Below are 144,179 nucleotides of genomic sequence, written 5' to 3'. Positions count from 1 at the left end.
GGGGAGGGCACGTTTTGCATGGAGCACTGGGTGTTGTGCAAAAAGAATGAATACTGTTACGCTGAAAAAATAAATAAAATGGAAAAAAAAAAAAAAAGAGTGCTTCTATCTGTGGATATCAGCAGCAGCCAGCTGCCTGCCTCTACTGGAGCCCAGGCCCATGAGTTCAGAGACCCTGACATTTGCACAGTAACACCCACTTCCTAGAAACTTGATTTTCAGCTCCATAGGAACCCTTCTGTAAATCTTTGAATCTTTGAGTTTTAGAACTTCTAAGTTCTTGTCCTTGGATTCTGCATCCTAGCTCAGCTGTCTCCTGAAGTTGTTACCTCTCTGACACGTTAGTATTCTCTTTTTACTTCTTTAATAACCTGGTGAACAAGTCTGTTCCTCGTTAACAATTCTTCATATTAAACTCTGTTACAGTACCTGGTCATTTCTGTTTACTGACCCGACAAGCTCTTCATTGATATATTGAGCAGTGACTCATGAAGCTACTTGGGGGATACATGAGTAATTGAAGGAACAGACATATTCCAGAATTAAAGAATTTACATGTTACAGTATTGAATTTTTGCACAGGATTATGAACTAATATATTTATCACAGGCTTAGTAAGTTAATATGACCTTGGCTAATGGATTTCTGTTGATGACAGTTGAAATCATTCTTGTATTATTAATATGCTGCCAAAATCAAGAACATAGTACAGTGTCCTAAAGGACAGACCATGGTACTTACTTCTGGAGTCCTTATCCCGGCCATTTACTAGTTTGAGCTTGAACAGATTACCTAATATCTCTGTACCTAATTTTTTAAAATAGAGAAAAGAGTAATATCTTTTCCATAAGTCGTAGTGATAAATAAATGAATTCAACAAAGTGCTTAGAAGAGTGACCCCTGATAGAAAATGTTGTGAATTTTACCAACAGAATATAAATAAGCTCCATGAGTTGAAGGACTTAGGACTTTTTCCTTTACTGCTCTTTGCCTAGTAACTAAAACGGTTCCTGGTATGTAGTAGGCCCTCAATTATTAATCATTAAAGGAATGAGCTCATAAATGAAAGTCAAACTGTAGAGACTTCTGAGGTTGAGAGTTGAGCCACGGACACCGAAAATTCGCCAAGAAAGTGGGCATGCTGGAAGAACGTCAACCCGTTTTCCCCAGATAACACACTTCCATATCAGAATGAATAATACGTTTTTTTCTATTGGAACAATTTTAATATGTCTCATAAAATCATCTGTTCTCTCTTAGAATCACAGACGAAGTCTTGTTGCCTTTAAGTATGATACTTCCTGTAGAGTCTGAGAAGCACACTGAATTTCTATTCTAATCAAATATCGCCTAAGTGTTTATGGCCAGAATTATTAACATAATATTTCTTTTGGTATGACTTCAGATGAAACAAGAGTTGCCATAATTTTTGGCTTCAGGGAGGATTTCAAAGAACTGAAATAAAGCTTCTAAGCAATTACACAAGAAAAACTTAGGCAATCACTCTAGGTGGGACTCAACAAATCCTATGACAATATGTTGTATGCTGACATGTTTCCTCCCTGAAAGAATAATTACCTCATACCAGAAAATATGCTTTGCTGCTATGTGAATGATTTTTCCTATGCTTCCCAAGGCTGATTCACTGTATAGGTTTGCAGGCATCGTCATCCTTTCTGTTGTATGTGTTCTAACTTGATTTAACTGTAAAAGAATTGTATAACTCAACGCAAACTCATTCTGTAGCCCAGTTTCTTTCGGATTACCAAGAAATACTGCACTTCTGGTGCTCCTGGTGTTAAATTCACTTAAATTGCTGGCATTGCAACAGTTCTGGAATTAGAGGGTGTTGTAAATACAGTAGTAATAGTGGTGGAAGGAAACACTTTTTGTTTTCGAGGAAAATAAATCAGTCCTTAGAATGATCTACTAGACCATGGGGATAAAAAATTAGCTCATGAATAATTGGGTAAAAATTATTTTTAAAAAACCTGAATATGTATAAATCAGTGAACTTGAAGGACTTTGAAGATAAATTCATTAAATGGGTAATGCACCATAAGACTTAGGTTTAGGTTTTCCATGGACCAATACCGAAGCTGAGAAAACAAGAATTGAGGGCCACCTGGGTGGCTCTGTTGGTTAAGCCTCTGCCTCCCACTCAGGGCCCTGAGATCAAGCGGAGCACCAGGGCTCTCTGCTCAGCAGAGAACCTGCTTCCCCCTTTCTCTCTGTCTGCCTCTCTCTGCCTATTTGTGATCTCTCTCTCTCTGTCAAATAAATAAAATATTTTTTTTAAAAAAAGGAAAGAAAACAAGAATTGAGAAAATTAAAGACCAGGACAGAAAATATTAACAAAATGGCATATAAACCAAAACCATAATATGCTTTGATCAATTTAAGGCAACTTATATTTTTGAAGATTAAAAAAAATAGTATTGTCAAGTCTCACTACATTGTTTTTAATGCATTCTGTGTTCCTTACAAGATCATTTTCCTTTTGCAAATGATAGCAATAAAAGTATCATGAAAATATTTTACCTCATTATGGGCTATTTTTCCCCTATAGGGAAAACATTACTCTGGCTTCTCTGAAATAATAATGTTCAGCTTTCTCAGGGCTTACTATGCACTAGGGAGATTCCCCCTTTGGTATTTCCCCACTTCCCTCATCAAGCCATGTCTACCGCATCCTCCCCCCTGCCAAAACTGTGCAGAGGTACCATATCACAGAAACACATATGCACCACTTTATGCTTTACTGTTAGTAACAGAATTCAAACCCAAGCAAGATTTAAATCTTTTGTTTTTGAACAGTCTCTCATTAGATTTATTTATTTATTTTTAAATATTTATTTATTTGATAGACAGAGATCACAAGTAGGCAGAGAGGCAGGCAGAGAGAGAGAGGAGGGGAAGCAGGCTCCCTGCTGAGCAGAGAGCCTGATGCAGGGCTCGATCCCAGGACCCTGAGATCATGACCTGAGCGGAAAGCAGAGGTTTTAACCTACTGAGCCACCCAGGCACCCCATGGATTAGATTTATTTTTAATAAATTAACTTTGACCTATCTCCCTTGAAGTAGAAAGTAAGGGGCAATACCAAATAAAAGAAAAATTAGCAGAGATGAATGGATAATCTATTATTTTAAACTGAGAAATCTGGAAGGCTCTTAACCCATTAAATGATAACAAAACACTGGGAAGAAGAAATCTACAAAGTACTTGAAGAAGTCTAAGTTGTTGACTGAATTTGCAGTTGGGAGTATTTACTTGGGAAAGGGCATAAAACAGAACAATACGAAGGTTAAATTGTAAAACAATACAATATGAAGGTTAAAGCTTCATATCTATTGCATATATATCTTGTCAAATAGCATGGTGACCCAATCTTCAATATGGCCTTTTTCTGCAGAAAATATTTGTACTTTTATCTTAAAATAATTTCATTACCCATTGGGATAAAACCTGCTGGTGGTGCATTTCATTCACAATAGGAAAGAATAGGAGTCCCCAGACTTTTTCTGTAAAAGACCAGATAGTCTAGTATTTTAGGCTTTGGAGGCCATATGGTCTATCTCACAACTACTCAACTCTGCCACTGCAGGGCAGAAGTGGCCAGAGACAATTCATAAACAGATGGATGTAGTGGGGTTCTCATAAAAGATTGTTTATATCTATTTAAAAGTGAATCAAAATATGTTTGCTGCCATCTCTTAGGATTCTTCAATTAAAAATATATTATATGGGAATGTGTATCTTTCTGATATTTTACTGTTTTTCCTGTTTTAGGCACCATAGTATTTACAGTATACTTAGGTTACATTAATATTAGTTTTTGCTAGTAGGTTGACAATAGAAAGTTTTATTTTTTGTGGGGAGAAATATAAAAGATAATGAGATTTAGGAAATGCTAGAGCAGGAGAAATGGAAGAAATCATTGTAACTCCTACTTCTCAATTTAGAGATAATAAATCTCCTAGTTTGAAAATAAGTTGATGTCACTCTTGAGTTGTGACAAAGAGGGATTTGACTTGTAGCTCATGGAAATTTCCTCTTTGTCAAATGATTTGCCATTAAAAAAATTGTCCTTTTCTCAACTGTCTTACCTTAGAAATGGGGGACTTAGGTTCATGTTTTAATTATAAGCACATTTTAGTCTTTAAAAAAGTAAAAATACTATTAAAAATTGTTTAAAGAATCTAAATATTCTTTTAAATACCTGAAATAAGCTCCTGCTAAACAGGATGACTAATAAATAAACAAGCATGTGTATTTTTTTCTTTTCTTTTTTTTTAATTAATTAATTTATTTGTTCAGTGTAACAGTATTCATTGTTTTTGCACAACACCCAGTGTTCCATGCAATACGTGCCCTCCCTATTACCCACCACCTGGTTCCCCCAACCTCCCACCCCCGCCCCTTCAAAACCCTCAGGTTGTTTTTCAGAGTCCATAGTCTCTTATGGTTCGCCTCCCCTTCCAGTTTCCCTCAACTCCTTTCTCCTCTCCATCTCCCAATGTCCTCCATGTTCTTTGTTATGCTCCACAAATAAGTGAAACCATATGATACTTGACTCTCTCTGCTTGACTTATTTCACTCAGCATAATCACGTGTATTTTAACAGAAGTATTTTTAAATGTTAATTATCTTTGTGACATTTCACGTCAATGTAATTATAAGACATGCATGTTTTTAATACATGATTTGTAAATAAAAATTAATTATAAATATGCCACATTTAAACTGTGCTCATTTTATTTTTAAAAAGATTTTATTTATTTATTTGACAGAGAGAGAGCACGTGTGCCAAAGAGCACAAGCAGGGGGGAGTGGCAGAGGGAGAGGAAGAAGCAGGATCCCCACTGGGCTGGGTTCCCTAGGCAGGGCTCAATCCCAGCACCCTGGGATCATGACCTGAGCTGAAGGCCAACACTTAGCCGGCTGAGCCACACAGGTGCCCCTACACTGTGCTCATTTTATAGGCTAAGATATATAGACAGGATCTGATCAAAATGCATGAAGTGGCAGATACATCAAATGAGTGGTGGATAATCTACCAGGAAGAGTTCATGATCTAGCTGGAAGAAGTTAGTATAGCTGCGGTCTAAAACGAATAGCATCAAGCATCCAGCCAAGGTCTGATAGATACTATGATGGAGTTTGAGGGAGAGAAACAAAGAATTAAGTAGACAGTGAGCAAAGCTAAGGAAGTAGTTAATGAGTGTACCTACTGCTAGGCACTATTAGTTACTATATGCCAAGGATAGAGTTCAACATTTTACATATATTATTTCCTATATGTCTCTCTACAGTCCATTGAGAATGAGGAAGTATGGACATAGTGGCTTAGAGAAAGTATTTAATGTGGCAAAGGTCACATAGCTATTAAATGAGGAGTTGGCCTTAAATCTGTATCTCTCTAATGCCCTTAACAATGTCCATTGCAAACACACTCTGGTAAACAAAGAGAGTAAAAGACGGAGGTACAGACACATTCTTTTTGTGGGTATCTCTTGTTTTCTTTGCCCTCAATTTGGAAGTGGGTGTGCTGATAAATGTTTAAAGATTGGGTACTGGCTTTAGAGGGAATTTCTGTTTGAGGCCTTCAATGACTTCTGAGGTCATTGGTGGTTTAAGCCACAAATCTGAAGTCCATACAAGCAGATTTGGGACAAAATATATGTCTTCAGCTCCCTCAGGCTGGTGCAGCCAACTGCAGTAGAGTTGCGGAAGACCTCAACTCAGTGTTTCATGTTTGCAAGTTACCCAGAAACAAGAGGCAGACAGAGCTGATTGTCACAAAATACAGTATTTTTTAAAAGCAAGAACAGATAATTACCCATTTCTAAGAGTTATTCGTGAACTAGTAGGGCTTACTAGAAGAATATAGTTTGTTATATTTGATGGTTTTAGAACGAAGACTCTATTTAACAATATTCTTATTCATAATAGACCTATAGGACTATCTATGCTTTGCTCTTGGTTGACACCCATGAAACAGTTAAATGCCACCGACTACCGTTCTCACTCTGCTGTGTTTGGAAAGATAATGGATATGCAGCTATGAAGAACTGACACAGGACATTGTCAACCTCAATGCACTTATTCAAAGATTCTCTGTCATTGCTCAAGAGCCATCAATGGATAATTCTTTCTTTAGTGCTCATCTTATTTGGGGGTAAGGATTGGCACATTGTAGTCAACTCTTAGAAGAAGAAACAAGAGCTCAATTTGGACCTAAATTTGGTAATATCCAAGAATTAGAAAATAAACCAGATAATCATGAATATATGTCTTTCAATAGACTTCTATTCCAGTATTTCTCTTTCCTATGTTTCTTTTTGTCCTCATTTTCTCTTATTTCTGGCATCCATTTGTAGCAACTTTCTTTTCTTTTCTCTGAATAGCTTTTTATTCTTCTCTTCTAATGATTATACTTTACTGTCTTAATATCCAATTCCTGTTAGAAGCAAACCCTCATTTTATTTTTCCACTCGCTCTGCAGCAATCTCACACACTTGGCTTTAGTATAAAGCTCCTAGCTAATCACTCCGCCACTCTCTCACACAGCGAGCTATTCACAATCAGTACAAATCCTCAATTCAATTTTATTCAATGCAGTTCAATTCAGAGAAGCTCAATTCAATTCAGTTCAACTTACTCTACCACATGTTAGTGCCAATTCTAATTCCATCCCCCTTTTTTCCCCCTTTGTCTCTCTCTCTCTCTCCCTCTCTCTCTGTCTCTGTAGATGATCAAAGCATACATGAGAAATAGATCTGGTAATTTGATCAATCATTCATTTGTCCTTTCTTTAGAAGGTGGATGTTTACCATTGTGTGCCACTCTTGACTATTTCCAGTTTTCCATACACATCTTACTTAATGCACCGATACTCTTCTCTTTAGCACTTTTAATAATTATTTATTACTTCCAGAAGTGTTCCCTTTCTTTGATCTGTTCAGTGAACTTTCCATGTTAACTCCCAGTGACAGTTTCTTGTTTTACAAGGACAAGAAGTTACATAATGGTACAATTTGTCATTGCAATAAAAATTAATTAAAGGGCGTTTTTTTGTTTCTAACTCAATTTTTATTATGCATAATGACAAAAAAATCTGCCATATATGCCATAGAATTACACATCAGCAAAAAATCTGAATTATCCCTACTGTTGTGCTTGTCATAATCCTTTTCTGCGTGTCTGTTTTTCTCCCTCTCTGTGTCCTTGTACATACATCAGATCATTTTACTTCTAATGTTCTACCTTGTAGTTTTTATTTTCTGTAAATTGAAGGAATCTGTCCAATATAATTTTTATTGAATGGTTTAGGCCAACTTTCTCTGTTTTTGAAAACTCCCTGTTTTTATACCATTAGTCAATTATTTTCTAATTTATACAGTCATTAAAGTTTAGAGTTTCTGAATCAGGTTATATTTTCATTTTTGGTTACTTCTGAATTCTGAGATGTCTTTGGAAAAGCTATGTATGTTATTATCATATAATTTGTTACTATTTCACAAACAATTTGAAGATGGATATATTTATATTTGTACTTTATGTAAGCTATGGAAGTGTTAGTGAGAAATATCAATTAAGCATTTATCAGGCAGCAATTAAGTTCAAGGAAGTGATATTATTTATTAATAAATAATGGGGCGCCTGGGTGGCTCAGTGGGTTAAAGCTTCTGCCTTCGGCTCGGGTCATGATCCCAGGGTCCTGGGATCGAGCCCCCCATCAGGCTCTCTGCTCAGCAGGGAGCCTGCTTCCACCTCTCTCTCTCTCTGCCTGCCTCTCTGCCTACTTGTGATCTCTCTCTGTGTGTCAAATAGATAAATAAAATCTTTAAAAATAAATAAATAAATAAATAATGATAGTGGAGCTCTACACCTCTAGCTAAAGGAAAGAATATTTTATATGATTAAATGTAAGGACAGGATACATGTAAATATTTTTTTAAGATTTATTTATTTATTTGACAGAGAGATTGAGAGAGAGCACAAGTAGGCAGAGCAGCAGGCAGAAGTGAATGTAGAAGCAGACTCCCCACCGAGCAGTGAACCTGAAGCGGGACTCCATCCCCGGACCTGGATCATGACCGGAGCCGAAGGCATTTGCTTAACCACTGAGCCACCCAGGCACCCCATGGATACCCTTAACTATTAAATATATAAGTAAAAGGACAGGATAACATTTTAAACATTATTTATTTATTTGACACAGAGAGAGAGAGAGAGAGCGAGCAAGCACAGCAGGGGGAGCAGCAGGCAGAGGGAGAGGGAGAAGCAGGCTCACTGAGCAGGGAGCCTGATACGGGGCTCGATTCCAGGACCCCGGGACCATGACCTGAGCTGAAGGCCACGCAGGATAACACTTCTAAGTATTTTGGTACTATATGCTTTTCTTAGTCTACTCAAGCTGCTGTAACAAAAATACCATAGACAGGATGACTCAACGAACAGAAATTTATTTCTCACAGTTCTAAAGACCAGAAATGTGAGATGATGGTGCCAGCCTGGTTGGGTTCCAGTGAGAGCCTTCCTTCTTTTTTTTGCAGATGACTCTTCTCACTTACCTTCACAGGACAGAAAGAGAGTGAAACAAGGCAAACTGTCTTCTGTCTGTTCTTAAAGGAGCCCTAATCCCATCATGAGAGTTACCCTCATGGCCTAATTACCTTTAAAGACCCTGCCTCTAAAATACTACCACATTTGGGAGCAGGATTCAACATAAATTGGTGTGTTGGGGGGCAATAAACATTAAATCCGTAGCAATACTTGGTACTTTTAAGAAATACAAATAAGTTCAACTCTCTGTGTCTTAGTTTTCTCACAAACAAAAGCGGATAATACTGTTTTCTATCTGACAGCTTTGTCTTGAGGTCTCACAACATAACTAAAGACCGTGAGAGATACCGCTGTTCATATTACTTTATGGGCAATTTAATAGGGATTCATATTTATCATAAATTTTTCATGAATGAACATCTCTAATATAGAAGACTTACTTGAAATAAAATTATGCTTTGGAAATTAAAATAAACATTGCCCATTGAGTTCTAGTCTAACCCTAATCAGTTCTGGAATATTTAATTTGAAAATTTAAAGTTTTACTTAGCTTCTATGAACAAATTAGAAAAATAATAAATTAGGTAGAGAAAATCAAAGAAAAGATAAATTTAAGTACTATATATGTCACTATTTGATTAAAAGTTATCTAAGATTTAAAAAAAACACTTCAGATAGAAATAAGTCTTCTATTAAATAGTGGTGTTTTATCATAGCTCACATGAAATTGTGAGGTCAACTTTCCATAAAAACACAATTAGAGACCCTGACTCATGATTATTTTCAAGGCCTTCAGTTCCTTCTTCCTCTAAAGAATCCCTTCTGACAATATTGAGTCAGTATAGAACCTTGTGTGTGTGTGTGTGTGTGTGTGTGTGTGTGCAAATTAAATGAAGTAATTTATATATCAAGTGTATAGGACAATATGGGGTACAGGTAAGTGGTAACTATCTTTATCATTCTTATTTTAAATCGTATGATCATTCATCACATGAGCTCATCTCATTATGTCACTATTGGCATCATGCCCGTGAAAATTTACCTAGTTAGAGACTCCTATTTTTTTTTAAGATTTTATTTATTTATTTGACAGACAGAGATCACAAGAAGGCAGAGAGGCGGGCAGAGAGAGAGGAAGGGAAGCAGGCTCCCCGCTGAGCAGAGAGCCCGATGTGGGGCTTGATGCCAGGGTCCTGGAATCATGACCCCAGCCGAAGGCAGAGACTTTAACCCACGGAGCCACCCAGGCGCCCCAGAGACCCCTATTTGTATAAAGGCTCCAAATCAAACTTCTTTTAAAAATGAGGATTTTATTCTTATTTACCTCACAAAAGTATTTACCTCCTATGTTTCTTCCAAGTAAACTTTAGCGGTTTGATAGTGAGTCACATTTAGAATCAATTTCAGTGAGTAAGAAATGCTTTTTCTTGTTTTCTTATGGTTATGACTTAAGATAACCATTTTGATGATAAAAAACAGAAAGCTGATCACTAGAGTACATGTTTTGAATGCCCTCTAGTGGTCACTCAGCCTGTGACATTCAAGGAACTTGCTCTTAAATGCAGCCTAGAAAATCACGATACAGAAGTTTCTCCTTGTCCAACAAGACATTAATCCTCACAGAGGAAAAGTTAATTGCTTTTTTCTACAATTCTTCTAAAAACTCAAGTTAAAGCCAAATTCATTAATAATATTTTAATATATATATTCTTACTTATTTATTATTTTAACTGAAAGTCATTATGGAAAAACCATAAGAAATTATAAAACAAATATATTTATAGAAACCATAAAAATTGTTATAAGGGTAATTTGTTAGCAGATGTGAAGTTTTCTTCCATCACTGCTTTCCCTTCTCCTTCTGTGTCTTCTGACAGCCTTGGGCAGCTCCTCTTATTGCTGTCTTTATTACTTTTAGAAACATTCATCTAGGTGATATTTTAACGTTTACAAGTGCCTGATGCTTATTAACAGCTTAATATAATTTGATAAGCTGCCAGAGGAATGAAAGATTATCTGATTTAATGAGTGAATGTTTGAATCCAATCATAACTGTAAATAAATATCATCCATAAAACATTCCAATTAGTAATGGAATCTCATTCATATTGATTTGTGTATTATATGATCTTTTTAAAATAAATACCTACAGCTTTGTTTGATAACTGATGGACATTCATAAGCCATCATATCTTCATACATTTTGCTATCTGAACACATTTTATGTAAGATTTATGAAGTCTTTTTTTCCCCCCATTGGTTTAGAATTACATATCAAAATGTGATTTAGTTACTTTTTGGTTCATATTACTATCACGAAAATTTTTTGGTGCTCAGCATGGTATTTTAGGGATTACTAAGAAAATAAAGTAAAAATAAATGTTCTCACTTTGAGGGACTTTATTTTCCAAAAATGTTAACAAGATAAACATAATAATTATATAAAACATTTTTTTAATGTTTCATCATTAGGCTGATATTTTTCCCATAAACTATTTTCAGTCTAAGTGTTCTTTGCTGAGGATAACTTGGCAAACAGGAAAAAGAAAAGAAATGGGAAAATTTACCATGAGCGATAAGTATGATATTAAAATAACCATATCAAAAATTGTAACTTACATTACCATTCTTTAAAATGTATTCTTTCCTATTTTTTTTTTTAAAGATTTTATTTACTTATTTGACAGATAGAGATCACAAGTAGGGAGCGAGGCAGGCAGAGAGAGAGAGAGGGAAGCAGGCTCACTGCTGAGCAGAGAGCCCGATGCGGGACTCGATCCCAGGACCCTGAGATCATGACCTGAGCCGAAGGCAGAGGCTCAACCCACTGAGCCACCCAGGCACCCCAAGAAGTTATATATAACTTTAAAAAGAAGAGAAAAATAGAATGATATGTATAAGTATATAAAAGTTTTCCATGTGTGTATTTAATACCACATTTTACATTTTATTTTCTCTGGCTAACCAGTCTGATTTGAAATCATAAAAACTAGAGAGAGTCATCCTCCATGGTGAGTCTTATTTTAAAAATCCACTGCCTTATTTAATTTGGCTGAATTAATTCTGCTTTTATCCAGGGGGGCCAGGTACTATTCCTTCCTTCCTTCCTTCCTTCCTTCCTTCCTTCCTTCCTTCCTTCCTTTCTTCCCTTCTTTCTTTCTTTTTTCTTTTTTTGATATCAGTTCTATTTTCTTTTTTTTTTTATTATGTTGTGTTAGTCACTATACAATACATCATTAGTTTTTGATGTAGTGTTCCATGATTCATTGTTTGTATATAACACCCAGTGCTCCATGCAATCCATGCCTTCCTTAATACCCATCACCAGGCTAACCCATCATCCTACCCCCACCCCCTCTAAAACTCTCCGTTTGTTTCCTGGAGTCCATAGTCTCTCTTGGTTCATCTCCCACTCCAATTTCTCCCCTTCATTTTTCCCTTCTCCTAATGTCATCCATGCTATTCCTTATGTTCCACAAATAAGTGAAACCATATGATAATTGACTTTCTCTTTGATTTCTCTATTTCACTTAGCATAATCTCCTCCAGTCCGATTCAAGTTGATGCAAAGGTTGGGTATTCATCCTTTATGATGGCTGAGTAATATTCCATTGTGTATATGGACCACGTCTTCTCTATCCATTCATCTGTTGAAGGGTGTCTTGGCTCTTTCCACATTTTGGCTGTTGTGGACATTGCTGCTATGAAGATTGGGGTGCATATGGTCCTTTTTTTCACTAAACCTGTATCTTTGGGGCAAATACTCAGTAGTGCAATTGCTGGGTCATAGGGTAGCTCTATTTTTAATTTTTTGAGGAACCTCCACATTGTTTTCTAAAGTGGCTGCACCAGTTTGCATTCCCACCAAGAAGGTAAGAGGGTTCCTCTTTCTCTACAACTTCTCCAACATTTGTTGTTTCTTGCCTTATTGATTTTTGCCATTCTAACTGGTGTAAAGTGGTATCTTAATGTGGTTTTGATTTTAATTTCCCTGATGGCTAATGATGATGAAGACTTTTTCATGTGTCTGTTGGTGATCTTGAAGAAGAATGAGGCAGAATATGCCTCTCTTTATAAGCACATCTTAAAGGATGGGTTATCCTGGAAAAAGGGTATGAAGTTGTTATGAGTTATGTGAACAGTTAACTATGGAGTTTATAGCTTAATATAAGTACATACAATTTGCAAATGTTTACGCATAGTTCAGTTTTATAAATGCATGGAAACTTAATTCCAAACTGAATGACTCATTTAAATATTGTTCACAACACTTTATTGAATATTTTTTTTAAGGAATAGCTATTGCATGTCTAGTCAGTATTCATTCACTTCTGAACTCAAACAGAATAATTCATGCTGCAAATGACAAAGAGAAGTACTTATAATTTGCAATGTGGTGTAGTATAGTCACTCACCCTAACCTGAAAGAGACGATAGTTTCTAGCAAACATTCTTGGGAATGTAGCAGTACTCTGATGAAGCCTTTCTGGTACCTCCATATCTAAATATCTCCAGATGAGACTTGAAATAAGGGATTTCAGAGTTTTAATAAAATAATGTATCATATAAAAACAGGCAGTCCTACCATAGGATTTAAGTACCATTCTTAAATTATTTATTTGAATCTTCACAGTAATCTCATGAGGTAGCACATAGTGATATATGGAAACAAAGGCTTAGTTGAGTAAAGTAGTTTCCTCAGGGTTATGCTACGAGTAAGTCATGTAACTGGTGAATCACATAACTCATTTCCGAGTACGATTGAGCTGTGACCTCATGTATCATTGTCTGAATGAAGTCTGTGCCAATCAAAGTGAACAAATGCCACATCTCCTCTGTCCGTTATGTTGTGTACACGTATGTAGTATATATAGTTCCTTTGAGAATATTTACAATATCCACTACTTTTTAAAAATATACTCCATATCCAAAATTCTGGTTGAGAAATGCAGAATCTTAAATGGTGTTTACTCTTTTTCATAGATAGCTTCCAATGGCAATAATATAAATTCAAAAATATGAAGGACAAAGTACACCAGACAATTAAGGGGATGATTATGATTTTACTGGGGTTATTGCAAAAGAGAGGTTTTTTTTTTTTTTCATGAATTAGGCATGGCTCAAAGAAGAGGTTGAAAACCTAGGTTTTTTTTTTTTTTTTTAAAGATTTTATTTATTTATTTGACAGAGAGAGATCATAAGTAGGCAGAGAGGCAGGCAGAGAGAGTGAGAGGGAAGCAGGCTCCCTGCCGAGCAGAGAGCCCGATGCGGGACTCGATCCCAGGACCCTGAGATCATGACCTGAGCCGAAGGCAGCGGCCTAAACCACTGAGCCACCCAGGCGCCCCGGTTTGTTTTTTTTTTTTTAATTTAAATTTTTTTCAGTGTTTCAATTCACTATTTATGCACCACACCCAGTGCTCCATGCAATACATGCCCTCCTTAATACCCACCACCAAGCTCACCCAACCCCACACTGCCTCCCCTCCAAAACCTTAGTTTGTTTCTCAGAATCCACAGTCTCTCATGGTTTGTCTCCCCCTCCAGTTTCCCCCCACGCACTTCTCCTCTCCATCTCCGAGTGTCTTCCATGTTATTACTTATGCTCCACCAGTGAGACAAGACTCACCCTCTCTTCTTCAGTGACTCAGACAAGATCCCTCTCCATCTTCACTCACGAGGTCCAGTTTTATGAAACCCTAGACCTCATGAGCGAAAATGGAGAGGGATCTTACCTGAGTCTTTGAAGAAAAGTGGGGTGAGTCTTGTCTCAGAGTATGGGATGCCACAGAGGTCCTTCAAAGTTAAACATTTTGAAACACAAAACGATAAAGGTAGGGATTTCTTATCTTTGCTGTTCTCCAGTAACAAGAACTCAGGCAAAGCTCAACATTATCAACACACTAACATAGTCTCTCTGAGCATTAATTTTTTCTGGATTCTCTTCTTAGTCATTTTATAAAATTTTCACAATTGAGTTGACAAAAAGTTTATCACTGAAGATTTCAAAATACTAAAAATTGTCTAATTTACCAATAGCTCAAATTTTTAAAAATAGCCTTTCTTTTCTATATTAACCTAAATCATACTAATGAGTACTATTTAATAATTTAGACATGCCTTTCTTTAAAATAGTCAAATCTACTGAAGGATTTAAAAGAAATATGAGAATAAAAAAGGAAGACTCAATATCATGAGCTTTCTTTGTGTGCAAAAAAGGGAAATGCAAGAGAAAAACTGGGAAAAAAACCCTGAAGATCCTAAAGTCAGAAAATAGATGTAATAAAGGGCAACATAGAAACAGCTTTTTGATACTTGTCAAGAAAATCAGTATAAAAAATGTGCTTCTAATTTATGTAATTTAGAGGTTTTATTTTCTGTTACTTCATTCCATTTGGTTTGATTTTTGGTCCTACCAGACATAATAGTGGCCAAAAAGGCCAAGTTATATTTTAAGGCAGTCAGAACTCGGTCATCTCTAGAGAGGATAAGATCCTAATGAGATGGTCTGTGATGGATCCTCTCATCAGACATATTGCATGTTTACACACAGACTCTTTCTCACTGTTGACACTGTTGAGTCATTTGCCAACTGAATGCCAAACTCTGCGGTTTGTCCCTCTCTACCAGCAGCAATGACTCCCTTCTGGTTTTACTATCCCAGACTGAAAGAGTCCCCACTTGTTTCCAAATACAAAGAGCCGTATTCTCTTTAGTTCTATGGAAATTCTCTTTTTGCTCTTCTGTTATCTCCTACCATGTAATGGGAATGCGTTGAAAATGAAGTATATGCAAATGACAGATGTTAAAACATTAAATTCTGTTTTATACATGATTACTGGAAACCTTGGTTTGACCTAATTTTCAAGGCAAATGCATGTGTACAAAACATACACACACATATCTATTAACTTGTGACCATTTCAAGCCTCTAACTTTTAGGAGATCAGAACACATACATGAGGGGCATCTGGGTGGCTCAGTGGGTTAAACCTCTGCCTTCGGCTCAGGTCATGATCTCAGGGTCCTGGGATCGAGCCCCACATCGGGCTCTCTGCTCGGCAGGGAGCCTGCTTCCCCCTCTCTCTCTCTGCCTGCCTCTCTGCCTACTTGTGATCTCTCTCTGTCAAATAAATAAATAAAATCTTAAAAAAAAAAACACATACACCATAGACACACACAAATCCCACACATAGAAAGATATGTATAGTTTAGTTACATGATGGATGGGGAGACATAACATATTTTTAAATATAAATATGTTTTAAATTATATATATCATGTAAAACATATTTATATAAAATATAAATATATTTTAAATTTTTTTTGTTTTAAGATTTTATTTATTCATTTGACAGACAGATATCACAAGTAGGCAGAGCAGCAGGCAGAGAGAGAGGAGGAAGCAGGCTCCTGCCGAGCAGAGAGCCCTATGTGGGACTCGATCCCAGGACCCTGAGATCATGACCTAAGCCGAAGGCAGGGGCTTTAACCCACTGAGCCACCCAGGCGCTCCATATTTTAAATATATTTTTAAATATAAACATAATATTTTTAAATATAGTTTTAGAATAAGCCACCCTATTCCAATCAGTGATGATTTGTTTAAAGCTTGGGAAATTTATCTCATTCTGATCCACTTGTATTTGCTAATCCAACTGCTGGTGTCATTTTAGACAGCTCGGTTCATTGCGTCAGGTGAATACAACAGACCAAGGACCTCCTGTATGTAAATCCGAAGAAATACTTATTTCACATAAATATTTTATCTAAAGTGGAAAATAGTAAGTTTTTAAAGTGCTTTATTAGTCACCAATATGCAAAATGAAATGTATTGTGAATAACTGTAATGTGATATTACATCTTAAAAAATACTGAACAAATAGAAACTCCAAGATTAATGCCCCTGACAAGTCTGAAATAAGCCTTGTTTTAATACCATTTATTTTAAAATGTCAGCAGAATCAGGTGCAACAGCAGAGTGCAAAGCACCTTTATCTTCTTTCCCGGCCATTGAAACTGCCACCCAACTTCTGCTTCTGAAAACAACACATAACACGGTTTGTTTTTTTATCTAATTGTAAATGGAAACTCCGCTCATCATCTAGGTGTAGGAGAGCTTAGCATGAAAGTGACAAATCTTAGAGCATCGAGGAATTTGCACCATGGTCTCTTTCCTGTCCTCTGTCCCCTAGGAATCCTGATCACAGCCAGATGGAAGAAGCATCTGCTGCTTCACAGAGCCCAGGGACTTCCTGCTCTTCCTCTCTCTATATAGATTTTTTACTCTTCCCACTTTCATCAAGAATACCAGATGCTACCTGCCGTGACCTTGAGAAGAATTTAATTGGTGTTTAAAATATATCTATTATAAATATTAAAGAAAAGACAACATTAGAAACAGAGGGAGAAAGAGAGAGAATAGAAAAAAAGAGAAAGCAAAAAAGAAAAAGAGAAAGCCAGAAAGATACAAAGAGGAGGTAAGAAATAGATGGGGGAAGAAGGATGGGAAAGGGAAGAAAGTTTTGCAAAAAAAACTATCGCATTTCTGCATCATTTTCTCATGAGAATTACAGCTGCCTGTATTTCCCAAATTTTCATAACTTTCCAGGTTTTACTTAGAGAATATAAAGAAACACCATTTTAATCAAATATCTAGCTCTCTCAAGGTTTGTATAACAATTGGAATTTTCTCTCTCCCTCTTTCTTTTTATATTACTAATTAATTAATTAGCTAATGTCCATTTTTACTGCCATAATCCATCTGTAAGTAGATTGTAAATAGCAGAGTATTGATTAAAAAAAAAAAGTCAGCTTTCTACTTCCTGTGTGAAGGAAGACACGATTGTTAGGTTGCATGATCTCTTGGCCGTCTTTGCTAAGAGCGGATCTGTTTAGCAGTTAAGAACTGCTGACAAGACATACTATTATCTCTTCAATTTCATCTTCCTCTTCTTTTCTCCCGATGGGAGAAGAACATCTGTGTGCCTTTGAGGGAGTTAAATAAGTTATAACGGATCTCCTGCTTACAGCTTATTAAGAAGTGTTGACTTTTTCTACCTTGCTTATTCTTTGGGATTGAAGATTTGGGCAAATCCTACATCAAATGCCATATCTATTCACTTAGTCATTAATTCATTAGTTTGTTTAGTCAACACACATTTATTGAGAATCTACTTGATCTTGGCAATGTGGTTAGTAACTGGCATTCAAGCTAAGGACAAAGGCTTTTAGTTTTGGCATAAGTAATCAAACATTCAATTCAAAGTGTGATTTTCTTTCTTCAAGAGTCTTTTAATAAAAATGTAAAAAGCACTTTTGTGCATGCCTTCTAAAATAGTCTCAACTATCTGTGTGGAATGTATTCTTAAAACTAAATCACAAAATAAAATATGTAAGTATATTCTGACTGTACATTATCATTTGGAAACAAGAACTTTGAACACTGAAATATTGCTCTTAAGCTTTAAACAATGGAGTATAGAAAGGTCTTGTATACTGTAGAAAGAGGCGTTAAGTAAGGGGGTGGAGCATAGTGAATAGGAATGAAGGAAGCAGCTCAATAAGGGGATTTTAAGAATATGGAACTGAACATTAACTCCTTCTTGTGTTTCTGATCTCCAGAGAACAGGCAGCACTCTTTGGTAAGGATGAATGTTTTACCAGTAATATTTCCAAACTATATCATCTTTCTGAACCTCTGAAAATGAAGATTATTAATGCTACGAAGGTTAAAAACCAATAATGTCTTAATCATTGAGCCAACACTGTCAGTCTTCATTACATGACAACGTAGGATGAGGGGAAAAATATAGATATCAAAGCCAGACTGACTAGCCATTTAGGAATTCTGTTGACTGAGGCAAATTTACCAATGGCTCAGAATCTCAATTTCTGTATCAGTAAAGCATCAAGAAGAGCATGTCACATGGTAGATGTGGGAGTAAATCATGATTATAGCAGAGAAAAGTTTTGTTTATTAACAAAAAACCTCTTTGCATAGGTTGCTTAATCTGTTTTTAATTACCTGAAATTATGAATGACCTCATATTTTACAATTATTCTGTTTCTGCTTTTCTCTCACTTTTTGGTACTTTGTACTTATTCTCATAACCTCTTAGAGTTGCCATTCATTCTTTTTTGTTGACTAACTTGCTTACTTTCATTAATTCTGTAATTTCAGTTCCTCTCTCTAGTGTAGGAATATCTTATTGCTCAATAGATCGTGAGTTAATTGAAATCAGGAATATATCTTTTTTTCTTACTTTTGTAATTCAGATATACAACTTTATGTCTTGCTAATATCACATACTTCATAAATGCTAAAAGATTGAATGAATGAATGAATAATAGTGTTTTTTTAATCAGTGGAAAATACAGAGTATTGTTCAGAAGTTGCATATAAACAGAAAGTCATTCCAAAGTTTTCGGACAAAAAAAAAAAACAACTCACAAAAAGTAGAATTCCAGGGATGATTATAATTCATGTTTTGGAGGGAAAGACACATTTCCTATCATGCCTAACAAAATGACAAAATTAATTTTAATATTGTCTTTAGATGTAAGTATAATTTTCTCTTTATCAGTGTGTAGGATTTAATTAGTTTATGTGTAAGTTTAGATTATATTCTTTAAGTTTGCTTTGTCTCATGCATTTGTTATTTTAATCTTTTATTAATGCATGCAAATAGACCCTTTGGTATGTGAATGGACTCTTCCAGTTCTGGGCCAAGGTGAACAATAATACCTTATATTATTATTGTTATTGAGATATTTGGTGATATAACATACTATCTTAGTATTTGACAAAACCGAGCATGATAGTAAACCTTGATCAGTACTTTGAAGAAGATCAGTGAATTTTACATGATCCCATAGAGCAACTATAGATTTTGTTTGTTTACTAATATGTGTATTAGCATTATGCTTAGAGATAAGAAGAGTTAGTATCATAGTAGATGGCAGTACTTTCCAAACTGATAGTCAATGCAATTTTAAGTTCTTAGATAAACTCTTAAGCAGAAAGATACAAGTTTGTCTCCAACAGAATCATTGAACTAATTAGAAAAGGAAAATGAAATTGAGAGCTGAGTTAGGGCATATTGATACCATAGAAAGTAGTACTCATACCATACTACTGAAATTTATATGCCTTAATTAGCACAAATTGTATCTACATAGACGGATTAGGAAAAAGCAACGAATGGATAAACTATAATACCATTGATGTACATTTTGAAATCACCCTAAACATTAATGTACGAGTTCTTTATTGTGTTTGGTTTTCACATATTACATTTATGGTTTTGGCATAAGTAAGCATATAAAATTATTGAGAAAAATTCACTACAACTTCATAAAATATATATTCTGGAATGAGATATCAATGGTTTTCTAGGAATTGGGGATGATGGGGTGACTTCATTTCCATACTTTACTGATTTACTAAAAAAAATTGCAACAGGTTATTAATATGTGATTAATTGGGTTTTGTTTAAAGGGTTATATTAATCTATATACTGTTTCAATATATGTGATAACATAATTTTACAAAATGAATAGTAAATGAAGAGGAAGAGACAGGAAATGCAGACAAATATTTTATTTTACTTTTTCTGAGAAAGGGAGTGCTATAGGAGCATAGGGTAACATAGCATGAAGTTAGGATGGGTCTCATGTGTCATGTTTCAGGTTTTTTCAACCAGAGAATTAATACAATAGGGCATGTGTGGTAGCTGTATTTGTCATATTTGAAAGTGAATAATTAAACAGGAAGTCACCCGTAGAACACACATCCAAGTGGCAGTTTCCTAACTAGTGACATCTAGAAGACTAGTACCCAAGAGAGACACTCTGAAAAGTGTCCCTGCTAAATTCGCTTGAGAAATTCTATAAAATGTTAGGTAATAGTATCAGTGAATCTTTCACACTAGCACATAGCGTCAAGGAATTTCAGAGAATGAGAAGACATATTAGTGCGTTAAAGACTGTGCTGTAAAGATGCCCCTTAGCTCTTTTACTGGGTTAAGTCATGGGGGACTGTTCCCAGTTCTGTAGATGCCAAGTTCTTTCATAACTTTATCATTTTGTACAAGTTGTTCTGCTTACAGTGTCATCCTGATTTGTGACCAAGTAAATTCTTAGTCATTGTTAAACACTGAACCCACTTTCCCTTTCTCTGGTCTCTCCTTTTTCATGCCAGAATAACCATGTCTTTTCTGCCCTCTCATAACATTTGGTGCTCTATAAATAATTTTCACACGGTATTTTCACTGTCTGTGTTTTTCAGTTCCATTTATTTGACTTATAATTCCAGTGTATTTGCTACTCTTTTGTATCATTTTTCTTCTGGATGATATAGTACATCTTGCATACACCTGAGGCATCAATACATATTTTTGTATGAATTGGTAAATGACTCTGGATGTTTCTGAGTCTAAGTGGTAGATGAAGCATTTGAAGGAGAACTCATTACACAAGGAGAGTGTCTCAAGGGAAAGAAGCAGCGGCCCCAGGGAGGCATTTTAATAAAGTCTTTCTTTGAAGTAATTGATCAGGAAAGAAGAGTAAGTGACAAAGGTTTAGAAGATACACACTAAGGACATCATAAGATAGATTGCTGTCATAAAGAACAAGATTGGAAAAGCCTCCAGAAGAAAAAGGTAAAAATGACAAAGTCTTATAGAGAAGTAGAATAAAATAATGACCAGAAGGAGGTCATGGAGCTTGGCAATAAAGAAATTACTATTGATTTTATAGAGAATATTTTTGGAAACATACTAAAGATAAAAGCCAAATGTCTAAGCATTGAGAAATGAAACTTAGGTGTAAAAAGATAAAGGTGCATAGGTGTAGATAAGGCCGGGACATTGGGGAGGGTCAGGTTGATGTACTGAGAAATATTCATAATCCATTTCAAACCAAATAATATTTTTGTCTGATTTTTTTCACATTGAATGTGTAAGGATTAAAACTAATAGAAGATATAATACATTAACTTTAGTTATGCATTTTCTTTTTTAAAATATTTTTTAAAAGATTTTATTTATTTATTTATTTGACAGACAGAGATCACAAGCAGGCAGAGAGGCAGGCAGAGAGAGAGAGGGGGAAGCAGACTCCCTGCTGAGTAGAGAGCCCGATGTGGGTGGGACTCGATCCCGGAACCCCGAGATCATGACCTCAGCCGAAGGCAGAGGCTTTAACCCATTGAGCCCACCCAGATGCCCCTAGTTATGCATTTTAAATTGTGTGGCAAGTAATAAGCCAAAACTCACTTCCTTAATTTGTAATTTTTTGTGATTGAAAAATATTCATTATTACTGAATTCCCCACATTAAATATTTATAAACATTGAATGCCGTTCTGAATTCCACACTGAAACACTGGATTTCATTTTCCTATATCCAGTTTCAAACAGCATCTTCAATCTTACACGGTTTATCTTAGAGACAACTCAAACTTAACGTTATTAAAAGTTAGCACTTGAGATTTTTCCTGTCTCTAATGGTTCTTCCTCCCCATGATGTCACGATGTAGTCCATGGTTCAAGCAACAACACCACCACCACAACTGAGTTATTTCCGATTCTTTTCTGCCCCTCCCCGTGCTTTAAACTCACTAACAATTTTAATTGGTGCTTTTTTCAAAACGTATTCTAAATCTTTACACATCTTCCTATTGTTATCACTGTCATTGAAGCCGGAGTCCTCTCTCGCCTGGAGGACTCCTTCGTCCTCCCTTGTTCACTCTGCTCTTCCGTACTACTTATTCTGTATGCATTAAGCAGAGTTATCATTCAGTAATATATATCAACTCAATATTTCTCTGTTTAAAACCTTCACAGGCTTCCCACTAGAAAATAAGAGGCCTTCCTTACTGACCTCAGCCTCTACTCGTCACCTCATTCATCATCCACATGCTGCACTGATGTATATCCTCATAAAAGACAACAAGCTCATTCATTTCTCAGGGGTTTTCCACATGCTAGTCTTTTTTTTTTTTTTTTTTTTTTTGGCTTTCCATTTCAGACTGTAAGCTCCATTAGACCAGAATGTCCCTGTATTAGTTACCCTTCATGATTAGCACTGTACCCAGACCCAGGGCTAGAGCATTTTGTGGAATTTTTGCTTCCGGTAATGCTGTGCTAGCTGACTTCAAAGCAACTATTCCACCACCAAAAGCAAACAGAATAGCTGAACACAATGTAAAAAAAAAAAAAAAAAGGGAGGGGGTAGAGAGGGGGATGGCAGGCTTATGAAAAAGCTTCTAAAGCATAAAGACTTAAGGGATCAAGGTAACAGAGAGCAGGGCAGCTGGCAGAGGAAATCTTGATATTTGATCCTGATTCTCCCCCTCCCCAAGTATGTGCCAACCTGAGAGCATGCATTTTAAAAGACTTATTCAATAAAACCAAGATTTCTATCATTTTATGCTGATGAAGGGAATTACAGTTTAAGGCCAAAGAAGAGAGAACTCATAAGCACACTGGGCTTTGATTTTGAACATGAAAAAGAGTATGTTTGTATAAGTAAGACATATACTAACTCTCAAAAAACTGATGCCCAGCATTGCTTTGAATGAGGTTAGTCTCTGATTAATTCAAGAGATTGCCATTCAGCTATCTTCCATAAGCAGAAGGTGAATTTTTTATTGAAGAAGATAGAGCAAAATGCAGAACTGCAGGACTCAACTTCTCAGTCTCTGTCTCATTACAAGAGTCTCTAGTCAATCAACAATATCCAGGCAAGTAAAGTATAGGATTGAACGAGAAACTGAGGAAAGAATATCAACAGACCCATTGAAGATCAGATGTGAGAGTGATCAGAAAGGAATTTTAAAATGATTTTAACTAGAAATTCAATAAGTTCAATGACAGGAAGGAGAATATTTGTAGAAAAGTGAAAACTATTATAAAGTTACATTGAAACTCTAGAAGTGAAAAATTCAGTAACAAGTTAAAAATGCAGTATAAGGGTTTAACGAGAAAGTAGAAACATATGAAAAGAGAATTAATTGGAAGATTGAAAAAATAAAAGGTATCTTTGGAAACAAGGACAAAAGAAAGAACATGTAGAAAAGAGTGTGAAATATACATGTATTTGGAGTCCCAATAGAACAGGAGTCCAAGAATGAGGCAGGAAGCAGTATTTGAAGAATTAATAATTGAGTAGCTCCCGTAAATATATCAAAGAATATAATAATGATGGTACATTATTATTAAATAATATTAAATTAAATATTAAACATTAAATATTAAACATTAAAGTCGTACAAAACTTTAAAATAAATACAATTAGAACTGTACATTAGGTCACATTGGAAAAGTGAAGTAGACCAAAGAAAAACAGGAAAACAGAAAAATCTTAAAAGTAGCCAAGGTGGTGGAAGGGTCATACTACTTTAAAAGGAACAAGTCTAAGACTGACAACTGACTTCTAAGCAGAAGCAGTAAAACATAAAAGACAAAGAATGATGCCTTAGAGCATTTAAAGAAAATAACTACCAACCTAGAGTTTTGTAAACTATGACTATATCCTTCATCAATGAAAGCAAATGATGACATTTTTCAGGCATCCATTAATTGAGATAATGTATCACAAGCAGAACCACATTTAAGAAAATGCTTCAGGCAGTAGGAAAACTACATCAGTAGGAAAAAAAAATCAAGGAAATCTAGAAATAAAGAAAAGTAAAGGGCAGAGGACAGGGTAAATACAAGGGAAAAAATCAGTGTCTTGTAGGGTTTCAAATTTAGAATAAAAAATGTTATCATAAACACAATTATCATATGATGTCACTCATATGTGGAATTTAAGAAACAGAGGATCATAAGGGAAGAGAGGGAAAAATAACTCAAGATGAAATCAGAGAGGGAGACAAACCATAAGAGACTCTTCCTTTTTTTAAGATTGTATTTATTTATTTGTCAGAGAGAGAGAGCAGGAGCAGGGGCAAAGGGAGAATGAGGCGCCCCACTGAGCAGGGAGCCTGATGTGGGACTTGATCCCAGGACTCTGGGATCAATTGAGCCAAAGGCAGACACTTAACCAACTGAGCCACCCAGGTGTCCCCCATAAGAAACTCTTAATCATAGGAAATAAACTGAGGGTTGCTAGAGGGGTGAGGGGTGGGGGAGGATGAGGTAACTGGGTGATGGACATTGAGGAAGGTGAGTGATGTAATGAGCACTGGGTGTTTTATACAACGGATGAATCACTGCTCTCTACCTCCAAAACGAATACATTTTATGTTAATTAGTTGAATTTGAATTAAAAATAAAGATATTTTTAAAAGACTATCTTTTAAAAGAGAAAAATGAATTGAAAGTGCTCTAAGATCTTTTGATTTTATGGGAAGTTGCTGATACAATAATATATGCTAAATTTTAATAAGTCTGATATATATGACTTTAGTAAGTCAAGGATTCATGTATAATATTAAGTAGCCATGAAGAATACCAGGGAAATAATAAAAGAACATTTAGTTAATTCAAAATACAAGGAAGGAGGGGCGCCTGGGTGGCTCAGTGGTTTAAGCCGCTGCCTTCAGCTCAGGTCATGATCTCGGGGTCCTGGGATCGAGTCCCGCATTGGGCTCACTGCTCAGCAGGGAGCCTGCTTCCCTCTCTCTCTCTCTGCCTGCCTCTCTGCCTACTGTGATCTCTCTCTGTGAAATAAATAAATAAAATCTTAAAAAAAAAAAAATACAAGGAAGGAGAACAAAAGAAAGAATAAATAAGAGAGCAAGAATAGTATGACAAACTTAAAACCAAAACATTAGTAAATATATTAAATATATATCTAAATTTAATCAAAATAAAAATGTTCATAACTGATTAAACTTAAAAACAAGTATTTGTTGTTTACCCTGGAATGTCTTAAAAATAGAGATCAAAAAAAACCAAAAAAGCTGAAACTGAAAAGACACTAAGGATGGTACCATGGAAACCCCAGCTGAAGGAGTGAGTAATAATTCTTTTAGTGGTAGAGTTTAACCAAATAGTAACAGCAGAGGTAAAAAGATACACTTTGTAATGAAGAAAGACTTAATCTAAAGAAGAGATTTAATAGTTCATAATTTTTTTCCGGTAAAGAGAATAATTATGTTTTAATGGAATTTCTTTCCAATCTGTGAAGTACATGTGAAGTAAATGCTTTTATTCTTTCCATAGGACAGATTTCCAAACAGTGATCACAGTGCTTAGGGTAGTAAGATTCTGGACAGATATGTAACCAAAGAATGCTATAAAATACCCAAATCCCATCAACTGTATTATCAAATGTGGGTTACTCAGACCTCAAGCTAATGATGTTTAGAGCTACATGGCTAAAAACAAGACTGTTACAGTAGTCAAGTCCATAAAACTGGAAAAAGGTATATAATGGAAAGGCCTTTCATAAGCTATTAGATGAGCATATACGATAGACAAACCAATTTTATATTTGAAGCAGCTTATTACACCAGCGCATCATCAGGGACCTGTAGAGGGGAGGCCATTGGACCAAGGCATCCTAAATCAGAGGCAGCTCTCTACCATCATTTACTTCAAGCTGCTTGTTTTATAGATACTAAAATGGACACCCAGAGAGATGAAGTGTCCAAAGTCACACGATACAGGGTTACAAACCTGGCTAGAAGCTGATTCAAGGCTACAATCTAGGTCACCCAACTTTAGGTACCTTCTCTCTTTTAATCTACACATAATTCTATTTGATTCATGTATTTTTCCTGTTAACAGAAAGCAATTCATAACACAAACCAGTATTATATTTTATTGAGAAGGACTGATATGTACTGTAGTTCATTTCTTGGGCCTATATAGATCTTCAGTCGGTAGTTGGAGTAATGAGATGACACTTACCTTAGCTGTGAATTGGCTGAGAAAAGGCATCTAAAGACAAAGGTAAGCACATCCTCTACTACCTAAACTAACCTGTGCTTCAAAATCACTAAATTATTATTGGTATTTTTTTTATAGTTTAAAGGCTACTAGAATATAAAAATAGTACATAGAGAAAGCAAGTCAGGTCCTTCCTTTAAAAGAAAATTATGGCACTTTCCTTTTAATAAGGTAAGGAAATGTAAAACCCCGATTCTAGTATATCTTGCCGTGATCCTAAGGCCGCAGTTGAACAGATTTATGCACTAATGAACACATAAGAATGAAAAAATTAAAAAAGATCACTGTTAACAGAAGCAGCATTAAAGACAAAAGTATAATATAATATTTAAATAGCTTCATAGATATGAAACCAAGAAAGTGCATGTATGTATGTGATTAAATGTGTATTTATAGCAGTAGTTGGGAAAAAGCAACACATGGGGCACCTGGGTGGCTCAGTGGGTTAAAGCCTCTGCCTTCGGCTCAGGTCATGATCCCAGGGTCCTGGGATCGAGCCCCACATCGGGCTCTCTGCTCCACAGGGAGCCTGCTTCCTCCTCTCTCTCTGCCTGCCTCTCTGCCTAGTTGTGATTTCTCTCTGTCAAATAAATAAAATATAAAAAAAAAAAAAAAAAAAAAGCAACACATACTTGGGGTCTGTCCATTATCATAAACCAGCTGCTGGACAGTTAAATTGTGATTCATAAGTAGAATAAGGCCTGATAAGTGAAAGTGACTTGTGCATATCTTATAAATTTATTTTCTTCCAGAGACATCTATTATAAGTAAATCGAGTTTAGCTATAATTTTCCCCTTTGGGTACAGCATCAAAGGATTTGATTTCACTTTTCTTGAACATGCCCTACACCCAGTGAGAAAGTTACATAACATTTATACTCCTAGCCTTTATGATATCTGACCAGCAAAGGTGAAATGAAATCTCCTGAGACCTCCATTCCTTACCACTGCAAACATATCAACAAATAGAGAGCAAAACATACTTGTCTTCTGTTAGGTAAAAGAACATAATTTAGTACTACAGGGTAAACTGTGCTTGCTACTGAAAAGAAGCACATATACCGAAAAGGTATAATGAAATTTCATGAAAATATTTAACAAGGTACATTATAAACATTTAAAGAAACATGTTAAAAAGCAGAGTGAAAGGGGAGCATGGGTGGCTCAGTGGGTTAAGCCACAGGCTCCTGATTTTGGCTCTTATCCTGGTCTCAGGGTCAAGAGATCAAGCTGGCTTGGGCCCCCACTGGGCATGGAGCCTGCTTGGGATTTTCTCTCTCTCTTCCTCTGTTCTTCCCACACTGCCTCTGTGCTCTGTGTTCTTTCTAAACAAGAAAAAAAAAAAAGGCACCTAAGTATCTGACACCCTTGTTTCGCACATTTCTTTCCCACCATGTTCTGCCCACTTAGGAAGCCAGGGGAGGCTTTGTAGTGAATGTTTAGTACATAAATAATAATAAGTGCTCACTCAGGGTTTAACAATTAGCTGTATTCTACTCTATTTTGTTGCTGTTTTAGTTGCAATGGTAAGAAATAGAATAGACATATTTTCAGGGTAGCTATATTTAGGGGGTTAGAGAGAGTAGAAGAAAACTATGTAGTGTCATTTGGGTTGTTCAAGAAAGGACAAATACTATAAATTACATCTGTCTATTATCGATACATATTTTTAATTCTCCATTCTTTGACTTTCATTCACACTAAATATGTAAACTTCCTCATGATGAGGAATAAAACATGGATAGCTAACTTGCTGATATCTAGTTGCTTTGATAAGCCAGCTGATTGAAGAAGAAAGTTAAAAATATAAGTTAAAAAAAAGTTTGGCAATTTAAAAAATATTTTCTATATGTATTTCATTATGTTTAGGACATAGTTGGTACCTATGACAAGATCAGAAAATCTCATTTTATGTCACTAAAAAAGGTACTGCTGGGCTATGCTGGATAATTGTACATGTTTCCCTGCTTGAATTTATTTCTAGGATCTTTCCTTATTTATTAAATATATGTAATCATATTTTTAGAAATGTCAACTCTTACAAAGAATGACAATCTAAAGGAATACCTCCTAGGTATGAGCTATTTAACTAAATAAAAATAGCATTTTACCTTCAAGTATTATTTCCCCAGTTCCCATTTTCATGGAATTTTTTTTCCCAATTATTTCCAATACTTGAGATCTTTAAGTTGAAACATTAAAGTATTACTAATGGTTTTGAAGTAATTCTAATGGTTGTACAAAATCACTACTGGGCACTTAATTTTCAAAAAAAATTATGAACACTTAATTGTGAGAGAATAATGTAATATCTGCCATATTAACTTTATGGGCCTAAAAGGGAGGTGGGGGTTGGAGAAAAGTAAGACAATATATATAAGTTGTGTGAAGAATGACTTAGTCTTTGGGTAGTCGAAGATTTGGAAAACATGTTTGACTTGAGGTGTCTCTCTTTAATATCAAGGAATATAATTTCTCTTTTAAGAAATCAGCAATTATTTTTATTTTACTTACAGTGAAGCTCCCCTCCTTATTGAGGCTGTCTTGTAACAGCTTAGACAAAATGAATTCAGCCTCTTCAGTTTGAGGCCATTAAAACATTTCAGCATAGAAGGAAGTGAGATGGGCCTTCATGAATGAACCTCGGTAATATCTGCTGGAACACTTTTCTAATGTTGGCTAAAGTGCATTCCTGTGTATTTCCACTTAAGCCATCTGCCAATCTTAATGCTTATTCCTGAGGGGGGAAAACTTCCAGAGCTATTTTTCATTTAATTTGCAAAGACATCCTGTTTAGGTACTTATCAAAAGAACAGAAGAATTAATGCCAAATACCACAAACCCTAGTTTAGAAAACTTAATGGGTTGGACTAAAGTAATAATGTACATTTAAAAGAAAATGTAACTTACTTTCTTTATATTTAGTAAATACTCAGAAAGTATGGCTGTTTAGGCCTAAATCCTTTTTTTAAAAAACTGTACTTTGCTCTCTCTATATATTAAGGGATTTCTGGAAGGAAAAAAAGTTGTTAACCTTTCATTGGATGGTGGCTAAATATTTTAGTGCCCTAGAACCATAACCCTTTGTGTTCCAAGATCATAAAATGAAATTCAAACAGCGATTTCTTTTGGAAAATAAATGATCTAACATAAAGATCTTTTTATCATGTGTGGTGAATAGCAAAAGAGCAATCTATTAAAAAATTGCAGTACCCAACTTTTTTTCAGTGTTTCACAAATATCATTTGCATTGTAAATATTTAGTTTAACTTTGTTTTATTCAATTTCACAATTTAACTCAAGAAATACCCTATTTAACTCTCAATATTACAATTTTAAAACACAGTATAGGAGAAAGTTAGATACATTTTGATGTTGGAGAACTTTTTATTTGAGTGACAAAAAAAGAAGATCCAGTGAAATCTTTGTATTTTATTACACTGGGACAATAAATTATAACTTGATTATGTAACTTTTTTAGTTCAACAACCTTATAACACATCATCCTTTCTCTTACGTGCTCTACATAGAGATTTTCACTAAATAAGTTAGTGGAAACCAAAGCTAAGTAACATTTTAAAAACATTTGATCATATTGGGTAAACTTCACCACTCATTTGGGTTGGCACTGTATAAGTAAAACATCCAGTTAATCTTTTTTTTTTATTACATTGATTATGTAATTTGAGCTTAAGACACCCAACAAGGCTTAACTGAGCACTTCTTCAAGTTACATTTTACATGTAGGTGGAATATGTAGCTACTCAAGTGACGTTATTCCAAAGGTTCTACTTCAAGGTCAATGTTCCTATTAAACATCATTATTACTATAGCTTGTTTTTTTATTCCTATTAAAGACTTTTTAGACCTTAAAATCTTCCAAAGTATAAATCTCTTAAAACTGTTAAGAATACAATGCTACTACTTTTCTATGTTTATTATATAAATTAAGATTTAGAGAAGCCCTATGCTAAATAAACAGGTAAAACTTAGTAAGTTGGTACTTCTGACTCCCAGTCCAATAACCTTTTCTTGGCATACTTCTGGGAAATAACATAGTAAAGCCTTACTTTTGCTTCCTTTTAGGGAAGATTAATTGGAGTGGAACAGGTGGGTCAGGATATGGTTTCTCTAGTGAGATTGGGTCATGCAAAACAAGGGAGAGAAATTCAGACATAAATCTTATTGAAACACACAATGAGTCCTAAGGAGAAGTACCTCTGTTCAGAAGCTAATTACAAATGTAAGAGAGGATTTAAAAAAAAAAAGAAAGAAAGAAAAGGAAAAAGGAAGAAAGAAAGAAAAGAAAGAAAGTAAAAGAGAGAGAAAGAACGAACGAACGAACCGGTGAATTCAAATTGGTCAAAGACCGAGAAAACGAAGTGCTGAAAAAGAGGTCTAGTATCAGATTCATAGTAATTTCAGAACTGGCATGACTTGCTCACCCTCTCTAGTCTGTTTTTATGGATTTGAACCTGATATAGTAAAGCTGTTCTTTGTATTAAATGTAGGAGTGGAAGATAGTCAGATTGTACAATGGTTGTACGATTATAGAAATAGAAAACAAGTTATTGGTGGTCAGCCGTTAAAGAGGATGTAATGGTGGGAGGAAGTGGGTGTGACCACAAAAGGGCAGCCTTTGGGAATCCTTGAATTGATGGAAATGTTCTTGTATATTGACCGTGTCAATCTAGATACTGACTGGGATATTGTACTATAGACTTGCAAGATGTTACCACTGAAAGAAATTGGGTAAAGGACATACAGGATCTCTGTATTGTTTCTTAGAACTGTGAATCTGCAATTATCTCAGAAAAAACAGTTGAAAAAGAAAGTAGAAGTTGGTGGATTCACAATGGTACTAGGTAGGTTAATACACATTTTTTATAGGTACATTAATATACATTCTTTACTTTTGATAGAGCAAGTAGACAACAATCTGATATAGTATAAATAATCTTAATTATAAAATCAACAGAAATTTATTATAATTATATAATTACATATACTTAATTACGTATAATTAATAAATATTAATTGAAATATTAACATGAATTATGTATTTTTATAAATGTGTATCAAACTTTTTACCTTGCAATGAGTGAGCATACTATCTCTACAAGTGCCTAGAGAACACTACAAAATAAACATATGACACACAAAAGACAGGTTGTGATAAATCCATAATGTAACCGTATTTTCTGTCTCTAATATTATAAAATTATCTGCAAATAGTTGTCAGTTATAAACATTAACATATACTCAAATCTTGGAGAAAAGAGGAAATCAGGAGTATAATAAGACTATGTAGAAAACAGATACATGTATATAATTATAACCATGTATATATTATTATATAAACATGTATATGTATGTATGTATTATACTTATAAACATGTATAATATATATAATATATATAGTAAAGAGACATATATAATAGAAGGTGATCTGACATTTACTTATATATTGCAAGGCTTTCAGAATACTGTCATATTTCTACTCAAAGCCATAAATGCTCCCAAATCAAACAAGAGACACTGAAAATATTAAAGCACTCAGCAGGGATGCCAGAAAAGAACAACAAAGCAATCTCAATGGTGATAGCAAAGAAATCAAACATTAATGAAAAGTAAAATGGAAAAATAAAAATCATAAATTCAATAACAGGCTTTTTTTTAAAACAAAAAACCTGAAGGGCAAATTAGAAGAAAGAAAACATTTATATATAGAAGGTATATAACCATAAATTCTGAAACAAAAGTAAATACAAAGCAATGTCATTTGCAGTTCTAGTCAAGTTAGTTTAAAATTTTAGCCTCATCACTGTTTTACAAGATAATAAAATTACTAAAACCTGGACCAAGAGAAAAAAATTGGACTTGACTCTCCATTAAACATAAATAAATGTTGAAAAGGCTCATATTACTAGTAATCACTTTTAATTTTCCAATAAATAGGTAATTACTATACAAACATTTTACTATTATTTTAACCTTTTATTACTTGCAATAAATATCATATTCTTAAAAAATGATAAATTTATACCGTTGCAGTTAAAATATATTTTCCTTTGGTAGTTGAAGTTATTATAGTTTATTCAGGCTAAACAAAAACAATAACAAAATCTTTAACCCTTGGAAATTTGAGCTGTTATTCTTAGCTGTTAAAGAGAAAATAAAGGTGAGCAATGAAAGTAATATAAATATTTTCCTGCTTTATTCTATTTCCAATGTTGTGAAATTCCATAGAATATGTTTTTAAAAGCAAAGCACACTATTAACAGCCATTGGCAATGGCCTGCATTTTTCTTGTTGAGTTACCAGTGAGACTGAACTCATCAGGTGAACTGGAGTCATTTGTATCCAGCAGAGATCCGAAGCTCTTCACACATCTGGAAAAATCTGGGGAAGTGTTAGTAATATTACAACTTTTTGGAAATTATACTACCTGCCTCTTCAAAAATGTCACAATGATAACATACAGTGTCAATCTAAGGAAGCTTAAATCTTAACTTGGTAAGCATCCTTCACTGAAGTTTATATTAACTTTCTCATAAGAATATAATACTTAACCAAATAAGGTGTCTGGTTTGGGTTTAGGTTTATTTGGTTTTTTTAATGAATGGATGTCCCGTGGCTCCAGCACATTTGTTTCTCAGGCTGTCTTTCCTCCACTCAGTTGTTTTTGAACTGTTGTCAGAAATCAGTTGGACATATTTGTGTGAGTATTTCTAGATTCTCTCTTTTATTCCATCGATCTATATGTCTGTCCCTCCACCAATACTACATATGTTTAATTACTTTGATATTTAATGTCTTGAAATTTAGTAAAAATAGTTCTCTCACTCTCTCCTACATATTCTAATTGTTTTAACTACTCCCACTCCTTTGCATCTCCATATTTATTTTAGAATAATCTTGTTAGAAAAACAAAACAAAACCAAAACTTGCTGGTTTTGATAAAAATCATTTTAAACCTATATATAAATATCAATTTGGGGGAACACTGTCATCTTTTCTCTGTTGAATCTTCCACTCCACAAACACAATATGTCGGTCCATTTGTTTGGGTCTTCTCTGATTTTCTTTTATTAGCATTTTATAGTTTTAACATAGGTTTTTATCACATTTACATCTAAATATTCACCTTTTCTTTTTTTTTTGTTTGTTTTTCACTTATTTAAAAGTGGTGGAAAGCATTTTTTACCTTGCACATCATAAAGCAAAACAAAAAACAGGTGGTGATCAGGGCCGTAATTTGCTGTCCCTTTATGTAGACATCAACCAAATTTTAAAATTCAAGATATGAAATGATTTATTTGTTGAAATGAGCATATTTTCTACTGCTTGTTTAAAATGAACATAGAAAATTTCCATTTATGAAAAGTAGGGACATTATTGGCAGGCAGAGCTGTAGAGAGAAGGAAACAGAATTAGCAAGAGAAACTCTTGGTTTAATTTGTGAAAGAAGATCTATGGGACAAAATTTAGAGGGCATTCTTTGTAGATAATAGGGTTATAGAATATTTGAGATGTTCTTTGGATAAAATGAAAAGATACAGTCATATTTCTCTAAATTTGAATTGTATTGCAATTCCTATTCCCATTGCAATGGAATTCTTACATAAAGTACACCCCTCCCCCAAGATTTCCAAAGTCTGGAACAATGAGCTGAGAGGTATCTTCCATTAACAGCATGTTCCCCATTTTCCTTTGTTCTATTTCCATGTTTCTTTCTTCCAGGTTTTTTTCCCCTATTTTCTAACTACCTTGATTTGAGAAGGACAGATTATCATTTAGTCTATACCATCTTATCTGTTGAGCAATTATTGCACATCTGCCTTTAGAATTACTATTTTGAAAAAGGTACATTTGAGAACATCTTGGTAATTACTCAATTTATTCTCTTTCTTCATTAAATTAAACAAATAAAATCTCAGAACAGTCCAATGGTCTCAAATTAAATGCTAGAAGTGTACCTGAAGTAATGTAATGATTATAGGATTCCTATGGCTTTTTCTGCTTGGTTTTGGGGGTTTGAGGCCTGCTTATCCCTGTGTATAATGTAGCAAAAAGATTGAACTCTGAACCTGTCTGAAAAAGAGGCAAGCCATTTAAACCAACATTTCACCTCAAATAACTAGAAGTTAATTATTAACAAGATACTCTGATGATTGTATTTTTTTCAGTTTTCACATGTATATCCAAGGGGCTGAGCATCAAATATGTTACTATACCAATGTTAGGTCAGACTTTTGTTAAACAGACTTTCGTTAAATACTTTTGCTTAATAGAAAGAGTATTAACTTTAAAATGTATATTTTTCAAACTATATTCATTTTAGCAAATAAAGATTATTCCCTTCTATCATTTTCATAGTTTATTCAAGAATTGTAATGTGTCCTACTATATGATTTGATGTGTTACCGAAGATAATGATATAATCAAAATATTACTATTTTCCATTATTTTAAATTAAGGATTACTATAAGAAGTGATAGAAGAGAATTCATTAAGAGACAGTAGAAGTTTGTAACTGATTAGAAAATGTGGAAGAATACCACCTAAGTAGGTAATTTTTAAAAAGGACATTAACCCAGAGTTGTAGAAAACAGATTTCTCCATGAAGTCACCTGATGGCTGCAACACCACCTGGAGGTTTAGCTACTCTCTAACCAGGAAAAATCAAACAAAACCAGAAAAATCTCTAGTCTTCTCTATGAAGCCCACTTGGTTATTTATTAATCAGCACATCAAATTTTTCAAGATTTTTTTCAATGGCACATGAATAAAGATGTAATTGTAAGTTTACAAAAAGTCACATTAAAATATCTGTGCAATTGCTTCAAACTAAAAGGGAATGATAAATAAATTCAACAACATTTAAAAAAATTTTTTTCTGTATACTTGTGCTTGCCACTTTTTTTTTTTTTTTTTTAACTCAAAGAATGAAGTTGCTTTTGCCCTGGCATTTTAAAAAAGCCACATTAAAAATGATCTGTGCAATGTCAGACGGAAATAGAATACAATATAAGGTCCACATTTTATTTTTTTTTCTCCCTTTATGCTCTCTATTGAATCTTTCTAACTTAAAGAATGAAATTGCCATTGTTCTGGCAATTCTAAGCATTTTGAAGTTTTTTCCTATCAATTGGCCCTTTATACCTTTCGCCAGAGGCCGGATGTTTGCAGTTGCTGGCGGTTGTTGTTTGAGACACTGCTAATGGCTGATAGACTGGCAGTACACATTGAAAGAGGGAAGCTCAGAGCCTGGGAAAGGTCCCAGCACTGAATGCCCTCGGTCCTGCAGGGTAATTAGTTTATTGCGTACAAGATTAGAAAATCAGTACTAAAGATACTCTATCTGACCCACTTCTGAAGAGTCATCAAAAATTACAAGTGACTATATTATGTTTTTAAGCAAAATATAAGTAATTTAAAAATACCCCTTCTTTCTGTACTAATCCAACGATACATATATTCAGCAACATTCAATGCAACGTTCTTTGTTATTTTGACTCTTCCCCTTCTGGACTCTGAGTATATGTAAAATCCAATTTAAAAAATAAATCAGTTGCGAGAATTGTTGGAAACGCACAAATTAGTTTACTTTAAGAGTGTGAAAAAGGTTTCTTGTTAATTATACAAACAAGCATAGAGATCAAATTAAAAGGATCATTCACTGACAAATGGTAACTTCCAACGTACTTTTAAAACTAGGAACAGGAAAAGAAACATCACAATTCTGAAAAAAATAATGTTAAAATGTAATTAATATGTAAAAACCTTTTCATTTTCCCCCAAGGAAAATTAAAATTACTATGTGAAGGAGAGTCAAAAGTACATTTAAAGAAGTAGAAAATTATCTTTACTGTTATTGACAAGAAATAATAGTGTGAGTTGCTCCTTGACCTTTCTCTTCATTTCAGTGCCGGGAGCAAACATGAAGTCAATTTTCTGGAAGAAAGTTGCCCTATTTAAAACCTTAAAACACTTTTAATGTGTATTACAAGCTAGTGTTCTCTACTCATTAGAGCAGAGTTAATTGCCCATTAATTGCCCAAAATAAGCTATGAGCTCAAAAATTGAATATTAAGCATAGTAGTGGCAAATTTTATTTTAAAAAAGCAAAATTTCAAAGTACCACTAAAGATTGTATTATTCTGAAAGATAAAACGTGCGGTACAGTGAGAAATTATTTTTTTGGTAGAAGGATCATGTTGTCTGCAATTATGTGTTCAGAAGTGTATCATTTATTTATAGAACACAAATACTGATAAGTCCCCAGAGAACATAGACAACTTGAAAGAAGCACACTTAAATCAAATTTACCTTTCCTCATATTTCATGAAACATTTCATATAATACATATTTATAATAATGATGATGACAATAACAGCTAAGTGTAATATGATCAGGTGATAAACCTATTGATAAAAAAAAGTCATGTCAAACACTCAACATTTCATCATGCCTGTCTTAATGGCATTGCTGGATTGATTGTTAGTAAAAAGATAAGGACTTAATCAAAACAATAAAAATTATCCAATGGCAAAAAAGTAATTTGTGTTCTACTTCTCCTGTGGATGACTCGTTTTCCCTACAGAGAAGGGAGTTTCTGACTGGGAGGAGTCAGAATTTAGGTCCTTGCTCTAATGCAAAAAAATAGATAAAATCATTAGAAGAAAGGAAAACTAAGATCAATCTCTATAAAGATGTAAAAATCCTCAACTAAGTATTAGCTGATTGAATCCAACAATATGTAAGAAACACCCAAATGGGGTTCATCTTAAATAGGAAAGACTGGTTCAACAGAGAAATTCACTTAATACAATCCTTTACATCAAAAGAATAAAGAAGAAATATCATATGATCATATCAATAGATGAAGAAAATACATTTGACATGATCTAATACCCGTTAGTGATCTTTTTTTTAAATTTCAATGAACTAGGAATAGAGAGTATCTTCAATTTGATAAAGTACATCTATTTACAAATCATAAATAGTGGTAAGAGACTGGACATTTTTCTCCTATTCATTAGAATCGGATCATAGTTTGTCCATTTCCTAAAAAAATAAACATCATCTTATCTCATGATTCAGCAATCACACACCCAGGCATTTACCCAACTTACACACATACATACACACACACACACACACACACACACACACACGTAATGGCTTGTAAATGTAGGTAGCAGTTTAATTCACAATTGCCCAAAACTGCAAGCAACCAGTATGTCCTTCAGTAGCTGAATGGATAACCAGTCTGTGATACAATAGATAATGGAGTCATATTCAGTGATAAAATAAATGAGCCCTTAAGCTATGAAAAGACAAAATAACCCTTAAATGCATAGTGATAAGTGAATGAATCCAGTCAGAAAAAGCTACATATTATTTATTCCAACTATCTGACATTCCAGAAAAGAAAAAACTAAGAAAGATTAAAAGGTCAGAAGTTCTAGGGGAGGAGGAGAGGGTGACTAGAACACGGTATTTGGGATTTTTTTGTTTGTTTTGTGTTTGTTTGTTTATGGCAGTAACACCATTCTGTGTGATCCTGTGATGGAAATATGATATTATGCATATGTCAAAACTCATATAATTTTTCCCAATTTATTTTACAACGTTTACAACTTATTAAGCAAACAAGAGATTAAATATCTCTCATCCACTGATGTGATCTTCTTATATACATCCTGTTAGTAAGTCCCATTTAGAACAGCTGAAAATCTTTTAGTGAAAGTTTTGAAGATGAGCTCATAAACTCAATTTAAATTTCACCAGTTAAATTAGGTCAAATGGAAGGAACTCAAATGAGTAGCTACTCATCAATCAGAGCCCATTATTTCGTAAGTTATTAGTCAACATGCACCCCCTGCCCAAAACTTAAACTCCACCTTGAATCAATTACTGAAAACCCACATGTAAGGAGGTGAAAGGATGAATTTCCACTCCTCAGTTTCTCAATCCTGGAAAACCTATGTAATTTTAATAGCACAAAAGTCAACTTCAATGTATACAAGTAAAAAAAAAAAATTGGGGAAGTTGAGGAAATTCAAGGAAGGAACATAAACTTTGATAAGAGAATCTAAATATATCACAAATACATGAAGCAAAATCACTGAATATGAGTGGGAATGTGAACAAAGGTGATGAGCTAAATAACTTAGAAAATGAGTGAAGCCCATAACTGGAGGCAAACAAGACATTCTCACTGTATTCTAGTTGATAAAGTTGTTTCTCATCTGATACTGTTATATATAAATATTGGAACTAAACAATTAAGTAAACAGCAAATAGTGTTTGTGTTGTAGTGTGTATTGTAGTGTTGTCTTTATGTTATAGTGTGAGTTCACAGTAAATCAAAGAAAGGTAAAATGATCCATGTGGTAGTGTTTTAGGGTTAGAGATGTATGAATTCATGTTTAGCTCAATATGCATATATATATATATATATATATATATATATAGCAGTATCTATATGCATAGAGATATATCTATATGCATATATATATATATATATATATATATAGCAGTATCTATAGATACGTGTATATACAGGTTAGTATACAAACAAATTTCTTTTCTCTATCAGCTAAAAGGGCATAGAAGCTATTTTAATCCAGTAGCAACAAATGTAACTGGCCTCCAGATCTTTATTCTTTTTTTTTTTTTTGAAGATTTATTTATTTATTTGAGAGAAAGAAAACACAAGCAGAGAGAGGAGCAGAAGGAGGGAGACAATGGAGACATGGAGCTCAATCTCATGACCCTGAGATCATGACCTGAGCTGAAACCATGAGTCACATACTGAACTGTCTGAGCCACCCAGGTGCCCCCAAATCTTGATTTCTAACACCAGGACTCTCTATGTAAACAACTGATTCTAGGACTGGGGCAGAAAAGCCTGGATCTTCTTGTAATAACAGGAAGAAAGTCAATGCTGAAACAGTAGCAAAACCTACCCCTACATTGATGGGTAAATGGTGTAGGGGCATTGGAGCCAAACAGAAGAGCCTCCAATGGCCGAAGCTGGCAAGAAAATAAGATAGTATTAGACTGAAACCCCATGTAATAAATAAATATTCATGAGTTCATACCGATATAAGTAAATTATTGAATAAATAAACCAATGATAAAGAAGAGACAGATCTCCCTAACAGAGAAAATCCTAATAAAGTATGGAAGTACTCTGTCCTCAAGGAGTAAATCCCCACTCATTAAAGGTAAACTGTAGAGACTCACTTCTAAAAATTTCAATTTAGAAATGGGGAAAAAGAAAGAGTAACATTGTGGAGAAACTTGACAAACACTATCTCAGCCAAGTGATCAAGGTGAATAGTAACATTTGATAATTATATTGATACTGTGTATCCATGTAATTGGTAAATTACCTCTGTGATTTTTCATCCCTGAAATCCATACCTGCAATGTAATAATGAGAGAAACATCAGACAATTCTCCATGAGGGACATTTTACAAAATGCTTGACTAGTACTCCTTAAAATTCTCATGATCATCAAAAACAAGGGAAGTCTGGGGCGCCTGGGTGGCTCAGTGGGTTAAAGCCTCTGCCTTCGGCTCGGGTCATGACCCCAGGGTTCTGGGATCGAGCCCCACGTTGGGCTCTCTGCTCAGCAGGAGGCCTGCTTCCTCCTCTCTCTCTGCCTGCTTGTGATCTCTGTCTGTCAAATAGATAAATAAATCTTAAAAAAAAAAAAAAAAAAAAAAAAAAAAAAAAACAAGGGAAGTCTGACAAACTAGAACAAACAAAAGAAGACTAAGAACACCTGAAAACTGAATGCAATGTTATATCCTGGGCAGTTGTTATATCCGGGGCAATGTTATATCCTGAAACATAAATAGACATTAGGTAAAAACTAGGGAAATCTGAATAACTGTGGACTTTAATTAGTAATAATAAATCAATCCCGGTTTACTAGTTGTGGCAAGTTTACCATGTTAATATGCATTGTTAATAATATGCGAAACTGGGCATTGACTAAGTGGGGATCCTCTAGATTACTTTCTCAATTGTTCTGTAAACCTAGAACCGTTCTAGAAAATAGGTCCTTTTAAAAAATAAAAAGCATTCTTAAACGAACATAACAAGTTTGTTCTTTGGTAAAATTTGCACTTGTTAAGAAAATATTTTATATAGTATGAATGACTTTTTGATCATCCAAGGCAAACAGAGATATTTCACAGCATATCTGTGTGACACAGCCAAACAAATATTTTTAAATATCAAAAGGAAAATATTTGTCATACTGCAACAGTGAGGGACAATGTGAAAACTAAGCTTGTTTTTACAAATTTTACACAGCTTACTCTGAGCCAAAGTGTTCCGGGCAAGATTCAGAACTTTTCAAACTGTTTATGAACTGAACAAACAAAGCTTCCCAAGTCCATTCACAATTGATTCCTCAGTCTCTTTTCAGTCCTGAAGAACAGCTCTTTCACAAATGCAGTACATCTTCCGCAGACCGCGAAAGGTGACGTCAGCTGCTTAGGTGAATGTCGAAGCAGTAGGGTTCCACAGTGTCTGGCAAATTCATCCTGGACACTCAAACATTAAATGAATACCATTTATGGACAATATGGAGAAATGAGAGTTCAGTGAAGATGATACATGCAAAAAGAAACCTTTTTCCTCTGCTTTGTTCAGTCTCTACTTTACTTTATGAAGCTTGACCATAATAGTTACTCAAGAATCAGCCGACCTAACTATAAGAGGATGACCGGATTTTTGTATAGTTCCTTCTAGTTCCAAATCTGAAATAAGACTTAAGCTCTCTGAAATTATGATTAGAATTTACCTGCCCAGTACCTCTACCTTATGTCAATAGATCGGAATCCAAGTGGGAAATTGTATGTAATTGCATTCTTTCTGGCAAATGGCTGTTGAATTGCAGAACACCACATATAGAATGGTGGTTATGAATCTGAAGGAGGGCTGAGATGTTCTCTGTTTATTTAGGAAAAGAACAAGCCAACTCTCTACCATTAAATGTTAAATTCCCTCTAGAAATATGTAGTTATATTATTTATTAGAGAGGGGAAAAAATCCTACCACCAAAACTTGGTAAGTGGTAAAGTGATGATCTAGTCTCTGCTTTCTGTATGCCCTTTAGCTCCCCCAGTCTAAATTTGTGTAGGAAATCTGCTGTTGTAGGTATCTTAAAAAGCACACATGTGGAAAAAAAAAAAAACACACATGTGTAAAATGTACACAGACCTAATTCCTTATATTGAAACATCTACCTATCTGTATATGTATGTATGTATATATATAGACCTATATATGTTGTATATACAATAAAACAACATATATTTATATATAATGTATTATATAATGATATATAAAATATTGTACATTATAAATAACATTATACAGTGGCAATATATTAAAAGGTTTTGTATCTAAATGTGGAAGATTTCCATATTTACTATGCTCTCAATAACTCTCTTATTCAAATTGCATCACCTTTTATTTCTCGAAATTAATATCTGTACTAGGAGTATGATGCATATTTATAAAGTTCAATAACATGTAGAATATTAGGCCTATGAAAACCAAAGTGACCAAAACACACAAAGATTCATGCAAAGTGGGCAAGAAATGTAAAATCATTTTTTAAATTTCAAATCAACACAGACATTTATTCCCCTATGTGGGTTTAAGGAGACTGTTCAGGAATAATTCTGCCCATGTGCATTCATTTGCTATACTACTGTGTGGCCTTGGTCAGACTGCATAACTACTATTATCTCTAATCCTCAGTAACATAGAGGTAATAATGTATATATTCTCTACAATGTTTGAGGATTAAATATGATAATGCATGCAACATGCTCAGTCAGAGACTCTTAAGGAATCTCTTCAAAGGGTGATAAAAGTCAAGGTTATGAATAAATTGTTTTGATTCTATCCAATTATACTAACAGTTGAAGAATGGGTTTGTTTTTGCAATAGCCTAGTGCTGTCAAGGCCTAATGGTAACAATATGAAGGTTATATACTAATAAAATTATACTTAGCAAAAAAAAATTCTCTAACTTCTCTCATTTTCTGTTAAAGATATGTTCTCCCATAGGTTGAATGGTTATGAATGAATATATATATTTAATATATTCATATACATATATAGTGGCTCTCTTGTTTTGTTTCTTATTACTTATTTCTCTGTTGCCTCAACCATTTTCTTTATAATGCTTCCTATTTCCTGCAATAGGAAGCTATTTCAACTTATATAAATTTTTAAATAACATCTAATACTGAAAACTCTGTGCTGATTATATTAACAATGTAGTAGGTCATAAAATATCAAAGGAAATAATACTCACAAACAAATTAGCAACAAAACCTTTCTTCATATACATTTCATATCTCAAGATGCATGGGACTGGGAAACAGAACAGAATGAATCTGAAAATGGAATTAAAAGTGAGTGCATATCCGCTTCTTATGAATTATAAATTATTTCCTTTTAGAATCAGGCATAAATAAGACTTGACTCCATTAATGTGGTAAACTACAAATAATCAACAAATTTTCCAAGAAAATCCAAAAGTATTTTTGCTTTGATTTACAATTGTCATTTATTTTACCCTAGGAACTCAAAAGACTACATCTGTTTTTTTCTTTCTTAAATTTTTACTTTTTTTTTTTTTTTTAAAGATTTATTTATTTGACAGATAGAGATCACAAGTAGGCAGAGAGGCAGGCAGAGAGAGAGGAGGAAGCAGGCTCCCAGCTAAGCAGAGAGCCCGATGCGGGGCTCGATCCCAGCACCCTGGGATCATGACCTGAGCCGAAGGCAGAGGCTTTAACCCGCTGAGCCACCCAGGCGCCCCAAATTTTTACTTTTTATTTGACATATTTCAAACTTACTGATAAAGTGAAGGAGTGGTACAAAGAATTCTCATATATCCCTCCCTTACCAGGAGGCCTCCCTGAAATTTTACCAACTCTCCAATTATGTATTTTATAGCAAAAGGATCCAACTCTCAATTATTGCCTTTACTTTCATTTCTCTTCAGTATCCCTCATTTGAGATGGTTCTGACCTTCCTTGATCTTCATAAATTTAACAATTTTGAAAATTACAGGCCAATTACTTTGTAGAATTTCTCTCGATTTGGATTAGTCTAATATTTCTTCAAGTATAATTTCAGGTGATGCTTTTTCTGGTAGAAATATTACAGAAGTGTTGCCATATTCTTACTCCTGTGAGGTAGTACATAATATCAAGTAGCCCATCAAAGTTATTTTATCTCTGCTTACTTGAATAATGGTGCCAGTCTTAGCCAATATGAATGAACTCTTTTCACCTTGCAATTTTTAAGTATTTGGGGGGATCTAATTGAAGCTACGTGAATAATGTAATTCTTATCAAAACCATATTCCCTAGTTTTAGAGTCCCTTGATGGTTGTTATTTGAATCAGTTATTAATATGATGGCTTCCACATGGTGATTTTCTCATTATATCATCCTTTCTAAATCTATTAGTTGATGTTCTGTTTTAAGGAAGGCATTTCTCTCTTTCTCTCCCCCTTTTAACTTTTCTTTTTTAAGGAAGGCATTTCTTGTCACATTTATTAATTTGTTCTAGATTTAACCCTTTACTTATTTGTAGCTCCCTTTCAAAGAATGAGAAACCTAGCCTTATTGCTCCAGCTTTGTGAGTACTGCTGGCGCGCAGCCCTCAGTCCTTTTGGAAATTTTCTTCCCTGCAGATTGCTGCCTGGTCCACGGCCATACCTCCTTCTTGTGGGTAGCCTGTATCTTATGACTGCTTGGTGTAGGAGTATGAAAGTCCACTCTGCCTGCCATATCTGAAGAGCGAGATGGATTCAGTGTCCCTCTTGAGGCAGACTGAGATCTTTGTTGTCGCTGCGTCAAAGTCAAATTCTCCCTCAGCAACTCTATTTCCACAGGTGTTGGTACCAAGGGTACTCCCTCATACACTTACTACAGGATAATCTCTGACTCAGAGTTTGCTTCCCGGGGTTCCAATTTGCAACAGAATATGTTTGCATTGCAATAATTAATCATTATATCTTTTTCTTATTTTTTTAAAGATTTTATTTATTTATTTGACACACAGATCACAAGTAGGCAGAGAGGCAGCAGAGAGAGAGATGAAGAAGCAGGCTCCCTGCTGAGCAGAGGGCCCCCCCTCCCCATGTGGGGCTTGATCCCAGGACCCTGGGATCATGACCTGAGCTGAACATGACCTGAGCTGCTTTAACCCACTGAGCTACCCAGGCACCCCTAATCATTATATCTTACTGTATTAAGGAAATATAGACGTGGAAAAATAATAAATACCTACATAAGCAAAGCTACCAAATCTAATACACTATCTGCATTTAGCATAATTACATCTGGAGTCCATACACTTACAGACTACAGGTGAAATTAGTGCAATATATATTCTTAAATCCAATCTTTTTCTAATGAAATTGACAATTATTTCATTTATAAGTTTGGTAAAAAAAAAAAAAATTTGTGGAGAGAACACATATGACAATGCACATAGTAATACAAATCCCCCCTGAAAGGCTAGAAAGGAAGACAGTGGACATTTTCAACATTATCTTTTGGTCTATAACTTAATGTTTCAGAGTAAGTGTATGGAGGTAGACTGCCTATGTCTCACGTATCATAGGCATAAGTATGTGACCTTAGGAAGTTACTGAACCATTTTTAGCTTCGGTTTCCTTCAGCAGACAATGGTGACTGTCTCTTTAGATTACTCAAAGGATTAAATCAAAATAATGCATGCAAAGTGCTTGCAGGAGTTTGTGGTAAGTGGTCAGTACACGTCTATGATTATTACTTGAAGCGAGCCTCTTGTCAGGGAGAGGCGGCACGCAGCACGTGTTCTTGTGGTACTCACAGTCCCAGAGGCAGTTGTGAGGTCATGCCAACAGCGTTAAACTTGGAGTCTGGAGAACGTGTGGAGGATTTGGGTTTTTACATTTGCTGGGTGATCTTGACTACTTTGTGTTGTAGGTCAGTAATGTCAAATATGGAGGAGATCTTACAGATGCAGAATACTGTTAAAAAGATTAAATGGGTTAGTGGTTGGGAGAGCCTAACTGACACGTGGGAAGATAGATAAGTGGGCACTCGTAACATGTTCCTGATATTTGCCTCACCAGAATATTGGTGAGTTGTTCAAGAAGCCATGGTTACGTGCATGCCTCGGTACTCGTCAGTATATTTCACACAAACTAATCACTTCTGCATTGTGTTCTTACCGGTTTCTATTACTCACATAATTTCTTGTCAAGCTTAGCACTGCTTCTGTCTGTATTGGTAGAACAGTCATGAAAAAGTTTTTTTTTTTTCATTTTATTTATTTTTTCAGTGTAACAGTATTCATTCTTTTTGCACAACACCCAGTGCTCCATGCAAAACGTGCCCTCCCCATTACCCACCACCTGTTCCCCCAACCTCCCACCCCTGACCCTTCAAAACCCTCAGGTTGCCCCAACCTCCCACCCCTGACCCTTCAAAACCCTCAGGTTGTTTTTCAGAGTACATAGTCTCTTATGGTTCGCCTCCCCTCCCCAATGTCCATAGCCCGCTCCCCCTCTCCCAATCCCACCTCCCCCCAGCAACCCCCAGTTTGTTTTGTGAGATTAAGAGTCATTTATGGTTTGTCTCCCTCCCAATCCCATCTTGTTTCATTTACTCTTCTCCTAAAGTTTTAATCTCTTTGTCAGGAATCACTCTAAACATAGTGATTAAAGCCACCATTTCCCAAAAACATTTCAGGACCTTAGACTATTTCTATGAGCTGATTCATTAATCTGTGAAAACATGAAGATGCCATCTTCTTCAAGATGAACATCCTGCTGATGACTTCCACCAAATTCTCTGTTATAGAATGTCTATAAATGAAAGTTAATGCTTCTGTGGCTAAAGTGGGAGTTTCATAATCCTCAGTGGCTTTAGACTGACAAAAAGAAATTTTCTACTTATATAGACAGAGAAATGTGCCTTGAAATATTAATCACCCTGTTTTTTTGTGTGTGGGTTTTTTTTTTTTTTTGATTCATCATCATTCAGCATCTTCAGTCACTTAGTATCATCAACACTGGAGAAACATCAGTGTTATTAGCATAGGCATGAAAAAAAAACCCACAAACAAGCAAACAAAAATCTTTATATTTCATAGATATGCTTTTTATTTTTTTAAATATGATTTATTTATTTGAGAGAGCAAGAATAAGCAGGGGAGTGACAGAGGGGAAGGAAGAGGGAGAAGCAGGCTCCCCACTGAGCAGGGAGCCCTATGTGGGGCTCAACCTCAGAATCATGACTTGAGCAGAAGGCAGACACTCAACCGACTGAGCCACCCAGGTGCCCCCCACAGATACGCTTTTCATTTTGTTTATTTATTTAATTTTATTTTTTCAGAGTTCCAAGATTCATTGTTTATGCACCACACCCAGTGCTCCATGTAATACGTGCCCTCCTTAATACCCACCACCAGGCTCACCCACCACCGCCCCAACCTCCTTCCCTCCAAAACCCTCGATTTGTTTCTCAGAGTCCACAGTCTCATGCTTCATCACAGATATGCTTTTTAGAATCAAAAGGAAAATGCTGGAGAAAGCTAATGCTGGAGAAAAGCTCTAGCTTTTTTCCGGGATGGAGTTTAGTAATAGATTAAAAAGAGAATTAGGGGAGAAAATCACCTCTATTTGCTCCTTGGGGAGGAGAGGTAAAGGTTACCTGGACAGGAAGGGAAATTCTGTCCTTAGAATGTGTCTAGAGGTCATCATATTAAAGGGCTGGCCCTAGTAAGTCCTGGAGAAAGTAGTGGAGTCAGTATTCAGAATGGCTGAGCACCATCTCTGTGCATCGAGAACAGGGAATTCTGGCAGAAGCAGACCAAGGTCTGCAGACCATCTTTTCCCATCCAGTGTTGAGGAACTCAGAATCCCATTAGTTGCCTTCTTATCTATTCAGAGTGTCCCATGTTGTACCCAAATTGTCTAGCAGAAAGAGAACTTGCCTTTTCTCCAACATTCTCCTGAGCCCTTTCTAACTACCTTGCACAGACTACTCATGTCTTTTCCTTGATTACCCATACTCTGTTTCAGAGCAGAAGATCCAAAACAAGATAGAGCTCTTGTCATGGTGGTGGTCCCAGTGGGGACAAAGGGAAGACCAGCACTAGCCCTTGATTAGGACAGTGGGGAAATCCATTCAGGTTTCAGATGCATAAGATTTTCTCTCTCTTTACTTAGTCTTAACTTCAAAAGTTGTGGCTATAGAAGTTAAAATAAAAAAAAAAAAATCCCTGTGCATTGCTGTAGCAGAGTTTTGCTATGTGAAATTACCTCCTGTGAACTTACGTGTAAGAGACTAGGTGGAGATAAAGATAGAGAGGTAAAGAAAATATACGTTTCTAGATAAATGCCCATAATTATGACCTACTTAAGAAAATCGCTGATGAACACACAATAGGTTTGATCTTCATTAGATTTCTTAATTAACTCCCTATTTTGAAATTGTTCATGTTTTCAGGGGAAAGGGGAGGGGCATGATAAGCTGCAAGATCCTATCCAATTTAAAATTTTCCATCAGTGATTCAGGATGCAGTGATTCAGGAGGCTTTGATGGGACTTATAAGATTTTAAATTATATTTTCATCATATAAATGTAATGAATAAAAATAATACTTTATTTTTAGGAATCTTGGAATATATGAAACTTGAGGAGTAGTCTGAAAATACATAAAACAATGGAAGCCATTTGTCTTTAATAACCTGATACAAAAAGCATTGCTTATAGAAACAACACATTGCAATATTGGTGATTATAGCTGCTTTAAATGAACAGCATGAAGTGTATCCTGTGCAATAATTCTTGATTTAGGCAAAGATTAGAGTGGAATATTTAGTCTGCCCATATGTCCTGAACTGTTCATTTCCTGTTACTTTGCTGGAGGCAGAAGCCAAAAACTTTCAGTTTTCCTGTCTTTATTATACATACGCTGGTTATTGCTGTTTAAGCTGACTTGGTTCTTGACGACCACAAGGCGACTTACTATAGTTGTTTTCCCAAAGGACATTAGCAGCAACACGTGTTTTTAAGCACATTCAGTGTTGTTTTGAGACTTTCAAATAACGTGGGAGCAATCAAATGTAGACTACACATATGTAGCCATAAGTTAATGTAAACTTCTTTAGAGAAAAAGGACATAGTTGGTTTCAATATATAAGTTGCTCAGATTGAACTTCTTTATTAAAGTTATATTTCTACATTGCATTTGAATTTGATACAACTTACCTTACTCTATATATGTTTGAGAGCATGTTACTTAAATATTTATATCAAACCATTCAACCTATCAAGCCATTCTTCAGAGAAATTTCAATAGACTATACACATAGGTAACTTCCTTATCAGGATTTGCTAAAAAGAACACCTACATACAAATGTATAATGATTAGAACCAAAATTTATATTCAGACAGAATTAATTTATACTGCATCCACTGTTCAATTATATTTTAGTATATAATGTTTGATTTGATAAAAGGAAAGAGAATAGTTGGAGATTTTTAAACTTAATAAGTTCATTCAGAATTTCCTGAAGAATTTTGTTGCACTTACAATTTTTTTAATTGTTTAAATTAACATATAACATATTATTTACTTCAGGGGTACATGTGTGATTCATCAGTCTTACACAATTCACAGCACTCACCATAGCACATACCCTCCCCAATGTCATAACCCAGGACACTTACAATTTTAAGTGAACCTTCTTTTGTATACATGTGTAATGTTTTCACAGGTTTAACGTTGCCATTCATTATCAACTGTACATCAGTATCTGCTCAGCACTGTGTGAATCCAGGTTCCTTTTCAGAGCACGTTTATCCCCATAAGCCACTTAAAAAGGGACTTTATTTAAGGGTATAAGTAATAAAGTCTTTGTTGGATGTTCATGAATGACTACCAAACCACAAAGAAAGCCACTGTCTTTTCTACATTTGAAACTGTACAGGGAATTGGGAAGCTATTCCTACAGCTGGTAGCTGGAGTCATCAAAGCCACTGCCACAGTCAGGAACCCCATAAAAGCTGGAAGTCACCATGATCAGCAGCTGTTCCAGCTCCAGACCATGCCATACCTCTGCAGACCTTTGTCACTAACTGCAGCTCTGTCTCTTGTCAGATATGCAGAAAGCCAGTGACGTTATGCTACATGTCTGCTAATACTGCCACAGAAAAATCAAATATATCCAGGAGAGTACAGATGGCCAAAATTTCCCAGCAGCAGAAAGATGACCTCTGACTTCCATTAAATACTGAGCAAACACATGAATTTACCAAATATGCATTATATCCAGAATTCCAGGGGTGACTGAGAATTGTTTCTTTATCTTTGCAGCTTTTGCAAAACAACACAGATTAGAAGGAAGGAAGATTAGAGAACTTGTCTCCTGTGTTGATCACAGCTATTTCGGTATTTTATATACTATATTATACATACATATATATTTATGTATAATATATATCTCCACATAAAAACATATATATATCTCCATGTATAATGTATATCTCCACATAAAAACACAATGAGTCAAATTACACCATTTTTTTCATAAAGAAAGTAAACCTCAAGAATTTCATTTGCATACAACCAAACCTCTGTCATTTCTATGACACTCTATATGCCTCCAGCTGACTCACCCTTTTTTAAAATGACTGATATCTTTCCTTTGCTTGTCTGAAACAGATAATCTTTGATAGACTTTACATGTGTTAAGTGAAGTTCTCCCTTCTTTGAACTTACTAAACAGAATATAATGATCAGAATCAAATTTCCCATCTTTTCAATTATTTTTAACTCTTTATTTAGCCTTTTTTAAAAACAACAGAATATATTTACTAGAGTGTGTCAGGTCAATGAATAAACTGTGTCAGTTCTTCATGTTGTAAAGATAGATAAGTTAAATATTCTATGATTATATTTATGAAACAATGAAGATCATTGGTTTTACTTCATTTTTGAAATCCTTTTTTAAGTGCAATTAGGATAAAAAATAAACAACATCTTTATAGTGGTAAAAATAAGAGAAGATCTGTGGGCTACAAAAGACTAAAGATCCACAGGAGGACAGGAAGGACCATTATGTTAATTTAAGATATTATAATTTTATCAAATACTTTCTGGAAATGACCATGTTTTCTACTTGTTCCTATAGGTAAAATTTGACAATAGGAGACATATTTTGCTTGCTTATATAGCATCATTCCTCACTCCTGCTGTTTCTCTTTAGTAAGATGAGAGTGTTTTTAAGGAAAAGTTGAATGGGTCTGGCTATAGGGGTCAAAACTTTGTCCTTCAAAATCTCTCCCCCAAATTGCTCAGTTTAATAAAGATATCAAAAATTAAGTATGGTTATGAGTCCCATTATTATAAAATTAATGTTTCCAATTTTATATGAACTTTTTTTTTTTTTGCCTTTTCAAAGTGGAGAGAGTAAGCAGGGTCATTTATTTATTTTAACTTTTTGTGGCTCAAGTAGGTTACATGGATTAAGGGAAAAAAACAGACAAAAGTGAAAGTAATTATGAAAGATTGGAATATATAAATCTAAAAATACATAGCAATAGTTCCATTAGTTAATATATGATAAGAATTTCATCAGCTATTTGTTTTACATTAACTATTTTCCCTGATTGGAAATAATAACAGACTATAATATACTGACACTTTTCAAGATGGCACTTTTACTCACATTGTATACTTTGCTATGAAAAAAAGATTTTCTTAAATTTCTGCAGGTCTTTTAAACCACGTTTTGTTTTGGCCATGTCTTCTTTTAGTCTCTCTAAAAATTATATTTGCTTATTCTCCTATAGAGAAGATTTCAAGTATTAAGAAGTAAATATAACATTGATGAGGAAACCCTTTTTTTTTTAAAGATTTTATTTATTTATTTGACAGAGCACAAACAGGCAGAGTGACAGGCAGAAGGAGAGGGAGAAGCAGGCTCCCTACCAAGCAGAGAGCCTGACATGGGGCTCGATCCGAGGACCTGGGATCATGACCTGAGCCAAAGGCAGACACTTAGCCAACTGAGCCACCCAGGTGCCCTAAGAGGGGGAAACTCTTAACAAGCAACACACTAAAATAGTAATTTTAATAGTAGCCATGTACTGTTTATGACACCAGTGTTGAATAGGATCTCTGTGGTAGTTCTTTGGTATCTTTTGATCACCCATATTTTATTTCACCCCCTCTAAGCAGCAGGCATCTATCCTTTGGTAATTCTGTCCTCCATTTGGGTGGGATGATAAAACCCTCTATTATGGATGCCAGAGGGCCAGATACATGTGTTCTTTCACTAAGAGCAGAACCAGATGTTGATCTATAACTAGGTTCAGCTAACAGAATCCTCTCCTTTGGGTCTTTGAATTTTGAGCAACTGACCCACTAAGTAATGTTTAGATTTCTTTCTTTCTTTTCCTTCCCTTTTTCCTTCCTTCCCTCCTTCCATGATGAAGACTTAACAAGATTGTTCCTACTAGGAAACCATTCTGAATACTCCATAATGCTCTTTGCTCAGTCCTGCTTTGTTGCTGATTTCTAAACCTGATCTTATGGTCTTTGAATGAGTTTTTTAGACTTCTGATAATCTTTTGTAAACTTACAACCAAAGAACCTTAAATGAATCAGAAATGAGTATGGGAGAATGGAATATTAGCCATAGATCCTCAGGGAATATATAGTATTTGGAATTATCTCTTTAAGAATGGGTGAAAAGATTATTTGTGGAGCATAACAAATGACATGGAGGACATTGGGAGATGGAGAGGAGAAGGAAGTTGAGGGAAATTGGAAGGGGAGGCGAACCATAAGAGACTATGGACTCTGAAAGACAACCTGAGGGTTTTGAAGGGGCGGGGGTGGGAGGTTGGGGGAACCAGGTGGTGGGTAATAGGGAGGGCACGTATTGCATGGAGCACTGGGTGTTGTGAAAAAACAATGAATACTGTTACGCTGAAAAAATTAATTAATTAATTTAAAAAAAGAATGGGTGAAAAGAAGCATATTTTATTCATTTTTCTAGAATGAAAAGTGATAGTATAAAGTGCAGTGATGAAATAATTAATATATTATTTACTAGAGCCATAGGTTGCTGCTACCATAGAAAGTTATAAGAATATTAGGGATCAGAAGACCACAAGATAAGGTAGCTATTGCTGATTATAGACAGTGGTGAGTAACTTGAAGCAGATGCAGACCAGTCTCTAAAGGTGAAGACAAATGGGGAATTTCTGTGGACATATTAAAAAGTCTCAAGCTAGGGCACCTGGGTGGCTCAGTTGGTTAAGCAACTGCCTTCAGCTCAGGGCGTGATCTCCAAGTCCCAGGATTAAGTCCCGAATCAGGCTCCCAGCTCCACGGGGAGTCTGCTTCTCCTTCTGACCTTCTCCCCTTTCATGCTTTCTCTCATTCTCTCAAATGGATAAATAAAATGTTCAAAAAAAAAAAGTATCAAGCTTTGTAGTACAGAGCTGGGATTGATGAAAACAAAAGAAAATCTATCATCATATGGGTTGATATATTACAGTACTTAGTTAAATTTTCAACCTAATAAGTTATAGCTTTGATTGCAAAAGAGTGAAATAATTGAAATGAGGACATCTTTGAAAACCCAGAAGAGTGGAAGTAACACAGTTTTTTTTTTTTTTTTTTTTTTATCCTTTTAGAGGCACTCTAAAATTTAGAGGCACTCACCAATAAATTTCTCTGGAATGGAGTGAGAGAGGTAGAGAATGTTAAAAAATAATGTGATAGGAGTGATAAGAGGATGACATCTTGTAGATCTTGTAATTGCAAGTACTTTGATTTTTAGTTTGAATAAGATGATTGTGAGCAGAGAAATGACATTACTGATTTACTCTGTAGTACTATCCCTGTTGTTTCAAACATTGGAAGGATAGGCTGGAAATAGGAATAAAATTTAGGGGAATTTTAAGTAATTCATAAAAGAGGTACTAGTGGTTTGAATCATAGTGATGGCAATGAAAGTCATGAAAAATGGTTATAGTAGAATATATATGTATTTTTTCAGAATATATTCTAGAGGAGAGTCAACAGGTAAGTTGATACATGTGAATTCTGAGTAAAGGTAATGAAGAGTGATCTCAAGATTTTTGGCCTACACAATAGCACAGATGGGTAGTCAGTAACAATAATTGCAGGACTGTAGTGGAGGAACAGCTTCTGCTACTGCATAAGTGGAATTATGAGGTTTCGTATTGGGCTTGTTAACTTTATAATGCTCCTAGACAATCACATGACCATACCAAGTAAACAATTGGATATGACAGCCAGAAATTCAGTTACTAGTTTCAAGATGGAGATACAAATATAGTGGTTATTAGTATATAGACCACTTGATACAAATGATGAAATACTTTGGGACTAAGTCTCCACATCTATAAACACACAGTAGTGCCTTATGTAACAGATACGTCTTCATCTGCGTAATGTAGAAAACCTTCCATGGTAGTCGGAAGCCAGTTTATTTACTTCAAATAACAGGAAGTCTCCAGTTAGGGCATTCCAGCATGGATTTGGCTGCTTGAGAAAATTTCAACAACCCAGACTCCTTCTCCCTCACCAAAGTTATTCTTTATCAAGCAACATTGGCTCTCATGGCTTTAAGATATTTACTTCCATTCCAAACTCATGTTGAATTCCAGTCAAGAGAAGAAAGAAGTGTAGAACGAAATTTAAAAAAAAAAAAAGCACAGTTTCTTTCAGAAATATGCACCAGACTTTGATAAACTCCATTCGCTAAAAATGTGATTTGGCCACCTGTTTAAGAAGAGAAACTAGAAAATGTAGTGTTTAGTAGGAGTTCACATACTGGGGAAAGGGAAAGTTGGCTAGATGTTGAATGAACAACTGGCAATATCACCATTAGCCATAGTCATGAATTTAGTGGTGAGTGAGAGGGAGTAATGATTTCTTGGGAGTAAGAATCAAATTCATCTGGAATAGTTTTTTCATTATGCACTAAATGCATTAAGTGCACATACACACATAATTCTCTGCTACTAAGACTTATTCTAGACTATTCTTTTTTGAAACATTCATTCCTCAAGAGTATGGAGGCATCATACTAAGAACTATTAAACTAGACCCTTCAAAAAGATTAGGACAGCAGAGACTAAAAAAAAAAAAAAAAAAATCATACGTATTGTATGATACTGGGCAAATAAATAAATTGCTTTTTAGACACTTTCGGTGTAATAAATGCCCCAAAGAACCAATTTCTACCTGTTGTTAAACATGTCTTGTGTTCCATCTCTGATGTTCTTGCTGGAAGCACATTTTCACATTGTCATTATGTGCTCTGTGATTATATGAGGTACATCCCATACAGCTGCAGGAAGATTTCTCAACCTGGTATTAGAAAAGGCAACACCCTGGTTCTTAGAAAAGAAAAAAAAAATCAAAGTATCTGTTCTTCTTCCAAATTACATAATCTTCTTGAATTTGCTTCCTTACAACACTCACATGCAAATGCACAAATGCACACGCAAGCTTGAACCATCCTTTAGATTCCTAAGAGAAGGATTATCATAATCGTAAGGTTAAATGTACCTTGTAGAAACTTGCAATGATGGACCAAAAGATAGAATATTGTATTTTTCTAGTAGATTTTCTTCTCACCAATGACTCCTCAAACAACCTGTTTCTCAAAGACTATATGAAGAATATAAGAAATGTATTCTCAAAGAATATATGAACTAGTTAAGAAAAAGGAAAATAAGGGAAATCTTTTCAGGAAAATGCCCGAGTTTTAAGATGGCAGTGAAGGAACTTCCCATATTCAACAGATTATTTATTGAATACTTATTATGTGCCAGACCCTATAGATACAGTAGTCCTGTTACAATATTGGAATAGTACAATTTCTAAGATATCATAATTTTCAGAATGGAAATGGACACATTTTTGAAATCCCAAAGACATTTTTTCATGACACAAAATACTTCCTAGTATTTTTAATATACTTTATTTGGGGAGAAAACTTCAGAATTTTTTTGTACTCCTTATGACATTTATTGTAGAAATTACAGTTAATAAAAATAACACTTAATACTTTGTGAGCATTTACTCTATAGCAGCATTTATATTACTTATATTACTTCAAGCTCCTACCAGCCCTATAGAGAGATGTTATTGTGTCCATTTACAATTTGGATACTCTTGGAAAAATGAAAATAGTGGTTCTTGATTACAGATTAGGTGACCCATCTTGGATTTAAAAAACAAAAAAACACCCCATTCTTATTAGAACCCTAGCTCTTGAATACCTCACTTCTGTTCTCACACCTAATTTTTACTGCTTTTTTTATATATATATATTTTGTTTCTCTACCAACTAGCTTAATTTCTGCCACCACAGATCCTTAGTTCATTATGTTGGCAGATTTTGTGGCAAAATGGTGCCAAGTGCAATGCAAAACTATGCCCAGGATAAAAACTACCAGGCTCAGAGTTTACCTTCTCAGGAGAGAAAGCAAACAAGTATAAAGATCATTGTGATACAATTCCTTAAGTTTCTTCTGACTTCTTTCTTCCTCTCTCCTCTCTTCAACACTCATCCTCATCCTCCTAAGCAGGTTCAAATTCTGTTTTCTAGATCCATGTAGACATTTTAAAGTCTAAATAATTGGCCACATCATTTTTTTTTCACTACAGAAATGTGTTTTATGGCTGTTGGATGACTCAGGTCCCATGTTTACATATGCAATATCACCAAAATAATCAAGTTAAATATAAATTTTTTAGTGCTGCGTCAATTATTTATACAATTGCTGAAAATTGGTCTTGGAGACATATTTCACTTAATTGTTTTCCCTGTAACTCTAGATGAAGACACTGTTTACCAAAATCTCCTTTGGGACATCCATACATCACTTTTTTTTTTCAAAGATTTTATTTATTTATTTGACAGCGATCACAAGTAGGCACAGAGGCAGGCAGAGAGAAAGGAGGAAGCAGGCTCCCCGCTGAGCAGAGAGCCCGATTCGGGGCTTGATCCCAGGACCTGGGATCATGACCTGAGCCGAAGGCAGAGGCTTTAACCCACTAAGCCACCCAGGTGCCCCCATACATCACTTTTTAATTGTCTTATTTTATTTCTAATAATTAAAATATTTTCTTCAAATTTTAAGTAGATTTGATAAAACAGTTTAACTCTCCAAAAAATAATTTTCTTATTCTAACTTCTATCTCTTTATCTGCTTTTCTTAGCCTTTTAAATGTAAGTATAAAATAATTTTTCTTTAAAGTTCTACATAATAAAAGACCCCTAAGTGCTTTTTACTATTTTCTTTTTTGCACATCCTTGGAAATTGCTAACAATGGAAATGTTTTGCAGTTCCTCTGTTGTTACATTTTTCTTCTTCTTCCTCCCTCTAACATTTTCTTTCAGTAATACAGAAGTTATAGTTTAGAAGTCATGCCATTACCTCTAAATACATGTCAGAACCCTTCTGCAGCCTTTTATAAAGGTAAAATTAAAGGTAATAGGGATCTTAGAACCTATCCATGGTCTAATGATTTTTTTTATCTTTCTGTATTTCATGATTTTTATTTTTATTATTATTTTTTTTCTTTTTGTTTCTAATGATTTTATTCTGTAGATGAGAACAATTTTGCTGAGAGATAAAATAATGCATTCAAGTTTACATAGTTTTTCATGGCAGAACTGCACTGGAGATAACTTCTGAATTTTCTTATATAGTATAACAGTCATGATTCCACCTGCCTACTTACTATTGTATCTTCTCCCCAGCATGCGAAATGAAGGGGAAGATTTTGGGGTTCTTCCATAGGGTTGTAGGATTTCTACCTCACTGACAGTATTTTAGAATGTAGTTACTCCTGGCTCTGCACTGAAGTTCTCTTTAGAGAAGATCCTGTCAACCAAATGGGGTGAAAAGTAAGAAAAAAGAATAAATAATCTCTCTGCCACTTACGACAACATTTTAAAACAACACTGAGCTTAAATAAATGTTTTGGTGTACTTTTTCAGACTTAGGACTTCACTTAGTGAACTTAGAAGAAAAAAATATATATATCACATTTCTAAGACTATGTTAAGATCCATAAACCAAGACTATGTTAAGATCCATAAACCAATCCTCATTTCCTTTGAATAATTTTTCTTTTCATTTAATGTGTCTAGATTTACTATTAATTTACTCTCAACTTTTCTCTTAAAACCATATAGCTTTAAAATTTTTTTCAGAATAATAAGAGAAAACAGCTGTGTTAGAAGCATTTGCTTGGCGAAGTCACTGGACTGCTTTCAGTTTGAGTTGCATTATCTATTAAAAATATAGTAATTTATAAAGATATTTGAGGATTAAACAATGTAATGTATGTGAATGTGATTTTAATTTGTGAAGATATATAGAAAATATCAGGCTTGATTATTATACCACCATATTCCCCAAAAGACTGTGCCACATGTATAACTATACAGTCATACGTGTTTATCTCTTTTCTGTGTAACATCAACATCTGAAAAGCTCAAAGTCACTTTCTTAGTAAAGCTTCTTGTGACACGCCCCTCTCTACTTTCTGGAAGAAAGTACAGAACTTCCATCACTTCTGTCCAACAGTACATTATCCCGGCCAATATTTAGGAATTTATTTAATTGTTTATTTACAAAGGTATCTCCTTGAATTGGGAGATACCTAATGAATTCTTTATCTTGCTTTCCTGTGTTTTAACATAAAACCTTGTGAGAACAGAATCCCTAAAGCAGGCGTTGCTGAAGATCCAACATGTTTATATCCCTTCTTCCCTACAAATATAACTTGAGCTTAGTACCCCTTTACCAGTTTGCAGTTTAAAATTAGTATTTATTTCAGTCTTCATGTTCCTTAATCACACCTCCACATTTTGGAAATCACATTTCCATTTCAACTATTAAGACAAATAAAAATAATACTAGAATTTGAGGGGAAAGCATACAACCCCCCTCTTCTATTTTTCCCTTCTGATTCAGTTGCTCACTTTCTACTTTAGTACATTATCCAGTATTTCTTTAGTTCTTCCAAAAACATGTTATGAGAAAACTCTTGAAAAGTAGTTAGTGCAAGTAAGTATAGAAATATAAAAGATTGGTATAGAGTCAATAAAAAAAGCGGTGATCATATTTTTCATCAATATGCTATTTAGCTTTAGAATGCTTAGGAAAAAACCTCCAAATCTCCTGCCTTAAATATATTTAATAATAAATACCAGTCAAATTCTCATTGGTCCTACAAATAGCTATATTTTATTCACATAGTCTGTGTTTCTTTACTAAGCTCTTTATATATATTCTTATTTAATCTTGGTGAGTATCCTACTAGTTAGGTGCTAGTCTATCCTTCTTTTACAGATGAGAAACTAAGGATAAGGAAGTGGGGAAGAAATCCCTATAGCTATGTGATAGAACTGAGAGGAGCTGAGATTTAACTCAGAATTTTCTATTTCCGGATTTAAGCTCTCAATCATTATTCTCAATCATATTTTCCCAAGTATCAATAGAAATATATGTGTGTGTATATATAATGCTCTGGTAAAATTTTAAAATATATATGTCCTTTTAAAATGAGTTTTTTTTTTCGGGATGCCTGGGTGGCTCAGTGGGTTAAGCTGCTGCCTTCGGCTAGGGTCATGACCCCAGGGTCCTGGGATCGAGTCCTGCATCGGGCTCCTTGCTTGGCAGGGAGCCTGCTTCTCTCTCTGCCTCTCTGTCTGCTTCTGTGCTCTCTCTCTCCTTCGCTCTGACAAATAAATAAAATATTTTAAAAACAAGGTTTTTTTCCTTGTGTATGTTAAAAAGAAAAAGCTCCCTTGATATGACTTTCTACATACCCAGTTGTATTAAAGTATCCTTCACATTAATTAATTTAATTTAATAGAAAGTATTTTGTAAATGGAAAATCTCAGCATAAAGGAATGAGTCCCTTGACTCATTTTTTAGTTTCAAAACTTCCCCTCTTGGGGCACCTGGGTGGCTTAGTGGGTTAAAGCCTCTGCCTTCAGCTCAGGTCACGATCCCAGAGTCCTGGGATCGAGCCCCACATCGGGCTCTCTGTTCAGCGGGGAGCCTGCTTCCTCCTCTCTCTCTCTCTCTGCCTGCCTCTCTGCCTACTTGTGATCTCTCTCTCTGTCAAATAAGTAAATAAAGTATTTAAAAAAAAAAAAAAAACTTCCCCTCTTGACCTTTTTTTACCTATTTTCCAAAATACTTTACTCAGCATCACTATTTCATCTCTAACTGTGGTATATACTAGCATGGAATTTGGCCATTGAAATGAGTTCATGGATCAGCTGGTTCAGCCTTCTAGAGAGAGTTGGTGAATGCTTTGAGTAGTGGGAGAGCTTCAATGACCACAGCTCCCCTGTTCTTAGGACAATGTGGATTTGGGATGCCGCTGCCACTCAGCCAGCTTCCCCACCACCACACACTCCCAGGGACAATGTGCAGCCTAACCAATTTATAAAGGAGCACTCAATGAGAGCATGGATTTGGTTTTTCAAACTCCCATTCTACATTTTCACATTGGAGGCTCATATTTGAAACATTATATTCAGTAGAATAATATAAAAGTTGGGGGCAAAAGAAGCATGAAATGATGTTGATAATAATGATTGGTAAAATTTTAGAATCTTTTTTGGTAGTAACCTTTAAAGTTTTCAAAGACCTTTTCCTAACATTTTAATGTAAGCTCATACCAACCCAATGAAGTACATAAGACTTGTATTTTCATACTTTTTTTTAACAAGTGGTAAAACTAAAAGGTTAACTATCTTTCCCCAGATAACATATCCAGTACTTTGCTTGAGCCTTAAAACATATGTGTTTACTTCCTCTTCACCTCATAAATCACCTCTACTTCATATTCAATTGCTCAAGACATAGAAATTCAGTGATCCCCCTCTTAACCCTGGACCTCAAAGGGGGCACCAGAATATTAGATCCTACAATTATTAGAAATTCCCTGAGGTAAAATGCAGCCATTCATAATAGCTCTCTACTGAGTCCGTTTTGCTACTCACTATACTCCTCTCCGAATATTTAAGCCAGGAACTTATTTCTTTCAAATCTGTATTCCTGATGATGGCTGAAAATAAAAAATATGGTTTTGAGGAAGCGCAGAAGAAAATAGAGTAAAATAATAAGTTTTGTATGACTTTGTTAAGAGGTAGTTGAAATGCCACACTTTATGCTAATGGACAAAAATAAGGCCTTTTCCTAATTATTTTTCCAACTGTCTTCTATCTTAACAACTTCTAGTAGAAGTGGCTATACCTGGATCAACCGTCTGTATAATTAAGCTGAACAATTCCAAAATATGTATTTTTCAAATAGAAAAAGTAATGTTTTTTTATTTAGCTTTTTCAAGCTTTAGTTTTTTCTCTATTGGAAGTAATAAGGAAAAGCCACAAAAATGAAAAGACCTGCAGGGTACTGTCAGGAAAGTAGTGCAGTGTCTAGCGTCCTTTCACGTTCATGTCAGTCATCAAGCAGACACTGGCCACAACATGTAGTTAAAGGTCACTTTGGGAAGGAAGCAGTTAAACATCAATAATTTCTTACTTTGTGACTCCAGCCATCACCGGGCTTTCAAACTGCCACTTTCTTGGTGACAAAACCCACTTCCACTGAGAAGTTCCTACATCACTTAGGACAGTGGTTGGCCCATAGTAAGCGTATCATATATAAATAATTGATTGGAATTCAACTTTTCAACAAAAGAAGCAACGTGTATTTTCCATTTTCCTCAATACTACTGAAAAAATAAATATATTTCTGATAAATCAAAATTAAATTACTGTCTTAAGTTCCAATGAGCTTATCACCCATTAAAGAAATCACTAAAACATCTACAGCCTGTTTTATGAAATTGAAATTCATTTGAAGGAACATGCTAAGCTCATAAAACCAAAACTTCAGACACTAGACCACATTCCTGGGGAAAGCAAGTGACCTTTTTCCCATGTTTGTTTACAGCAAGCAATTCTAGACTAAACTCCATTAAGTAGAGAGGGTCTGATGGTCGTTTGCTGTATACACAAACAGTGTATTCATTCTAAACACAATGAGGGAGGTAGGAAGTGCACATCACTAAAAACTACACAAAAAAGCATACTGACCACTACATATTTTGACAAAGTAGATAATTAGATTAACAAACGTTAAAGACATTTTTAACACCCAGGCTAAGTTGAACACAATACTATCTCATTTTTGATTTTGCAATATTGAATGCTACACAGATTTAGTTTTAAATTGGAAAAAAAAGCTCATTTAGAAGTTCTGCTTAAGAAAAAAAAATGTTTGTATGTATAATTGATAAATGACCTACACTTCTATTCTGAGTCATTTGGGTTTTAATTTCTGTGTTTATAAAACTTTCAAACTATTTCCTATGTACAGAAATGTATTTTTATATCCCAAAACTTTCTGTTCTATAGTCTTTACATTTTCACTGAATAGAAAGTGTGGGTGTGTAATTCATAATGCTAATATTTATTTAAATGACCCCTTAAATAAGTTCAATTTTCAGTGGGTGTTTTAAAAAATATTTTAAAAATTCTATCCATTACCTGTATTTGAAGTTTAAATGATAGGTCTTTAATGCCCACTTTAGTGTATTAGAAATATATCACTTTGTGATTATAATTTAGCCTCTGCACCTGAATTACTGCTTTTCTCTTTCAGGGTGATATAAAGCAAGGTTGACTATTAGCAACATTAAAGTTATGTGTTACTATAGGCTCTATTAAGATGAACAGATCCTCAAAAAGATCATCAGTCAATTTCCCTTGCTGGATTCTCATAGATTTGCCTGGAGAAGGACAAAGAGGAAATTTAACTATAACTGCCTTAAACTCTTAGAAAACTGGGGACTATTTACGTCTAAAAGAACTATGTTCCTGGGTTGGCTTTCAAAGACAATTTATGATTTCAGAAGTCATATCAAACAGAATCCCATTAATGATCTTCTGGTTAAAGAGTTTTCTCTGAGGCATAGGCTTATTTTTTAAAAAATGGAAGGAGGGGGGCGCCTGGGTGGCTCAGTGGGTTAAGCCGCTGCCTTCGGTTCAGGTCATGATCTTAGGGTCCTGGGATCGAGTCCCGCATTGGGCTCTCTGCTCAGCAGGGAGCCTGCTTCCCTCTCTCTCTGCCTGCCTCTCTATCTACTTGTGATCTCTCTCTGTCAAATAAATAATCTTTAAAAAAAAAAATAAATAAATAAATAAATAAATAAATAAAAAATGGAAGGAGGAAGAAAGAGAAGGGCAAGAAAGAAGGGAAAGAATAAGGGAAGGAAGGGAGAGAGAAAGGAAGGAAGGGGAAAAAGGAAGGAAGGAAAGAAGGAAATAAGAAGGAAAGGAGAGAGGAGGGAGAGTGGAAGAAGGAAGGAAGGAAGGAAAGCAGCAGGTGATGACCTTCTTTTGGTTTGTTTTTTTCATTGATTTGAGGAGAGAAAGAATTGATGATAGATGTTGACTCCATAGCAACTTCAGTTACTCCCAGCTTCTCTCAATTTTCTAAGACTAAGCATGAGGAGAGGGGAATAAAAAGGAGAGGAAGCAGATTGCATATCAATAAATCTGTGCCTTCCTTTCCTGAAGGAAAATATTTAGCTTACACATATTATCAGACCCATTATATATTTCACTTTAATTTCCTCCGGAAAGACATCATTCTTATTGCAAATATATACTCAAGTGATTGGATTAATCTATGCCCTGTGTATGTTTTTGCTTGCACTTTGCCAAGGGAAGATAAATATTCTTAATTAATTGATAATGTTGAGTTACTGATCAGTATTTAAAATCTTCCACCACTTGAATTCCTTATGAGAATCATCTCTGGCTTTAATAGAAGGTGAGGTCCCTAAAGTAATGTCCCCATCTCTTTTCTTAGACTAATATTTGGAAGCTGAAGACAAGGCTTGATTTGTAAAGTTTGAGTTGACAGAACAGGACAACGAAGGAGTAATATTGTAAAATCCAGAGGTGTGTTTGGAAGGAGCACAAATTATAAGAGCAAGGTAGAAAATGATATTCATGCCTTTATACGTGAAGAGTGAACACACGTAAAAAAAAATCAACATGCTGTTTCTCAGTATCTGCTAGAAAAAGCCAAAAAAGCAAAATTATATGAAAAATATTGTATAGAAATCTTCTAAGTAACTCTGGTGGTTTATCACTTGCATAGAATAGGATTTTTCTATCCCTTCACCTTTCACCTGTGTGCTTCCTTAAAGGTAAAGTGAGTTTCTTGCGTGCAACATATTGTTGATTGATTTTTTTTTTTACTAATTCCGTAACTATATGTCTTTTGATTGGATAATTTAATCCATTTACATTTGAAGTAATTATTGGTAGGTAAAGACTTACCCTTATCATTTTATTGTTTTCTGACTTTGTTTCATAGTTCTTTGTTCCTTTCTTCTCTTGTTAGATCCCTTTCTGATTTGATTTTTTTTTAATTTTTGCTCAATTTCTTTTTTTTATCTTTTGCATATCTAGCATAGGTTTTTTATTGTGATTACCATGAGGCTTACATAAGACATTTTATTCTTGAACAATCTATTTTAAGCTGATAACAACTTAAATTTGATTGCACACAAAAACTTTATACTTTTATTCTCCCCCACCATATTTTATGTTATCCATGTTGCTATTTACATTACTTTCTAATGTGTATCCAGTGGCTGGATACACATTATCCTTGGGTTAATGTGTAACCCACCCTGAGTGGGTCCTTGGGTTGCTTCATGGTACACAGGTGGAACTGAAGTTGGCAGACTTCAGTTACCCAAGGCATGAGGAGGGAGGGCTTCTCCTATGTCCCTTAGTGGATGGTGCTGATGACAGGACCAAGACCTAGTGGGGTTGTAGCCAAATTTCTAGGGGATATGGCTGTTCTATAACCAGAACCATGGTTCATAAGCCAGCTATCTGGACATGGGCCAGCCTTCTTAAATGGTCTTCCTTTGTTGTGGGCTCCACCATGGCTTCCAAACATCCTACCTGGATCCCAAAGTTCCCACAGAAGCACCTTTGTCCATGAATGGCTGCCAAATTGTTGTTACTATGGTGGGATATGAGGAGGGGACCTATTATTCCACCATCTTGCTGATGTCCTGTTTAAGCAAATTTTTAAAAAGCATGTCTAAATTGAAAAAAAAAAAAAGGAATCTCATGATCATTTTACAATCTTTAAGCCTTAGAAAAAATAGTTCAGTATTAAGAGATTACAAAATAACCTTTTCATAAATATTTTAGTACATGCACATTTTTCTTTTCCAATAAACTTAAGTAGTAATAGAAAGTTAATAGGTTTATGCTGAAATCCTCTCATGTTACTCTTCATACCACCCAGTTACAAACTACTAGGAAATTAGATTAAATAGGTTGACAACTGGATAAATCATCTCCAAATAATAGAGACAGAGCATTATTTAAAAAAATCACACTTCTTAACTTTTTCTGTCCATAACCAACAAACCTAGAGCCAAGGAAAGAGTCATCATATTTATTTCATTGCTACTCATCTATGTCTTTTGGACAGTGATACAAATATTCACACACATTTTACTTGTTGTTTAGCTGGATATTAAATAACATTTGAAAGCAAATTTAAAAAATGAGAAAGGATGCTTCAAAACTATCTTATAATTGAACACATAAGTTGCTGTTGTGATTTCTTGGTCAAGATTATAAAATCATACAAGGAACATGTGCAAATTAGGACTGTTTTTACCTTACTTTTTTGAGAGAAACTGAGACTCTCAATTCTGGCTGTACTAAGAAGAATTTTTGAATGTTGTCACCATGCCAAAGCAACACCGGAACAGCTACGTCGGTAGTCTCAGGCTAGGGGACATTTTCCATTTCATAACTCATTCCCCAGATGTATGATCATACCTCATATACACAGAAGACAGAACAATAAGCCCTTAAATATGCTCATGGGCAGTTTTTCACAAGGGCAAGTTCACAGGATAGCATGTCTGCCTAAAGAATTTCTCCCTTGCTTTCCCTATTTATTCTGAAATTACCCATTTCCCAAAGAATTAAAATGTGAGAAAATATCCCTCACATGGTCATTTTTTTGGAAATCACTTTATCTGCATCTGGACACTGAGAATTCATAAGTTGAACTTGAAGTGGGCTTTAATATTTTTTTTCTCCATAAACCATTTTTGCTGGTGGTAAAATTGCTGCAAGGCTTTCTATCTGTTGCTGGTATGCCATTGCTAAATGCATGTCGAAAGAGATAAAAAAATCTGTTACTCTATAACTCCTTAAGTTAATACTATAAAGTAAGTAACTTTATCACAGTCCCATAGGAATATTGTGGATTTGTGGAGAATGCAGACATTCTGGAACTCTAGTCAGCATGTTTCAAGAAAGGATACATGTGAAAGAATCCAGATCCACACCGAGGGTTTTTAGAGCAGGCTCCATCTAGACTGGTGGAAATCATATCTGCCAAGGAAGAAATATTTTCTAGATTAATAAAAAAAAACCTTTCTTTAAGAAAACTGTGTTATAACAGTGACCAATAAAATGTCAAATCCACAAAACTGGTTATCTGCCTAATGAGGTATACCTCATGGAAAATTCTGAATGTAATTAAGGATCAGCTGTGTTGCACAACTGCATGGTGTCCATTCATATAACTTACAAAATGAATGCTACCCACGTTCAGCTAGGCAACAAGTTATTCTGAATTAACCTCATCTTCAGGTTGTAATTTACAAATAAATGTTTCTTCTCAACCATTATGCATTATATATTGAAATGTTTTGAAAACACATATACTCTTCCATGTTATGGTTGATACTACTAGATTTTAAAGTCCAAATGCCACATTTTCAGTGAAGCTGTAATCATTTAAAGTTATTTTAATAGGGAATATAACATATGTTTTTATTAGTAATTCAGTCAACTTAAAGAGCTGTGAATTAAAGCACACTGATGAATATTTGTGTTTGCCTAGTACTCCTTCACTTTTGGAATGGTGTCTAAAATATCCTTTTTGGATTCTTACTTCTCTCAGCTCATGTGATCTGCTCCAAGATACAAAGGTGGGCATAAGATCCAGGCCTGTACAACATGAGCATCCAAGCTACAGGTATTGTTCAGGCGAGGTATATAATCCAGATAGCATGGATTAGAGTAATCCCAGGAGTTCAGGGAGACTTCTGCCTGCACCAAGGGAGACTACTTCACAACAGCAGTGGTTCTTTAAATGTAGTCCTCAAGACCAGCAGTATCATAATTACATGAATACTTGTAAGATATGCAAATCCTCAGGCTCAACCACCCCAGACATCTTGAAACAAAAACTCTGGGTGTGAGACCCAGCAGTTTACCCATTCTGTGTACATTTTTGCCATCATGACTTCATGCGGTGCTTACAGTGTTACCCCTTGCTGGATATTTTAATTGGCTCCTTTCTTCAAGGACTAATTCAAAAGCTTTCTCTTCCATGAAGTCATTTTTGATTCTGTTTTCTACTCATTATTTTCTTTGAATTTTGTTTTTACTTTATGTGTGCCATTTCCAAGAATTTAAAATGACTCAACTTGCATTATTGTCCTTTATATGCATATATCATTTACCCCGTTAGCTTAAAACTACTCACAGAACAAAAGAGAGGCTTATCCATAACTGTGTCTCCAAATGTATGTGTGGATGAATGAATAAATAAATGAAAATCCAGAGTTTTAAAAAAATTAAGGTGGTGGATGAATTAGAAGAGCTAGAACTTCTCACTGAGGATTTCATCACTGCATCACTGAGGACTCAGTGATGTAAAAATGTAAGTTATTCTCTTATTGGTCCATGAAGTGAATGTAATCCAGATAGTCACAACAGGTATGTGTGTGTGTGTGTGTGCGTCTGTGTGTTCCCTGACAAATTTGGTGTGTTCATTCTGAAAATTCATCAAGCTGTATATATATATATAATTTGTATATATATATATATATATATACACTTCAGTATTTTAAAATCTAAAATATATGTATTTCTGAGAGATATTTTATTTCATTCACAATTAATTTTCTTTATTAATACTTTTCTCCAAGTACCTAAGAATAAGGCTTCAATTTTTTGTAATCTTTATTGCAACAGCTTTTAAATAAGGTATGAAACTTATTTTTAAGTATTTTAAGGTATGAAACTTATTATCTTTTTAGTCCTTCTCTGAAATGAAATTAGATGAAATATGCTTTTTGGCATTTATGAATGGGAACAAAAGGAATTTTTAATATAAACATGTTCTAAAAAGGTCATTGACATGTTGAAAGCTCAGAAGACTGATGTTCCCATTTTATATAGTACTTCTCTTATTTTTAAACCTGTTTATCCTCTAAGGTGTCAGATTTAACAATTAAGCATTTTCATTCTGATCTCCTGGGATAATTTTAGTCAAATCACCAAGATAATTCCTCTTTAAATATTAATTAATCAAAATTTAGCCAAGCTATCAGCTGAGGTTACTGTGTGCTTTGATATTTGGATCAAATGATCAAGCTGGCTGAAGTCCTCATGGCTAGTTTTATGGAATATCCAATGCCCTAGATAAGGTTTCAATGAATTTTTTGAGGAATTGTGTTTTCACACTGATTTCCTGCTCCCTTTGGCTCAGTCTCTTTACCATCTTGAGTTCTGTGACTGTTCTCTTTTATCTGGTCTGCATTGTCCAATCTCTGTGTTAGCTGCATACAAATAATTTGTTCATTTTATTTGTAATGATTAACTGTGATCGCCTGCTAAAATTTGTATTGAGCTATAAAATTATATAAATGTGTCTTCTTACTATATTTCTCCAAAAGGGTTTTGTGACTCCCTCTGGGCCAGCCAGATAATTAAATACCCTGAAATATAAAGGCCATTGTTAATCCTTAATATATTTTCATCTCAACCTAGCATTTCTAAGAAGAATCAATAATCACATGAGGCATATCCTCTAATTATACACTTTTCAAAATATCATATTCTGAGTATCATTTATGATTTGGAATAGAAAACCATCACTTATGAGAAGAGAAAATTCCCTTCTCATTCAGTACCTCGTAAAATTGTCATGTTCGCAAAACTAGTGTATTTCTCAGAATTAGGAGTATTTAATATACTTTTAACTGTAATCTCATATAATTTGGACTTTATTTTATTTATTTTTTTAAAAAGATTTATTTATTTATTTATTTGAAAAAGAGAGAAAGAGTGCTAATTGGTGGGGGGGTGGTGCAGAAGGAGAAGGAGAGAATCCCAAGCAATCTCCATATCCAGAGCAGAGCCCCATGTGGGACTCGATCCTAAGATCATGACCTGAGCCGAAGCCAAGAGTCCGATGCTCAGCAGATGGAGCCACGCAGGTGTCTCTCCAGTTGATCTGTTTATATTACATTTTTTCCAAACTTTCCATGTCTGAATTTCTTTGTTTTCTTTTAAAAAATATTTAATTTATTTATTTGACACAGAGAGAGAGATCATAAGTAGGCAGAGGCAGGCAGAGGGGGAGGGGGAAGCCAGCTCACCACCAAGCAGAGAGCCCGAGGCCCCCAGATCATGACCTGAGCTGAAGGCAGAAGCTTAACCTACTGAGCCACCCAGGCACCCCTCCATGTCTGAATTTCTTACCAATTGTATTTATTATACGTGTAGTTGGTAAATACAATTTGCAGTATGGAGAAATAGGAGAAAGCTCTGCAGCTCACAGAACAATACATTCTAAACCTTAAGAATAAATATGATCATTTACTTGATTACTTTATAATCTGTCTAAACTTTAAGCCCGACTTCTCAGGCAAGCACCTTAACAAACTACTCGCACAGAGAACCGTAAGTGGAGTATTTCAAAACCGTGCACTCAACTTTAGTTGCTTATCACTATTGTTGAACACATTCAGATACAGTCTGCAGGATCTGGTCTTTGGGAAGCCCCACAGCAGCTATGGAAGAATAAATATGCAACTATAATTTATATTAAAAGGAACCCATTGCCATAGCAAACACTGACCTATTACATACCTTGTCCATTTCCAAACAATTGATTGATTTTTATCATTTATTTGGTTGAATACTAATAAAAACCAACAGCAGTAGCAAAAGCAAGAGTCATGGCTATATATTCTAAAACATGAGGATGTGGAAAGTTGGAATATAAAGGAATAGAAGATTATATCAAAGGGTAACAAATGAAAGAGCTGGTAGAGCTTTGTTGAAATTTAACAAAACAGGCTTTACTGCACAATCTCTGCTTAAGATTAAAAGGGCCACATCATAACATTTTTTGCCAATTTCTGAGAATATGTAATAATTATAAATGTATTTGTACCTGATAATATGAATTTAAACTATAAAAGCTATTAATTTAATAGCTTTATTATTTTAATAGTTATTACTAATTTAATAAAACTAAAAGGAGACATAGACAAATCCATAATAACAGTGAAACATTTTACTAAATAATTGCTAGATTATGTAAACACTTAATAAAAATATAGAAGTTTGAATAACACATTTTCTTAAATATATCTCCTGGACATATGTAAAATGTTATCCATCAAAAATATCCATCAAAAAATATTTTCAGGCACGCATGCAAGAAACATTTACAATTATTGACTAAAAATAATGACCATATGGTAAATAATAAAGTAGGTCTTACAAAAATGCCAAGAGACTACAATGATACAATTTTTTTCTAACCATAATTCATTGTATTTGAAATCATAAGCAAAAATATATTAGAAAATGGCCATACTTATTGAATATAAAAGTAGTTTTCTAAATAGCCTACCTATAAAAAATCGTAGTAGAAAATAATAAATTTTTGAAATAAGCGACAATAAAGTAACTACATACCAAAAGTTTTTTGATGTACTAAAGCAGTACTTAGAGGAGCACTTACAGTTTTAAGTGCAAATACTAGGAAAGAAGAAAGGGTGTAACACTAACGTATTAAGAACCTATTCAGTATATTATAAAATGGACAATAAAATAAAATGAAAAAGTGAGAAAAGTAATAAGAGCAGATGTTAATAAGACAAATAAGCAAGAGAATGAAGACAGCAAAATTTCCTAGAGCATAATACAATTGCTAAATCACTGACGAGACTCACAGAGAAAATTTTAAAAAGAAAGACCCAAGTCACAACTAGCCAATATAAGGACATCATACATATGGAAGATAATGAGAGAATGTTATAAACAATTATCTGCCAAATTTGAAATAGACAAATCACTAGAAAATTACAACTTACAAAAGCTGAAATCAAAGAGAAAATCTGAATAATCCTATAAATCCTTTAGTTAATCATTCTATTTTGCCAACATTTCTCTTTAATTTTTTGTGACTATTTTGCATTTTTCAACCGTACTTAAAGCAAAATATGTGTCTATGAATAGTTTATGTAATTCTACATTTAATGAAAAAAAAAGAGGAAAAACTAAAGAAACCCATGAAAAGAATGCAGTGATACCATAATCAACAAAAGGCACAACATCTTGCGATGCGTGCTGCCCAATATCTTTATTGCTATGACTTTATAAACTGTGAGACGTCAAATGGAAAACTTGCCACAAAATGCATTAACTATAAAACTTTGTTGAGTGGCTCTCATGTGATAGTGCCCATCTGTTCCTGATGCAAAGGAATTCCTTCAGAAGTCTTTTAAATCATAAGAAAACTGCAAGAAAAATAGGGGTAGTTAATGAAACTCCTTGTAAAGTTGAGTTCTTATAACCTGATTTATCTAAACTCAAGTTATGAATCTACATATTTTATATAAATACATAGGTATGTAGAAGAGAACTTAAGTACAGCCAGTTTTAGCTATGTTTACATAGGTAGTTGGGTTGCTGTAGCTGTTGCACAGAATGAAGAGGGGACAGAGGGAAGTAAAGAGAAAAATAAAACTTTAAAAATAGCCATGTATGAGCACTGGGTGTTGTGCAAAAACAATGAATACTGTTACGCTGAAAAAATAAATAAATTAAAAAAAAATAGCCATGTATGATGTAATCTAATTCATGTAAGATAATAAATATAAATAAGTCAACTTAAAAATAGAACTGGATATATGATGGTGAGAAACAAAGACTTTTGTAGTAATTTGCTGATTATGATTATGAATATATAAGTTAAAAACCCAAATTATCAGTGTGTGTTTATAAGTTCTATAAGAGCAAGAACAACGTTCTGAGGAGATAAACAACAACTTCTTAGCATTGGATTGATCAAAGATGGGAGATTGAAGAGGGGGTCAGATAGAAGATGATTAAACTACAGACACCTATTTTTTTTTAATATTGCACTTTTATCAATACAAAAAAGTTCACATGTTAATTTAATCATGTAATATTATGTAATTTTTGTCACATTAAATGTCTTATAATAAAAAAAAAAAAGATAGTCTTTAAAATCAAACTGAACCTGGGGCACCTGGGTGGCTCAGTCAGTTGAGCATCTAACTCTTGATTTTGGCTCAGGTCATGATCTAAGGGTCGTGGGAGAAAACCCCACCTGGAGAAGGGAGTCCGCTTGAGGATTCTTTCCTGCTCCCACTGCCAATCCCCCTGATCAGGCGGGCTCTCTCTCTCTCTCGCTCTCAAATAAATAAATATATCTTTCCAAAAAAAAAACTAAAAAGAAAAAAAAAGTAAAATCAAACCAAATTATAAATTTGAGTCATGGCTCTTCCATCTATTAGTTTTATCCTTCATCAAGTAACTAACATCTTTGGGTCTCAATTTCCTCATCAGCAAAATGAACATAAAAATAGCCACTATGTTGGAGTATAGAGGACTTAAAAGATATCATATGTGAAAATCACATAAAATAGAGCATGACTCCTAGTAATCAATCACTGGTTGGTAGCAAATTTTATTCTTTCTGTATAGAGGAGAAAACACTTGAAAGCCATTTAACCAATTGGGATTTTGGAAGCAACCATCATTCTAATCCTCAGACCAGACTCTGATCAACTTAAGAAATAAAACAAAGATGGAAGCCCACAATATCCCATTTATTACAGATAAAACCAGGTTATATAACATCATGAAAGCCCAATGAAATCAACAAAGGAAACTACCCCAAGCCTGAACCTTGGAGCATTCCACCACTGGACGTTTTAAGTCTTCAGATTCAACACACTTGTTTGGGTCAGTAATCTGAATGAAGAAGGAAACACTAATGTGTTGAATCCATGTACTGGACTTCTGGAGCTTAACTCATCTCACAGAACTGTGGACGAATTTTGGCCCCTAAGTAACTCCAATCAACTGGGTAACTCCAGGGTAGTCATAGAGGTGGGAAGGTGCCACCAATGTGTTGAGGGAAAATCCTTCCTCAAGAAAACCAAAGTTGGGAAAAGGATATTCTAACACTCTCCAGTAGTTTTCAAACATTGTATTAGAAAAACTCTTTTTCTTAAAAAAGTTTAATCTAAGGCAAATCTTAATACTTAAAACCACTTTATGTAAAAGTTAATCTTAAGGCAAATCTCAATTATAAAACTACTTAAAGGAGCAAGAAGGAGAGGAGAACCTTATTTACTCTGGGTCTCAAAACTCATTAATCAATGCTAATTAATCATAGTCCCTGCTTAATTTCTTTTAAAATAATGCTTATACCAAAAAGGGGGCTCAAAAAGAAGGGGCAAAGTTTATAAAATACAAATAGCACATATTTTTAATTATTGAATTTATTTAATATATTTGAATTTCCTTTATTTTGCTTAATATATATTAATCTTATTCTGGAAACTGCAGTGAAAGTACATTCCAATTAAAGTTAACAGACAACACTCTGGTTATTTTTATTACAACACTTAGTCCCCTGTAATATTGGCTTTCCAGGGAGAAATTTTGTCATTTATTTTGGTGTAATATAACCCATAGTAGAAACTGCACTATTGGGTGCATATGGTTACAATCTTACGCATATGTGGAAAAACCATTTTTCTTTTATTCCATACAGCTAAAAATCATCCACTGACTTAAATTACAGGCTTTGAGGGAAAAAGAATATAGCTTCACTGAAGGAAAATTTATAATAAATTTCAAAAGTGGCCTGTAAAAAAAGAAACTTTTCTTCTATTTAGTAATTTGTAGATAAGCAAAATTTATCTGTAAAATTTTTCAAACTCATACTCAGGATTCTATGATACATATCCAAATTTATGATGTTATCTTGGTTTCACCCTGAGAAAAGCATCTTCTGAACAAGAATGTCTTTGCAAGGCTATAAAAATGGATTGTATAAAAATAACCATATCTAGTGGCACCTGTTCTCAATATCAACAAGCCAATGGTTAATAGGCAATTGGAATTTCCCCCAATATATTATTCTTAGAATCACTATCTTGGCAATATTGGCTTAAAAAGCCCTGTAAAGTTGGCCATTGCCATATAGTGACTATTTCAGCTCTTGTTATAAGTAAAGTCATATATGTATGTGTGTGTATATATGAGTATAAATATACATTTATATAGATGTATGAATTTGTACATACAGATAAAGTATACATACATATGCATACATACATATATAAATGTATATTTATACTCATGTACACACATACATATATGTATATACACACATATACATATATACACATATACGCACATATACATACATACATATATATATATATATTTGTGGCTGTTGGGGAGGGAGATGTTGTGGGTAACAAGGATAACCAAGAAAATTTGGCTCTTTTGGTATTTGGCATACTTAAAAATAAAGGACGGTCCTGATAGATCAATCTGTTGATTGCTATATTGAAGATGTCAGTGTGGTCATGGAAGGGAGAAGCGGGGCTCTAGGCAGGACCCACCATAGATAGCTCTAGAGTTTGGTCTTCAGCATGTATATGGATGACAGAGAGGATGGGGAGCTAGGTGTCCCATATTAGCGTATGCAAATGCAAATATCTGATGGACAGCACTCAAGCTATGTATATATGATGGAATTAAATTAATTATTTCATAAATAATCCTTAATAAAGGCCAAATGTCGCTAAATAGACCAGACATTCAAAAATAGATCATTTGTATAGTTAAGGTGGTAATATTAACTTTTAGACTATTTAATTTGATCCTAGTGAAATATTAGGTTTACAATGGAATATATCATGCTTATTGCTGAAAAAAATGATTTTAGGATAAAATAATTTATGTTGACTATATTTAAACTGATGTGAATTGAAATCTAGAATGGAATTTCCTACATTTAAAGGTTTGTACATTTTTTTTATATTACTTGCATTTCCCTGCAACATATTTAAATTATCATGTATATAACCATTGATAAATTATGATTTTGTTATATAGTTGCCTCTTGGCTGGCGGCAACTATTGTATTCCACACAGAATTAAAGGGAGTATCTGTAGACCTGTAACACTTTCTTCTAGAATTGCTGGCAGCTTCGTATAAATAAATACAATGCAGTAATTTAACTTCTATATCCCTGTGCCTCTCCATTTGAAGTTCTGAGAGCTTTCAGAAAAATACACATAACTTTCCAGTTTGTTGTCAACATGGATGCATTGTATTTAAGATTTAAAAGGCACTCTAAAGAATTGAGATATATGCTTAACTCTTCCTATAGAAAGAAGTGTTGACCTGCTCATTCTAAAGGATTCTCTGGTTTGTGCCCTCAGTGGCTGTTGGTTTTGCTATGGATGCACAGGAAGAGGAAAGGAATCTTCTCATTGTACTGAGCATATGTGAATAATTTCCCTATATCCTCAGGGTAAGAGACAGCAAGAGGTTACACTCCAGATAGTTCCTGAAGAATTTGGCCTTTATTTCTGATCAAATCTTTCCCCAGATACAGCACTACGTTTAGGATATACAGGATAATAAAGCTATTTTACTCCATAAGAATAGTTCAAATTCATTTCTGCTTAAATAGTTTGATGTAGATTTCCCTGAAAACCTCCTTCTTTTTTTCTTCTTGTTCCGCTCCATAACTTTACAGCAGTCTGCTCCTCATTATACATATCCCTAAGAAATGTTTAGTCTTAGGAAAAATACTTAACATTTTTTCCAAGGTAACAGAGAAAGCTATAAGGAAACCTCACAATACTAAGTGGGCAAAAAATCTGTGAATGTCAGTTGACTTGTGAAAGATAATGCCTTAGCTTAGTGGATCCCAAGCTCTTGGAGGAGGTAGAGGAATAGGAACCAGAAACGATTTAAGCCATTGTCCTGAGAACACCAGCCCCGTGGAGATCAACCCTAGAAACAATGTTCATTACATGATTTTTTTTTAATCGGAAATGAGGGTGTATATGAATCTAAACACTTGGTTTCTATATGACGATTAAAGCACAGAACTGCTCTGGAATCAATTAAGCTAGAATTCACACCTTTTTTGTATCAGGTAGTATACTACTGAGTGCCAGCAGAGGCAGATGGAGCATAGTTTCTGCTCAAAAATACACAATCTGTTAGAAATGTTTTGTAGTATAAAAAAAGGCTCTATCTCACTCTTAAAACTGATTTAAAACACCTTTCAAAATGCAAAGAAGAGGAAAGGCAACACAAAGGATATTAACTAGTAAAGCAATCAGGAGAAATTGAATATAAGGATAAGAAAAGGAAAGAGACAGCCAGGGATGAACTTTAGTACACTACGTTCATCTATAAATCCCTGCCATAAATTGCAAGAAATGGGCGACAGATCTGTGACTATTTCAACAGTCAAAACAAAGTGGGAAATACAGTCAGCTTTGTCGTTCACAAATGCAAACATAAGAAAAAAAAAACTGTATTCAGAAGAACACACATTGGCGAAAGCATGCTCATTGGCTGGCTTATCTATGGCCCTGTAAGGGTGTTCTTGGATATCTGTTCTCTTGTCAGGAGAGAATCAGTGGGGTGAGTGCATTTCCCAAAGCTCTATGTGCATCACCTGCACTCAGGTGGTCCTGAGAGAATAATCTCGTATTTGGAGAAACGGCTGAGAGAAACTGCACCAAACCACCAAATCCATATTATAATGGTGATGATATAAACTCCAAAGCTTGAGGAAGGGATTATTCAGTAATCAATATTTCTCCTGAATAGTGTGCCTAGTAATTTGTGATCATGTAGTATTTTTTTTTCCTGAATGAATAAACAAATGTTCCATATTACTTTCTGCTGCTGCTACACTGCTGTGGCCGTTATCAAAAGGAGCAACAAAATTACATAAAAGAAAAATTAGGAAATTAAAAGAAAAAGTTAAATAATCAAAGGGGATACATGTTTTGAAGAAAATAAAATATGGAAAGAAAGGTAAATAATAAGGTAGTGGACAAAGAAGTAAGTAAACATAATAATGGAGAATAAATATAATAAGATAAAGTTATAAAGAGTAAAAAGAATACAGATTTTCCATAGAGAAGTTTTAAAGTAAAGGTATAAAGCAAAAGAAGTAAATGGGGTGCCTCTCTGCTCAGCAGGGAGCCTGCTTCCCCGCCCTCCCCCCGCCTACTTGTGATCTCTGTCAAGTAAATAAATAAAATCTTAAAAAAAGAAGAATAATCAAGAAATTCACAAGCTTTGATATTAAAAAAAATTAAATAAAATATGTAACATTCTTTATGATAGTGAATTTGAAAAAAATTTAAAATTCTGAACTACAAAGCAAGATTTGTTCTTAATAAACATGGGGAAAATAGCCAATGAAAAATGGAAGAGCAGGTGACAGGAGTCCCAAGAATATGCTAACTCAGGATGAAGAGTCCCAAGGCAGACAGGTCAGAAATTCTCTTCCTCTTGTCAACTGAGTTAGTCCCCTGAAGGAGCTTGTAAACCAAATAAATGGTCCTTCAGAAGTAGGCAATTGTTCAACCAAAGGGAGAAGGAATTGCCTCTACTACCTCAGTCACTGGCAAATTGTAACAACATTCTTCAATGAGCTCTACCACTGAATTATAATTTTTGCATTTGCAAAAAAATTAAGGAAATGGGAGAATTAATACTTTTCATCTTGAGATGTTCCCACAGTACAAATTATCTTTTCTTTCTTTCTTTTTTTTTTCATTTGCTTATATCATGTCTTCACAACTCTAGTGTTCCTGAGTTGTGGACATACTCACTGATTACTTAATTGATTTTTTTTTAAGAAACCCATCAGGCAGTAATTGGATTTTGATCTGAATCCATGTAACGATCAGAAGAAATTTTTCATCCTTTTTACTATTCTTAAATTTGATGAGAAGAGATAGATTAGACTGAGCATTGAATCCCAAATATTAAAATTATATGAAAGGCCTCAGAAATACTAACTGATTTAGGAAATATAAAAGCAAATATTCCTACTAGGTAGCAAATTTAGGAAACTCATCAATCCATACTTTTGCATTAAAATATTATATATATTAAAAAATATATATATTAAGAAAAATTTAGAGATACATCATGAGTATTAGCTGTGATAGTATCAGATATATTTTTACTTCTTAATTTTATAAATCTGCATGGATTAAATCTACTTCGTACAGATGCATGATAAGGACATTTTCATGCATATAAACTATGTGCATGTATGTAAAATGAAGAACAGATAAATAAGTTTGTGTAAAATTTGTGTTGGTGTTAGAATATGAAGACAAGCTAGGAATTTTGAGAGCTTTTCTTCATGTACTATATAGATAGAGTGTTTATCTTAACCACCATACCTCCTACTAATAAGTTTACTGAATGACCTATGTATGTGTTCTTGCCCTTGTTCAAACAAACAGGCTAGAGCTTGTGGTAACACGATGACCTTACAAGTACAAAATACACACTCCTCGGGCATATTTGAGACATTAACTGTGATAAGCAGAGAGCTCGGCCTTGTGTAATCTGTCAACAAACTAATAAATTACTTCTGTCCAGGGAGAAGGAACTTCCTCCTCATGACCATCTGCACAGGGGAATAGGTTAGTAATTAGGATTCCAACAAAACTGAGGGTTTTGACAAGATACACAAAGGTTTAATACTTAAAGTTAAGGTCTAATCCTTTTAGGAACTGATTAACACACATTTAACTTTTTTTTGGCATTCTATCTGTAAATATTAAGAGATTACTAAGAAATATGATCAAGCAACAGGAATGTCCATTTAGAGCCCTACCCTGAATTCAATATAAAGTCCTGTTTCCACTGACGTCAAAAGGAGTGTTCTTTCTCTAATGGAACCACACTTGGGTGCTTTCTTGATTATTAAATAAAACCCAAATTTACTTAACTCTCTCACAAAGGATTAGTGATTTAAGCCCTTTAGTATATATTTTGGCCAAAAAAACTGGAGTCAAGAGTCCTGGATTCCTGTCTTAGTTCTTATACTTAAGAGCTATTTGACTTTAGGTAGTACCTCTTTCATCAAGAACATCCAAAATACCTTACCACAGCAACTTGTTGGACAAGCGGCCTAAAAAGGAAGGCAAACAGCCTACAACAATTTGGTTGGGAATAAAACAAAATGTTGTGGTTCACCTGCCGTCTTTGAAATTTTAGCTAAAACTCACCATTAGGCTCCTTCTAAAAATCCACATTGAAGTTTGGACCACAAGCTGATAGAAGTAGGTTGTGATTATCCTAGAGATATGATTCTTTATCATATGATATGCCACAGGGCTGTATTCTTCATTTACTTTCATATACTTTATCCAGTGTTCCAAATGATTCACCAAACTACAGAGGCTTCTTAAGGATGACCAGAATTATTACTGACTATATTCCAGGGCCTACTACAACAAATGCTGAAATACATACATATATATATATGAACTGAATGTCTTTTAGAGAATTTTTTATACTTGATCTTAGCCAAAAGGCCGAGAAATGATTAGGGAATTTTTTAAAACTCAGCTAAAAGGCCAAGAAGTGATTAGAGAATTTTTTAAAACTCAGCTTAGATTTACTGATGAGACCTTAACATGAGACTCACCAGTTGCTAGTATAAACAATATTGCTAGGTAATGGGAAGACGGAGCTTTGCACAGAATTATTTTTTATAAACAAACACAGCTTTAATTTTATGACTTGGAACATATATTTTTTTCAAAAAAAGAAATTATTAATCAAGAAAATAAAAATTTTAGTTTCTGTGAGTTATGAGACAAAGTCATAAAGGCTATAGTGAGGTGGGATTACACATACCGATGTCCAACTATGACTGAGCTGTTTTACAAAGTGCATCAATCCTGTTCCATTAGTTTTCCTTTGAGCACAAAGGAGTATTCAAAAGAATGGGTGTTCAGAAGAATGAAGAATACTTGGGTAAAAATATATGAAGACATCACTCATTGTTGAAAATTATAGATCTATGACAAAGAAGACTTCAGAAAGAATGTTTGTCATCTAATTTAAACAATTTCTGTTTTTATGAAAATATTCATCTTTTGTTAAAAAATTGCCAAGAATGTCAAATTCAGTTCAATGTGCCTATTACATTCTAAGGCCAGCCATATTTTAATGTATTCCTTTGAATGTTAACTTTTCTTCCCTCATTTTTGTATCTTTAAGATCTGCCTTTCTTCTAGAAACTCTCCGCCAAATGTGTTAGAAATATGAGCCTAAATTATAAGACATTCTATTGTGTTTAGACATCTGCTTTTTTTCTGGTTTCCCCTGGAATTGGAATTACAGTGTGTCAGACTCTCCTTCTTATCACCCCAAGCTTATTGTCATTGTTGTCCATGACACAGAGAGCCCACCACGACCCCAGAAGAAACCACATCAACAACCCTAGCCCATCTCCCATACTCCTTGCCCTCTACTTGGTGGTAGAAATTAAAGCCTTGCCCTAGCTTCTATTTGTTGTCTTCAGAATAACTCCTAGATTATCACACTGTTTTCTGATGTCTCCCTCTGTCCATGAGTCTTCAGATGCACTTCACTGCAGGGATATACTGGATTCCAAAGGTGCTCCTACCACTTGTTCTCTTCCTACTCTCACCGGAGAAGCAGTAGGACAGAGATTCAGTAGGACAACCTAACACTAGCATTGCTCTAGAAATGGATTACTAAGCAACAGCCAGTGACAGAAATGATCTTCCTTGCTCTAGGCTAGAGCATTCCCCAAATAACTTCTAAATATTCACCACTATTAGGGGATATAACAGCTTGCCCTTCTCGTAACTAGTACTGTAGCCTAAATCACGAGTGAGTATGCCATTTGCTACATTCCTAAGGCGATCTCTTCATTTAGGCCAGTTTTTCAGCAGATTTATTGCTCGAAATTAATAATTTTTCTATTCTGTATTCTGTAATCTGAATTTATCAGTTATGTTATTTAATCTACTCACTCCATGTTACATTGGGTATTGTGCTACACTTCTTATATATAAATTTGGTTTTATTAATCTCCATTCACAGACGAGGAAACTGAAAATCAATGGAAGTAAATAACTTTTCTATATTCTGAAACTAATAGTGAATAGAATTTGATTGATTGATTTCTATTCTGCTTGACATTCAATTCTCTCTCAATATTCAACATGCTGTATACTCAACATACTATAGTGAATTCTGTAGTTGAAGTTCCAAAATGTAAAGGAAGGGAAGGAAGAGTAACTGAATTTTTTTCTCTAAAAGTTTTGCGAAGTAGTATCTAAGGGTTAAATACTCCCTTATGGCCTGGAAACATAATGATGAGCAAGGTAGGAACAGCCCATTACTCCCTGCAAGGACATATTTCTATCAGCTCTTCCAAGTATTTCTCAGTCTTTCTCAAAGTTTGCCTTGTCACTGAAGCATTCCAGAATCTTTTTTTGTAGGGGCACATGGGCCCTTCAATGGCATTAGTGCTTCTGGCCATCTCTTCTACCCAACAACTAACTTTGTTTCTATCTTTCTAGGTTTGTATTAGAGAAACAAGTCCATAAAGCCCAGAATTTGTTACCTATAATTGTCCCATGAGCTGTCCTTCGTCCTATTCTTCTTCTTCTTTTTTCCTTTGCTCTATTCCAAGGAAGATCTAGGGTCAAAGGTGTCTGCATCTTGAGAAATTTTTTTCCCTAAAAATCCAACTATAAAGGGTCAATTGTTATCTCCTAATAGTATTTTAAAGTCAGGTAAAATCTCGACTAGACAAAATCCCTGATACCTTTTCAGATAGTCTTATTTAAAATCCTAATATCCATCCTTAAACCCTAGTGCTGAACATACATAAATTTCCAAGCCCTGGGGTGCCTGGGTGGGTCAGTTGTTAAGCATCTGCCTTTGGCTCAGGTCATGATCCTGGAGTCCCAGGATCGAGCCCAGCATCGGTTCCCTGCTCAGAGGGAAGCCTGCTTCTCCCTCTCCCACTCCCCTGCTTCTGCTCCCTTTCTCACAGTCTCTCACTCTCTGTCAAATAAATACATAAAATCTTTTAAAAAAATAAATAAGATAAAATAAATTTCCATACCACCCCCCTCCACAACATCCTCAGGTTTCCAAATAATAACTAAACGTTTTAAGAATGACCTGGTTATATGGTTGTATACAAAATTTTCTGATTGTTTTTTAATTCTATTATTGAATCTTTTATTAATTTGTTATCCTGCTCATTCCTGGACCATTTTAGTTCCAGGGGCTCTAAACAAATTAAATCAGTACAGTTTCTGTATCCAATCTTGAGAGAACTTCCTTCAACTCAAAGTTTGAGATTTGGGCCCGAATTTCAGGCAATCTGCATCCCTTTTTAGTCTTCCATTGTTTATTTTAAATCTCAGAATGTCAACTCATATATATGTTACAAACTTTAGTTGTAGAATATTGATGTAGTAAAATACTGCTGGATTTACATATGTCATGCAATACTACCAAAGATATTTTTTATTTAGCTTATGAAACCAACAACATTGAAAAAGCTAAGCTTCTACATATCCTTGTAATTAATTTTCCCTTTAACAGCTGAGGTCAAATTCCAAGCATTACTTTTGTATATTTTTCCCTCTTGAGTTGAGATTTAAATCACTGTTTGACTTTATTTGCTCTTCATCATTAGATATTCTCCTTAACAAAGGCACCTTGGCTCACAAGCATACAGATATAATCATTTAACTTGTAACATAAATTGATATCTGGGACATGTCAACTGAAAATCTTAGTTATTTCCAAAAATTGCAGGTGCTATGAAATGCAGCCAACTGGGATTCATCTTCCAAAGGACACTGAGTGTGACAAAAGCTTGCAAGAATTACTTCTAAAAATGTTTAAAAATTAGAATTTGACAAAGGATATATTTACCAAGTACAATTGAAGTTTAAATATCATGAACTTATTTTTAACCCTAAACAACATAAAATTTCCAAAACCATTTGTGCTCATCTATATTGTTCCTGATACTTATCTTGGCAGGAAGAGAATTTGGAATGAAAATATTTGAAATCTGGAATTAATCAGGCAGCTTACCCATCTAAATTCTGACCATCTAGATAAAGATTTTCAAGCAAAGTTATTCATATTAACTGGTCAAATTCCAACTAGCTCAAGCTATCAAATAAGATACTATCTTCTTTTTAGCCTTACACAAAACATGAAGTATAAATATTTTATCTCAATTCCAACATTGCCTGCACGTGGACCAAATGTCTAAATCAGGATAAATGTTAATAAAACTGTGGTTCAAAAAAAAGGTTCAAAACCCCAATATGCTCTGTTCTTTGCCAATCGTATGAAATTGCTACACTGTTTATAATTTATTTTATATCTGAAACACAAACATTTATACATATTTTCTTTACCAAATAGAGCTTGCCTATTAAGATTATATATTGGGGTAACTTTATTTGGAAAAATATGATGATAAGAGCCTGATCTATTTTAGTACGTCCCAATCTATCCTTGTTTTTTTAATTCACCCATGAGAAGTTTAAATAAAAGAAAGGAAGAAGCAACAAAGCTTTAAAATTATAAGCTACAGAGTAATCTAAGTCTAAATTTAAAGATTAATATTATAACTATGGTCATAAATTCAACCATTTTAACTTAAAACCTTCTAGAACCAAATACAAGCATAGGATATTGAATTTATTTTATACAGTGTAACTCCCACTTTCTTTGCATGAATTTCCATATATTTCAAGATATTTATACCAACAAATTTGAAACCATAGATTATGACCAATCAGGTTGCAATGAGGAGGCAGAAGTTAAACTAATGATTTTATTTGCTTTGCTTTTTTTAAACTTTTTATTTAGAAATAATTTTAGGTTTATAAAAAGTTGCAAATAGTACCAAAGAGTTCTGAAAATCCCCTACTAGCTTTTCTAAATGTTAACAAATTATATAACCAGAGTACAATTATAAAAATTAAGGAATTAATGTTGATACAATACTATTAACTAATCTATATACCTTATTCAAATTTACCAACTGTCCCACTAATTTTTTTTTTCACCTTTCTGATATCCAGTCTAGGAACTGTGGTTGCATTTAATTTACATTACTCCTTGAGTCTGAGTCATACATTTTGGGCAAGAAACACAAACTAGTCAAACCCTTCTCACTCTATCGCATCAAGTACATATGACTGCATCTCATATTAGTGATAGTAACTTTGATACCCATGTTAAGGTGGTGTGTGCCAAGTTTTTTCCCTATAAAAATTATTATTTTCCACTTTAATAAGCATCTTGCTGGAAGATAGTTTGAAATTTGCAAATATCCCATTTCTCATAATGATTTTCCTAACTAATTTTACTGTACAGTGATGATACTGGACTAGAACCATTATTGCAGTGTGTCTGCAAAATGATGACTTTCTCTTTCTATGATTCTTTTTTTTTTTTAATTTATTTTTTTTATTTTTTCAGCGTAACAGTATTCATTCTTTTTGCACAACACCCAGTGCTCCATGCAAAACGTGCCCTCCCCATTACCCACCACCTGTTCCCCCAACCTCCCACCCTTGACCCTTCAAAACCCTCAGGTTGCCCCAACCTCCCACCCCTGACCCTTCAAAACCCTCAGGTTGTTTTTCAGAGAAGCAACATGGGGGGGTAGGGGGAAAGGAGAAGAATAAATGAAACAAGATGGGATTGGGAGGGAGACAAACCATAAATGACTCTTAATCTCACAAAACAAACTGGGGGTTGCTGGGGGGAGGTGGGATTGGGAGAGGGGGAGCGGGCTATGGACATTGGGGAGGGGAGGCGAACCATAAGAGTCTATGATTCTTTTTATATTCAAATTGTACTATAAGAAAAAGTCCCTTTTATTTTAAAATATAACTATCCACCTGTCTATCTACTCACATACCTTATTTATTGTTTGTTTATTATGTTAGTGCAAACTCATGGATACTTACTATAAAACATTCTATCTAAAGTAATTACTGGCTAAAAATGTCCCAGATATGGGCACTGGTAGCTTTTTGCACTTGGCTTCTGAGTTCTTTAGACATGGCCCTTTTTTTCTTTTTTTTGGCATCTTCTTACTTTCTGCAATCACATGATTGATGTTCCAAGTTCATTTTATATTTTCCCTGACTCAGACCTAGGAGTATCAATTTCCTTTTGTTGGAAAGTGGTATTTGTAAGTGAATTTCTGGGTACTAGATTTGCTCATTGCTATTTAGGTGTGATTCCTTTTAGAATATGCTATGCTAGGAAAGAAATATATGTATGCACACATATTCACAAATATCTATATTGATATCTAAATATCTGTGCATATTTAAATTTTTTAAAGATGTATTTATTTATTTGAGAGAGAGTGAGAGTGGAAGGCAGAGAGGCAGAGGGAGAAGCAGACTCCATGCTGAGTAGGGAGCCTGATTTGGGGCTCTATCCCAGGACCTTGAGTTCATGACCTAAGCAGAAGGCAGGCACTTAGCCAACTAAGCCACCCAGGCACCCCTTCAAAATATTTTATAAACATGATCCAAACATGATTTCATATTAATAGTTGTATTAATATTAATAATTTAAAAATTTAAAAATGTAAATATTTTCTAGAAACTTTGCCCTCATTATCTACCACTTCTTTCCCAGTGCAAGTTAAATGGAAAAACCTGACCTGCTTTAACATCCCTTTATGCTCCCCATTTGTAATTGTCTTAATAGTTCCCCTATATTCATTTAGAGCCATATGGAATAGTGTTATAATTTTGCTTCAACAATGAAATATAATTTAGGACACTCAAGAGGAGAAGAAAAATGTATTTATGCATACTTTTGTTCTGTTCTTTGCATTGTTCTTATTTCCCTTTTGATGTTCCAAGATTCCATCTTTTGTCATTTCCTCTGTTTACAGAACTTGTTATACTCATTCTTTCACATCTGCTGATAACAAATTTTCTTTGTCTCTGAAGAATGCCTTGGTTTTTCCTTAGTTTCTGAAGAATATTTTCTCTGGCTGTAGGATTTGGCACTAAGCATTCATTTCTTTCAACACTTAAAAACTGTTGAAACCCTTCTTTTTGGCCTTCTTGGTTGCTGATGAGAAGACCACTGTTATTCAGATTGTTTTTTTCTTTATAGGTAAGATGACTTTTCTGATATAACTGCTTTCAGTGTTTTTTTGTTTTTGTTGTTGTTTTTATAGTTTTTGTTTTCCCTTTCTCTTTGGTTCTCAGAAGTTTGACTATTATGTATTTTGTGTGAGTTTGTTTGGGTTTCTGCAGTTCAGAATCATTCAACTTTTTGAATATGTGCATTTATGTCTTTGGACAAACTTGGAAAGTTTCCTACCATTTTACTATGGACTATTTCTGCTGCTTTCTGTTTTTCCTCCTCTTCTGGGAATCCAGTGATACAAATTTTAGATCTTTTGTTATAGTTTCACAGGTTACTGAGGCTCTGTTCAACTTCTTTTCTCAGTCTGTCTTCTCTATTGTAGAGATTGGATCATTTCTATTATTCTGTCTTCAAGTTCACTGATTTTTTTTTATTAACATATAATGTATTATTTGCCCCAGGAGTACAGGTCTTTGAATCATCAGGCTTACACATTTCACAGCAGTCACCATAGAATATACCCTTCCCAATGTCCACAACCAAGTCACCCTATCCCTATTCCCCCACCCCCCAGCAACCCTCAGTTTGTTTTGTAAGATTAAGAGTCTCTTATGGTTTGTCTATCTTCTGATCTCATCTTGTTTCATTTTTTCCCTCTTTACCTCCCACAACCTCCTGCCCTGCCTCTCAAATTCCTCATATCAGAGATATCATATGATAATTGCCTTTCTCTGATTGACTTATTTGGCTTAACATAGTGCTCTCTAGTTCCATCCACGTCATTGCAAATGGCAAGATTTTGTTTTTTTAATGGCTGCACAGTATCCCATTGCATATATATACCACATCTTCTTTATCCGTTCATCTGTTGATGAACATCTAGGTTCTTTCCATAGTTTGGCTATTGTGGACATTGCTGCTATAAACATTTGGGTGCACGTGCCCCTTCAGATCCCTATATTTGTATATTTAGGGTAAATACCCAGTAGTGCAATTGCCAGGTCATAGGGTAGCTCTATTTTCAACTTTTTGAGGAAGCTCTATACTGTTTATCAGAGTGGCTGCACCAGCTTGCATTCCCACCAACAGTGTAGGAGGGTTCCCCTTTCTGTGCAACCTTGCCAGTATCTGTTGTTTCCGGACTTGTTAATTTTAGCCATTCTGACTGGTGTGAGGTGGTATATCACTGTAGTTTTGATTTGTATTTTCCTGATGCCGAGTGATGGAGCACTTTTTCATGTGTCTGTTGGCCATTTGGATGTCTTCTTTGCCAAAATGTCTGTTCATGTCTTCTACCCATTTCTTGATTGGATTATTTGTTCTTTGAGTGTTGAGTTTGATAAGTTCTTCATAGATTTTGGATGTTAGCCCTTTATCTGATATGTCATTTGCAAATATCTTCTCCCATTCTGGCATTTGTCTTTTGGTTTTGTTGATTGTTTCCTTTGCTGTGCAAAAGCTTTTGATCTTGATGAAGTCCCAATAGTTCATTTTTGCCCTTGCTTCCCTTACTTTTGGTGATGCTTCTAGGAAGAAGTTGCCATGACTGAAGTAGAAGAGGATGCTGCCTGTGTTCTCCTCAAGGATTTTTTTTTTTTTCTTAAAGATTTTATGTAGTTATTTGACAGAGAGAGAGAGAGATCACAAGTAGGCAGAGAGGCAGGTACAGAGACAGGAGGAAGTAGGCTCCCTGCTGAGCAGAGAGCCCCATGCAGGGGCTCGATCCCAGGACCCTGAGATCACGACCCGAGCTGAAGGCAGAGGCTTAACCTGCTGAGCCACCCAGGCGCCCCTCCTCAAGGATTTTGATGGATTCCTTTTCTCACACTGAGATCTTTCATCCATTTTGCATCTATTTTTGTGTGTGGTGTATGGAAATGGTCTGGTTTCATTTTCTGCATGTGGCTGTCCAATTTTCCCAACACCGTTTGATGAAGAGATTGTCCTTTTTCCGTTGGACATTATTTCCTACTTTGTTGAAGATTAGTTGACCATAGAGTTGAGGGTCCATTCCTGGGCTCTCTATTCTGTTCCATTGATCTATGTGTCTGTTTTTGTGCCAGTACCATACTGGCTTGATGATGACAGCTTTTTAATAGAGCTTGAAGTCTGGAATTGTGATGCCACCAACTTTGGTTTTCTTTTTCAACATTCCTCTGGCTATTTGGGGTCTTTTCTGATTCCATATAAATTTTAGGATTATTTGTTCCATTTCTTTGAAAAAGTTGATGATATTTTGAGGGATTGCATTAAATTTGTAGATTGCTTTAGGCAACATAGACATTTTCACAGTATTTTTTCTTCCAATCCATAAGCATGAAACATCTTCCCATTTCTTTGTGTCTTCCTCAATTTCTTTCATGAGAACTTTATAGTTTTCTGAGTACAGATTCTTTGCCTCTTTGGTTAGGTTTATTCCTAGGTATCTTATGGTTTTGGGTGCAATTGTAAATGGGATCGACTCCTTAATTTCTCTTTCTTCTGTCTTGTTGTTGGTGTAAAGAAATGCAACTGATTTCTGTGCATTGGTTTTATATCCTGACACTTTACTGAATTCCTGTATGAGTTCTAGCAGTTTTGGAGTGCAGTCTTTTGGGTTTTCCAGGTAAAGTATTATATCATCTGCAAAGAGTGAGAGTTTTACTTTTTCTTCGCTGATTTGGATGCCTTTTATTTCTTTTTGTTGTCTAATTGCTGAAGCTAGGATATCTAGTACTATATTGAATAGCAGTGATGATACTGGACATCCCTGCCATGTTCCTGACCTTAGGGGAAAAACTCTCAGTTTTTTCCCACTGAGAATGATATTCTCTGTGGATTTTTCATAGATGGGTTTGTGATATTGAGGTATGTATGCTCTGTGCCTACACTGTGAAGAGTTTTGATCAAGAAAGGATGCTGTACTTTGTCAAATTCTTTTTCAGCATCTATTGAGGGTATCATATGGTTCTTGTTCTTTCTTTTATTAATTTATTGTATCACATTGGTTGATTTGTGGATGTTGAACCACTCTTATAGCCCTGGGATAAATCCCACTTGATCATGGTGAATAATCCTGTTAATGTACTGTTGGATCCTATTAGCTAGTATTTTGGTGAGAATTTTTGCATCTGTATTCATCAAGGATATTGGTCTGTAGTTCTCTTTTTTGCTGGGATCTTTGTCTGGTTTTGGCATCAAGATAATGCTGGCCTCATAAAATGAACTTGAAAGTTTTCCTTCCATTTCTATTTTTTGGAACAGTTTCAGGAGAATAGGTATTAATTCATCTTCAAATGTTCAGTAGAATTCCCCTGGGAAGCCATCTGGCCCTGGACTCTTGTTTGTTGGGAGATTTTTGATGACACCTTCAATCTCCTTACTGGTTATGGGTCCGTTCAGATTTTCTATTTATTGCTGGTTCAGTTTTGGTAGTTTATATTCCCTAGGAATGCATCCATTTCTTCCTGATTATCAAATTTGCTGGCATAGAGTTGCTCATAATATGTTCTTACAATTGTTTGTATTTCTTTGGTGTTGGTTGTGATCTCTCCTCTTTAATTCATGATTTTATTTATTTGGGTCCTTTCTCTTTTCTTTTTGAGAAGTTTGGTTGGGGGGTTATCAATCTTATTAATTCTTTCCAAAACCAATTCCTAGCTTTGTTGATTTGTTCTACTGGTTTGTTTTTGTTTTTTCTTTCCGTTTCATTGATTTCTTCCCTGCTGGGTTTAGGCTTTCTTTGCTGTTCTTTCTCCAGCTCCTTTAGGTATAGGGTTAGGTTGTCTACTTGAGACCTTTCTTGTTTCTTGAAAAGGCTTGTATTGCTATATACTTTCCTCTCAGGACTGCCTTTGCTGTGGCCCAGATTTAGAACAGTTGTATTTTCATTTTTATTTATTTCCATGAATTTTTTCAATTCTTTAATTTCCTGGTTGACCTATTCATTCTTTTGTAGGATGCTCTTTAGCCTCCATGTATTTGAGTTGTTTCCAACTTTCCTCTTGTGAATGAGTTCTAGTTTCAAAGCATTATGGTCTGAAAATATGCAGGGAATGATCCCAATCTTTTGGTACTAGTTGAGACCTGATTTGGGATCCAAGATGTGATCCATTCTGGAAATGTTCCATGTCCACTATGAAAGAATGTGTATTCTGTTGCTTTGGGATGGAATGCTCTGAATATATCTCTGATGTCAATCTGGTCCAGTGTGTCATTTAAGGCCTTTATTTCCTTGTTGATCTTTTGCTTAGACGATCTGTCCATTTCAGTGAGGAGGGTGTTAAAGTCCCCTACTATGATTATATTATTGTTGATGTGTTTATTTAATTTTGTTATTAATTGGTTTATATAATTGGCTGTTCCCATGATAGGGACATAGATAGTTAAAATTGTTAGATCTTTTTGTTGGACAGATCCTTTAAGTATGATATTATGTCCTTCCTCTTCTCTTATCATAGTCTTTGGCTTAAATCTAATTTATCTGGTATAAGGATTGCCAGACCAGTTTTCTTTTGATGTCCATAGCATGGTAAATTGTTTTCCACTCCCTCACTTTAAATCTGGACTTGTCTTTCAGCCTAAAAATGAGTTTCTTATAGACAACATATCAATGGGTCTTGGTTTTTTTTTGTTTTTTTTTTTGTTTTTTTTTGTTTTTATCCATTCTGATACCCTGTGTCTTTTGATTGGGGCATTTAGCCTATTTACATTCAGGGTAACTATTGAAAGATATTAATTTAGTGCCATTGTATTACCTGTATGGTGACTGTTACTGTATGCTGTCTCTGCTCCTTTCTGATCTGTTACTTTTAGGCTCTCTCTTTGCTTAGAGGACCTCTTTCATTATTTTCTGTAGCTCTGATTTGGTGTTTGCAAATTCTTTTAGTTTTTGCTTGTCCTGGAAGCTCTTTATCTCTCCTTCTATTTTCAGTAACAGCCTAGCTGGATATAGTATTCTTGGCTACATATTTTTCTCGTTTTGTGCTGTGAATAAATCATTCCAGTCCTTTCTGGCCTTCCATATCTCTGTCAATAGTTCTGCTGCCAGTCTAATATTTCTACCATTGTATGTCACAGACCTCTTGTACCAAGCTGCTTTCAGGATTTTCTCTTTGTCACTGAGACTTGTAAGTTTTACTTTACTTTACTTGTAAGTTTTACTATTAGATAATGCGGTATGGGCCTATTTTTATTGATTTTGAGGGTAGTTCTCTGTGCCTCCTGGATTTTGATGCTTATTCCCTTTGCCACATTAGGGAAATTCTCTGCTATAATTTGCTCCAATATACCTTCTGCCTCTTCTCTCTTTCTTCTTCTTCTAGGATCCCAATATTCTAATATTGTTTCATCTTATGGTATCAGTTATCTCTCAAATTCTTCCCCCGTGGTCTAGTAGTTGTTTGCTCTTTTGCTCAGCTTCTTTATTCTCCATCATTGGTCTTCTATATCACTAGTGCTCTCTTCTGCCTCATTGATTCTAGCAGTAAGAGGCTCCATTTTTTATTGCACCTCATTAATAGCTTTTTTGATTTCAACTTTGTTAGATTTTAGTTCTTTTATTTCTCTAGAAAGGGATTTTATTTCTCCAGAAAGGAATTCTCTATTATATTCCATGCTTTTTTCAAGCCCAGCTAGCACTTGGTAATCGTCCTTATGAACTCTAGTTCTGACATATTACAAATGTCTGTATTGATTAGGTCCCTAGCCACTGATATTGCCTCTTGTTCTTTTTTTTGGGGGGGGGGGTGATTTTTTCTGCCTTGTCATTTTATCCAGATAAGAATAGATGAATGAGAGAACAAAATACTAAAATGGTAGCAATGACCCCCCCCCCCAAATATATACTAACCAAATCAGAAGAGACCCAGAACTGGGGGGAGAAGAAAGGAGGGGAAAGAAAAAGAAAAAAATATATAGGAGTGTGTGTGTGTGTGTGTGTGTGTGTGTGTGTGTGTATAACTGGTAAATAAAACAGAGCCACACATTTGATGGGTGTATTTTGTTCTGTTAGAGGGAACTACCCTCCAACATTTTAAATAAAGAAAAACATATATATACAAAAATAAGGGTAAACCTGAAGAAGGGATGGAATATGACTGTAAGGATGAAAATTTAAAAAGATTCTAAAAAAGTGTATGTAAGAAGTTGTTTGAAAAAAAAGAACAAAACAAGGAAAAAATATGTTCAGGCTGGAGACTAGAACAGTCATGTGCTAGATTTAGGGTATATTTGATCTATCAGAAGAAATTGTATCCCAAAATTTTAAAGAAAAAAAAATTTGTATGTATACAAAAATAAGGTTAAATACAATGAAGGGCTAGAATATGACTATAACAATGAAAATTTTAAAAAGATTTTTAAAGAGGTATTGATAAGACAAAATAGTTTTAAAAAGTTAAAATAGGAAAGAGGAAATTAAAAAAAAATAAGATAAGGAAAAAAAAAAAACTTTGAAAGACTAAAGAATCCTGGGAGGAAAGCCAGGGATTCTATGTGTTCCTTTCCCCTAGCTCTGGAGTTCCACAGTTCTCATTGAATAGTAAACTTGGTCTTGGCTCTATGTTCTTGTAATCTTCTGGGTGAAGGTGCCTGTTTCCCTCGTTCTCAAATGTCTTTGCCAAGGCAGAATTGCACTGCCCTCGCCAAGGGCCAGACTAAGTAATCTGCTCAGTTTTGTTCTTAGGAGCTTTTGTTTCCTGGATGCTTTCTGTATAGCTTTGGAGGACAGGAATGAAAAATGGCGACCTCCCAGTCTCTGCCCCCATAGAAGCTGAGAGCTCGGGGCCCCACTTCTCAGTGAACCCTTAGAGAATAGCAGCCAGTCCCTCCTTTCTCCCTGGTCTCTGGCCACACTCTGAACTCACCCAGCCTGTGACTGAGCATTTCTGACTCTCGTGCACGGCCCTGTTTGGTGTCTCCAAACCCAGCTGATTCTGGCAGCATGCTCCCATGCTGCTCCTCCCAGAAGAGGAAGGCAAGTCTCTCCAGATCTGCTACTTGTTGGATGCCTCTCCAAAAAGTAGTCACCCTACTGTGACTTGGATCACAGTTTAAGGTAACCCCAAGCTGAGAGCTCATTCCTCAGCTCCATCTCTGCAGCCGGTTTCCCCACTCTGAAACGTGGGAGCTCCGCCACACTCAGACACCCCTGGTCTTTTATTGACCCTGTGAGTCCCGAGACCACACTGTCCCTGCAAGGGCTCCACCCCCGGCTTAGCCTCTGGAGCGATAGCCCTCAGTGGAGAAGAGTTCTAAAAGTTCTGATTCTGTGCTGCACTGCTCTCTCACTTGCTGGGAGTCACCCCTCCTCCTGCAGTCTTTCTTGCCATATGTTGCCTGGGATTCACTTCTCTGCACATCCTTCCTTCCAGAAAGTGGTTGATTTTCTGTTCCTAGAATTTCTGCTCTTTTTCTCTTCAATCTTCTGTTTAGTTTGTAGGAGTTCAGAATGGTTTGATACCTGTCTAGCTGAATTCCTGTGACCTGATGATATTTAGGTCTACCTCCTCCTCCACCATCTTGCTCCTCCCCCAAGTTCACTGATTCTTTCCTTTGTCTCCTCCATTCTACTGTTTGATTCCATTTATGACTTGTTTATTAGTCGTATTTTGATTATCATAATTTTATTTCTGAAATTTTCAATTTGCTCTTCTTTATGTCTACCACTGTTTTTGTTTAGACTTTCTATCATTTCATTTATTTCATGCATTTGTTATTTCATATTGAAGCATTTTATGATAATTATTTGTCATCCATTGAGTGTCTTTTATCAATCTGTTTGATATTTTCCTGATTCTTAATATGATGGGTGATTTTCAATTAAATCAGACACCGGGAGTATTATTTTGTAAGTCTCTGGATATTATCTAACCTTCTATTTTAGATTTTTCTTTTGATACTGTTCCAGCAGGGAAAGGAGGGAGGCAACCTTTTTACTGGGTTAGAAGTCCAGTTCTCCAATAGGTCTTCAATGACACCTAAGCTGATGAGGTTCCCCTAGGTATTATAGGGTGTAAGTGACAATTCTAGTTCCCAAATAGGTCTCTACTGATACTTCTTAGGCTATGTGGAAAAGAAGCTCCTCATTACTGCTTTCTCCATGGCTTCCAGTGATACCACAGAGTACATAGCCTCTTTACTTCTGGGGGTGGTGAAAGTCTTGACTCACCACTCGCCTCCTTTTACAACACCCTAGCAGGCAGAGGGAAGGGTGCTTTGTTGCTTCCAGATAGGAGCAGAAGTCCACCCTTCAGGAGTATTTTAGAGTTTATCTTATATAAATTTGTGCATTTGTTATTTTCTTTGTCTTGAAATTTTAATCTTATTTCTTGTTGATGTAAATGGAGTTTTCCTTACCATTGTGCCTTCAAACTGGTTATGTTTTGTGTGTATGGAGGCCATTTATTTGTTTATGTTAATTTTTTATCCTTCTACCTTATTGAGAATTGTGGGCTTTCTTCCCTTGTCTTTTATTTAGTGGAAATGTCTGTATGGATTACCCATCAAGTAAGAAAGTGACTTTAGAACTAAAGCATATGTATTATATCATGTTAAGAAAGTGTCTGGAAATGCCTACTTGAAGACTTTTAGAATCTAAGAATTTTATATACTTTGTTATTATGTGATATATTAATGGAAGTACTAATATTGAACCAATCTTGAATTTCGGGAACATATTCAACCTTGTCGTAGTGTATGATTTTCTTTTTTTTTTAATTTTTTATTTATTTCTTATTTTTTTATAAACGTAAAATGTATTTTTATCCCCAGGGGTACAGGTCTGTGAATCACCAGGTATACACACTTCACAGCACTCTCTATAGCATATACCCTCCCCAATGTCCATAACCCCCTTCCCCCTCTCCCAACACCCTCCTCCCCACAGTAACCTTCTGTTTTGTGAGATTGAGTCACTTATGGTTTGTCTCCCTCCCAATCCCATCTCCTTTCATTTATTCTTCTCCTATCCCCTAACCCTCCATGTTGCATCTCCACTTCCTCATTTCAGGGAGATCATATGATAGTTGTCTTTCTCCAATTGACTTATTTCACTAAGCATGATACCCTCTATTTCCATCCACGTTGTCGCAAATGGGAAGATTTCATTTCTTTTGATGGCTGCATAGTATTCCATTGTGTATATATACCACTTCTTCTTTATCCATTCATCTGTTGATGGACATCTAGGTTCTTTCCATAGTTTGGCTATTGTAGACATTGCTGCTATAAACATTCAGGTGCATGTGCCCCTTCAGATCACTACGTTTGTATCTTTAGGGTAAATACCCAGTAGTGCGATTGCTGGGTCATAGGGTAGTTCTATTTTCAACATTTTGAGGAACCTCCATGCTGTTTTCCAGAGTGGTTGCACCAGCTTGCATTCCCACCAACAGTGTAGGAGGGTTCCCCTTTCTCCACATCCTCGCCAGCATCTGTCATTTCCTGACTTGTTAATTTTCGCCATTCTGACTGGTGTGAGGTGATATCTCATTGTGGTTTTGATTTGTATTTCCCTGATGCCGAGTGATGTGTAGCACTTTTTCATGTGTCTGTTGGCCATCTGGATGTCTTCTTTGCAGAAATGTCTGTTCATGTCCTCTGCCCATTTCTTGATTGGATTATTTGTTCTTTGAGTGTTGAGTTTGATAAGTTCTTCATAGATTTTGGATGTTAGCCCTTTATCTGATATGTCGTTTGCAAATATCTTCTCCCATTCTCTCAGTTGTCTCTTGGTTTTGTTAACTGTTTCCTTTGCTGTGCAAAAGCTTTTGATCTTGATGAAATCCCAATAGTTCATTTTTGCCCTTGCTTCCCTTGCCTTTGCCAATGTTCCTAAGAAGATGTTGCTGTGGGTGAGTTCCAAGAGGTTGCAGCCTGTGTTCTCCTCAAGGATATTGATGGATTCCTTTCTCACATTGAGGTCCTTCATCCATTTTGAGTCTATTTTCGTGTATGGTGTAAGGAAGTGGTCCAATTTCATTTTTCTGCATGTGGCTGTCCAATTTCCCAGCACCATTAATTGAAGAGGCTGTCTTTTTCCATTGGACATTCTTTCCTGCTTTGTCGAAGATTATTGACCATAGAGTTGAGGGTCTATTTCTGGGCTCTCTATTCTGTTCCATTGATCTATGTGTCTGTTTTTGTGCCCGTACCATGCTGTCTTGATGATGACAGCTTTGTAATAGAGCTTGAAGTCCGGAATTGTGATGCCACCAACTTTGGCTTTCTTTTTCAATATTCCTTTGGCTATTTGAGGTCTTTTCTGGTTCCATATAAATTTTAGGATTATTTGTTCCATTTCTTTGAAAAAAATGGATGGTATTTTGAAAGGGATTGCATTAAATGTGTAGATTGCTTTAGGTAGCATAGACATTTTCATAATATTTATTCTTCCAATCCAGGAGCATGGAACATTTTTCCATTTCTTTGTGTCTTCCTCAATTTCTTTCATGAGTACTTTATAGTTTTCTGCGTATAGATTCTTAGCCTCTTTGGTTAGGTTTATTCCTAGGTATCTTATAGTTTTGGGTGCAATTGTAAATGGGATTGACTCCTTAATTTCTCTTTCTTCTGTCTTGTTGTTGGTGTACAGAAATGCAACTGATTTCTGTGCATTGATTTTATATCCTCACACTTTACTGAATTCCTGTACAAGTTCTAGCAGTTTTGGAGTGGAGTCTCTTGGGTTTTCCACATATAGTTTCATATCATCTGCGAAGAGTGATAATTTGACTTCTTCTTTGCCAATTTGGATGCCTTTACTTGCCTTTTGTTGTCTGATTGCTGAAGCTAGGACTTCTAGTACTATGTTGAATAGCAGTGGTGATAATGGACATCCCTGCCATGTTCCTGACCTTAACGGAAAAGCTTTCACTTTTTCTCCATTGAGAATGATATTTGCGGTGGGTTTTTCATAGATGGCTTTGATAATATTGAGGTATGTGCCCTCTATCCCTACACTTTGAAGCGTTTTGATCAGGAAGGGATGCTGTACTTTTTGAAATGCTTTTTCAGCATCTATTGAGAGTATCATATGGTTCTTGTTCTTTCTTTTATTAATGTGTTGTATCACATTGATTGATTTGCGGATGTTGAACCAACCCTGCAGCCCTGGAATAAATCCCACTTGGTCATGGTGAATAATCCTTTTAATGTACTGTTGAATCGTATTGGCTAGTATTTTGGGGAGAATTTTTGCATCTGTATTCATCAAGGATATTGGTCTGTAGTTCTCTTTTTTGCTGGGATCTTTGTCTGGTTTTGGGATCAAGGTGATGCTGGCCTCATAAAAGGAGTTTGGAAGTTTTCCTTCCATTTCTATTTTTTGGAACAGTTTCAGGAGAATAGGAATTAGTTCTTCTTTAAATGTTTGGTAGAATTCCCCTGGGAAGCCGTCTGGCCCTGGGCTTTTGTTTGTTTGGAGATTTTTGATGACTGTTTCAATCTCCTTACTGGTTATGAGCCTATTCAGGTTTTCTATTTCTTCCTGGTTCAGTTGTGGTAGTTTATATGTCTCTAGGAATGCAACCATTTCTTCCAGATTGTCAACTTTGTTGGCATAGAGTTGCTCATAGTATGTTCTTATAATTGTCTGTATTTCTTTGGTGTTAGTTGTGTGATCTCTCCTCTTTCATTCATGATTTTATTTATTTGGGTCCTTTCTCTTTTCTTTTTCATAAGTCCGGTGATGGGTTTATCAATCTTGTTGATTCTTTCAAAGAACTACCTCCTGGTTTCGTTGATTTGTTCTATTGTTTTTTTGGTTTCTATTTCATTGATTTCTGCTCTAATCTTTATGATTTCTCTTCTCCTGCTGGGTTTAGGGTTTTTTTCTTGTTCCTTCTCCAGCTCCTTTAGGTGTAGGGTTAGGTTGTGTACTTGAGACCTTTCTTGTTTCTTGAGAAAGGCTTGTACCGCTATGTATTTTCCTCTCACGACTGCCTTTATTGCGTCCCACAGATTTTGAACCATTGTGTTTTCATTATCATTTGTTTCCATGAATTTTTTCAATTCTTCTTTAATTTCCTGGTTGACCCATTCATTCTTTAGAAGGATGCTGTTTAGTCTCCATGTATTTGGGTTCTTTCCAGCTTTCCTCTTGTGATTGAGTTCTAGCTTCAGAGCATTGTGGTCTGAAAATATGCAGGGAATGATCCTAATCTTTTGATATTGGTTGAGACCTGATTTAGGACCCAGGATGTGATCTATTCTGGAGAATGTTCCATGTGCACTTGAGAAGAATGTGTATTCTGTTGCTTTGGGATGAAATGTTCTGAATATATCTGTGATATCCATCTGTTCCAGTGTGTCATTTAAGGCCTTTATTTCCTTGTTGATCTTTTGCTTGGATGATCTGTCCATTTCAGTGAGGGGAGTGTTCAAGTCCCCTACTATTATTGTATTATTATTGATGGGTTTCTTTGATTTTGTTATTAATTGGTTTATATAGTTGGCTGCTCCCACATTAGGGGCATAGATATTTAAAATTGTTAGATCTTCTTGTTGGACAGACCCTTTGAGTATGATATAGTGTCCTTCCTCATCTCTTATTATAGTCTTTGGATTAAAATCTAATTGATCTGATAAAAGGATTGCCACCCCAACTTTCTTCTGATGCCCATTAGCATGGTAAATTGTTTTCCACCCCTCACTTTAAATATGGAGGTGTATTCGCGTCTAAAATGAGTTTCTTGTAGGAAAAATATAGATGGGTTTTGTTTTTTTATCCATTCTGATACACTGTATCTTTTGATTGGGGCATTTAGCCCATTAACATTCAGGGTAACTATTGAGAGATATGAACATATTGCCATTATATTGCCTGTAAGGTGACTGTTACTGTATATTGTCTCTGTACCTTTCTGATCTACTACATTTAGGCTCTCTCTTTGCTTAGAGGACCCCTTTCAATATTTCCTGTAGAGCTGGTTTGGTGTTTGCAAATTCTTTCAGTTTTTGTTTTTCCTGGAAGGTTTTTATCTCTCCTTCTATTTTCAATGATAGCCTAGCTGGATAGAGTATTCTTGGCTGCATATTTTTCTCGTTTAGTGCTCTGAATATATCATGCCAGCTCTTTCTGGCCTTCCAGGTCTCTGTGGATAAGTCTGCTGCCAATCTAATATTTTTACCATTGTATGTTACAGACTTCTTTTCCCGGGCTGCTTTCAGGATTTTCTCTTTGTCACTAAGACTTGTAAATTTTACTATTAGGTGACGGGGTGTGGACCTATTCTTGCTGATTTTGAGGGGGGTTCTCTGCACCTCCTGGATTTTGATGCTTGTTCCCTTTGCCATATTAGGGAAATTCTCTCCAATAATTCTCTCCAATAGACCTTTTGCTCCCCTCTTCCTTTCTTCTTCTTCTGGAATCCCAATTATTCTAATGTTGTTTCGTCTTATGGTGTCACTTATCTCTCAAATTCTACTCCCTCGTGGTCCAGTTGCTGTTTGTCCCTCTTTTGCTCAGCCTCTTTATTCTCTGTCATTTGAGAATTATCACTAATTCTTTCTTCTGCCTCTTTTATCCTAGCAGTGAGAGCCTTCATTTTTTATCGCACCTCATTAATAGCTTTTTTGATTTCAACTTGGTAAGATTTTAGTTCTTTAATTTCTCCAGAAAGGGCTTTTATATCTCCAGAGAGGGTTTCTCTAATATCTTCCATGCCTTTTTCGAGCCCGGCGAGAACCTTCAGAATTGTCATTCTGAACTCTAGATCTGACATATTACCAATGTCTGTATTGATTAAGTCCCTAGCCTTCAGTACTGCCTCTTGTTCCTTTTTTTGTGGTGAATTTTTCTGCCTTGTCATTTTGTCCAGGTAAGAGTATATGAAAGAGCAAGTAAAATACTAAAATGGTGGCAAAGATCCCAGAAAAATGAGCTTTAACCAAATCAGAAGAGACCCCAAATCGTGGGAGAAGAAAGGCGATAAAAGGAGGTTCAGAAAAAAATTTAAAAATGAAAACAAATAAAGAAAAAGTATAAAAAAGAAGGAAAAATATGTATATATATTAGATAAAGTAGTTAAAAGACGTTGAAAAAGAAAAGGGTAAAAGTTTAAAAAGTTCATCAGAGGAAGAGAAAAGAAAAAAAATTGAAAGAAAAAGAAATTAAATTAACCGCAAGACTAAAGAATCATGGGGAGAAAACCATGAGTTCCGTGCTTTGCTTTCTCCTCCTCTGGAATTCCGCTGCTGTCCTAGGTATTGAACCTGCTTTCCTTACTAGATGAACTTCATCCTGGCTGGATTTTTTGTTGATCTTCTGGGGGAGGGGCCTGCTGTAGTGACTCTAAAGTGTCTTTGCCCGAGGCGGGACTGCACTGCCCTCACCGGGGCCAGACTAAGTAATCCGCTCGGGTTCACTTTCGGGAGCTTTTGTTCCCTGCATGCTTTCTGTAGAGTTCTGGAGGACGGGAATGAAAATGGAGGCCTCCCAGTCTCTGGTCTGGAGGAGCCGAGAGCCCAGGGCTCCACTCCTCAGTACGTCCCCAGAGAACAGTGCCCAATCACTCCAGTATCCCCGGCCTCCAGCTGCACTCTGAGCTCACCCAGCCTGCGACCAGTTCAAGGTAACCCCGAGCTGAGAGTTCAGTCCTCGGCTCTGTCTCTGTAGCCAGCTTCCCCGTTCTAATACCTGCGAGCTCTGCGACACTCCGACACCCCTGATCCTTCTGTGACCCTGCGGGACCTGGGGCCATGCTGACCCCGCGTGGGCTTTACCCCGGTTTAGCCTCTGGAGCAATGTCCCTCAGTGGAACAGACTTTTAAAAGTCCTGATTTTGTGCTCCATTGCTCCGCCACTTGCCGGGAGCCAGCCCCTCCCCCCGCGGTCTATCTTCCCATCGTTTTGGATTCACTTCTCCACCAGTCCTACCTTTCAGAAAGTGGTTGATTTTCTATTTCTAGAATTGCTGTTCTTCTCTTCGATCTCCCGTTGGATTTGTAGGTGTTTGCAATGTTTAGATAAGCTATCTAGCTGATCTCCTGCTACCTGATGTAGTCTCAGCCTGCTACTTCTCCACCATCTTGACTCCTCACCCCAGTATATGATTTTCTTAATGTGACTTCAAATTCTGTTTGCTAATTGTGCACTTAGTATTTTGCATCAAGAGTAATAGGTAATATTGGTCTGCAGTATTCCTTGCTTGTAATATCTTTGTCAGATTTAGTTATCAATATATTTCAATATATCAATATTGATATTCAATATCGAGTCCTGCATCACACATTCCCTGCTCAGCAGGGAGTCTACTTCTCCCACTGAGAAGTGTTGATTTTCTTCTGATATATTGAATATATCTTCAATATATATCAATATATTTGCTTTATAAAAATAATTAGAAAGTGCTCACTCACTCATTCTCACATGTCTAAAACTGTTCATAGAGCATTCAGCTAACCAGATTTCAGAGTCAAGTAGCCTAGAGTCATTGAAGTATGATAATCAGGTTGACAGAAATCCCAGGAGAGAAACTGGGACCAGCAGAATCTTAAAGCATCCTGACAAACCAGAATCAACAATGTTCTAGGAAGAGAGAAATTTCACTCTCTTCTCAGGAGACTGAGGAAACACTGAGGAGAACACTATATCAGCAATCATTTGAATTAAGGCCTCTGCATGATACAGATTCACAATAACATGGCAGTTTGTTTCTTCTTGGATTACTGTAGATATATACCAACCAATTTGCACTGAAGAATACAATCTGATTAGATATGGATCATGGATCATATCTAACACACTGACAGTGGGCTTTACTAACTACCCAGAATTTTGGTTTCATCAAGTATAAAGTGAGAAAACTAAAAACCTGTATTAAATATGATATATGAGATAATTTGAATGAAAGTAGTTAATATTTAGCCAAGAGAAGGTGTTTACTATGTTGTTGTAGATTATCCTTTGGTTTTAGAGGTTCTACTTGAATGAACAATAATTAAAAAGTCAAATAACTTGAGAAAAATACTTGTAGCATATTTCAAAAATATTTAATATGTTTACTATATGAAGCATTGATATAAATTAATTTAAAATTTTGGAAGACTGCATAAAGAAGTTACTACCCCAGACTCCCTCTTAGTTAGGTACAAACACTTGTCTCCTTTCATTTCTGTCAGAAAAGAAGGCATTTACTTTCATAAGAAGATTGAAAGAGAGGGGATATGCACTTAGTCACCACTTATAGCAGTAGGTTGGGAGCGGTGTTAGTAATTAAAAATGGAAAATCTCTATATTAATATGTAGTCTCCAGCCCCTTATAAGTGCTTATAAGTTAAGCTTTTAAGTCTAGCTTTTGTCTTCCCTCATCTAAGACTCAAGTAGGAAATTAGAGGGAGTTCTTTGGAGGAATCTGGCCAAGAAAAATGACACAGATACCAGTATGTGTGGATTTTACAGTAAAATGCCACATCCACATTTGCTGATTCTACTATGAAACATGTAGACTCTCTGTTGAAATGCTTTGTCCCACTCCAAACAAATCTCCAATTAACATTTTATCATCTCATTCTTAAAAGTAAATGGATGCACAGGAATTAATAGACATACAAGTAGGTGAAAGACAGATACCAATGCTAATAAACAGGGGGAACAAGTAGGAATTAGAGGAAATAGAAGCAATTCTTGAAGCAAAAGAAAATTGCAAACAAGCAAACAAAAACTGTTATTAACATTCTTGGGAATGGGGTGTCTGGGTGGCTCAATCAGGAAAGCATCTGCCATCAGCTCAGATCATGATCCCAGAATTTTGGGATTGAGCACCACATTGGGCTTCCTGCTCAGTGGGAGTCTGCTTCTCCCTCTCTTCCCTGCTCATGCTCTCTTTTGTGATCTCTGTCTCTCTGTATCTCTGTCTCTCTGTCTCTCTCTCTCTCAAATAAATAAAATTTAAAAAAAATTTTTTGGTGCACCTTAGTGGCTTAGTCAGTTGGGTGTCTACCTTTGGCTCAGGTCATGATCCCAGGGTCCTGGGATCAAGTCTTGCATCAGGCTTCTTGTTCAGTGTGGAGCCTGCTTCTCCCTCCCTCTCTGCCTACTGTTTTGCCTGCATGTGCTTGCTCTTTCTCTCTGTCAAATAAATAAGTAAAATCTTAAAAAAAAAAAATCTTAGGAAAATGAAAATTTTGAGTTGCATGAAAAAATAACAATATACAATAGAAAATCAAAGAACATGGAAAAATAAATTTTAAGAAACAAGAATAGCTAAATAATTATCAAAGATTTTATCAGAAACTATGTAATATGATTAAAAATGTAAAATAGGAAAGAAAATATAAGAAAATTAGAGACTCAACACAGGACATGCAAACAGAACTACTAGGAAATTCAGATACAAGAAATAGAAAAAAAGAAAACAAAAATAGGAGATTGTCAAAGAAATTATCAAGGGAAGTTTTTAAAACTGAGGGCATCCTTTTTCAAATGTGAAGGGCCCACTAAATGCTGAGAATAAAGTACATCAAGGCAAATGATCATGAAATTATAGAACCTCAAGGAAAAAAACAAATCCCAAAGGCTTCCTCAAAAGAAAAAGGCAAAAAACAAAAAACAAGGATGCTTGGGTGGTCTAGTTGGTTAAGTGTCTGATTCTTGGTTTTATTTTTTTGTTTTGTTTTGTTTTTTTAAAGATTTTATTTATTCACTCGACAAAGATCACAAGTAGGCAGAGAGGCAGGCAGAGAGAATGAGAGAATGAGAGGGAAGCAGGCTCTCTGCTGAGCAGAGAGCCCAATGTGGGATTCGATCCCAGGACCCTGAGATCATGACCCAAGCCGAAGGCAGCGGCCTAACCCACTGAGCCACCCAGGCGCCCTGATTCTTGGTTTTATCTTTGGTTTTGGCTCAAGTCATGATCTCATGGTGGTAAGACAGAGCTCCCTGGGGGGGTTCCCAACTCAACATGCCCTCAGATTCTCTCTCCCTCTGCCTGTCCGCTGCTCACACTTGCATGCTTTTTCCCTCTCTCTCTCTCTAAAATAAATAAATGAAATCTTTGAAAAAAATGAAAAAAGAACAGTTTATGTAGGAAAGACTAGATTCAGCATGATGTTAGATTTCTCACTAACAACGAGATGGCAAGTGAAAACAAGACAACATCCTCAACATTCTGAGGAAAAACAGTCTCCAAGGTCATCTTCAGTACTCCCTCAAGCTATTAGTTATAACTATAGATCAAATTAATAACATATCACCCTAACAAGAATTATCTCACTTATACTCTTTTAAAGAAAGCTCACAGGAGATATGCTCCCAAGAGAAGTGTACCAAGAAAGAAGTCATGGCTTTCAGGAAATAGTAAATCCAATCTAAGAGGGAGATAGTGATTTATAGTAAGGAAAGTTTCAAGATGAGAGTGGTGTAGGTATGCTCAGAGAGACCAATTTAGATCAGAATAGCAAACAGGAGAACTCAACAAAGATCTCTTAAGAAAAGATATGATGAACTAAATAATTGCCTGATGTAGAACAGGTGTGAGTAAGTATTGATTAAACTAAAATCCTTACATGACAATGTTGAAAGAATTGGTATTGGGTTATATGTCAGGGGGAAATGTAAGGTAAAGGTAAGCTAAATATACAGCTCCCATAGTAGGGATTCAGTAGATAATGTGTAAAGCAAACACCCAGAATGAAGAGATTTTAATATATCATTTAGATGTATAGAGGTAGACCCTAAAAGAAAGCTAAAATAACATGACAGACTTTGGAGTGGCTGGAATCAGGATATGCAGGGGAAAGGCAAGGGGCTGCTATTGTTCATTCTAAGATTTATTGAATTATTTAAATATTAGAACTGGGCACATATTAATCAGATAAAAATAAAATTTCAATTTCAAAATAATTTATAAACAAAAAATATTTTAATAAAAAAACAAGAGAAGAGAACATAAAGAAGATTAAAAGCTGAAAGAGCAAATAGCAAATATGCATTTAAAAAATTGTCAGCTCTGGGGGTGACGGGGTGGCTCATTCGGTTAAGCGTTTGACTCCACTGGACATGGAACCTACCCAAGATTCTGTCTCTCCCTCTGCCCCTCCCAGACCCCAACTCACTGTCACGGGCTCATTCTCTCTCTCAAGGAAAAAAAAATCAGCTCTGTTAATGATTATCATATGCTTTTGAAAACAACAAAAATAATTTTGACTATTAATTGGTATATATTTCCTCCTTCGGTTTCTTTTTTCTGTTGCTAATTTAATTTTTGCATTCAGGGGTTACTGTTTTCACCAAGCATATGGGGTGATTACCTTGGCATTTCTCACAAGTTTGAATTGCCATTGTAGAGTTCTGACATTTTAGGTTTACTCATGTTCATTGGAGGTTTGCAACCTAAAGTGTAAGTTTACATCCCACTGTGTAAGTTGTAGAGAGAGGAGACAAGATGAGTTATATGAAGGCTTATCTGCACATCTGATTGTACAACTTTAAATGTGTAATTGTGGTTTTTAGTGGATGTTGGATGGGATGGAGAGAGAGCTAAGTCCTCTTCTTTCCAGTTTTTTTTTTAAACATGGACCTAGACACACATGAATTCATTTATATACACTTATATATAGATAAAATTGTGTATAAATAATAAATTATGTAAGTGCTTATTTATACTTATATATATATATATATATTTGTTCACTGACCACCCCCTTCGATTGTCAACTTGATTCTTGTTCTTTCTCTCCTATTCTTTCACACTCACATCCCTCACACACCCCCATCCGTGAAATCTGTATTAACGACTTCGATATTATATATTTTTGCCTGTGCCTAAGCAACATTATGCAAGAATATATAAGACAATATACATATCCTTATATGTATATACATATACATATTAGGGAAGTTTCATCACTGATTTATAAAAATGACACTAACTGTACATGCTTTCCTTTATTTTCTTTCCTTGCTTATTATTAAATCATGGAAATAGTGTTAAATTGGATAAGTGATTCTTTCAGTGCCTGCATAATAGTTTACAATGCAAATGGACTATTTTTACATAACTGTTTTCCAATTGAGAGTCATATTTTACTGCTTACCATCTAAGAACCAGACTGAAATGAATCCATAACCTTTTATTAATAATTTAATTAATAAACTATCTTAAACTAGTTAAATTGAATATTTGGTTCAATGATAATTGATATCATCTTTTTATTATATATCATTGCCTAAATTCTTTCCTCTCTCTTTTTTAGTATAAATGTAGATGTGCTCTCCTCTTCTGTGTTTGAGAGGAAAGAGTTCTGAGTTAAGAGGATGACGTGTAATATTGGCAATCGTCCTGAGGAACACAAAGGGAGGAAAGGTGTCACTGGGAAGCCAGTGTCGATGCATTACAGAAAGGAGGGAGAGGCAAGATGCATCTTCTGGGCCTTCCATGCAAGCTCTGCTCTAGTTCTGCAGCTATAGAATGAGGATTTCAGTTCATTTGGCCTGTAAACTATAACACAGATATTCCACTCCAACAAAGCTCCCAGTGAAACTAATGTTCTTTCTGTTTTTCTTCCCCTCCCTCCCGTCTCATCTGTCCTCTCCTCTCCTTTATTTCCTTTTAGCCTGCTTTACTTTCTCCTTTTTCGTGTTTCCTTCTTTCCCTCTTTCCCTAGATAATTATGTCAGATACTTTCCTCCATCCCTTTTCATACAACCTTCCTTTAGCCTTGCCCTTTCTGCTAAAAGAAAGGATATCATCAACTTCCTCTTCACAAATGTTTTTGAGATTAAAATTTGTGTCAAATAGATTCCACATGACACATACTTAATTCATTCCCAGATGTATAAATTGCTGAGCAGCTATATCTGAATAATGACTTACGTGATGACTAACCCCCTCTCAAATTAAATGTGTATTACATTTACCTCCTTTCCACAGACAAAAAAAGCCATCATTTATCTACTGATAGAAAAAGAGGTTGGGGAATGCTGATGCAGAAGCATGCCAAAAGCTGTCTGAGTAGAGCTGTAAGAATAGTAACCGTTAGTCCACATCAGGGAAGGCCCCAGAAGTGGTGGTGGGTGGGAATAAAGAGAATCTATAACTAAGAGAAAGAATCCAGATGACAGAAAGACTAGCTTGAGGGGAGTAGGGAGAAAGTGATACAAGGAAAAGTGGAAAAAAGATATCTGGCATGCAATCAACTCAGGGAAACACAGATCAAAAAGGTAGAGCTAAATTTTACTCAGGAATAGCCGAGGAGGAATAATTTTGCACAGGGTTCCAGGCTGGAAGTTGAGGAAACTATCAAACATGACCCAGTGTATTAAGAGGAGCTTTGAATGTCAAGGTAGGGTGACAATTAAGAGAGCAATTTTTTTTTCCATTTTATTTATTTTTTCAGCGTAACAGTATTCATTCTTTTTGCACAACACCCAGTGCTCCATGCAAAACATGCCCTCCCCATTACCCACCACCTGTTCCCCCAACCTCCCACCCCTGACCCTTCAAAACCCTCAGGTTGTTTTTCAGAGTCCATAGTCTCTTATGGTTCGCCTCCCCTTCCAAATTTTTTTTTTTAATAAACATATAATGTATTTTTATCCCCAGGGGTACAGGTCTGTGAATCGCCAGGTTTACACACTTCACAGCACTCACGATAGCACTTACCCTCCCCAATGTCCATAGCCCCCTCCCCCTCTCCCAATCCCACCTCCCCCCAGCAACCCCCAGTTTGTTTTGTGAGATTAAGAGTCATTTATGGTTTGTCTCCCTCCCAATCCCATCTTGTTTCATTTATTTTAACTAACATACTAACAGTGTATGTGCCTGAAACCCAGATGGAAGAACCTTCCTAGCTTAAATGGCCATAAGTTAAAAACAATTTAATATAGGCACCCTGAGTATCAATCCAATTGAAGACCAATGCATTTGAATTCATTAACATGTCTTCCCGGTCTGTATCAAATGAATCCTCCGCTCATTCAGAAAGCAGAGATAATATCCTCATACAATGTACAAATGAATCATCAGGTCTATTTTGTACCCTTGGCATCTGATAGAAAATGACTAGAATGATTTATGTTAGCATGCTGATTTGTATATGACTACAGTGTCATTGAAAAAGAACCCTACTGCTTTCTGCCTTTCGTGGTCACAGCGTGAATGAGCGCAGTGGCATAACTAAGAACCCTTCTGTTGGATATGAGGTCTACTTTAAAATAAAGAAAAAAAGATTGTTATTGCTTTCTAAAAACGAGCTATGCCACTTAAAAATGCAACTTTAAAGCAAAAATTGTAACTTTTTAAATAAAATTATAAAATTTCAAATTAGAAACATTGGTCACTAGCTGATTAAGAATGGGAATTTACGGCCTGAAGGTATATTTAAGAAGACTGTTTTTCTGTGTGGGTAATACAATTGATGGGAGCACTTGGCTAATAATGGGCGCTTGAAGGGTCCATGTATGAGTCAATAGGACTTCTTAATGTGTTCTCTTAATGGACCATTACTTTCTATTTTGAGGGTTATCAAGGCTGCATTATTTATTTAGTTATATATTGGATTTAGAAAGTAAGCTCTCAAAGCCTAGCTGAGAATAGCATTTATTGAGTACCTGCTCTTCTAAACTCTTAAATATAATGCACTCATGACATGGCCCTTCTCTTCTAATAGCATGATTATATACTGTTTTTAATATACTTATTATTTTTCTATTTGATAATATAATTCTTTAATAGCCATATGGGAACCTCCACACAGCCAGTTAAACCTGGAAAAACTCTTAAAGGGAGCAATGTGGGTGAGCTTTTTCTCCCTTGAGCCACAGGAGGTTGTAAACTTCTTTTCTTTCTGTTAAAACTCATTTCCCTTCCTGGTTCCCACTTTGTCTAACATTTTATTGTAATGTTCCTGGAATCTATTTTGTAGACTTTTTTGTTGTTGTTATAACTGTGCATTGCAGTTTCCATTTATACTGTTTTCCCTTAATGAATTCTGTGCCTTTCAGAAAACAATTATACTTAATCTTTTATATTATAATTATGCATCCTTTTGTGTGTAATAATTAATGGAAGAATATAAAGGATATAAGATCAGAGCTTCACTATCTTGGGACTAAATAATGTTTACATTTTTGATTTTGCAAGAAAAAACATGTGATTTGGGCCAGAAGCTGTCAAATAATAGAATTTTCAGTTTTTAAAATATTAACTCTGGGAAGCTTTTCGCAATAGCCTCCATCTCCCACTCAATTCCAATTTGTAACCATCTGAATCTTATAGTCTTTATGCCTTGGTAGGATTTGTTTGATTCTTTGTAGTTCCTCTAATTCTTTTCCCTGTCTTCTGCCTTCCTGCCATTAATCAAACAATTAACAAATACTTTGTCCACTTTGCTGAGCTGTAAATGCTATACAAGACAATAAAAACTCAGTAAGTGCTTTAAAGGGACATAGAGTCTAATCAGGGAGATAAAAATATCTTAAATGGATCCATTAAGAAATTACCCCATACCAATAATAATACCTAACTTTCAGAGTACTTACTTTAATAACTTTGTACACATCATCTCATTTAATGACGCCAAGTCCAGAAACTTGCCTCTCTGAGCTTAGGGTTCTCCTTTTATATACAATCAAGGGATATTATTACTGAATAGTACAGGACATTTTCCAGAGGAGTGCAGTGAAGGGAGATAGATATAAGTGTTAGATGCAACAGCCAAGGAAGGCTATATGGGAGAAACAAGGTGTGGATTATTATTGAAAGAATTCCATAAATGTTTGCTACCAAATATATGAGAAAGTAGTGAACATGGATATAAATGCTTGTGTATTTCAATGAGTATATTTTAAGGATAAAGCATGGGAACACTTACCTACAGAAGAGTTACCTATAACATCGAAAACAAGCTCCTCAGAGTATGGGGCTGCATTTTAAAAAGCCCAGAGAAGTCTCAGGAACAATTAAATGACCATGCACTAAACAAAGGAAAGGATGCAGTATATCTTCAAGGAAAATGGTCATATGAATCCGCTTGATTTAATGGCAAATAAAACACGCCCCAAACACACATGAAAATATGTGGGACAGGAATATATTGGGTATGTAAACAGAACCAAAAGCAGCTGGACAAAGCTTCATAAAATAAGTGATAGGGTTATCCATCAGAGAATGACTGGCATGGTAAAAGGCAGTAGAAAGAAGATGCTTTGAGCAGCATTTTAAGAAGAGATTTTAGAAATTTAAAAAAAAAAAAAAAGCTAAGTGGTGAGCATGTGTTGGGAAGAGGCAAAGATTTTACCTAGTAAAGGTGGTGCATGAGAACTACCAGTCGTCATCAATGGAAATACGAAAATAATGCATGTATTTTGTTTCACTACCCACAAATATTCGTGAAAATACTACCTAAAAGATATATTGGTGTCTGATGACTTTTAACATTCACTTAAACAACATTTTACAGATGTTTAGTTAAGAGCAGTTAAAGAATATTCTAAATTTGAGTTACATTTCCTTTGGATATTTCTGTGTTTGGTTAGTGTCGTATCCGGAGTGTTTTCTCATTTTATGTCACCCTGCCAGTTTACTCACCAGTTTCAGAAGTTCACAGTCATCCTGCCTTTCGCCCTCCAGACACACACCCTTTCATGTTACAGACCTCTCTTTGGGGTCCCTCTTGTCCTTCCTGGAGCGCCTCCTTCCTGCTGTTTCACAAGACAGCTGTTCTTCGCTGGTGGTCTCTGCTGCTGCTCCTGATCCCTCTGCATTTTCTCAGAAGCAAAGGAGAAACAGGATAACAACTTTATTTTTCCACTTTTATTTCAATTTGAATTATTTGGTGGACTTTGAGTTTCTTAAAATCATAATTCAAGAAAAAATTGTGATAGCCCTCAAAAGAACATACTACGAACATAGACTATATTCTTTCATTGAGAAAGCATTTTTGCCTGATTGCAACTGATTCAGATTAAATTCCTTCTCAGTTAGGCTGTTGTTTGAAACTGTTCACAACTAATAATAACCAGATAATAGTAAAACAGTGTAAAATGATTCTTTGAAATATGTGTGGGCTTTAGTTAAATAATATCTTGGTGAAATACCTCAATATTTTTATGATAATGCTACTATTATCATTAGCATTATTATTATTCTTATCAATTCTTCTGAGAAGTCCAAAATATGCATTTGTTCAATAACTTATCCTTGAGAAAGATTGAAAGTATCTCTATTTTTCCCTATTTAGGGATAAATAAGCTTGAACAAGAAGAGATCAAACAACTCTCTTTACTCTTTGTTATTTAACTCAGATCGGAATCTAGACATTCCAAAGCTGGATAAGAATTACAGCTGATCTCTAAGGTTTAAGTGTTTTTTTTCTTTCCTCTTTTGGAAATAAAGAATTGCTACCCATTCTTTTCTTAGAACCATTAAATAATGCATATGATGTAGCCACATATATAAAGGTATCCCAAGAGTAAAAATCTGAATTTTATGACTATAAACAAAAACAGTAATATCATTTATGAATAGATGTGATATAATGTCTCTGGTTATTTGGTATAAAGTGAACATAAGACAAAAATTCTGAAGTATTAGTAAATATTTTTAGGTTAAAGAGGAATATTTTTTCAATATAAAAATTCATTAAATATAAGGAAAAAAAGAGGAGATACATGAAGTAAGGTAAGGAAAACAAAAGGGAAGATGGAGAAGGGGCAAAGGATAGGATTGGAAATAATCACCTGTAACTTGATCTTGATGTAGAGATGCGTCCTCCCACAAACGTGTTCATTCACTCAGTGGATATTTATTAAGGGTATTCACTCCCCTGGCCTCATGCTAAAAGCACAGCCTCTCCAAATAAGAACACAAGTAATTTCTTGGATTCCCTTTTAATTATTCTTGAATCCATGTTAAAACTAGTGCATCTAATCAGTGATTCCCAACAGCAAATCCCTGAATCTGTACTAGTCAATGAAACAAACAATCAAAATTTTGTCCAGTTTATTAATATACATAATATCATATACATATTATTTTATACATAATATTATGAATTTTTACTAAGTGTATGCTCTTCTAACTTTTGGTATAAAAACGATCTTCATTTTATAACATAATGGCTATAATAAGTGGTAGAATTTTTAAAAATTTCCTTTCCAGAAAAAATTAAAATTTGATAACCTTAAAGGAAAAATACATTAAAAAACAGACAAAAATCCATCTTAATGCAGCTTCTAGTTTTATGCTGGAAAAGTAAAAACAATTTTCAATACATGTAATAAGTCCTCGAAGTGAGGATATGCCACTGTGTTGGGACAGAGAAAGAAGGAATGGTCTGTCTTGGGATGTCAAGGGAGAATCTTTGAAAAGAAGATGACACTAATCTGGTTCATGAAAGATGAGTAGAATCCATTATTTAACTAAAGGAAGAATATGCCAGGTAGAAGGAACAGTGCAAAAGCATAAAGCCACAGAAGGAAATGGGTGCATCCCAAGAATGGCTAACCGTTTGATATGGCAGGAGGGAAGGGAGGGAAAGGGAGGGGAGGGGAGGGGAGTAAAGCCAAAATGAGGTTGCACAAAGCTCCTTATAAAATGCTGATTTATTGCAAGTTTGCAGTTGGAGAGGTCATTCTGATGGTACATAGAACAAACAATAGAACTAGACCAAAGATAGAGAACAAGTGGTGAACTATCATATGAGTTCCGTACAAAGGATGATAAGGGCCTGAACCAAGGCATCAGAAATGAAATAAAAAATATCCAAGAGCTGTTCAGAAGGTAGAACACACAGGAACATGTGAAGGAGTACATGTGAAGATTGAAAGCCTGGCAGATGAAACGTATTCAAGAGTAATTGTTGAAGATAATTTTGAAGTGTTAAATCTGGTATAAGCAATATAGTAAATAAACTTCAAAGAAGAAAGTTTGTAAGGGCAGTTTTAGACATAGTGAGGTTAAGGTCTGTGGAATATCTATAGTGTATCACTATATGTCCTTTAGTTAGAGTGGAAGACAATAACAGAAAGACCTCAAATGGCCTACAAAGGCTCTATAAAAGGTAAAAGTAGTAAACATCATTCTGTTTTATACACTTGCACTTCTCAGATATTCTAAAACACAGTTGCCACCTCTTGCTATCTCATTTATAGTAAATTAATTGCTATAATTCATTAAGCATTATATTTATGAATGATCTTTGCCTTTGAAAGACTGATTCGAGTTCAAAGTCATGAAAACATTTTTACTATGTTCAGTTAGCCAACATATAGTACATCATTAAAACATTTTTAATATCTGATAATATCATGAATTAGATAAAGAAGTACTTTGGAAATTACAAGATTTTATATGTTTTATCTCCTGAATCATCAGAAATCCATGAAATATGAAACAAAAGCAATATCATCAATTACTAATAAGTAGCACTTAGCATATGCAGCACCTGACACATATTAAATAATTTAATCTCACATATTTGTCAGGTAGGTGTTAATATTATCCCCATTTTACAGATGAGCAAAGTGTGGCACAGATAGCTTAAGAAAGTTGTTTGGGTCACACAAGCTTTTAAATGGCAAGTTTTGACCCAGGCCTTCTATGTTTGTAACCACTTTGCATTCTATAATGACTACACATACACACACACACACACACACACACACACATCTTTTTCCATTTTAAGGATATGGAACTCAAATCCAAATTTTTTCTGTTGCTTTTCTGTAGTTTTAGACAAAATACTCAAGTTCTGCATAAAAATATATGCAAAGCAAGTGGTATTAAGAACAGTTTTTAATAAAATTATTAGAATAGGGACAGTAATGATTTACCATTTCCATAATATAATTTTGCTCTAGCCATTTTTAAATGGGAAATTAGCTAACATTGATGGTGATACTTGATTTAATATTATAAGTTACATTCCTTAGTACCATTAAATTAACTTTTTGAGAACAAATGCACATACTGTTTTTTAATATGTGTTTTCATGTCTGAATGTATGTGATTATTTTCTTCCCAAGGCATTCAATACAAATCATACCTTATAGCATGGACTCAGTCTTTGTTATAAAACAATGTGATAAATCCTCCATTAATTTTAGAAATGTAAAATTTAGTGACAGAAAGTTTAATTGTGATGCAATAATTTTAATTGTTTTGAAATGTTTAACAAATGTTTATTTTTGGAAATCTAAAAGACTGTGTTTGAAGGAACTATCCTGAGGAAAAAAATGATCAGTTGGAATGTTTAGAAGTAGTATAAAGGTATTTTCACCATGATTATTTGTTTCTGAATGGAAAAAGAATTTGTCTTTTACATTTTATATCATTTATAACCCAAATCTTGATGAATACAAGTCTAATCAGCAGTTGCAGATCTTTCACAGTATCATTAATGATCAAATTTGTGTAAAACATAATTTACTTTTGCTCCCTTAAGAAGAAAAGAACAGATTCTTAATATTGATGAATAAAGTACAAACTAATCAGATATTTATTATATCAGGAACTTTTATTCTTAGTGTTCACACATATCAACTAAATACATTTTCATCACAATTACTCATTCACAAAAAAGCACCTGTATTGTAAATACCAGACTGGTAGAAAAACTTCTGTTTAATCTTGGGTGGTCTCTTTGCCCAGGTTTGATTAAATATGTCTTTTCACAACAGGTGACTTTTTAATTGTTTTCTTATGGCAACCCATTTATTCCTCAGGCTTTGTTTGGCTTGCATTAGTTTTCAGAGTTAATGACCATGTGTGAGAACATGCTGAGTACAGGTGGCCAATGGCTTTGCAGAGAATGTGGGTGTTATAGCAAATGCAGCGGGCAAGTGATTTAACTTTACCAATTAATACAGTGGTGAATAGTTCCCTAACCCTCAAGGCCTTTCAAACAGAAAACAAGCTCAGAATAGGCACTTGGTAATGCAAGTATGAAATAAAGAATAAAGCAGCTTGTTCTTTGTATTTATTGGGCTTCCTTTCTTTAGTGAGCTCTGAGTCTTTTCCCTTGTGCGGCTTAAGGGCTCAAATCAACTTTTTCAGAGTGGCTTCTTTTCTGTGTGGGCAGTTCTATTAGTAAACTGGGCATTTTCCTCCCTCTGACTTTTTGTATCTTATTATTCTTCTGGAAGACTGTCAGGACAGCAGCTTGAGTTCCTGGGGCTGCCTTGTATTTCCTCTTAAGCAATAGACATGGGAATAACAATAATGAAGAGCATTATGATCCCTAGTACCCGAGATAAATTCTAGTTATTAGCTATCCTCAAGATAAATTCAGTTCAAGTTGAATTAGTAGTAAAATAATTATGCATAGGCAATCCTGACTGAGAAGAACCAAAAGGAATGCTGAGATCTTTGGACTACCTTGGTTGTGAGAAACTAGTACCAAACACAGATTTTTTTTTTCCACTGGGCTTAACATTTTTTCCCCCTTTCTGACAAAAGGAACATTTGTTTGCAATTAGCTTAGGTAAAGGAAATAGCATCTGAAGTTTTGTTTTCCAATTGGAATGACCCCAATGACCAGCTATGAAGACACTTGGAGTATTTGTTCAGTCTTGGTTGGGTATGCATGGGGGCGGGGCTACTTTAACAAACGCAAGTGTCTTTGCCAAGTATTTGTAAATTTCAAAATTATGCAAGTACAAATTATGAAAAAATATATATATACTTAAAAATGTTTTACGTGAAATTTACTGATTTCAACTACAGTGCCATCTCAGGATTGTAAAAACCTTTTGTGTTTTGTGATGTGTGCTGCATTGATAAGTACCAATAAAGATAGCACATTTCTACAAATGTCAGTGTGATGACCTGCCAAAAATTGGGGAGAGAGGAAGTTGTAGACAATGCCTACAAATAGTTGAACTTAATTTTAAACCAATAAGAAAATAATCAAAAACCATGTAATCTACTAGGAAATCTATGTAAGTTGTACTGCATCTCATTTCCTTTCAGCACATCAACTAATTCCTCTATTATCAGTGATAAAGAAGGGGTTGGAACTTTATTGGCCTTTTTTTATAAGTAATTACATATCTTCAAAATGATTTCAAATGTTGGATTTTCAGATGTAACCGTTCAGATTCTTTATTTGTGACCAAACATCGAAACTTTGAATACAAATAGTATTTATACTATTTTAAATGTTTTTAAAAAATATGTAGCCATGGGGCATCTGGGTGTCTCAGTCAGTTGTATCTGCCTTCCGCTCAGGTCGTGATGCCAGGGGTTCTGGGATTGAGCCCCACGTTGGGTTCCCGCTTCAGAGGGAAGCCTGCTTCTCTCTCTCCCCCTGTTGTGTGCTCTCTCTCTCAAATAAATAAATAAATATTTTAAAAATTATATATGTAGCCTTGAATTCTGACTTATATCAGTTAACGTTAGTTGTTACTTCTTTAAACTTGAATCAATATGACTTAATGGGGAAAAGAAGACTTTAATACTAAAATACTCTAAGGAAAACCAAATCTGTTTCCCACCTTCTACTTCCTCCCCTCTTAATTCAGTGTTACATAGAATATATCTGTGCTTCTGAGTATATTCATTTTCTAAACAAAGGAGTAAACAGTAAGTTGAGAACAGAAAGGGGTGATTCTTCTCTCCTAGTTTTCTGATAAGAACATTTCTATAAAGGCTAAATTAGAACATTGTAGCATTGGGGCAGAAGCCAAGATCTCTACTTCAAGCTTGGAAATGTTTACTAATGTGACCTCACATGTTCAAAGTAAAAAAATGTTTTCTTCTACCTTGTTCATAATAGGTATGTGTACCTCTCAGTGACCTTGAGTATTCCCTGCAGTAAACTGGTAGCCAAAACACTCTTTTCTTGAAAAACAACTAATAGAAATTTAGGTTCTACCAGAAATTAATTGAGAGCAGAGTGTAATCAGGGACAGCAGAGATTTAGTGGCTGAATTGAACACCCAAGACAAACACATTTTAAGTGTATTCTACCAACTCTGTTCTAGATCTTCCTTCCTCAGTTCTACAGTTTCTTTGATTTTTTTCATTAGCCTTGTAAAAAGTCACCACTTTTTCCAAGTCGAGTGAGAAGACCTCCAAAACTTCTGTCACAGGAACGAATTAGTCTTTTTTTTCCTTAAGATTGATTCATTTAACGAAGTAGGAAGGGGCATAGGGAGAGAGAAACTAGCAGACTCTGCTGTTAGTGCAGAGCCTAACTTGGCCCTCGATCCTACGACCCTGAGATTACCATCTCAGCTAAAACCAAGTGTTGGAAGCTCAATCAACTGAGCCACCCAGGTGCCCCCTTTTTAAATTTCTTATTGTTCTTTCATTTTTATTATAGAGTTTACAAAGCAATTTCCACTAAAAACTTTAAGTATTTTGATGGAGAATTTTAGTAATTCCCTGTAGGTTGAAAAAATTGGTAATTTTAGGATACTGAGTTTTCACAGTTAATAATATATTTGTCCATCAATTAAGTCTTTGTTACTAACTTTCAGTAAAGTTTTAATGTTTTTTTAATAAATAGGCTTATATGTCTTTCATTAGGTTTATGTTTGTTACTATTTTAAAGAATATTTTCTAGTCACATTTTCTTATTACAGTTGATATATAGAACTTCATTGATTTTCTGTATTAATTTGTATCCAGCAATTATACCAAGCTCTTTTTATAATTCTAGAAACATACCTTTATATATTGGTATTTTGGTTGTTTATTGCTTCATGACAAACTCCTCTAAAACATGGTGGCTTAAAACAATATTTTGTTACATCTCACAATTTTGTGGGCCACTTGACTTACAGGTTTCATTCCTCATACTGTGCTACACTGCTTTGAAGTCAAAATTATGCTGGCTTAAAAAATGATCACTGGGGGGATTTCTAGTATCAGCTCCAACATGGAAAGAGCTTGGAAGTCATAATTCTCATTGTCACAATAAGGACAAAAATGACAGAGTAGAAATCAATGATTTTTCATAGGCCCCTCAGAGAATTGAGTTCACAAGGCAAACTACCACTTCAAGATCTGGAGAGGTAAATATGTATAGTCAGAGCTAAGACCAGCTTACCAAAACCTGAGCACATTGGAGACCGTAATCAGACTATAGAATAATAACAGTGGATTATAGCTTGAAGTGTATAAAACACATACCCTATTTTAGAAGGGGTTCTTAAGGAACCCCAAGGACAACAGGGGAGGAAAAGCAAAGCAAAACAAACAAACAAACAAAACAATAAATCATAAGAAACCAAAGCCTCTGGCACCTATAGCAATATCTTGCGTGAAACACAGCTTAGTTCCCAGCCATAATCACATAAAGCCTGACAAAAAGCCCTAATTATTCCAGGTCCTATTCCTTGCTACTTCATGTCCAGCTTTCAACAAAAATTTACATAACATGTTAAAAGTCAAATAAAAACAGTCTGAGGAGACAAAGTAAACATCTCTGAATCTGTTAAAACTGTTTTTCTTGAATTGTCGCATAGGAATTTTAAAATAACTATGATTAACATATTAAGAACCCTCAAGAAAAGTTATGCTGCATGTAAGAAGAGATTTAATGAAAGCAGAAAAAAGAATAAAAAATAAAAGGTAGACATAAAAATTGTTATAATAATAACAAAAAATACCTTTGTTAGTCTTGTCAGTAGACTGGGCACAGATAAATAAAGACTCAATTTGCTGAACTATATGTCTGTCCATAGAAACTTTCCAAACTGACATGTATATAAAAAGATGGAAAAAAAGAATATCCAAGAACTATGTGACAATTACAAAAGTATAATATACTTATATATACAAGTAGTAGAAGGAAAAGAAAGAGAGAAGGAGCACAAAATATATTTGAGGTAATAATGGATGACAATTTTTCAAAATTAATGACAGACACTAAACCACAGATCTGAGACTCTAAATAAACACCAAGCACAATAAATACCAAAACATCTGCATCTAGATGCATACATTCAAAGTGAAAAAAATCCTGAAAGGAGTCAGAGGAGGGCTGGGGGGACACTTTACTTAGAAAAAAATATATATCAGCCTTCTCATCAGAAATGATGCCAGCAAGAAGAGGGTAGAGTAAAATAAAATGTTGAAAGAAAAAAAAGTGAATCCAGAATTCTGCACCCAGTGAAATTATTCTTCAAAAGTGAAAGAGAGGGGGTGGGGGGGAGTGGGAGGTTGAGGAACCAGGTGGTGGGTAATAGGAAGGGCACGTACTGCATGGAGCACTGGGTGTGATGCCAAAACAATGAACACTGTTATGCTGTAAATAAACAAATAAAAATAAATAAATTTTAAAAAAAAAGTGAAAGAGAAGTAAAGACTTTCTCAAGCAACAACTAAGAGAATTTTTTTCCAGCAGAACTGCCTGGCAAGAAATAGTAAAATAAATTCTTCAGGGAGAAGGAAAATTACATAGGTCAGAAACTTGGATCCATGTAAAGGAAAGCATCAGGGAAGGAATGAATAAAATTAAAATGTTTATCTTTCTTATTCTTATTCTAGACAACTGTTGAGAGAAATAATAACAATTCTATTAGGCAACATACATATTAGTTATGTATAAAATTAAATAACACCAATGTGTTAAGAAAAGGGAGAGAGGATTGGGAATATTATATTATAAAGTGACTACTTTGCAATGGATGATATAAGATTAGTTATATATGGAAAAATCTAGAGCACCTACTTAAAAATTTTAAAAGAAGTACAATTGATAGACTAAGAGATGAAAGAAAATGGAATTATAAAAGTTGTAACCAACAAAGGCTAACAGTAGCAGATGCTGGAGAAGGGATGTGGAGGAACAAGAACTCTCGTTCATTGCTAATGGTAATGCAAAATGGTACAGCCACTTGTAAGACGGTTTGTCAGTTTCTTACAAAACTGAAAATACGCTTACCATATAATCCAGCAATCATGCTCTTTGGTATTACTCAAAATAGCCTGATTTTTATTTATTTTTTTATTTGAGTGTCATTGACACATAATGTTACTTCAGTTTCAGGTATACATTTTAATGATTTGACAAGTTTATAGACTATGCTATGTTCAGCACAAGTGTAGCTACTATCTGTGCCATTACAACACTATTACAGTATCATTGACTGTCCTTCTCTCCTTAACCTGTTTTGTCCAACCCCTTCGCCCCCTATGCTCTAGCAAACATCAGTTTGTTCTCTGTATTTATAGTTCTGATTCGGCTTTTGCTTATTCATTTTCTTAGATTTTATTTATGAGTGGAATCTCATGGTTTTTGTCTTTCTCAGTGTGATTTATTTCACTATACCTCCTAGATCCATCCATGTTGCCTCAAATGGCACAATATCCTTATCATGGCTGTGTACTATTCCATTGCATATATATAGGCCACAGTTTCCTTATCCATTTGTCTATTGATGGACACTTAGGTTGCTTCCACATCTTGGCTATTGTAAATAATGCTGCAAAAAAAATAAATAAAAATAATCCTGCATATATCTTTTTGAGTTAGTGGTTTCATTTTCCCTGGATAAAAACCCAACAGTAGAATTACTATTTCTATTTTTAGTTTTTTGGGGAACACTGTACTATTTTCCACTGTGGCTACAATGGTTTACATTCCCACCAACAGTGCACAAGTGTTCCTTTTTTTCCACATCCTCATCAACACTTTTTTCTTGTGGTTTTGATACTAGTCATTTTGACAGGTGATATTTCATTGTGTTTTTATTTGCATTTCCATGATAATTAGTGATGTTGAACATCTTTTCATGTGTCTGAAGGCCACCTGTATGTATCCTTTGCAGAAATGTCTATTCAGGTCCTCTGCCCATTTTTAATTGGATTATTTGTGTGTTTTTTTTGGTGTTGAGTTTTGTAAGTTGTTTATATATTTTGGATATTAACCCCTTATTGGATATATCATTTGCAAATATTTTCTCCCATTCAGTTAGTTGTCTTTTTTTCTTGATGGATTCCTTCTCTGTGCAAAACCTTTTTATTTTTATGTACTCAATAGTTTATTTTTAATTTTGTTTCCTTTGCTTTATGAGACATATCTAGAAAAATACTGCTATACTTCCTGCATTCTCTTCTGCAATTTTTATGGTTCCAGGTCTCATATTTAGGTCTTTAATCCATTTCCAGTATATTTTTGTGTATGGCGTTACAAAGTAGTAACTACAAAGTAGTTCATTTTCATTCTTTGCCATGTAGCTGTCCAGTTTTCCCAACACTAATTATGGTTTAAAAACTGTGTTTTCTCCATTGTATATTCTTTTACCTTTTGTTATAGATTAATTAATCATATAAATGTGGGTTTGGGGTCTCTATTATGTTGCATTGATCTGTGTGTCTGTTTTTGTGCCAGTACCAGGCTGCTTTGATTACTGTAGCTTGGTAGTATATCTTGAAATCTGGAATTGTGATACCTCCAGCTCTTCTTCTTTCTCAGGATTGCTTTGATTATCTAGGGTCTTTGTGGTTCCACACAAATTTTAGTATTATTTGTTCTAGTTTTATGAAAAATGCTCTTGGTATTTTGATAGGGATTGCATTGAATCTGTAGATTGCTTTAGGTAATACGGACATATTAACAATATTAATTCTTCAAGTCCATGAGCATGGAATAAATTCTATTTGTTTGTTCTGTCTTTAATTTCTTTCATCAGTGTTTCATAGTTTTCAGAGCACAGGTCTTTCATCTCTTTGGTAAACTTTATTCCCAGGTATTTTGTGATTTTTGGTGTAATTATAAATTGGGCAGGGTTTTTTTTTTTAATTTCTCTTTCTTCATCATTGTTTTTAGTGCATAAAAACACTACCAACTTCTGGGTATTAATTTTGTATCCTTTACTGAATTTGTTTATTACTTTACTAAATTTGTTTATTGCCACTTAACTGAATTTGATTATTACTTTCACTATTTTTTTGGTGGAGTTTTTAGGATTTTCCAATGTATAATTCCATATCATCTATAAATAGTGAGCTTAAAGTCATCTTTACTAATATGAATGCCTCTTTTAATATTTCTGTTCTTTTTCAGTTTTTCACCATTGAGGATGATGTTATGCTGTGGATTTTTCATATATGGCCTCTATTATATTGAGGTATGTCCCTCTAAACCCATTTTGTTGAGAATTTTTATCATGAAGGATGTTGAATCTTGTCAAATGATTTTTCTGCATCTTGAGATGATTGTATGATTTTAACCTTTGTTTTGCTGATGTGGTATATGACATAGATTGACAAATATTGAACCATTCTTTCATCCCAGAAATAAATCCCACCTGATCATGGTGAATGATCTTTTTAATATTGTTGCATGTGCTTTGCTAATATGTTATTGAGGACTTTTGCATTATGTTCATCAGAGACATTGACCTGTAGTTTACATTTTTTTTGTGGAGTCTTTGGTTTTGGTATCAGGGTAATGCTGGCCTCATAGAATGTATTTAAGCTTTCCTTCCTCTTGATTTTTTTTTTTTTTTTTTGAATATCGAGGAAAATAAGCTTCAACTCTTTTAATTGTCTGGTAGAATTCACTTGTGAATCCATTGAGTCCTCTTGGGTTTTTTTATTTTTTTATTTTTTGGTTTTTTGATTACCAGTTTAATTTTGTTACTTGTTATAAGTCTGTTCAGATTTTCTATTTCTTTCTGGTTCAGTTTTTGAAGAATACATGTTTCTAGGAATTTATCCATTTATTCCAGTTTGTCCAATTTGTTGGCATATAATTATTCATAGTGTCTGGAGCTGTGATTGCATATGCTTCTTACTCTTTTAAACCATGGCATGTCTTCATCTCTCTGACTGTTCCCTTGCCATTCTCTCTATCTTTGGTTGTTCAGTAGCTGTTCAGTCAGCTCTCAGTTCTTCAGGAGAAATTGTTCTGTTAATAAGTGTAATTTGGTGTGTTCCATGGAGGAGTTGAATTCAGAGTCTTCCTCCATTCAGGCATGTCTTGAACCCAAAGTGGACATTTTAGATGACATGGACAAATTTAGCAATAATTTCATAATTTGTTCATTCTTCCTCCCATGCTCTCTGTCAGTATATTCTCAGCACAGCAGCCAAAGTGATCCTATCTTGGATATTCTCTGAGAACAAAAAATATTTCATTTCCACTGGATTTGACATGCAGATGTTCAGTGCCATGTGTTGGTTGAACAAATTATGCCCTCTTGAGTTTAGCTTCATGCAGCCTATGCTTTCCACCTATGAGTCTCCAGTTTTGAGCTGCAAGTCTCCAAAGTAGCCTGAGTTTTATATAAGCAAAGACAATTTAGTGGGGGAAAGGATTGTCTTTTTAAACAAATGGTGTTAGAACAATGGGAATCTACATGACAAGAATAGGAGGATAAAGAATCTGGACACAGATTTTATACCTTTCACAAAAATTAGCTCAGAATGGACCATAGACTGAAATGTAAATTAACAAATTGCACTTTATAAAATTATTTTTTTCCTATAAAGGAAGATACTATTCAGAGAATAAAGAGGCAAGCTGCAGGTTGGAAAAAGTATTTGCAGAATGTATCTAATAAAAGCCATGCACCCACAATTTATAAATAATTCTTACAATTTAAGAATAAGAAAATAAGCAACCCCATTTATATATGGGCAAAATAAACACCTCCTCAAAGAATATATACAATACAGATCTATGAAACAGATCTAACAGATAAGCAAACAGATCTATGAAAAGATACTGAACATCATATGTCATTAGGGAATTTTAAATTAAAAAAAAAAAAAAAAGAGAGAGAGATGTCACTACACAGCTATTAGAATGGCCAAATTCCAAAACACCGAAAAAAAAACCAAACTAACCTCTCCAAATTTTTTTTTTAAAGATTTTATTTATTTATTTGACAGATCACAAGTAGGCAGAGAGGCAGGCAGAGAGAGAGAAGGGAGGAAGCAGGCTCCCCCCCGAGCAGAGAGCCCGATGCAGGGCCCGATCCCAGGACCCTGAGATCATGACCTGAGCCGAAGGCAGAGGCTTTAACCACTGAGCCACCCAGGCGCCCCTAACCTCTCCAAATTTTGGTGAAGATGCAGAGCAACAGAAACCATTACTCATTAGTGGTGAGAATTCACAATGGTTCAGTCATGCAACTCATACCTTGGCAGTTTCTTTCAAAACTAAACATAATCATACCGTATGTACCAACAATTACATCCTAGGAATTTACCCTAAGATGTATCGAATTAAAAACTTTTGTCTACATGAAAACTTTCACATAATGTTTATAGCAGATTTATTTATAATCACCAAAATCTGGAATCAAAGAAAATGGCCTTCAGTAGGTGAGTGGAAAATCATGGTATATCCATACAACTCAATATTCAGTGATTAAAAGAAATGAGTTATTAATCCATGAAAAGAACTTAAATGCATATTGCTAATGAAAAGAAGCAAGTCTTGGGGCACCTTTGTGGCTCAGTGGGTTAAAGCCTCTGCCTTCGGCTTGGGTCATGATCCCAGGGTTCTGGGATCAGGCCCCACATCGGGCTCTCTGCTCAGTGGGGAGCCTGCTTCCTCCTCTCTGCCTGCCTCTCTGCCTATTTGTGATCTCTGTCTGTCAAATAAACAAATAAAATCTTATCAAAAAAAAAAAAGAAGCAAGTCTGAAAATGCCATGTATTCTATTACTCTAATGATACGACATTCTGTAAAAGGCAAAAGTATACAGGCAGGAATAAGAATAGTGGTTTCCAGGGATTGGACGGTGACAGGATAAATAGAAAAAAATGCAGGAGATATTTTGGGCTGTGAAACTATGATATTTTAATAGTGGTACATGGCATTATGCATTTGTCAAGACCTATAAACTATACAACACAAAATGTGAACCTTAATATAAACTATGAACATTAGTTAATGATGGGCTCATTTATTAATTGTAACAAACACCACAATAAAGCATAATGTTACTAATAGGGGAAATTCTATGGGGTGGGGGTGTGGTGTATGGGAACTCTCCATATTATCTGCTCAAGGTTTTGGTGAACCTTAAACTGTCCTAGAGACTAAAGTCTTTTTTTTTTTAATTAATTGGAGAATAAAACCACTTTTTCTGTTATTCTTAAGAATATATTAAGAGCTTGACTAAGCAATTCCTTGCTCCATATATTTTAACTATGGCCATGTATTAATGTTCTGCTGGCACAGGGGCTGGTTGGGAATATTCAAAATGGCTTTGCTCACATGTCAGGAGTCTTGACAAGAATGGATGAGCAGCTGAGCTTTTGTGGGACTACCCATCTGAATAGGATATATGGCCTCCCCAGCAAGCTGTTCTCAGTGTAATTCAACTTCTTATGTGGTGACCAGAGCACAGGTTTGCACAGTAGTGGAAATGGAAGCTGTTGATTTCTTAAAGCCTGGGCCCAGAAACTGGTGTATCCTCACTTTTGCCATATTCTTCACAGAGCCTACCAAGATTTAAGGATAGGAGACATAGAACCTAGCTCTTGACAGGAAGGGTGTCAAGCAATTTATGACCTTTTTTAATCTACCACATTGTTAATGAGAATGCTAACGTTATTTCATCTTAATTATAATATTTATTTTAGATATTATAAATGATTTTATGCCTTTTACTAACTAAATGAAATTTTCTTCCATTCCTAATTTGATATTTAATGAATCGATGTTGAACATTTTTAAATGTGTTTCCCTTATCTACTAAGATGATCATATGGTTTTTCTTCTTTATGATATTAATGTGGTGTATTACTCAGTATATAAATTCAGTAACTGTAAGTGAATCTCAAATAAGAATTGCTTAAAGAAAATAAAAGTTTCTTTCTTTCATATTTAGTAGACCAGGCATGAGGAATGCCTTTTGCCCCTATTCTGCATTGTGTTTACAAGGGTATTGTATTGATATCAACATTTTGCAAGCAAAAAAGGAAAAAAAAAAAGTTGAAATCAGGTATGCTGCTGCTCCTTTTTATTTAAGAGGACTGAATGGAAGTTAAATGCATCACACCATCTGGCATCCTTTTGGCCAGAATTTAGACCTAAGATAGCATGTGTTTGCAAAGAAGCCTGGGAAATTAGTGTGCTGTTCTGGGAAAGTACATGCTCACACTAAAAAATTAAAAATAAATTTTAAAAAAACACTGTATTTCTAGAAATACATATTTCTTGACAAAATTTCCATTTATATGGAAGAAGGAGAAAATAAATATTGGGAAAATAACTAGTCTTAACACATATGGTGACCTACAGGAATCAGTTTCCTAACATTAAGCCAAGGTTGCAATTCTGTGATAAATGCAATTAATTCATGCTGAATCATTTTTTAATAGTGCTGATTTGATTTATTGCTGTTTGATTTAAGACTCTTTTTTTATAAGAGAAACTGGCCTGTATGTTTCCTTTCTTATAGTATTCTAGTCTGTTTTTAATATCAAAGTTATGGCACTCTTAAAAAATTAATTTTGGACCAAAAAGATTTTTTTTAATTTCTCTTTTTCATATACATTGGTATTGATTCATTGAAGTTGGGTCTCTTTATTTCATGGTTGTACTACCAACCTAAAATCACTTTTTTTCTGAGTTTACAGATAGCCTATACGAACACAACCTGAAATGAGAATTAGTTGTTTCTCTTCTCCTCCAGATACCAAGTTGAAGACAGATTTTCTTTGGTTTGTTAGTTTTTCTTTTGTTTTTCTGTCACTTTCTGTTTGGCAGCTTTGTTTCCCTCTTATCCTTCCAATGCCAATGAAATCCCTTTTTTTTCCAGCTTTACAGTGGGAGTCCCTTATATGGGCTCTGAACTCTAGGCTGGACTATCTTCTTAGGCTAATTCCCATACAACTAGCAGAGCAGAAAATTCAAGGTATCCAAGTTTTTTAGTAAGGTCAAAGTAAGTTTTGATGATTGGTTACTTTCTGGATGTTTTCATTTTTTTTTTTCTCTGTGGGATTCTTTGTTACCTTGCCACTTAAGCAATGCAGGTATAAACATGTTTGGACTTACTGCCACACACACTCCAGCTTTTTAGCTTTTTCAAGTGGCAAAGTCAGAATTTGAGGTCTACTTTACTGCCAGAAAGAGAAGTGATAAAGGGTGTCTAGAACACCTCTCTTTAAGCTCCTTCATTCAAAGTTTCTGTCATTAAATGGGGTCAATTATTTAACTCCCTTATCACACATATCAATGTAATTAAAATTTGCATATTACTTTTAGCAAAATGTATAAGTAAACAATGAAAAAGTAATTAAGTGTAATGTTCCAGATAATTGTTTAGATCATATCTTAAATGAAATGTGTTGCCTAAAGAATATATCATATTGGGAGCACCTGGGTGGCTCAGTGGGTTGAGCCTCTGCCTTTGGCTCAGGTTACAATCTCAGGGTCCTGGGATCGAGCCCTGCATCAGGCTCTCTGCTCAGCAAAGAGCCTGCTTCCCCCCGGCAAACCCGCCTGCTTATCTGCTTACTTGTGATCTCTCTCTCTGTCAAATAAATAAATGAAATCTTAAAAAAAAAAAGAATTTATCAGATTGTATGACTTAATTGTTTATAAATCTTTCACTGCTCATAGCTGCATAAAGAATGCTGGTTGTATGCCTCAACCATACATTAAAAAATTCTCAGGGCGCCTGTGTGGCTATGTCAGTTAAATAGCCAACTCTTGATTTTGGCTCAGGTCATGATCTCAGAGTCCTGGGATTAAGTCCTATACCCAGCTCCACGCTCAGCAGGGAGTCTGCTTCAGGATTCTTCCTCCCTTCCCCTCTCATTCTGTCCCCCCCACCACACTCTCTCTCTCTCTCAAATAAATAGATAAATTTTTTAAAAATCTCAAAAATGTCCTCAGTGCATGTTTCTCATGCATACAGTTTGAGCTACTACACAGAACAGTCCACATTGTTTCATGAAAATTACCTTCACTTACTTGCCTTGCTACCTGTGATACTGAGATACTCTCTACCTGGATTGAGTTTTAATCTTACATACACCTATTAAAATCTTACTTTCTATTAATGCCTCAGTCACGTTGCAGATCCATTAGCCATATGTAATATCTCCTCATCCATATTACCAAAACTAATTTTCAAAAAATTTTCAAAATAAACTAACCTTATGATTCATATTATAATCTTTATTCAGTATTGCCTACCTGTCTCTCTAAACCATATCACTTCTGAGGACAGAGATCATGCTTCGATCACATTGTGATCTCCCTAGGAATCTAGAACTTCACTCATTAGTGTACTTGTCAATATACACTTAACTGAATTCAATTGTCTTTCCTTCTTTCTGTTTCTGCGAAATCACAGTGCAATAAATATAGATTCCTAAAGTTATCTGTGTCAAACATTGGAGATAATTTCCACTGACAAACTTAAATAAAACAGAATAAAACAAAAATAAATAAATAAATAAAATAGCAAGCAGAGAGGACACTCTCACAAGACAACAAGGGGAGTTTCATGAGTGGAAGGATTTAACCTGAAAGGCAGGCGTCTCTGTGGGCCTCTTGGAACGCTGCAGCTGTACTTCTGGCTGCAGTCTACAGTTCACGAGATATTTTCTAAGTCTGTTGTTCTTATTAATTTGAGGAGAAGAGGTCTCTGTAGAGGAAAAAAATCCAAGATTTTTTGTTTCCTTTTCCATCACTCACAGTCACTGTAATGTCAACACCATTTAGGTCAAATTTCAGGCATTCAAAATGTGCAGCTTCATCCAGCTGCAAGAACTAAAACTTTGCAAGAGCACTACAGCCTGACCAATAAAATATGTCTGAGGGTGTTAGTAACAATTAGCAGGTGTGTACCTTCCCCAGAAAGTTTTCATATGACATGAAATGAATAAAGTAGTATACTTGGATTTTATAAGAATTACATATAAGCAAATATATATCTGTTTTTACTAAAGGATCTCAAAGAACTGGAGTTATTCAACCACGTAAATATGTATTACAAAGGGGCAGCTCAACCCTCATCAAAGATTCCTTCTTGGATAAGGTCACTGGGCTCTGCTGCCCAAAAACCTGCCCTTGAATCCCTTCTCTTCCATTACCAGAAGGATTAAAATCCTCTTCAAGTTACTTAAGTTATCCAGCTTTTGGTTTCTTCACATATAAACTGGAGATAATGATATCAAACTGATGGTGTTATGAGAATTCAACACAGTAACACAAGTATTGCTTCTACGCCAAGGTGAGCAATCACTAAATGTTAGCAATTCTTTTTAAAATCATGTTATCATTATTAAACTACAGACAGACTGCTGTCCTTCTGCCTCTCTCGTCTTCTCTTCTTTTTTTTTTTTTAAGATTTTTATTTTTTATTTATTTGACAGAGAGAGATCACAAGTAGATAGAGAGGCAGGCAGAGAGAGAGAGAGAAAGGGAAGCAGGCTCCCTGCTGAGCAGAGAGCCCGACGCGGGACTCGATCCCAGGACCCCGAGATCATGACCCGAGCCGAAGGCAGCGGCCTAACCCACTGAGCCACCCAGGCGCCCCTCTTGTCTTCTCTTCTGTCTTCATCTTCATCATTCTGTCTAGTAGCTTCATCACGCACACTCCTTCTGGGCCATGAGCCACACCCTTGCTCTCTACTCTGCCAACACCCACACAATTACTCAGGTCCATAATGCACTTAAAACCCGCTTACGTCTCCCCCTTCTTTGTTCTCCAACTATTTCCACTTTACCAATCCCCACATTTCACTAACCCCTACTGCCCAATTTCTCTTCCCATGTTTATAAACTGAAGCAAGTCACTAGACAATAGTGACCAAGCCAAGTGACCTCAACCGAGCTCTCATTGTATCTCAGCAAATCTTTTATTTATCACTTGTTGACTCCCTATTGCATTCCTCACCACAGCTGTTCCAAATGTTTCCGCTGCACTCAAGTCTCTAATCCCAGTGCTCCTCCCTGGCCTCTTAGCAGCACATAACCTCACCTCCTACTGAGAAAATTGAAACCATCCCAACCTAAGCTTACCCAATTGCCTCTGCTTCAACTCAAAAAATCTGTGCATCTCTCCCTCTTTGCTTCTGCATTATCTTGAGGAAATCATTTCCTTTGCAGGAAAACAGCATCATGCTGTGGTGGAATGCGTTGTGTTGGAGTCAGACAAGTTAAATACTCTTTGTTGACATGGTGTGACCCTGACAAGTTTTCCAGCTTCACAGCCTCAATGTCATGATCTCCAAAATGGATGTGCAATTTTCTACCTCACGGGGTAATAAAGGGTGATTAACAGATTTTTGGCAGATTGTAAACATTTAACAAATTATGGCTATTATTATTATTTGAGAAGCTGAAGCTCTTCACCTGCATTCTTGAGTCTATCCTAAGAAATATAGCAATGATAATAATGATGATGGTGATAAAGGTAAATAGTAATCTTCATGCCTTTTGTAGTAAGTTTCTTCCTCAATTAATCTCTATTCTTTCTTAATTCTGTAACTCAACCCAGTTCACTGAATATTTCTTTCTACTTTATATGTGGTCAAATCTTCCTTTTCCTTTGAAAGAAAAATTAAAAGCCTGCCCTCCTTTCAAGTTAAAATTCCATTTTTCAAACTTTTTTAAAAAAAGATTTTATTTACTTGACAGAGTGAGACAGCACAAGCATGGGGAGTCGCAGAGGAAGAGGTAGGGAGCCCGATGGGGGCTCTATTCCAGGACCCTGGGATCATGACCTGAGCCCAAGGTAGACATTAACCAACTGAGCCACACAGGCACCCCTCATTTTTCAAGCTTTGGCCAAAATCCTTGAAAAAAATATTTTGTGCCCTAGCTCCCATTTTGTCTTTTCCAAATAGTTCTTAAAACTCTTTAATGTAACTCCCCTATCCTACTCCAACTGCTCCTTGAAAAACACTGTTGAACTCATACTCCTACATACTGAACACCATCATTTCCTCAGTTGCCAACCTCAGACTCTTTTCTAGCTCTTGTTCTGTTTTATGAGCTCCCTTCTGTGGTTTCTGTAACTTTGTACAAATATTGCTCTCTTCCTTCTCTCTAGCCTTTACATGCTATTATTGTTCATTCTGTTGCCAAAATTTAGCCATTCTTCAATGTTCAGTCCTTGGTTTTATTCCTGTATTTTTCCTGAGCAATCATATTAATTCTAATAGCCTTAACGATTGGATTCTCATAGTGGAGGCTTATGCTTAGGCAATTTTGTGTTCTCTGCCACATGTTTTCTTTTTTCTCCTTATCAATGTAAGACTACTTGTATTTTAAGTTTGTGTTTGTTTTAATGTTCCCTTTTGTACTTTTTTAAAGCTTCATGCTTATAACTGCTTGGAAGTCCTATATAAATTAAAACTGGGCATGAAAATATATTTATCTTATTTGCTGAAAAAAATTGTCTTTTCCTTTTAGATACTTATTAGTATCAATAATTATTTCATATTCTAAGTGAGCCAAGTTTGAAATAGTGAAGATATTAAATTGACAGCAATTAATCATTGATCTCTACTCTGTGGCAGATCTGGGCACATAGCAGTGAGCATGACAGAATAGTTCCCAGTCTAAAAGGATACACACTGAGCAATTAATACAAGTGTTACCAATATCAGAAAGGGGATTAAAAGATGCAGTAAAATTTTAGATAGGAGTGAGACTTAATTGGTCTGGAAAGCTAGCAAAAAGGTGTCACTGATGGTTACCTGAAGATAGAACTATGCATAGTGAAGAAGCAGAGAAAGTTGAAGAATGAAAGCAGAAAGAAGGCTATCGTGAATCCCTTAGTTTCTTTTTTAGATATTTGGTTGCTATGTATAGAAATGAAACTGAATTTCTATTTCTGAATAACTGATTTCTGAATATTGATTTTATATCCTTCAACTTCACTGGATAGTATTAATTAGTCCTAAATTTTTGGTGGAGTCTCGGACTTTCCATATATAAAATCATGTTATCTGAAAACAGAGATAATTTTACTTTTTCTTTTCCAATATGGATGCCTTTTATTTCTTTTTCTTGCTTTATTGCTCTGGCTAGGACTTCCATTACTGTACTGAATAAAAATTGGTGAGAGTGGGTACCCTTGTCTTGTTCCTGATCATATAAGAACAATTTTAATCCTTCAGAGTTAAGTATGACACTAGCTGTGGGTTTGTCATATAGGACCTTTATTATGTTGAGATACATTCTTTCTATACCCAATTTGTTACAAGTTTTTATCATGAAAAGATGTATTTGTCAAATGCTTTTTCTGCATCTATCAAGAGGATTATACAGATTTTATCTTTCATTCTATTAATGTGATGTATTTTTTTTTTATTTTCTTGGGTTGAATCATCCTTGTATCCCAGGGGTGAATTCCACTTGGTCATATAGTCCTTCTGTTGTGCTGTTGAATTCAGTGAGCTAATATTTTATTGAGTACTTTTTCATCTATAATCCTTCAGGGACTTGACCTATAGTTTTCTTTTCTTAGAGTATCCCTATCTGGCTTTGGAATCAAGATAATGCTAGGTTTGTAAAATGAGTTTATGAGTGTTTTTCCCTCTTTACATTTTGGGGAGAGTTTGAGAATTAGAATTTACTCTTCTTTAAATGTACAGTAGAATTAATGTAAGAAACCTTCTGATCATGGGTTTTTGTTTGGTGAGACGTTTTTGATTATTGGTTTGCTCTCCTTACTTGTTATTGGTTTGTTCAGATTTTCTATTTCCTCCTGATTCAGTCTCTCTCTTTTTTTCTTGGTTAGTCTGGCTAAAAGTTTGCCAACTTTGTTTATCTCTTCAAAGAACCAACTCTTGGTTCTTTAGTCTTTGGTTTTCATTAATATTTCCTGTTCTCTATTCCATTTATTTCTGCTTTAATCTTTACTGTTTTCTCTCTTCTGTTAACTTTGGGCTTAATTTGTTCATTTTCTACATTTTGAGGTATAATGTTGGGTAGTAAATTGAGGTGTTTCTTTTTTCTTAATGTATTTCTAATAGCTATAAACTTTTCTCTTTGAACTCCTTTTGTTGCATCTCTTAAGTTTTGATATATTGTGTTTAAATTTTCACTAAAGAATGGGGAGGAAGCTGATGACAGAAAGCGTTTTTTTTAATGGAGAAAACCATAAATTGTAGCATTATGGAGGTATGGGTATGTGATTATTATTCCTACCAGCACTCAATAGGTAATAGGTAACCTCAAATCTTTGAGGAGGAAGGCACAAGGAGAGATTTTGCAGATCCATGTTTTGTTGTTGTTGGTCTACACTGGGTGCAATAGAAGAGAGAAACAAGACAGCATGAAGGCAGTTACTATGAACGTATAGTGAGAGGAAAAAAAATGAAAGTATATTTGATATATAACTGGATTAAACATGTTCAAATGAGAATGGGATTTGACTGGAGAGAAGGAGAATAATGAACTGGAAGAGGTTTGGAGATCATGAGGATCTCTGACTATAGTTACCACCTCTGATGTATTGAAATATGATATAGCGAGCAGTTTCCACTGTAGAAAAAGAATGACATCATGAGTGATACAGTTTCATGTAAGGCAAATAGAAGGATGAAATACTCAGAGAAGATTATAATAATACTTCATTTTGCTCTGATGCCCTAATTGGTGTATAGCAGAAGATACTTGTGAGAATGAAGAAGTTATCAAACTTAGATCAATCATAAATTATTGATTTCTGATTATTTTTAATTGAGGTAGCATAAGAAGTTATTATAGTATTGTGCCTTTAGATAATAGTAAAAAAGTGGGAAAAAAATCAAGAACCCTCAGATCTCCATGCTTCTTTTCTTTTATTCTAGAATTTAGATAAACATACAAACAGATGTTTATCTTGATAAAGTTGAAAATTATGAATTCTCTTCCAGATCTCAAGTTCAGAAATTTCAAAAATTTGAGCCACAGGAAACTGATGGAAGATCCACAGGAAACTGATGGAAGATTCACAGCAGGATATAATTGCTGAATTACATATGTATGAGTAGATCATTCCAAAATGCTAAAAGAAAGTCAGGATAAAATTATTATTCACTATGTCCTTAAACTGTGAAGAATTGTAAAATACAAATTTCTAGTAATATTTAATATTTTTCTTCTAAATCTTGCCTTTATGGCAAGTGCTTTTGAGATCTACTTTATTGAAAAAATAATAGTTTTAATAATAGTTATAACTTTAAAAAAACACATTATACAATTTTTGAGACAAATGATGTTTGAAAATATAAACAGTTCTAGTTTGTGCTTTATTGGAAAGCAATAGCTCCTGATCTATTGATGTAATTTGTATTAACATGGATTAGGTGTGCTCATTATAGCTGGACTTATCCTAGTGTCCAAGTCTGTATGGGCTCTTCACTACATGACTTTGGCAACAATGAGAAGACAGTAGTTAGGGTGATCATTTTCATAATATGTCTGTGTTGTTGTTGTTGTTGTTGTTTTTAAGATTTTATGTATTTATTTGACAGAAAGAGATCACAAGTAGGCAGAGGCAGGCAGAGAGAGGGGGGAAGCAGGCTCCCCACTGAGCAGAGAGCCCGTTGCAGGGCTTGATCCTAGGACCCTAAGACCATGACCTGAGCTGAAGGCAGAGGCTTAACCCACTGAGCCACCCAGGCACTCCATGTCTGTGTAACATTGATAAGGAGGAGGTACTTCGCTGAACTTTGATGTACTTTGCCTACAGTGTTGTTGTTTTTTTTCCCCCGTAAAATGATAGTTCTTCCCAGTTAGATCAAAAGGTAGAACTGGAAATCAGATGACTTGCTGAAATTCTCTTCTTTTGTGATGAGCATTAGTCAGTGTCCTTTGTTAGGAAGCAGCTTAATAAGTGACTATTGTGAAAAGCACATTACCTGTGTCATCAAAACCCAGATTTCATCCACTTCTACCATTTATTATATGTATGGCCTTGGACAAGTCATTAAAATTGCTAAATTTCAGCTTCTTACATATAAAATGAAGATTCTATTAGTGTAAAAGTTGAGATGAATTTTAGAATTTATCCAAATATCTTATACTATTTTTTCTATCATAAATATAGAAAAGTAAAAACAAATAACACTTAAAAATCTCATATTTCCAAAAAGAGAGAGAATAAAATAAATTTATCTTCACTGAGGCTGCAGTTTGGCAGTACTCAAGACCACTAATTCCAGAAATTCTAAAAACAAAATGCAAAGCAGTAGATGGTATATACTATGCAAACAGTACTCCCCATACTGAACTTTCTAAAACATTACACAATACTTCAGGACTGTCTCCAACTAGCACAAAATCTCAGTATGGTAAAATGAACAGATCTGCTACATTGGATAACCAGCCTTCCACTTAACTGCCTTTAGCTTTGTGCTTGGGCAATACCACACATTAGTTCTCCTTTTCTTCCCAATAAGAGGACTAATGGAGTATAGTTGTCTATCTGTTGCACTAGTTTTGTGTCCCTTTTCATACATCTACTCCCAAAACACACAAAGTGATCACATGGTAACTTTTGCAAGAGTAAATGAGTTATACTGATTGGAGGTTATACATTGAGTCATTTGATTCATGTAAACATCCAATTTAATAAAATATTTATTTCACACCTAAGGAAATGCAAACTAAATTATGAAGCCTGAAAACTACTGTAGGAAGGAGTGATTTTTAATTCTGAATTCCTGGACTAGTAACGTGCTTGTAACTTCAATTTTGGCAATGCCTGAAATGGCCTCTCACTTAATAATAAATACTTACCTAGGATATCTCTGTGAATTTTTCAAGCCAGTTTATATACATCAACTTACTAAATCTTCATAAAAACCCAGTGATGACATTCCTTGCTGTGATCAACAAAATCTCAACTCCATCTCTGCCACTGTGAATAAATTCTAAATCTCTCTCTCTTTGCAGCACTCTCAAATTTCAAAGTCCCTCTGGGAATCTATGATTGACTTAGCCTAAATTATGTGTCTAAAGGCTTAGCTGCAGGGAGTGAGAGATTATCTCCTCCCCATTCACCAAACTCACATAATAAAGAGTTTTTCCTAAATAAGATGGTAGTTCAGAACTAGGTGGCCAACACATGACAGATAACCTGAATAGATACCATCTTTTTGATTACCTAATAGGTACATGCCTCTAGCTTTCATAGTCATTTTACTGTAAAGACTCTCATATAATACTTTAAAGTTTCAGACAGTTGAAAATATCTTCTCACACTGTCAAAAGTGAAGCAACACAGAGCCCAATTGCATATTATCTCTAACTCAGACTACAGGATCTGTAGGTGATAACCAACCCCCTATTTTTATCATGGCCCTATATCCTATAGTGTATGTACTGAATTAGGAATATAAATATGATAAATAAATCCTACTTACACGTGGAGAAATAGATAAAGCAAACTGTTGGGAAAATATGGCATATTCTTGGGCACCAATCATCTTTGAATAACTTGCTTGTGTTTTAAAAAAATCAACACGTTGTGAGTCATGTTATACTAAGTAGAACTGAAATTTTGAATTCCAGACTCGAGGAATGGTAGTAGTAGCAAGATGATATTTCTCATGCTGAGGTGGCGTCAGTATTGGGATTAATAAGAGACAATAAGCATTGTAGTAAAGTTGATGTTTTTTCATTTTATTTATTTATTTATTTTTTAAATTTATTTATTTGACAGAGATAACAAGTAGGCAGAGAGGCAAGCAGAGAGAGAGAAGCTCCCCGCTGAACAGAGAACCTGACACGGGGCTCGATCCCAGGACCCTGGGATCACGACCCGAGCCGAAAGCAGAGGCCTTAACCCACTGAGCCACCCAGGCACTCTTCCATTTGATTTTGAGAGGAGGCCCAGAATAGGTTTTCCTATGAGGTGAATTTGGAGCATATTTTCAGATATTCATCTATAAGTTTAACCTCAAATTTTGTTTCCTCCAATTATGTTACTGATCATGTTAAATTCTAATATTCTTTAATGTATTATATTTTTCTTAAACTAGCCACCACATTTCCACTTTTTTAACTACAAAAATGACAGAAAGAATATTGGCTCTGGAAGTGGTTGAAGGTAGTAGGCATTCAATGATAAGAATCCAAGATAGGTTGTTTGATATGCATGGAACTCAACATAGTAAGAAAACCACTGTCGGAGAACAGTTCTCTAACAGTCCCTGACATGCAGTGGCAAAACAGTGTCTTATTATTACCTGTGTTCTCCTGGGCCCAGGAATTTAAGTCTTGATTAAATAGCTGTTATGGTTAAATAAAATGTTGATAATGAAATTCTAGAATCATGGTGTCAGCTTTCCTTTTTGTAACTGACTTGTGGGGACTAAAGAAAGAGAACAAAAAGATCAAAGCCCTAATTCTTCAAGACCCTATTGAATAATCTTTATCACTTGTAGCAGAAGCTTGAGGAAGCAAAATGATTTAGCAAAAAAAATATTAATTATACTTGCAAACATATCCATTGATCTTAGGAAACAGGTTGGGGGGGGGCAGTGAACTGAGAATTAGAATAAACTCGTGTGATTACGTTATATAAAGGAGTTCACTCTGAACCACTAAATCCTGTGGAGAGTCTCTTATCTGAGAAAGCAACTAGTTTCTTCTTGCCTTGTTTGAGGGCTCTGTAATGAATGCCTAAAACATTTATCTACAAGGACAAGGCAATTCTGTTAGTGTCCCATTTTTACCACCTGGCATTACTTTCAAACACAGAACTAGAATTCAACTCCAACCTTCTTTGGGAGGAGAGTAGAATTCCAAACCTAGACAAAATGGCTTATATACCAAAAGTCTCAATTTTTAGTTGTTAATATAGTGAATGATATTATTTGATTATTGAATTGTAAATTATTTTTGGATTCTTGGGATAAACTACACTTTATATATTTATGGATTTGTTCTCTAAAATTTTGTTAGAAATTTTTGTATCATGTTTATAAGGGATATTAGTCAACATTTTGTGTTCTCGCCATCTTTGGTTTTGATAGCAGTTGGAAAATATTTCTCTTCAATTTTCTGGAAAATTGTGTGTAGAGTTAGAATTATACCTTCCTTAATTTTTTGTTTTAATTCACCTAATTTGTTTTAATTCACTAAAGATTTAATTCACTAAAGCAGCCTATATTAAGTTGATGGTCATTTAAGTTTGACCCTATTCTTTACTCCTCTCTCCACCACATTTTAGGTATTTGTTGTCATATTTTACATCCTTTTATTTTGTGAGTTCCTTGATGGATTTTTTTTTTTTACAGAAATATTCATCTTTATTGCTTTTCTGTTTCCTAGCTTCATTCTGTTATTTTTAGTCTTGTGTTTCTACTCAGAGTCCCCTTCAGTATTTCTTACAAGCATGGTTTAGTGGTCATGAACTCCTTTAGTTTTTGTTTGGGAAACTCGTTATCTCTCCTATTCTGAATGATAGCTTTGCTGGATAGAGTATTTGTGGCTGCAGGTTTTTTCCCTTCAGCATTTTGAATATATCATGCCACTCCTTTCTGGCTTGGAAAGTTTCTGATGAAAAATCTCCTGATATCTTTATGGGGGTTTCCTTTGTATGTAACTCTCTTCTTTTGCCTTGTTATTAATATTTTTTCTTTATCACCATATTTTGTGATTTTAATTACAATATGTTTCAGTGTGTATATGCTTTTGTGGATTTTGTTGGGGGATCTCTGAGCCTCGTGGATCTGCTTATCAGTTTCCTTCCCCAGATTATGAGAGTTTTCAGATATTACCTCTTCAAATGAATTCTTTATCCCCTCTTCTCCTATAATATGAATGTTATTATGTCATTGTCATTGTCAGTTGTCAATTATGTCAATGTCATTGAGTTCCCTAAGTCCACTCTTGTTTTGCATATTTTTTTCTCTCTTTTGTTCAGTTTTACTACTTCCCATTACTCTTTCTTCTAATTCATTCCTCTTTTTCTTCCACCCTGTTGTTCATTACACCAAACATATTTCTCATTTTGTATCTTGAGCACTTTATCTCTGCCATGTTATTCTTTATCTCTGTGTTAATGGTCTCACTGAGGTCCTTCACTCTTTTCTCAAATCTAATGAGTATCCTTGTGATCAATGCTTTAAATTCTCCATCAGGCATGTTACTTCTATCTGTTTTTCTTATATCTCTGGGTGTGGCCTTATCTTGTTCTTTCATTCAGGACAAATTCCTCTGTCTTCTCATTTTGTCTAAGTCTCTGTGCCTGTTCCTATCTGTTAGGAAAGTCATCTATATCTCCCATTCTTGAGGGTAATGGCTTTATGATGAAGAGGTCCTGTAGTACCCTGCCATGTAGTATCTCCTCTTCCCCAGGGCCTGGTGCTTCTGGGAGTGTCTCCAGTGTATATTGCATATGCTCTACTGTTTTGTCCTGGCTCCTTTATCCTTTAGGCTAGTCATCTGCCGATGCTCTCTTTGCCTATTGTGGGAAGTGTTTGGTCTCTGGCCCAGATATATCAAGTCTTAACGAGCTGTACTCTGATCTGCTTGTAAAATGAGACCCGTCACTGCTACCACTGCAACTGAGACCTCACAAAACTCCCAGGTGGGGAGATGCAGTGTTGGCAGGGGTTTGGGCCAGTCTTCCAGGGGAGGGGGACCACTGCGCTGAGGCTGAAGTAAATATGACTGGGAAGGGCAGTTCTTCTGGAGCACAATGGAAGGGGGTGCTTGGTGTAAGCAAGTTAGGTAGCGAGTGTCAGTACTGCACTGGTCCCTGCAGGTGACTCTGCGCTTATGCTGAGGGGTAGGGGAGAGAGATGGCACTGGTGCCATTTCCTTAGTTCCTGGAGGGGTCTCTCTATGCATTCTGCCTTTATGGGACTGCTCCATATTGGACAACTAATCTCCCCCCTGTGTGCCCAGCTGTTTCCACACTATGTCTGCATGCTATTTTCCCTGCCTTTTCTTCAAGAATAGCCAAATGTCCTCTGAGTTCATCTACAACCAAGGATGTTGATCTTTTAAAACTCTAGTCTTTAAGCCCTGCTGGTTGCAAGCACTCACAAAATTCGGATCATCTCTCACTTTCCAACCCAATTGCTATGAGGATTTTATTTTCTCTGAGCTCCCCTGTGTACTAGTTTGTTTCTCACCCTTCTCTGTGACTTTGGCTCCTTTGCTACCACAGGGACCATGATCTATTTCTCTCCCAAACTGCATCTCTGCTCTTCCTACCTTCTTCCATGTGGCCTTTTTTCTACCTTTAGTTGCTGAGTTTGTTCTGCTAGTCTTCACATAGATTTCTGTGGTATTTAGGATGATTTGATAGTTGTTTAGTTGTATTTGTGGGACAAGGTAACCTGTGGAATAGGGGTCCTCCTATTCCACTGCCGTCTTCCCTTCCCAACTCTTTTATTGTTTGCATTATTTCCAGTAAACTATCTTTGTTCTCCTAAACATAATGTGTTTTTTCCCTCTGTCTGATTTTAAGATTTTCTCTTTATCACTGCTTTGGTCTAACTTAATTAAAATTTATCTTGATTTTTTAAATTATATATTCAACACCTGTTCTGAAATATCCGAAATCATATATTCTACTTGTAATAAAAACCAATTTTATTTTTACAGATATAATTGTGTCCCCAAATGTTAATTCTGATCTTAACATTACTATCTACTTATTGTAATACTTTTAACTGATCCTTAGAAACTATTAGAATAAGTTTAGTATCTGAAACATTCAGTGTTCATATCAATAATTAATGGTGCTGTGATGATTTAGTAACTGATGCTTCAGTGTTTAATTTGGCTGGACTGTATTTCTGTAATGTTCTTGGAGTTAGTGGAGATTTTCAGAACTGTTAAAATTTTTGGATAGTTTAATCAATCTGGAAATTTTTATGTCATTATGTCTTCAGATATTCTTTCCTGCCACTTCCCTCTCCCCATCCTAGCCAAATTTTATGCTTCCAATAGCAATTATACTTTTTAAAATTCGTCACAAAACTCACTAATGTACAGTCTTTAGTTATAGATCTTTTCCCTATGTATTTCATTTTGCATAATTTCTGTTGCCGTGTCTTCATATTCACTCATCATTTCTTCTGCAACGCATAGTTTGCTGTTAATAACATCCAATGCATTTTCATCCCAGACGCTGTAGTTTTCACTTTTAGAAGCTTGGCTATATTTTTATGTCTTTTCTGTCACTACTTATGTATTCATTTTTTCCTCTAGCTTTTTGAACATATGGAATACAGTTGTAATAACTGTTTTAATGTTCTTGTCTGCCAATTCTAACATGTAGGTCAGTTTCAATTGATTTCATTTTCTCCTCATTATGGATTGCATTTTCCTGCCTGTTTGCATGCCTGATAATTTTTTATTGGACATCAAGCATTGTTAATTTTTCCTTGTTGGGTGTTGGATATTTCTATATCTCAATATTTGTTCTCAATATTTCTATATTTCTATATTCTCAATCTTTGTTCTTGGATACATTTATGATACTAAGACCTAGTTTGAGACTTTAGAACCTTATATTTAAGATTTGGTAAGGTCTGGAGCAGTGCTTAGTGTATAGCTAATTATTCCCCAGCACTGAGGCAAGATTCTTCTGAATACACTACCAAATGTTCAGTGAATTATGAGGGTTTCCAATCTGGCTGATGGAAATACAGTTTATTCCCAGCCCTGGGTGAGCTCAAGTTACTGTATTCTAATCCTTTCAGGTGGTTCATTTCCAAACCTCAGGTAGTTTTTCACATGCTTACACTGATCAGTACTCTGATGCACCCTTGAGGAATCCCTCTACAGATCTCTAGAATTCTCTCTCTGTTCAGCTTTGTTATCCCAATACTCTATCTTATGAAATCTAGCTACCTTGTTTTCCCTGGACTATTAGATCTGTCTTCTCAATCAGGAAGTCTGCTTAGCGCAATCTGGGTTTCTCCTTTTCACTGTGTAACCTGTAATTTCCCACAAATAAGTAAACTTAGGCAGTTTTAGAGTTCACCTCATTTGTTTTCCCTATCTCGACAGTCTCTGTTTTCTGTTGCCTCATGCCCAATATCTTGAAAAGCATTGTTTTATTTATTTTGTTCAGGTGTTTCTCTTAGGGAGGAAGATAAATCCAGTCATATTAATTGCATATTTGCCACACATATTGGTCAGAAACAAAAACTTCTCTAAAACAGATATTTAATAACTGGTACAGTCCCCATGTTGCCTTTCCAATTCATGGAATGAGAGCAATTTTGACCACTGAAAGTTCCTGGAATTTACCCTACCTTTCAAAATTGCAAGCTAAAAGTAATATTATACTCCTGGGGGAATCAATGATTAATGACATCATTAAAACTTTAAAAGATGCAAGAGTTAAGATTCCTATTATACTCTCATTTAAGTAGACTATTGGCTAGTACAGGTGATGATTATTCATAGCATATGCCAGACAGTTATTATAAGCTTAATCAACTGTTTACTCCAATTGCAAATCAACACAGATCCCAGGACCTATCCTGCATTTATGAATCTTTCAAATGCTATAGAGGAAATATCATTCCAATAGGACTTGACGATTCAGAATTACCAGTTGTCATGGATGACTTTGTAAGTAAGATAAATCCTGGAGCCTGACACCTCTGTAAAGTTGCCAGTGTTCTAATAGTTCTGCCATGTAGGTTAGTTACTGTATGGTGAAAAAAAAATTACTGCATTTTAGTACTATTCACTAGGCATGTTTCTTGGCATTTGAGAGGTTACGTATACCTCTTTGGATATATTGTTCAGAACAGACTCATCTATCAAGTTGACCCTAAAATCTGCCAACTTTGAGTAAAACTACAACAAGATAAAGCTCTCCTGCTGGTCCAGGCTGCAATGTTCTGCCACGTGGACCTTTCATAGTTCAATAGCACTTCTGTATGTATTAATAAGAGGCACTTCAATTTGTGCTTGTATTTTGAAAAAGTAATCAAGACATGTAAAGGCATAATTGTTTTTAAAAAAATGGTTCAAGGAAAGGTCAGGGGTGAAACACATACAAAAAAAGGCACATAGGAAACAAAATCAGGGGAAGAATCAAGAAAATGAAAAAATAAAGGGACAGTGGATTTTTCTGGATGCACATTCCAATCTAAGTCATGCTCCAAACCCAAACTCCATCTGTCCACCTTAGTTTTCTGGAACAAAATCCCACTCATTCAGACCCACCCGTCCTCCACAAACAACTCCTTTTCCCCAGACATCTTACCTCCCACACTAAGAGCAGCATCACATATCACTTGGAATTTGTAATGATTTTTTTATTTTGCACATCACTAAAACATTTGCCTCTTAGGCAACAGGATAATCACTTTGCTCTCTGCCAAATTATGTACTTCTATTTCTCATCCTGAAGGAAATAAAGCCCAGGTTAGGAAACTTGACAGCACTTGCATCATCTCCAGGCAGCACATATAAAATGTGTATCTGTGGACTCTAAAGGAAGGACAATATAATTAGGAATTTTTTGTAAATGGAAGTCAAGAAATTAAAAAAGGTTGAGCATAAAACCCATTTACTTTTTTCAAAAAAGATTCTACTTATTTATTTGATAGAGAGTGGGAAAGAGTGAGAGAAAGCACTAGCAGGGGGAACAGCAGAGGGAGAGGATGAGGCAGGCTCCCCACTGAGCAAGGAAGGCAATTTGTCTTGATCCCAGTACCATGGGATCAAGTCCTGAGCCAAAGGCAGACGTTAGTCGACTGAGCCATCCAGGCACCCCAGTTCATTTACTTTTTAATGATACTGTGCTATTTGAAGGGATTGGGGGAGAAAGCATCTCTATCTCCAAGAGGAGCTCTTTGGAAAAATAGATTTCTTAAAAGGATCTCAGATGGGGGCACCTGGGTGGCTCGGTGGGTTAAAGCCTCTGCCTTTCACTCAGGTCATGATCCCAGCGTCCTGGGATCGAGCCCCGCATCGGGCTCTCTGCTTGGCGGCAAGCCTGCTTCCTCCTCTCTCTCTCTCTGCCTGCCTCTCTCGCTACTTGTGATCTCTCTATGTCAAATAAAAAATAAATAAATAAATAAAAATAAAAAAAAAAGGATCTCAGATGGATCTTTTTTGAACATATGTTACATGCATACCAATAAGTATATCTAACTTTTCAGGTATAAATAAACATAAAACTTCATAATGACTTCCTCTGTGGTATCTTAAATATTTAAATACCAGTACTTTTTGAAAATTAAAATCATCATGCAGTAGGCTGTAATACTGATAATATTTACATTCTTAACTTTAAATTGTAATGCCTTTTGACACAACTTGATAAGATCTTTGGTCTCAATAGTCTTGTTTTAAATGTTGACACTTTTAACATTACATGCTGA

The sequence above is a fragment of the Meles meles genome, chromosome 14 (assembly GCF_922984935.1).
Source record: "Meles meles chromosome 14, mMelMel3.1 paternal haplotype, whole genome shotgun sequence".
Lineage (NCBI taxonomy): Eukaryota > Metazoa > Chordata > Mammalia > Carnivora > Mustelidae > Meles > Meles meles.
This window is presented reverse-complemented; position numbering follows the sequence as displayed.